Raw genomic sequence first — 144,179 nt, forward strand, 5'->3', positions numbered from 1 at the left:
TACGAAAAATATTTTGATATCACTCAGTGAAGCAGCAATGTAGACCCAACCAGTGTCAAATGAGCTCGCTAGATATGATTCAGTGTTGAGCACTGAGTTAGCGAATCACCCAGTAGATTGTAACGCAGTTTGTTAGGCACTTTGCGTATTGTAGGTACGAGTATGGACCTACTTACTAGTAAATTGGGTACCAAACTACTTACGTGTCCACTACCACTAAAATACAGAATAGGCTTGCTGATGTGCCATCTGCATGCCAGTAGCTAAGTGTATGCCGAGTCAGCTCCTTTTAGGATTGTTGCAGGATTGTGACATTCTCGCTGTTTCCTTGTGATCCTACCCACTAATAGGATCACGAGAGGGCCCAGCAACTGGGCAATTCGCTAACTCAGTGATCACCGAGGTTAATTTTTCATCCATTTAAGGTTGTCTACGAGAAATTATTTTAATATCACTCAATGAAGCATCAATGTAGAACCAACCAATGCCAAATGAGTTTGATGGCTATCAATTAGTATTTATTAACCCCCGACCCAAAAAGAGGGGTGTTATAAGTTTGACGTGTGTATCTGTGTATCTATCTGTGGCATCGTAGCTCCTAAACGAATGAATCGATTTTAATTTAGTTTTTTTGTTTTTAAGATAGCTTGATCGAGAGTATTCTTAGCTATAATCGAAGATAATCGGTTCAGCCGTTTGAAAGTTATCAGCTCTTTTCTTTCTTTCTCTTATAACACCCCTCTTTTTGGTTCGGGGGTAAAAACAAATTATGCAAGCAACAAAAGAGGGTCAGGATGCACGACCTCTTTTCAAAACTAAAGCTCTAACGTTTTTGCCTTTCTTGCACTGCAGTAGATTTGGTCAAACTTATATTATAATCTCTTGGTTCTTTATAAAATTCTAATTTGTTTTTCGGATCGGTTTATAAAAAATCTGTGACTACATTGTGGTTAATTCTGTTGTACACGATCTCTAAACTAAAATATAGTGCATACATTTTGAGAACTCATTCGCCACTTTTGCTCTATGTGTCAACAGCTGTCATGTCAATAGAACGATTTTAGTCTTAGTTAGTTAGATCTAAGGGTAAAATGGGAGCGATCACAATAGATCGGCAACAATCAACGTGATACAGGGTCTGGAAGAGCCCCTGCACAGCCGCCAATCACCAAAAAGAAGGGTAAACAATACTTTTAACATGATAGTTGATGACACATAGAGCAAATATGGTAAGCGAGTTCTCAAAATTTATGCATTATAAATGACAAGTCTAAATATATTGCTATCCCTTTTATAATGCCCCTTGCGGAAAAGGATTGCACTAGATTTAGACTTGTCAATTTAGTTTAGTATAGAGAATTGTGTACAACAGAATTAGCCACATTGGTCTATTAATCAGCTGCAGCTGTTTCAAATATTTGATTCCAATTTAATTAAAAAGTAGGCTGATCTAAATCAACTTAAATGATAAAGGGTACAGGAAAGGTACGGGACAGGAGGGCAGAAAACAAAAATTAAAAGAAATATTTAACATATTTTGGGTATAATTCAATAAAAATGCAGATGGAAATAAGGAAAACTTACAAGAAAATGTCATAAACAAGCCTTAATTTTTTTGACCGTAAGTAAAAAAAAAGTGAAGTAAATTTTTTGGAAGATTAACTTACAAATGAAATTAAATAAAAAATTAAATACTTAATTACAACTGACATAGGTACTATAGTATTTAAACTAATGCTTGTTATATTAAATGACTCATGATAATATATTACTAACATTAAGTTACAAGTTATCGTTGTACTTGAAAACGAACATATCGATCGTTTTAAATACAAAAGAAATTAAATAAATCAGCTTTAATGGTTTATAATTCGTAATGAACTGATAATAAATAATATTCGCGAACTTTATGAAAAAAAAAACGCTTAAAACTAAACCTTAACATTAGGTACAAAATTATTATCATTCTGCTCTCAACCATGCAACTTTTTTTGAGATGGAGAAAAACTGAAACTAAATACAAAATACTTCAAGAAAACAAAATACATAATACCACCATCTCGGTTTGGTCTGCTTATAAGTTAAGAAAGAAAAACCACTATGGTTTCGAATGTTTTTATTAATTGTACAAAAGTCTTAGCTCTGACATGTAAAAAAATACTTTACTCGAGGTCAGGAGAATCACTTTCTGGTAAGTCTCAAAAAAGCGTATCTGGCTGGTTCTATCAGAATTTCTCCTAATCAAATATTGGTCCCTTAAAACATTAAACTTTGTTATATAAATATTACAAAATATCACACTTTAAATTCAAAACTATTCTACGTCGAAGCAAATCACTTAGCTCTGTCAAAGTACAAGAAGTAATTACTGCGACAATTTGAATATTATATTATTAAAGAGTCAATAAATAAAAATAATCAATATCTCGATTATTTGTCAAAGTACTAAAGTAATAACTGCGCCAATTTGAATATTATATTCAAAAGAAACAATAAATAAAAATCATTCTATCTCGATCAACTAAAAATTAAATATTATAATCGATTTATTTGTTAAAATGTAAAAGGCACTCATTCGGAGGGCCCGCGCGGACGCGGCGTGGAAGCGCGAGGGGGAGGGCCGGCCGCGAGGGCCACTGTCGATATGCTTCATATACTATTGTCGTCACTATATCTTTATACAATACAGGTATATCGGTGTACGGAGTGTCGGGAGGACGACGGGCTTATTCTCGGATACCTGTCATTTTTTGCGTTCGTTCGAGCGCGATCTCGTCAAGCGCTGGAGCGAGAGAGACCCGAGAGCGGGCGCGAGGACGAAAAAAACAATCACCAAAACTTCAAAACAGGTTTGAGAGCTCGCCGCGCTCGTCCGACGCAAAAAGGAAAAATCCTCGCAGACGTGCCGCTGGAGGCGGCGCGCCGCAGGATCTTTCCGATGCTTCTTAAATGAGCTTCGGATCGTTGATACGACTAGCGGCGATGTCGGCCTCGGATTGTCAGGCCGGCACTGACAGTAAGACTACGATGTTCGAGCTGATAGTTGATTAAAACGATGTAGTTCATAAGCCCGTCTGTCTCCTGAGCTCCATCGGCGTCGCTTCGGCTGATTCCGTCGGGTAGGCATTTGCTCAGATAAGGCACCGTCGAGAGGAATCAGTCGAGCTGAGGTCGAGTAACGAGCACCGTCCCGTCGACGCGTGCCTCGTCCGTGTGCGGTGTGGCATCGCAACTACAAAATAATATAATTAAAGTTAAAGAGACTCGAAATAAATAATAAATTATTATCTTATATCCTTAAAAATAGATCACGAGCGCCTTCTCGCGGTACGGTACCGAGCGCGGACAGGCAGTATGAAATAAATAAAACGTTACTATAAGCTAACTTTACAGAGACCACCGCTCGGCGGAGGATCGCATCGGGAAGACTTCCGCGAGCTACATAATAAATATCTAATAATATAAGGTGTCATTTACAAGTGCGTGCCGATAACTAAAAAGATGTAAAACTACTATATATTCACACCGCAAACTTTCGAGACGCCAGTGTACACTTGTTTAACTTTACAATATTACAGGAGCATCGGTAAACTGGAGATCATTCGTTGAGCGGGTGAGGGCGCGAGGCGCGTCGAGCGGGACGTCGCTCGGGCGCGGCTGGAAGACGTCGAAGAGGCACGAAGGTGACGGACGATCCTTATACGCTACGCTGACTTAGGACTAGGCGATCACTCGCGCTTCTAGGCGATCACGAGATCGCCGAACGCAGAAGAGAGGCGATTGAAGACGGGCAGCCGCTCCTCCTCTAGCTCGGGCGACTGCGTACGGCGAAACGCGAAGGACGTGGCGTGTGCGGGCGGCGACATCGCTGGCGGAGAGTGCGGCGCTAGAGGGGACTGCGGAGTCAGCGGCGAATGCGGCGACCTGGGCGAGCGCGACCCGTCGCTCATGTAGGACGCGAGAGAGCCACCCGACGATAGAGACGCCAGAGATCCGCCCGGCGAAGATGGCTCGCGACGTCTCGCTTCTTCGGCGTTGTGAACGAAGTGGCAGCGTGGGCCGTACGGGCAGAACCCCACGGAGTGGAAAGTGCGGCAGAGCTCTGTCTTGTATTTTGGGTGACGCTGAAGGTTTCGGAGCTCGCGCACGCCGTGAGCGAACTGACATTTGTCGCCGTATTTGCAAACACCGGCTTCTTCGAACGGTCGACAGAGTTCGGTCTTGTACCGGCTGGTGGCGGGCGGTGGAGGCGCGGGATCACTGGTGGTGCGTTCGAGGCGCCGATGGCCAAGGCTCGATAGTAGACCGGCGAGGGCTCGCTGTGCTGGCACGGACGCCGCTCGCGCGAGGACGGGATGCTGATCCCAACCGACGCTGGCAGAAACGTTGGTGGCGCCGACTGGACCGAGCGCGCTACTCAGTGTACCATTCATCGTCTGCACTGGGCGAGTTTGGTTCTGAAATAGAAAGAAAAGAAAATTAAATTTGGTGTTAATAAACAATTTTATACTTATTCGATAATTTTGGACATTAGGTTTCCTTTTATTTCAAAATATGAAAGTTTAACTTTTATTTCAACCTTTTTTTTTCAAATATTACCCACATATTACCCCACCGTTGTAAAAAAAGAAAGCAATCCCCTGGAACGGTCGGATACCTGCTCTAGCAACAAAAAAAGGTTCCTATACATTGATTTGGTTTCTCGTCTACCTGCTTGGGCAGCTCTGGGTAATAAATAATAATGGGTTCAACGTTAAATGGTTAATATTTCCAATTAACTGAACCTAAACTGGCACTGTTAGAGCCCCAGGGTGGATCGAATTTTAATGGCTCTAACCAGATAGCGAGGTCGTCTATCGTGAATTATTTATTTCTAGTCCGTCGTCCGTATGCGTATGAGGTTTCCCAATTCTTGTGTCGTTTAAAAATGCTAATGCTTTGGGGATCTTTTGTTTCTTGACGCGTCCGAGTCGAGTGCAAGACATCATCACCATAACAATAGTGGTGTTCACGCAAGAGGTAGTTGACACGAGCGCTCGGCCTGCACAATCGCAGTGATTGTACAGTATTGTTCACCAGGCTTCGCGCGTCGCGGCAACGCGGCGCAATGAACAATAATTGTCGCCGAGCCAGCTTTGCGGCCGAGGGGCAACGGTCGACCTGTCGTGTTAAGTAACAGTACTCCCGCAGTGATCGATTCATGATCTATTAGTTACTTGACAACTTATTGAACGTCCTGTATTGTTATACAAATACATACTGGAAGATAGATAACGTTAAGGGCATCCCAAATTTTGACAAAATCCCTGTCATTTTAAAAAAATGAAATGGCGCGACGACGACGGTGATAGTTTATGATAAATGTATTATTGCTGACTAAAGCGTAGATCGGTGAAGACATTTGAAAGGATTACACGATTTATCAGTTAACATTAATAACTTGATGAACGATTGTCTTTCGAGGTTTGTATAAGAAAGATTTCTCCGATTGATAAAGTCAAGTCAGGTTGGATCTGAATCAGTGCAAAATATGTTTTGTTTCAAAACATGTAGAAGATAGTCGATGAGTGCAGAACAACACGAAGGTCGGCGTAGAACGCGACGCGGAACATGGTCACTATACATTATGTATGATAGATCACATCTCGTATGCGGCGGCCTCAATCGATGTGAATGACATATCATTGTATATTCTATGCGCCTATGGCTTGTGTTTTAGATTTAGATACGAGTACCACAAGTCAAAACAAATTACTATACCTCAATATTTGTTAGGCTAATGCCGCTCATGTAATTTTCGGCGTTGTTTTTTTAAAAATCGTTTGCAATTCTATTAAATCCATTATAAAAACTTCTTTTAGTAGAAAAAATCGACGTACCTACTTACGCAAATGGTTCGTGGATCTTCATAAGGTTCAATATGGAACACAGAGAACTTTAAAGCAGAAGTATCGTGTACGAAATATCATGAGCTATAAATACATGGCGACTTGTAAGGTAAACATAACCTAAAACAGCGTTTGTTGAACGTGAATTAAAACACGTGAAAATTATTGTATTTATGTAAAGACAGGACTATGAGTTCTAATTATACTGATATTATGTAGATAGAATTATTCCTCTTAATCGTTGCTTTCAGTGTTTTTTTCTAGGGACTAAAATATACATCTGCAGGTAGCCACAAGTAAATAGAAGTTTTATCCTTCTGCTACCCATAAGTTACTATAATATACTAGCAAGAGTAAAGTTTTGCGGTTAGAAGCCAAGCAACGGTAGGCAAACAATTACGCACAAATGCTTTTAGCTGAGTATAAATGGCTATTGTTCTGCTGGCAAGAAACGAGAGACTTGGTTTGTTTTTTTTTCCAGTTTTCTGCAATATAAAAAGGGCGCTAGAATATTGTTTTAAGGTGCAATCTTTGGATTTACGTACCAGTTTTTTTTAATTTGTTTAGTTTAGTAAGTGTTAAAAAGTATTCAGGAACAGAGTTCAGGTCATTTTTATACATATTATGTAAAAAGTAGAAAATTAATTACAGGAAACTAATTACACGTAGAAATTGCAGGAGCGAGATGGCAATTTTTGTACAGTTTATAAATATTTATAAGCATGCGCTCCACTGCTATTTACAAGTTAGGTGAAAACGCACTTAGATTGAGATCCATAACTTATTAGAATAAGTAGCTTAAATGTTGCAGTATCACATTACAACTGGGTGAAATCAAGGCGAAAGTGTAGCAAAACTATGAGAGTTTAACCTACCTAAGCGGTTTGGTCGCGGATTAAAATTGAAATACATCAGTGGAAAGAGCAGGGGTTAAATCTGCGGCTACCAAGTGACGATGGAAAATGGCCACTACGTTGTAATTAGAGTTATTAGAGCGGAACATTGGTTAAGCGCTTTCCATCGGACATTGCGCCGCAACCGAACTCCAGGGAAATTTGTAATCACTGTCGATTTCGAGCGGCCGCGGTCATTGCGTTCGAAACTAAGGGCAATCAGACTTGCACGGCCACATTACACTGCACTTTGTTATAATAACATGCACCCATTAACTGGAACGTCGGCTTACACCAGTTGTCACGAACCTATGGCACTCCATACGCATGCAACACTACAAAGCGACATAAAACGACCACCGGCATGAGAACAAATCTATCATCACAGAGAGACAGCTAGCTCGTGCCAGACCTTGGTTATTTTATAAAAACTTCCGTGCGTATTGTCCCCAATACAGGGCGGAACGATCAGCGACTATCCAGTTTGGATCATAGTGGTTTTGGGAGATAACATGTAATATTTATGCTTATGAATTCGGCTTTAAAAGTTTAGTGTTTAACAACCTTAAGAAAAATCTGTTTGTTACTTAACGATTTTAGTATCGGCAGAATTCTTCCAAGTTCCAATGCTCATAAAGTTTGTAGTTTTTTCGGTAGGCAGAACCTAACCTTGGATAGCAGAGTTAATTATAAAAAAACAAGGTGCTGTAGCTATGAAAAAAAGATTCACATGTGTCGCGTAGACTGTAGAACGTCACAATATGCGCGTATGGGTAAATATTTCGACAGCTTCTCTTGCACATGCTGTATGGTGTTTTCGAAGAACCGTCCAACAGATCTGGCCTGTTTGTGTGTGTACTCAGTTTATTAGCGCTCGATTGTGACAACGCAGTGAACTCGCGGCTACGGGGCAGCAACTTGTTTGTTTAGTTCGTTAAGTTTTAACGGAAGGTTGAAACAAACAATGCGCGACGTCTGCACAACTGTATGACGATTTGTCGATCTTAATTCGTACTTCCTAAGTTAATAAGTTCCTAATTAGTACCTTCGATTTGTAGTACAAGAAATAATTAGTATGTAGTGAATTTGCAATTTACTTAAATATATGGCAGATTTGCAATTATATCGTGTGTGATGCAGTGTAAACTGAAAGATGCGATACCATCGCTCGCGCCGCTTGCGCTCCGGCGCGGATGTTTGCTAATAAAAATTAATGCACGCTCGCGCGTCATGTTTGTTTCTGGCTTTACTTTCAACGAAAAGTTGCACAAAGCCCAAATGCCAAGTTTTCATCACACATTGCATGCGTTTTTACATCAAATTACAGCTATTGATTACCTAATACTATCAATTGCATGATTGTATTTCTTGCATTAGACGTATGCCTATTATGACTACTAGCTTATGCCTGCGACTTTGTTCCGCGTTGATTTAGTTTTTAACCCCCGACCCAAAAAGAGGGGTGTTATAAGTTTGACGTGTGTATCTGTGTATCTGTGTGTCTGTGTATCTGTGTATCTGTGTATCTGTCTGTGGCATCGTAGCGCCTAAACGAATGAACCGATTTTAATTTAGTTTTTTTTGTTTGAAAGGTGGCTTGATCGAGAGTGTTCTTAGCTATAATCCAAAAAAATTGGTTCAGCCGTCTAAAAGTTATCAGCTATTTTCTAGTTTTCTTGTAGAAAAGAAGGTTAGATAACCCTTAGGTTCATAATATTCAAGTGTCAATTGACAAATGTCAAGCTGTCAAGATGGACGTTGCCTAGATATACATAATTATTTATTTGAAAATGATTTGTCGGGGGTGTTGAAAATTTTTAATTTACACTTGTTTATAATACCCATTATCATCATCCTCAACCTATCGCCGGCTCACTACTGAGTACGGGTTTCCTCTCAGAATGCGTTTCCTCTCATAATACCCATATTCGCTTTTATTTTTCGGAACAAAGTTTCATAATAATAAAATTATGTTCTTCTCCAGGCCGAAGATAGGGGTTTAGCAAGCAGTCGAGAACACGCTTGCATTTATGATATAAGTACGAATAGAAGGAAAGCATTTAAGAAGAAAATAATATAATGGCTCAATCAGAGATTTGTATGAACGAGCGGAGCAGAGGCCAACGACTCAAGCTGTGGCCGGATATTTACTAAGAGCTGGTTTTCGTTACTGGTTTTAAAGTATTCTTTTTAGCGCCTGAATTATGTAAGCTTTTGTACTGGACTGGAGATTAGATCGCTATGTTGAAACAGCCCGGCAGCTTGGTGCAATCGAATCTTGCATAAAGATGGTTTATATTGTTAATATGCGTCAAGCGACTCCGCTAAGCACGACGTAATCTCACATGCAAACTTATTTGGTTCTGTCTTGTTTACAAGCATAATGTGTAATGCATGTTTTAAGCATAATGTGTATTTTTCATCACCATCACCATGATCATCAGCCGATAGATGTCCACAGGTGGGCATAGGTCTCTTGGGACTTTCACACGCCACGGTATTGTGCCGCTTGAATCTCTGCGACTCGTTTTATGTCGTCTTGCCGCCTAGTGGGGGGTCTTCCTTTTCCAACGCTGCGCTTCCCGTGCGAGGTCGCAATTCTAGTACCTTGGGACCTCAACATCTATCGATTTTTTTCGAACTATGTGGCCTGCTCATTACCACTTCAGCTTCGCAACCCGTTAAGTTAAAGTGAACAATATTTACGCAGAAATTACGAAAAAGGGCATGCTGTGATAAAGGAAAGAGCGGATGGTTTTTCTTTACACAGATAATTGGCGTCGAACTACGAAGATGACGAAGATGATGCTATTGTTTCCAAGGTTAGGAAAATCAAAACTATTTTCGATAGGTTATCGAACTCTGAAAACACTCTCATGACAGCAAGTGTATTTACGCTCGCAATCACTAAAATTTACACCTCCGCGATGTAGTCAGATGGAATACATACGAGGTTCTGCTAAATATATTTCCTTCAGATAACCTATGGGGGCAACGCCTCCGCCAAACAAAGAATGCAAAATGAGGTCTCTGGTTTTCAGTTTTCAAACGGTAAAGATCGATTTTAATAATTCAAATAAGGAAGCATTAACAAAGACATTTGAATGGACTAAAATATTTTAACCTCAATTGCACGATATTTCAATATTTAAACCTATTATATCACTCGAGAGTAACAAAATGAGAGAATTTAGAATTCTTTTTCAGGTAGATAAATAAGTAAGTATTTGTAGACGTTCCCGGAAGAAGATCATCTGGAAGGAAGTAGATGGTAGAAATAAAGGACCTGGGGTTCGATCCCGGGCACGCACAGATCTACGTCATGTACGTTTTAAGCAATTAAGAAACCTGCATGCCTGAGAGTTCTCCAAAATGTACTAAAAGTATGTTAAGTCCAACCCCTTCTCATTCTGAGAGGAAATGTGTTCAGTAGTGAGCCAGCCATGGCTTGATGATGATGATGATAATGACTTAAAAGCTTTGTCGGACAATTTCTCCTAAGTCGAGTTTAATGTGTTTCATTATGTCTAACGTCTTTTATTCATTATTTCCTGTAACACAATACGGGGAGCATGGACCGGGCATTACGAAGACTCTCGCGACAATTGATCCTGCGCCAGAGTCAAACAAGAGAGTCGTAGCTTAATTGAAAGTTAATTGGGTCTAATCAAATGCGTTCTATATTTAAATGAACTTTTAACGACTTAAAACACTTGGTCATCGTGTCTGTATCAAATGGAGATATTTTCATTAAGATACACAAGATAATATTTAGATTAACGGTCAAATTGATTTGTGGTTTGGCGATTACATACTCGTATATCGTTATCTTCTTTTGATGATGTAACTATGTACATATTTTAAAATAAGTAAGTAGGTAGTACAAAACCTGTTTGATTTTGTACGTGCGGCGCCAATAAGTAAATGTCAGATATATAAATAACTATTCATTTTAAAGTTGGCTAACTACCTATGAAAATTAAACTTATCTTTTTTCTAAGTACATATTGTTAAATTTCATCATCATCATCATCAGCCTGTGGATGTCCACTGTTGGACATAGGCCTTCCCTATAGAGCGCCACCACACCCGGTCCTCAGCCTTCCTCATCCAGCCACTTCCCGCCAGCCGCTTTATATCGTCGGTCCATCGTGCTGGAGGGCGTCCCACACTACGTTTGCTTAAACGCGGTCTCCACTCAAGGACTTTCCGGCTCCAACGGCCATCGCCTCTACGACAGGCATGGCCTGCCCACTGCCACTTCAGCTTGCTAATAGTTTGGGCTATGTCAGTGACCTTGGTTCTCCTACGGATCTCCTCATTTCGGATCTTATCCCTCAGTGAAACTCCTAACATAGCCCTTTCCATAGCTCGCTGAGCAACTTTGAATTTGTGAACAAGGCCATTTGTCAGTGTCCACGTTTCAGCACCATAGGTGAGGACGATTGTTAAATTTATATCTACGTATATGTATCCATAATAAATATATCATTGTCTAAAAAAAAATCTCAAGCCTCAAAAGCTCTGTGTCCAAAATGTTTTTGCCAGGATAACCGATTTGCACAGTTTGACTACATTAAATAATCTTTTTACATACGATACCGAAATATCTCGAATAATAAATTAATGAATAGATGTACAATACATTCTGTGCCCTGTCCATTGCTAGTTCAACTTCGCAATTCGACGAGAGCTAGGGTAGTTATTCTTATTAGTGATTCTTCTACGGATTCCTGATTGGATCATGTTGAGATCCTCTTGGCTATTTCCTCATTCGATGAGTGACTCTGAACGTTTTTATAAAACCATAGTTTAGTGAGCATATTTATACCTAAGCTTTGTATGCTAGGATACTAGGATATGTTCGAAGCTTTTTTCAGCCAACGCAAAAAATGTAGGAAATTAATTATCATGCTATATAGTTCTCGAATCCGGTAGGCACTGGCCACCGAAATTGGTCCATTTCTCTAAGGACCCGAAGGAGAGGGTCTTGTCGATTGCTTCCATCAGGTTTATTGGATGATTGCGCGAATGTAACCAACTGAGATGCAGCGGCCCCCTCGCGACGTCTCCGACTCACCAATATTAGTAAGGGAGCTGGGGGACAGTTACTTGGCAACTGATTGTCATGTACATCGTCAAGCTGTGCCTTATTTAGGCAATGAATCATTGCTACTGATTCTGTTGGCAACTAAATTTTTGAGTATTCGTATCCTCTTCTTACTAATGGAATATGAAAAGGACAGACACAGTTTGACGGTTTTAAATTTAATTTAGAGCTGTCAAACCTCGTGACTTTAGCTACCGAGAGCCTGTTGTTTAAATTCGTAGCGTGCGCTAAAATGTAGAGTCTCTAAATGTAAAATTCGTGCTCCGTCCGTGTTTAGCAATATTAAAAAGAGGAGGATGCAGATACTCTAAATTTAGTTTATAGAAAGACAACAGAATCGGCGCTATTATCTACCTCAAAACGATTAATGCCGAGTTTAGCGATTTTTTTTTAAATAATTGCTTATATTTTAAGGTAATGTCCCGAAGAAACTTTGAAACTATCCCACGAAGTTTTTAACTACTAAATTGGTAAGCAATTTTAAAGGTTTTAAATTCTTCATGGAATATTTTTCATCTTTTCTTTCTTTACTTCAAACAACTGTCTTAACTCAAATGTAATTTGTTGTTATGCGTGCGGATGAAAAGATAATAAGTATATGCATGTTATAAACACGGTGGAGTTATTCAGGACTTATATAGCCACCATCTCCCTGCCTATAGTGACAATATCATCATTAACCTTTCAAACTGTCGCCCCTTTGTCTCAGACAATGTTTATTTTGATTAGCATAAAAGGGAGGTTGTCGCGAGCTACGATTGACACGGCCAACTCATGCATTGTTTTCCCATTGTAACCTTACTAGTTACGAAGCTATTACACTACCATTATGTATCTATACTATACTAATAAATAAAATTGGAGTGTCTGTCTGTAATTTCGAAATAACTACCTCATATTAAGCTCATGTAGTTATTTGAACGATACCAACACTGAATCACAGGTTTTTAAAATTTTTGTCTGTCTGTGTGTCTGTCTGTCTGTCTGTCTGTCTGTTTGAAAAGGCTAATCTTTGGAACGGCTGAACCGATTTTGACGGGATTTTCACAGACAAGTAGAGGATTGACCAGGGTGTAACATACGCTACTTTTTTAACCGACTTTCAAAAAGGGAGTTGTGGTTTTCTACCTATGTACGCCGATATCTCCGAGATTTCTGAACCGATTTGCGTCATTTCTTTTTTAATCGATAGAGGAACTTTGCGACATTGTTTCATAAAAAATTTGGATTCCAACTCCTCAATCCTGATGCTGCAGGGGATCTGACCAATCCACGCGGGCGAAGCTGCGGGCATCAGCTAGTATTTAAATAATAGTTTAGTCTACTTGCAGCCGAATTATAAGAAATTTGGATGCATGGGGTATCCTTAAATTTCTTACATCATCCCGAATGAGACTGGCTAGTTAAAAATTACTTATTTGAAAAAAAAAAATTACGGCAACCCAGCCATAATTTTTTTTTTGTGGGGTTTAAAAACAAAAATAGTTTAACTACAGAACAGATAGTGAAAAAGTCTTCATCATCCGACGAGCCTTTTTGTTATTTAACGTACTCACATCTCTTTGCTGTGAGATTTGCAATTCATTTTATAATGTGTAAACTGTAATCCTGTGAATAAAAAGTCGCACTCGGAACTAATCTGGTGTGAATCCGGTATATAAAAATAGTACGTTCTCGTCTTTACTTTAAATTCTTCGAATCAGATGTGGGTGTTCTAACCGCGAAGAAGAAAATTATAAGAAGTTTTAGGCATTTTTAAGTCTACTAGATATGCCTGCAACTTAGTCCGCGTGGATTTAGCCTTTTTTTTAAATAACGTGGGAACTCTGACTTTCTGGAATCAAAAGTAGTCTATGTTTTATATTAAACCACGAAATAAGCTTAAAATCATAAGACGCCTTTATGCCCATATTGCCCATTTTCGTACATAAATCTCTGTAGTCTGTACCAAACGTCAAAATCTGTTGAACTGATGGACCGTGAAAAGGTAACAAACAAACAGATAGACGCTTTAGCATTTATAATATTAGTTAGGATAACACAATCGGAAATTACTTATTTATTTTATTATATTTTTATATTTACTAAACTTATACAAATATATTATTGGCATTTATTATTTCTATTTTGACATAGTAAATAGGTATAGTAGGTATTTCAATTGAGAAATAACTACTAAGGACTAAGGATCAAAATGAAGATTTTGTTTTTAATTCGTCTGACTTGTGGGATTCAGCATAGTTTATCTTGTTAGTTGTTAGTTATTATAAAGCCTACAATTGACTGTTTAAAAACATTGGTCATTTCATTATCTATACATGTGCGTGAATTAATGAAAACTTATATATAACCTTAAGCATTTGTAGTTTCTGGGCCTCAAACTTTATGTTCCTACGCGGATAGAATCAGCATGACAATAATAAGTACTGTATGACAGTAATTATTATACAATTGTATGGAACATTACTCCCGCAGAGACTAGAAATCCGATAGACGCATAATTGGAACGAACATTTGTTAATTGCGTCGACTGGGGAGTCACTAAATTAGAATGAACGTTAATATGACCGAAAGTGGAACATCGCCGGTTGTAATATTTTTACACGCTATTATTTAACTCAACTGATTGTTTTAATTATGCGTAATAAGATGGCTTTAAGTTTTGTGTTTTGGTAACTAACATTTGAATTGTAAATCACATTTCAGGAATAAACCTATTTTATTATGCAAAAGGAGAGACATAATTAATATATATATAATATATTAATAACATAATTAATGCAGGTACCTAAAGTTCAAAATGCTGTTGGGTCTAAAAAGACAGATATTGCACTCGTTCTCACATAGCGTAGAAAGGGTTTAAAGAAATTCCAAAACGATTTTTAGAAAAACCCTTACAAAACGCAGACGAAGTTGCGGGTATCATGGAATTATTCTATAATTACTATAATGCGAATAGGTTTTGAGTAAAATAAACGATAACAAACAACAGTAAGTATGAATAAGTTGTATGATTTATCACATGCCACAAATCGAACGCTAGGGTTCCCACTCTATTCACTTTAAAAAAGGGCGGACTAAATGTAACTCAATTTTGCAGATGATAAATAAAATCCACTTAAACATACACCGTTAAGCTAGCACAAGATTTTAAAATGCTCTAAAAGCTCTTGATAGCTCAGATATGTACCAGTTTTCATAAAGCAAACATAATGTCAAAGGAAGCTCACTTAAAAAAAATATATAATAATAATTAGTAATAACCATATAATATATTACGGGATAAAAATTAGATTATGTCCGGTCGGCCCCTGGGATGCAAGCTATCTCCGTACCAAATTACATCAAAATCAGTTAAATTGATGGGCCATGAAAAGCTAGCAGACAGACACATTCGCTAACATTATATTATTATGTAGTAATGGATTTGGATGATTTAATAAATACGTATAAAAGTTATTGTAGGTTAATAGAAAACTATGAAGTTATTAGAGCTTCGTAAATTTAGAAAGGCTTGCAACCCTATTGACAACGCAACGCTGTCCGCAGGCATTATGCACAAAGGAATCATACAGCGAGCACTGGGCGTCTGTTAGATGAGTAAGACCGGACGCGCGACAGGCGAGGCGCATGCAGATGGGCCTACTCCACGATTGCCATGCGAGACCCACCGCCTATGGTAAAAATTCCATCGCTCACCTCTATTTGAATATCTATCAACCGATTGTTTCTCGTTATTATACGAAACAATGGAAACATATTGTATTTAAGAGTCCCAGGCAAAACGCTGAGCAAACAGGAAATCACGTAGAACGATGTTTCGAGAATTGTTAAACGGTTGTCATTTAACGACTTCATGTATTATTGCATTAATGACGACCCCCGCCTAATGCACATATTAGGTTCGTTGACATTACACTGATAGCAGCATGCATGTTTTATGATGTATGTACAGTCTCTCTGACTCTCATGTATGTACAGTGGGTTTATTCATAGTTCTTCTTCTTCAGTTACTTAGCGTCATCTTAGTATTTGGAGCATTGGAGGGTTGTTACTTGTTACACTATCAATAACGTATCACAATTTCGTGGGATTTGAAGAACATCTGGAGCAATGTCAATATAGTTGTGATACTGTCAAACTCGCACCGTTGGAAGAGCTGCCACTAGGTGGACAATGGACAGACGTCATCAAACAAGTTGCTGGGAGCCGCTGGATCCAAGCGGCGCAAGACCGTGGCGTTTGGAAGTCTTTACAAGAGACCTATGCCCAGCCAGTGGACGTCTAACGATTAACGATGATGATGGATGGACGATAAGGACTGTCAATATCATCAATATTGCCTGGATATCAATCGCGGTACGCGTGGATCGCGTTATGAAAGGTTTAGACACTAGAAAGTAACATAAGCTTTGCAGCATTTTCATGAAATTGTTTACTTCAACTTTCAAATTCAAAATATTTTTATTCAATTAGACTTATACAAGTTCTTTTGAATCGTCAAAAGCATCTACCACTGGTTCGGAATGCCTTTCCTACCGAGAAGAACCAGCAAGAACAACCTTCAAGAACAGTAGGTAAGTAAGTAACGTTCATTCGACAGAATACAAGCGGATAGTCGCAGACGCAGAGGCAGGCGTCAGGCAGTTTATTGCGCATGCCATAAAGCCCGCGACGAGGTAGAGCGGCCGTAAACCGAGTGTCAACAAAAGGCCACGTACAAGTCGAGCGTGTTTACCCCTCGGCCGCTCAAAGCAGAGGAAGCACGTCCCCCGGCCGGGCCGCTTTTAGCACCTCCTTATTTATAGATGCAACAACACCACGCCGTCCGATGTTGATTTGCAGAACAAAACAAGTAAACAATGTTACTCACGATCCCTGTAACGGTCGGTAGACGTAAGTTAAGAATAAGTTCGACCAATAATCCAGCTACATTCACAAAATTGAATTTGTAGCTTTACATCTGGACGACAAATTAAAAAAAATGCTAGTTAAATATAGATTTCCCAACGCCGCAAGTTCTTTACTCGACTCATGATTGTACGTCATTACGGACGCTCATTAGTGACCTAAACTAGACCCTCACGTCAGTCAAGTAATCTAGTTGCAGCAATTCCTTTGTCCATACAATTTTTATTGTTGCGTCACTACTGGGCTACGCTTTCCCCGCAAATTGTGCGATGTGACTCACACAGAGATATAATATACAAAGAAAACCGTCCTATGACTAATACACATTTAGCTTTATTGTGTTCTCGGTCAGTAAGTGAGATATCGTTATCGTAAGTTAGAAAGTTGTCAGAAGTTTTAAAATAATTACTAACATTGCTACGAAGTACTGAACAAGAAACTGCCTACTAATATTTACATTGTATATCAGACATACTAATAGTCTGATAATAATAATGACTTTTGAAATAGGTTCATTTCGTTTTTGTACCTACGCGTGGTATACCCGATTGTTTAGTTTTGGACTTATTATAATTGTACATATAATGGGTTAATGTTTCATTGGAGACAGTTATGGTTTGAGTGTTTCATTTATGTATTGCCTATCATTTAATTATTGTACTGTTTATTTCCGTAAAATAAATAAATTAATTCATTAAAATTACTTGTTTGATTGCAGGTACCTACTGCCTAAGAATCAAGTGGTGTTCAATTTCAAAAGCTGAAGTAACTCTTCAAACGGTTTGTCGCGATGATTAGATTATAAAAGCACTTGCTAAATTCCTACAATCTAATTACTTATATTATGTATATTGTATATATCAAATTCTTACGCTTGTTGCTATATTACATAATTATGTACATATAATATATTATTATTTTAATCTTTGTTTTTACATATAGTGCAATGACTCTCAAATGTATGTTGTGCTATAATAATTAAAATTATTACGTATACTTAATTTTAATATTTTATGTTCATTGTGCGTTTTTTTATTACAGATAACTACATTAAACTTCTTGTGCTCACATTATATTTTATATTACATACATTATCTCTTATGTTTCCTACATACGTAGCAAAAACCAATAATATTTGAATAAGCTGAATTGAAAATTCTTCTGTGGCCTTGTAAATTAAATATTTTGCACCTGTTGATATTATTGCTATTTACTATTCCTTTATAAATTAAACAAAATGTTTAAATATTTCTACATTTAACCTTGCATGTCTATGGCGTCAAACACATTATTCTACTAATTAAAATTTTATTAATGCCTAAGTATTCAGTTTTTTATCTATTATTTGTATTATGGTTGTGTATTATTCCGGTAACATTTTACATTAGCTTCCACAACTGTATAACTGACGCATGCGTACTGAAATAGTTCACTTCTCTTTCTTTGTTTTGTTTTATTTATGCAAGTAAGTAACTGTATGTCGCACTTCCCTAAATGTGTTTAACTGCAATTTTTTTTTCGTTTGATTTGGATTTGACCTTTGCTGCTGATTATTTATTATAATTTGAAGTGGATTTATGTCATGAATCATTTTTATGAAATTACTAGCTGATGGTAATTTCATAAAAATTATTATTTGACAATGATGATTAATGATGATGATACTGATGCCTTACTAAGTGCTAGGTGGTAGGAGTTCATTTCTCTTGTTTTAACCAGATTCGAGGCTTACCTGAAACAAAAAATATTAAAATCAGTACAAATAAAGTAAAAGTAGTATTTATTAGGTGCATCTAATCTATGAGGACGGTTAAATTACAATATCAAGTTCAACTAATACTTATATTCCTGCAATAGATTTAAGAAACAAGGCATACAGTGTTATAATGTGATAGGTAAATACTTCAAGTAACCATGAGTTTACACTGACGAAAATTTACATAGTAAAAACATATTGAAAACTCTATTTTCTGTGAACGTACTGCATTTGCATTGTCATATAATTCGTTGAAGAGGAACTTGTCTGACATTTCACAGCCTTTGACATACACATCTTAAAAACTGTCAAAGAGTTTACACGGTTTTCTGCAGTGCGTGCGAATGGAAATACACCAAAACAAGTTATGAGATTCTTTAAATTCGATGACCTGATTCACACGTTAAATGTTTCTTGATACAAACTCGAAGTAAAGAAATGTTGAACTTGAAAACCACGTTTTGTTTAACGATTACAAGGTAGCCCTTGACTGCGATTTTACCTGGTGGTAAGTGGTGATGCAGTATATATAATGCAGTAACTTGGAAGCGGGCTTACTTGGCAGGGGCATGGAAGTTCATTAAGCCCATACCTTATTTCTACACAGTTACGTATCGGAACGCTAAATCGCTTGCCGATGGGATGGTAACTAGCCACGGCCGTAGCCTCCCACCAGACCAGAAAATAGACAATTTAGAAATTATAAAATCCCAAGTTGTCACTGCCAGGAATCGAATCCGGGACCTTAGGACCAAAGGGCTCAGCATTGAGTCAAGGAGGTCGTCGGAATTATTATATTCAAACATAACAAATATTTATAAAGATAAATTTCTTGTTTAACAAGCGAACAATCCGATGCCAGTAACTGATACGAGTATCTACGGCAGAGCGGCGTACACGTAACTATTTGTTCCTAGCTGCCGCAATAAAATTAATAACCGGCATAGCGTAGGCTCCCGATGGTCGGTCGACCGGTCTCCGTCGAAAGCGACAGCACTTCCTACAAGAAAGTAAAACCGTACTCAGCTAGCTGGAAAACTCCGAGACGACGACCATAATTACTTTGCCTCCACTAAATCCAGGGGTACCAACTAATGAATTGAAATACTACCAATAGTTATGTCACTATTGGGTACATAACAATAGTAATGTTTAATTATTTATTGGTTATTATTATTAATCGCTGTTTAAACCTGATCTAAATCAAAACTTCTTGAAGTTCGAATATTTTGCTTGATGCGGGGAACATCTTTGATTTGATATCCCAGGCCCCTTATAGCGCGCGAGAACTTTATTATAGCAGGTTCCGTTGGTTGCACACTACATTCAATTGCACAATTCTAATTTAAGTAGGTTCTATGAAAATTAATTTAAAGATTTAATATAGTAAATAAATAATATTAAAGTATATACTTATTATATATTATTTATATATAATTCATAAATATACCAGCGAAGTATTTGTATTGATGCGCTCATTTCTAAATATAAATGTGTGTAACATAATATAAAAAATATGCATATTATCATATAAAACTACTAACCTCTATGAAATCTGCAGCTAATCTTAGAAATTATATATCTAGAATCTAGATATTACTTATTAGGTATTTATACGGAGATAAAAGTGTTTTATAATTCACTACTTAATACTTAAATTTTGTTTTTGTGGTAAATAAAGAGGCGTTTTTGTGGCAAAGTTAATTTGTTTTTCTACAAAAAACATTATATTAAGTATTATTTTGCTATTTCATTATTTTCTAGGATTTTAAATATAAAATTATAAGAGCAATTAAGTACCTGCTTATTTATTTTTTCAATTTCAGAACTATATAAATCACTAAGTACTTAATTATTAATTTATACTAAGTATTAATTATGTAAGTGCAGTTGAGGACCTTATTTAACTTGAAATCATAATAGTTTATTAAATAAAGAGTTCTAGACTCTTTGGATATAATAGAAAGCAAATAAATGATACAAGCAACTGCAGCTCTTCTTAGAAACAAAACAAACGAGAACCCTCAAATTGTGATTCATTGTGACATAATTCGGTTGATAACATCGTATAACTAGCAATTTGCGACATTTCGATTGGAAACGACTACCGTAGGTATACCTAGTTAGTGGCCATTTATCAACCAGTGCACGTTGAGCAATACTCCGGTTATGTAATCTGTGTAATTCGATCGCTACCGGTTACCGAGTTGCTTAGAACTTGACGTCATACAGAAATGATATGGATATTAACGTGTTAAATAATTATTACTTACTTGTATTTATTTACTTTTAACGCTTTTTGCTATTTATCCACCATAATATTAAGTTTTTAAGAATTATATGTAATATAGTAATAGTAACTTATAATTCATATTGTCACTTATGCTCAGGATAATATTTTAAATTAAATTAGGTTTAAGTAAAACCTAGATATGATTTGCCTTTGCATACTATTGCTTTTAGTTATTTTCTGTTTCTTCCTTTTGTGCTGATTATTTCATGTTTTGTGTGCAATAAAGTTTTTATCTATGATCTATCTAGCTATGATTATATTATTTCATGTTACTTAATAACTAGATACGTATATTTTGAATCTATAACGTATTATTATTATTAATGTATTTGACATTCAAATCGCTAATAATAATATTTAACTCATATTATTTTAAAATCAAGTCAATTCCATTCACTTCAATAAGGAATTTATTTCCTGTTCCAAATCATTAAACCGACTGACTATAATATTGAAAAACTTTGTATAGATAGGTATCGTACCTACCTACTGAATAAATTCTTCATATTATCACAATAACAAATAAGAGTAAGAAAACAGCTAGCAATTAAAGGCATTGCATGATCGAGATAAACACAAAGCACAACGCCATTAAAAACTGGTTTCATATAAATAATTTATAAGCATTTGTTCCATGTATAGCACGGGCAAAATAAGGTTTTTTCCTTGCTTTCCTTCCTACAACATAGTATCAAGTACTCGTACGCTTTAAAAAAATCTTGATACTAAGTAATAAACGGATATCTACTTAATAGCAAAATGAAATGGCTGAGCTAAACTTCGAGTATGATTTGTGTCCGCAGTGTCCATGCTAGTTGTAATTCAAAGGTATAGTGGAAGATCCGGCATTTGGATTAAAACTATGGATCTATAAGTGATTGTAAGATGTACTACGCGCGACATTTGAAAAAGCATAACATTCGGTAGATAAGTGCGGACGAAGGACAATAATATTATAAATAAAAGTGGAATATGAGATCCTCGTTTTTGATACCATATTTTGTATTAGTAGTAGTTTTGGTAACATAAGTGTGTAATTCCGTAGGCAGTTTGTTAGCAAATAAAATAAAAATAAATAAAATTAGTATGGCAACCCAAAACTGAGGTAAGTTATTTGTATTTACTTCTTCCAATTTACATAAGGGACTTTCTAAGGGAGGGATATTGTGTTTTGACAACAATCTTGTAAACAATAACACAATCTAACTCTAAAATTCTTAGTTGCAATGCGTCAGACACGTTAAAATTCCTTTGCGTCTTTAACTGTCCATAGTTATGCTATAAGTTGACATATAAAATTAGCCTTTATTCAGTAGGTATCTATGCTGTGAGAGAGTCATTTACCACATATATTGCGCCATACAGCACTCGCAGTATATTAGTGATTGTCAGCCGAGTTTCGCGATTGTCGTGAACGATCAACGAAGCAATCGGGGCCACTTGTGCTAATGAAACACTTCAATTGAATTGGGAACGTTAATTCAGCCATATCGCCTCTCGCCACTGTTTACATTGTCACCATATACGCTAACAAACTTTTTAAATACCTACTTTTTAAATAACTAACTAGGTGCTTAGTGAAAAGAGAGCGCAAAGGAAAAATATCCTCAGATTACTAATAACTGAAAGCATTAATTATAGATTTATTTAGGTAAAATCCAACACTATTAATGTCAAATCTCCTAATCAATACCCATATTTTAAATGCGAGTGTGTTTATTGGTTGCCGGAACAAAGCAACCGATCGACCGATAATACCGATAATATTTTGCATGGATATCGTTAAATACGAGAATGATATAGACTACGTTTATCAAAAAAAAAATCAAACATTTCTGGTAAAGTATATGGGATTTTTAAAAACCTAAATTTTTAATCTAACGGAAATAACGGGCATCAGGTACTACATAATAAATTGAATTTCTCAATCATGTAGCAAGCGAAGAGAGGGATTAATGTAAATTGGGACTCAGAACATTTGATACATGAACGTAACACAAAAGACGTAGGTATGATCTTAAAGTTAAAAATATAAGTTATCAAAGATAATATTCTGGCTTTACACAATGAAAAACTCTAAACGCAAATTAAAGTGAAATCGTAATAAGTCACGTATGGAAATTTACTTTAAACTACAGCAAACTGGTATCGATTCGCAACGTACCTATTGCGTTTTGAATTTTTAAACGCAGTCTTCCGCTGCGATCGATTGATTTTCATAGCATAGCTTAGCTTTGATAGCTTTTGATTGATTTAGCAACGAAGCTAAGTTTTACTGCTACTAGTTGAAACGAGGGATGCGAGCTAGGCTAACATAGCTATAGCTATGGGAAGTATGGAGAAAAGCCAATGAAAATTAGCTCGTATCGTGCATGGTCCTCGCAAAGCTACCTCGCGCAAAGCACATCTTCATAGCAAGCACAGTTTAGTGATACCGACTCTGCTATATGTGGCTATATTTAGCTTTGGTAGAGATAGTTTCGTAACTTAGCTATAATCACGCTGACCGCTTGGCTACATCGCACATCTCTGGTGGAAAGGCAGGCTTAGATTTTGCAATTTGGTCACTCTATTTATATTCATAAATCATGCATCATTCATAAACTATAATATTTACTGTGGATAATTATAAATAACTACTTGGCTGGTTTATTTTCATTTTGCGTCAAAAGAAACTTGATTAACTCGGCGCAGCAAAAAGTTATTTTCTCAAATCTATTTAAATATTAAATTGTTTCCTATATAAAAACATTATGTGGTGTATTTTCAGAATACTTGCAAACCTTTATCAGAAATAACACCAAGTAAAGGGGCATTTTTTTCTTACTTAATTCTTTATTAACCTAACCGGTCATCAAACCCGAGGTGTTTTACCGAAGGAGTAGCTGCGCCTGAGGTCATCGGTGTGTAATTCATTAACCATTTCGACCATGTCGACATATTAATAACAACACTAGTGAAACATCAGTAAACAGTAATCAATATGACATTGTAAATTGAAAATAATGGGGCAACTCAATGAAGTTATTCCAGCGGCCATTATTACTTGAATGCTCTAACAGTAACGCTATCTGTTATCCTCAACCATCATAAATATCTATTCAAACAAGTCTCAATAAGATTAACTTTATAGTTTAACACGGTTTGCACGGAATACAAAGACTGTTTTGTGCTTAAAATATAACACGTTAGGGTTTCCAATCCTATGCCTAAAAAATTTAAGTATTTACCTAAACCGGTCTGAAACGGTACTTCAGTCTAAAATATTATATAAGCTAATTTGGCATAATTGTTGAATTAACTATGTACCTATTTACTAGACCGTAAAAATATTATGACAAATTGGCTATGTGTAACCAAATTTACCAAATCCTAGAAAAAAAATTAACTAACATGAACTTATGCTTAGCGATGATGGACTATTTTATATTTGAAGAATCGTGTAAACTCATTCTGAATAATCGCGGAATTACGGCTCGGTTGGCAGCCCTACCTAATCGAAATGTCTACGTAATTTAAATATGAATCTAATTAACTAACAAGTTTGCCCCGTAAACTGAAGTGGTTTATTAAAATGACGTCTTACTATTAAAACATAAGCAAGATTAATAATAGATTTGCTAACACTCTTGATTATTCATTAATTAATATTAATTAGGGATTCTTGTCCGACTTCAAATAAAAACTTAAGATTATTTACCTATCTACCTAATTAAAAAATTATGCAAAGTTAATACCAAGTGGCATGTAGGAAAACTTCCAAACTAACATTTCAAACAGATCTGTATTATGGCCTTGACGTTATATTATTATGTAGAGAGGGTCATTCAAATACTAATCGTTTTTATAAATAACCGGTTTGGTGGCTTTGCCTTCTGTTTCTTTACATAGCATAGTTATCATATAATCATAATAATACCTCATATATTATTATATTATGATTACATGACGTCGATCGGATTGTACCTACCTAATAAAGAGAACCAGCGCGTGCCAGACAAAGTTTGAGGGTATCCTGACAGGGGGTTGCCACGATGTGTCTGACAATGCATGACGTGATTTGTAATACTATTCCAAAGAAAATATTTAAAAAAAATTATACTTTAACGTAAGATTTTTTACACCTTTATCACCTGTTATCTCCCAAAGCCACCACGATCCAAACTTCATAGTCACTGATCATTCCTCCATGTATTAGGGACAATACGCAAAGAAAATTTCAGCTTTTTATAAAATAAAAAAGATGGTCTGGCATGCGCTGGCACTTCATTAGTCCATAAAGTAATTAATAACCAATATTATGCCATTTGCCTAAAATTCGTTTGATATTTAAATGCTAGAAAGATAATATGACGTTTAAAAGATATAATATAAACATGATAAAGAGATTAAAACAACGAACACTGTTACTGCCTATTTACATTTTTTGATAATATACTCGTAATACACGAAACTAAACTTAAGTACTTTATATGCTATTTATACTACTTACCTGCTTAAGTATTTGTTAAAACATACAGACTGATGTTGATGCAATCAAGGATCTCTAAATGCTTCGGAAGAGATATGTTTAATATATGCGAAAATACTTAGATTTTATTTGGCTAAAGTGAAAATGGATTAAAATGGTATTAATACATAAGCGTCAATAGATAGTATTTATTGTAATTTATCTACGCTATCAGCCAAGATCGACGATTTCTTGAATATCATTATCAGGTCATCGGGTAGTGTAAAGACTGTTTCGTAAGTAAGTATTTATCTTCTGAAAACTTTTTCGGTTCGCAGTTAAATCTTTTATAATATTAATAAAAGAGCTGCATTTCTAATAATACATGTAGATTGGATGATTGCTCCCTTGCTCGCTTAAACTACTAGAAAATCATTTTTGTACATGAAAGAAAATTCAAAAATTATCCGCCTTACATATTAACCGTGTCTACAGTTGTAGCGATGGTTTAGCAACATGGAAACGAGGTCGGATAGGCAAAGTAGTACATAATTGGTATGTTATAGAGACATTAGGTACTGCGGATCTGCGGTACGATTGTCGCAGCGTGACACACGCGACGACTCCTGCGCACGATGGCGCAATATCACATGTATATTTATTTATATACAACTCTACAACTACTACTATGTAACGCAACCGCGCTGATCATAATTTTGAAATCCTAAAACTCAAGATTTTGAAATTCAAAATGTAAAAAAACTATGAAATCTTACAAAAATGTCTCAACAATTATTCAATTACCCGCTTGAAAAGTAGCATTAAATTCATCAGTGTGAAATAATACCTACTATTTGTGGCACATACTTAAAATCATTTTTTGCAAAATCACTTACATGAATAATGAACCACATTGTAGACACGTATTTTGAAAACTCTAAAAGAAGCCTAAAAGAACTAGGTAAGTGTATCAAGCTCTTTAATTAGAATTTCCTCATCAGTTTTGAAGGTAAAAATAATATTAGGATTTATTCAAATAGACATTTAGAATTGTTAAGAAAAAAATACTTTCTTGGTTTCAAATTTAAAATATTTTTATTCAATTAGACTTTTACAAGTTCTTTTGAATCGTCAAAAGCATCTACCACTGGTTCGGAATGCCTTTTTAGAAGCAGCATAGAAGCATCAAAGCAGAGACCTTAAATAAGTACTTATGTAAATAAATAACTAATCAAAATACCTATAAAAGAAATCAATTAGAATTTGGCAAAAGATGTACAAAGAAGTCGACAAAACTAACACAGCTGATAGTAATTGAGTACTGATACTGAAACAATTTACGCAACTCGATTAAGAGGAGTTTGCTCTCATTTGAATATTTTTTATTTTATTTAGGGCAGATTTTTCATTCGGTAAATAATATCTGAGGAATAAATTTGAGATTAGACAGCTTTTGTAAAGAAAATCTGTCAAAACGTAAAATTTCTTGAGATTCAAACACATTTAAATTAGAATCAAACGTATGGAGCGCACTACGGATAAGCTCATCTTAATAAAAGAATGAGGCAAGGGCTTGTCGATCGCCGACGACGACCTACTTAGGAGGCTCGGCCGAACCGAACTCACCTTAATTGCAGAGAGATTTATTTATAATCGCGGTTATTTTAAGATGTTTGAGAGTAAATGGATCCCGGAAATGGACGGCGAAGGTCGAAGAGCGACAAGACGGCCTTGCCAGCGGCTGTGCCACTTTCTTCGCTGCAGATCGAGCCCACGTTACGTAGTAGGTAGTGACTCCTCGAAACAATGCTCGCTTCCACAAGTCATTATACGTCGACGCACTCTATGGAACAGTTCACATAATCACCGAAATGAAGGCGTTTCTACTCACGAGCGAGGGTAATTTACATTCGCTACAACAGGACCGTCCAGTGTCCCCGCTCTGGCGCATTGTTTACATAAGAGCCTTGGTTGCGGACTATGATCACGGAACATTCATACTCTTTGTAACTGCTCATTGTTATATCGTTTCGTAAAGTGATTTCAAAATCCGTCTGTCTGCCCCTGTACGTTGCCCTTATGCGGCTTAATCGCTGAATTTAAAGGCACAATTTATATCCTGAAGACTGCCATAGGCTGGCTTTATCCCGGGAAAACACAGGATTCTTACGGGATTTTCAAAAACCTAAATCTAAGTTAAAACATAACAGGAGAATAATTTTGAGTTATCTCGTTGCTTACGAACGCAATAAGAAAAAATAAAAATAAGAAAACGATTGAGACGAAACATACGAGTAGATAAATTTCGTTACATCACTTATTAACTAATTCTGATGTTATGCAGATGTCTTGGCCTTCGCTGTACATTCATATTTAGGCAGTTATTATGATAAATTCTGCATTACGACAAATTGCCACTCGTTTAGATCGACGTTGATTCAAATGCAATTAAAACCCGTGATCCGGCTTTTTATCGACGAATTACTTATACAGTTGTATAATATTAAAGTTTGTTGTAGAGCATGTATAACGCAACATTTAATTCTGTCCGTAAAAGTCCGCAATACAGAAGGTGCCACGAGTTTTGTGCGAATCCTGAAACCGCGCATAAAGAGCGTCAACTTTATCTGTTTAACTTAAGGCATAGATGAGCATAAACGCGTGCCTTGACTTATGAACTGAATAAATTATAGTGTTTACTTGATTGCTTTCAAAGTAATCCTTGCACCGAGCGGCAATGCGATATTCTAAACGCGGCCACGTAGACTGTTCCTTGCGTAACTGAATGGTAGTTTATCTGAGCTTAACACATCCATGGCAACTTAACTTCGAAGTGTTAGACGCAAGTAAAATGCGTATTTAAATATTGGTTTGAAACTGATTTTGACGAGTAAATGCTAGAATGTCATAACGAGGGAAATCGAAGGTTGTCTCGTAGCGGGGAGTGAGTTGCAGCTCAGTTGCATCAAGCAACACGCGGAGTTGGTTGTGCAACTGTTTCGCAACTGCTGAAATACTGGATTAGCAACATTGACCACGCAGCTGACACGCCCACACGTTTGTGGATTACATTAACAGGAAAATATTGTATAAGCAAAACCTAAATACTTGTTATGCATAAATATCAAATACTGTGCATTGAGTACAAATTACACATTTATTATTAATAGAAACTACCATAATGAAGAATACTAGAACAGCCAGTTAATTTACACAAAGCAATGTGTAAAACAACACATGAAAAATAAAAACACCGTTCTGTAAAATATAAGAACCTTATACTATCGTTTTTTTTGCTGTATATCTCGTGACATTACAATGTCCCTAAATCCAGACTGTTTAGTCATAATATCACTAGTGAGATTGTAATATCACGGCTTTGACAATATTATACCTGCGACATATCCGCTATTTGACAAGCAGTTCCCGGGATGTCGTTATAACAGATTTTGAATGTATTTTGTAAAACGTAACGTAATAAATATAATATTTTGACAGAATACGGCCAATACAAGTCGTAATAAGATATCGATAACATTTATGACGTTATATTTTGATCATAAAACGTGTTACTTTCAGCTATCGTTGGAGCATCTGAGTTCTGACCCCTAACAAAAGTAAAAGTCATAGTTATCTCAACGACCAAGAAAGTGGTATAAATCTTGATACAAGAGCCGAAGGAAACACATCAAATAAAACTGTCAGTGGTAATAAGCACCAGGATGTGTTATATACAGAATACATTATTTAAGTCACATAACAAGGAAGCCCAGACTTCGTGAGCAGATAAAGGCAGTTAATGAGCGAGTAAAAACATACGGGGTATTAAATTGCTGATTGTTTGTACCTACCTGATAATAGTCGTGAATTTAAATGCTGTGTAGGTAACTACGCACTTGTTTATTGATTTATAATTAGTCTATCTTTATCCAATATACATATATACAGATTAGAAACAAAAGAAAAAAGCGACCAGACAGCTAAAAAGGTAAACAACCAGAAAATTGTACTCTAATTAATAAAATTGCTGAACTATTTCAAACCAAAAGTCCACCAGAAATCCATGTTCGTGGACATGAAACATGGTTTAACAGTTTAAATAGAGTAAGTAGATCAACTAAGAAATGAGAGGACTTTAGGTTTTAATCAGAGATTACTGCCAGAGACTACTCCTCCCAATGATTATTTTATCCTCTCTCAAAATAAATCACCAACTCTTTGCTGACTCTGATACCTTACATGGCTTCTGATGTCCCTGATTATAATGATGTGAGATCAGGAGATCTTATTCGATATATCTATCATATATCATCATTTCGAAACAAGATTTATTAACCAGATTAAGGATACATGAATAACGAATGAAGCCTGTCTTAATTCACTTGAATTCAATATCGTTAACAGGGTCAAGTGTCAAGACGAATGACTTTTGGACATTATCAGGTAATGCTTTGCAAAGCTTGACCTATTCGTGAAGTTATGTAAATCAAATAGCTTGAGTTCCTATTTCAATGTGACCATAAATAAATACATGTTTTACAGTTTTACAATACTAGACAGGCAAGGTAAGGCCACCTTTTATGGTTGACGGGTTATTTATATAAATGTTTTTTTTGTGCGTTAAGTTGAAGAATCCGCGATGGAAAATGTTAATGGTGACGTAGATGTCTTTGTGCGGTCGTCAAGCGAGTCGCGTAGGTGAGCGAGCGAGCGGGTGACCTTCAAGAGGCGAATGGGCTCATCAGCAAATACTCCACGCATTTTATGAAAGCTTTAATTATCATTATTTTTGTCATAACTCCACGCCTAACAGCTCTATTACAAATAATCAAAGTAATAAGTCTGTTTTCTTGCAATAGCTTCATTAGGATTGTGTGCAATACTATAAAAGGAGTTCACTAAATTTTCTGTGAGAAGAAGAGAATATGTTAGTATTATTTTCCAAAGATAGTCATTGTTATCGGAACTTTAAACCGCGTATACGTTTTTAATGATCTTTTCCTTAATCATATCACTCACAAAAACAGATAGATATAAGACGCGTTCGTCATTGATAAGTGTTTTTTTTATACATTAAAATATGAATCGATTCAATGAACACCTTAGAATAGATTATAATCAGCATTTTATTGTTTTCATATTTCATTCACCTTGACATTAACATTTTTAATTAAAATGCTAACGAACCATACTACCATAGAGATTGAAGTTGTTTTTTTTCAATTAAGTAACCGATTCGATATTTCAATTATTAAATAGTTGACAAACAAGCAAGCCTTACTTTGCGCATGTACAAGATACATATGGAAACTTTTCTGCATAAGTATATTTATGCTAAAAAAATCTTTTCTTTCAGACAGCTGCACCATATTCCTACCAAGTTTGTTATTTATTGGGAATAGAAAGAACATTAGAATCTTAGCTTGTAGTTCCTTTTGTGTCTTGAAATTAAGGTCCACAGAGACTGGCTCAAAAATGTAAAATATCTGCGGAAGTGACCATATAGACTGAGCCGATGCACAAGTGAAGAACACATTGTGCGAACCCGCCTTTCCGCTGGTATACACCCCGCCATCTTCCTTTGCTAATTGCTCGTTATTATGTCTCCAAAGCAACAGATGTGCAACATCCGTTCCTTCATCTTGTTTTTTTTTCCATCGCAAATTGAAATGCTTCGTATTGGCGCTGACTGGTCTCTCTGAATACGCTGTAAATATTCATGTCACAATTGAGGAGAAAGAAATTGCTTGTGATATTCTCTCTAAGTTGTGGGTGTTTAATCATAATCGTGAGTTTGTTAACAGACTCGTCGGCGTCGCTTGGAGTTTAAGAGGGCTCCCTCCGTCACTCGTTTCATACAATCGTAGTTCCAATTTCATTTGAATATTAAGCAACCAAAGTCCATGGAATTTTGCAGACATATTCTAGAAACTAATATCTATGTCTGTGGTTTTCCAGATTTCTGTTAAAATATTCGGTTTCAAAGTTACGCGGTCTTAAAAATTTTCATACAAATCTTTGAGCCCCTGTAATTTTAAAACTATATATTTTTAGAAAAATCTAAAACACCACAGACACAGATATTAGTTTCTAGAATATGTCTGCAAAATTTCTGGACTTTGGTTGCTTAATATTCAAATGAAATTGGAACTACGATTGTATGAAACGAGTGGAAACGAGTGACGGAGAGAGTCCTGTTAAATCAAATTATTTTAGGGACGGTTTCGTCAAAGCAGAGCCATCGTCGTTACAAATTACAAAATATGCACATAATGTTTTATTCCGTTTCAAAACACTCGGTATTTGAATACAGACATTAGTTCTAGTCATTGCTGATTTAAATTATTATTCTTGTTTTAACGAATTAACTACTTGGGTTAATCAAAACGATAACGATTAAATCCGTCTACGATAGCCAGCTAATTTCAGCACATAACTGTGGCTAACATATTATTTGGTAGAGTCATAGGAGTAAGGTACTATGATCAATTTATTTACTTACGTAATGATACATTTATGTATTTCTATTTACAATAACTATTTAAATAACTAAGTATAGAATTTTGTTATCCTAAAGACAAATAACAATGGAACAAAACATGCGTAATACACGAAAATAGAGATAAAACGAGCATTGAAATGTAAGATTACGACCAGTTTCACTTTCGTTGGGTGAACTGAGTAACTATGCCATACGGGTCAAACGGGTACAACTGCAGTGGTAGATCACTGATGCATCACTATTGCAATGTCCACTATTATTCTACACAAACAATCGTTACATAAACTACTCAAAACAAAATAGGGCCCACCACGAGTTAATCTCGAATTTTGTTTATAAATATGCGGTATGTCAATCATAAGCAAAGTTATGCATTCTAACATCAAGTAGGCTTGTTTATGAATCCTTAACGATGTTTTAAGCAATAACTTACACGTTATCGTTAAGTGGACAGCCAAAAAAATGCAAGTGCTTGAAATTTACCCCTATGCATAGATTCAGTCGCTTGTGTTCCTAGTGTCATTCACAAGTTTGCTGTTGAATATCACTGTGTTTATTTGATTTCGTACTAGTCCCGATTACAATGCCTGGTTCTCGTCGTCATATGGATATGGAAACCGCAACCAGAGCGGTAGTTTTGCTTCAGGAGGGAATGTCTCAGAGGTCTGTAGCAATACGACTCGGTGTGTCACGACGCGCTATCAGAAATGTATGGGAACGTTTTCAAGAGACAGGCAGTGTATCAAGAAGACGTGGATCAGGAAGAGTTCGAGCCACAACTGCCCAGGAAGACCGTTATATCCGTCTAACTGCACGTCGGGATCGCACGGTAACTGCCCGGACGTTACAAAATCGGTTACTGACGTCAACTGGAACCCGAGTTAGTGACCAAACTATCCGGAATCGACTCCACGAAGACGGACAATTTTCCAGAATGCGTTTGGTCCGCCTTAAACTAACAAGGGCTCATCGTGCAGCACGGTTAAGATTTGCTCGTGAGTATGCGGCCTGGACCATGACTAACTGGAGGTCTGTACTCTTTACTGACGAGAGTAAAGTTAAATTTCACAGCGATGATAGACGTGTACGCGTGTGGAGAAGAGAAGGCGAACGATTTTCCGATCCTTGCATCCACGCAACAGATCGTTGGGGGGGTCCAAGTGTGATGGTATGGGGCGGCATATGCTTGACAGGCAAAACAGAGCTGGTAATTTTGAATGAGGATACAGTAACCGCTGCCAGTTATGTCGAACGTGTGATCCGACCCCACGTCATCCCCTTTTCACAAAGAGTGGGTGAAAGTTTTGTTTTAATGCAAGACAACGCACGCGCACATACGGCTCGTATCACACAAAGAGCTCTCTCGGACGCCAATGTTACGGTTTTGCCCTGGCCTGCGATGAGTCCCGACCTCAATCCAATTGAACATTTATGGGATCAATTGAAGAGAAGCCTCAAAGAGAGATTTAGTGATATCAACAGCCAAGAAGAGCTCATAAGAGCTTTAAAAGTCTGTTGGGAGCAGATACCCCAGCAAAATGTGGTTCACTTGATTGAAAGTGTGCCAAACAGGCTCCAAGAGTGTATACGGAGTAGAGGAGGCCCTACTCGCTATTAAACTTACAGCAGTTTTAGCAGTTAGTGGAAAACGTGACAAAAACCAGAACTAAGTTAAACTTTTACATTTCTTGTTTATGTGTTATTTTTGTTTGTGTGTTATTTAAGTAAACAAAATAAACTGTTTTTGCAATTAATTATGTTTACACAATTTAAGAATCTCTACGTCAACATACCTTATTAAAAAAAAAGATCATAATTTTATGCATTTACAAGTTAAGTAAGTAATTTACATTACACGCACCCAAAGTAAGTAATACCTACTTTGGGTGCGTGTAATGAATTCGTTGCTAACCGACTTCAAAAAAAGGAGGAGGTTCTCAATTCGTCGGAATCTTTTTTATTTTATTTTTATTTTTTGTTTACTACATACATCACGGACACATCTAGATTATACCTACTGAAGTATTTATAAAATAATTCAGTATAATCTAATCAAGTAAGAGCGGTGATAGCCTAGTGATAAAAGTGTCTATTTCCTATTCCGAAGGTCAAGGGGTTCGATCCCGGGCACGCACCTCTAACTTTTCGAAGTTTACTATGTGGTTTTAAGCAATTAAATATCATTTCTTTTAATAGTAAAGAAAAACATGGTAAAGGAAACCGGCATATGCCTCAGAGTTCTCCGTAACGTTCTTGGCGTGGGTGTGTGAAGTCTGTCAATCTGCAGCATGGCAATTTATGGCCTAAGAAGTAAAAACCCTTCTCATTCTGAAAACAGACTCGTGCTCAGCGATGGGTTGATCATGATGATGATGATTTATAAAATAAGCAATTCAGAAATATTACACTATTAATATTAAGTAACTACTTTAATCCTTGGTGTCCTGTTTAAATGATCGACCGAGTTCACAGAAAAATGGGAGCGGATGTGAGTTTTAAGCGACTATATTTTTAGCATACGAGTAGGTACGTCGCGTTAATGAAATGACTTAAATATTTAGTCAGTCACAAAGATAAACTAATGACTGAACCGATTTAGTTGTAGAAAGATACTACGTAAGAAAGTCCAAGAAATAACAAATCAATAAATATAAACTACCATTGTTTCCTTAATTCTCTATTGAAATATTAATATCTTCAATACAAGTAGATGGATGACTTTACCATCAAGCATTACTTCTTTTAAGAACGCCGCTGAGCGTTATCAATATTTAACTTAATAGATCACTTAAATGTCGCAATTTTATCAGAGTAACTAGGTACTTAGATGATTATTATGAACTTATTAGTTTTAAAGCAAGAGTGACATTTATCCATTGAGCCGCGAAGCGTTAGGAGTGTTTTACAATCTCCTATTACATCAATGAAGTCGAGGGCATCTGCTAGACTCAATATATAAAAGGAAAAGGTGACTGACTGACTGACTGATCTATCAAAGCACAGCTCAAACTACTGGTCGGATCGGGCTGTTTGGCATGCAAATAGTTATTATAACGTAGACCATACGCTTAGTAAGGATTTTTGAAAATTCAACCTCTAAAATGCCTCCACGGGCGAGAGTATCGCGGCAATAGTCTCGCCGTGCCACCAAATCCGATACAAACTCTATGGGCCTGACTCTGGACGAGTATTTTAGCGTCGCGTAGGTACTCGTCACGTCTCACGACGATATCGTCGAGTCTCGTTGCGTTACCGCCACGTTACGCCACAGTTGAGAGACCCAACGAGGCGTTGCAATATCACGTCACGCTGCGATCCGTTGCAGTCTCGTGGGGTGTTGCTGCGAGTCGCGACAACATGCTGGCGGAATTATCGTTGTACCGTGGAGATTATCCGACGATAGTAACTGTGCGTCCTCCACACACTGCTCTACTCGCGCAAGGTCGCTTGCCTTTGCAACACGATAGACGTCGAAACTGTGGCAGCGTGCGCGTTATTGCATACTTATCGACGAAATAGGGAGCAATGGGCATAAACGAGGAACATGCGAGTAACGCGGCCACACTACGTCTCTGCCTCCGTTCCTCGCTTCTTCCCATGCCACACGGGCAGTGTGTGGACGGGGGGTTAGACAGACTCGTTGCGATACTCTCGCCCGTGGAGATGGCGTGGAGAAGTCGGTAAAATAGGGGTTTGGTGTAGTCCGCGCGGACGAAGTCGCGGTTATAATCTAGTAGTGAATAAGGCCATGACGAAACATAGGTTGAACAAACTGCTACATAACGTGCGCTCGAGGAAACTATCAACTAGGGGTCGGCGGGGTCGCGCGATAACTTCTGAACTGCTGTACTAGTTTTGGATAAGTTATCAATTTGCGTCACGGAGCAATTATTTTTCATATATATATTTATGAACAACATGGCCTTCATTTTAGCCAAAATATTATTTTAGGCAAGCAATTATAATTAAGTGGTGTCTGATAAAGTATTTTTTATAACCCGGATTATTTACTTTTCTAGTGCAATTTATCAGAAGCACTTACCTACTTATTCATAAATTCCAAACTGCGATCATACTTTCAATAAGCATGGACCTTGATCTATACTAATAAATAAAATTGGAGTGTCTGTCTGTAATTTCGAAATAACTACCGCATATTAAGGTCATATGGTTATTTGAACGATACTGTAACTGAATCACACGTTTTTAAAATTTTTGTCTGTCTGTCTATCTGTCTGTCTGTCTGTCTGTCTGTCTGTCTGTTTGAAAAGGCTAATCTTGGGAACGGCTGAACCGATTTTGAAGGGATTTTCACAGACAAGTAGAGAATTGACCAGGGAGTAACATAGGCTACTTTTTTAACCGACTTTCAAAAAGGGAGTTGTGTTTTTCTACCTATGTATACCGAAATCTCCGAGATTTCTGAACCGATTTGCGTCATTTCTTTTTAATCGATAGAGGAACTTTGCGACATTGTTTCATAAAAAATTTGGAGTCCAACTCCTCAATCCTGATGCTGCAGGGGATCTGACCAATCCACGCGAGTGAAGCTGCGGGCATCAGCTAGTATAATAATAAAAATTAAACGTCCTTAAATAAAAATGAATAATAAACCAGAATAAAATTCATAGTGTCGTTTGCTCCTAGCAAAGTGATAAGTATTCAGCACCTACGAGTATGTTATTGTTAAAAATAATATTCTACAAGAGTACCTACTTTAACTACTTTATTATTTTATGTACTCAGCCGCTTATCTATTTATCCAATTTAACACTAATTGTCTTGATATCTTTATATTATCTTGACTTTTCCCTTTCTTCAACAAGAAATATCATTAAGGCCGTTAAATTTTTCCACGGCCACCGTGGTTAGGCAACCAAGCATAGCTTTTCACAAGCCATAGACCACCCCACTTGTCACGGTGATGACTCCTCACCTTACCGCGAAGGGTACACATAACCTACTCGTATAACATTACGAAATGCCAAGATTGCCTTAGCGTTTACTTACAATCTATAAACTGCCTCGTCATGACACTTGTGTTCGCTTCGACCGTTTGAACGCAGATTAAAAAAATATATACAGAAAAAAAAAGCGTAGATACCTTTTCAGAGTTTATAATAATATCACACTAACAAGAAAAGAGCTCCAAATATCTATTTATTTTTTAAAACAAACTTTATGTACAAAGATCGCTAAAAACGCGTCGAATTGAGAACCTCTTTTAAGTTGTTTCTCCTTTAGTAAGATGTTTGAATAAAATTAATTACTTCAATGTGCCTACTGCAATCGAAGATTCTAAAGTACCATCGACGTTTTTTTTTTGTAAAATTAATCAAATACACTCAAGCAAAAACCTCAAATTGCGCAGCTCTCCAAGATTAGCAAGATGGCTATCCTATTTCTAACTTAATAGTTACAGAGACTCAAGATCACAAAAATGGTTTTGTCTTTTATTTTACTTATTGGAGAAAGGTTTTCAATTACATTCAATAAAGGGATTGCGAAGTAATAATTCACGCATGTTCCATGCATTTCACGGGTCCTTGAATGCGTAGGTCGGGTCCACTCGTGCGCATCGATGCACGATGTGCTTGGACCGCGATTTCAGAATGAATTTATTACATTTTTAGGGTTCCGTACCTCAAAAGGGGAAAAGAACCCTTATAGGATCATTTCGTTGGCTGTCCGTCTGTTGTGTCTGTCAAGAAAACCTATGGGGTACCTACTTCCCGTTGACCTAGAATTCTGAAATTTGGGAGGTAGGTGCGTAGGTAGGTCTTATAGCACAAGTGAAGGATGAAATCCGAAAACCGCTTTGTGGTTACAACACAAAAAAATTAAAATGAGTTCACCAAAACTTTATTTACTAAATAGCAAATTATGTATAGAAGGCGCAGTCCGTCATTAAATTACAGTGTTCTACATAAAAGTGTTAGGTAAATATATTGTACGATGGTACGGAACCCTTCGTGTGCGAGTCCGACTCGCACTTGACCAGCTTTTTATGTGAGCTCGCTTGTTTTGTGGAAATTAAATGTAAAACAGTCGTTAAAATTTCATAACTGCGTGTATTCCTTTTACCTAAAAGAATTATTTTAAAAATGAAGGTAAAATTAAATTTTATTCTACCCTCAAGTACCTAGTTAGCTCCTGGGTTTATCAATTATTAAGATTTTTAACACTGATACTCTTATGTATACATATGTGTAGGATATTTAGTTTTCGTGGGAATTTTAATATACCTAACTGACATTTTACCTATGTACCTAAAACCTACCTACTTCTTGTAAAGTAAGATCATCATCATCATAATCAACCAATTGCATGCTTTCCTTGCAATGTTTTCCTTCACCGTTAAAACAAGTGATATTTGATTACTTGAAACGCACATAAGTTAGAGGTGCGTGCCCAGGACTGAACCCCGATCCGATTAGGAGGCGGACGTCCTAACCACTAGGCTACTACAGCTTCTAAAGTAAGGACAATTTTAGTTAAACCGTTTCGGTTTAATAAAGTGTTGTATCAAGTAGGTAACGATTCGAACTAGTAACAAGGTAACCAGCCTAAACTATTTCAAATTAAGTAAGTACGACTAGCAATAGCCAATTAAAAACTTAACAGATACAACGCCCAAAGTCATTAAGATAAAAAACTTCTTAGTTATTACCACGTACCAACGTAACAAAGCATAGGGAAGCGATACCGCGGTTTTGCGGAGAAGGAAGTGCGCGTAAGACCTTGCTAAGTTCAACGCCACTGATGACAGAGAGAATCCGTGTTTGGTAAGGAATCATATTATTGCGAATAATAAAACACTTAAGTAACATAGGAAGCAGTGTGCAAACTACAATATTTTAATTGAGTGTCTAGGAAGACACGTCTTTACTCTACGTATCAGGAAGTGTGCCGAGACTAGCCTTGCTTAGTTCAACGGCTTTGACGACAGACCCACGCCGCGTACCGTCTTCCTACACGACTTCTCTTTACACTCCTATTGTTGGGAGAAAACTGACCTCCGAGTCTGAGCAATAACCATGACGTAACTACAACAATCTTAGATCGTAGACCTAGACAATTAAATACAAGAACTTACATTAACTAATCTTTAAGATAAGTTAACACGCGTCGTACGCAAACCACAATAATATAAATAGTGGATATTTCCAAAAGCACTTGTAATTGCAACTACTTCATATTATTATGCAATGGCTGAAGTAACGTTTACCATAGGTATCTATTTCACTGGACATGTACTGGTTCGTTCCATACGTCAGTGATCTACTGAATCTGAGTGTGCTGAATGAGCCTTTGCAGTTTAAAATTAAATTTTCAGTTAATATCTAATTATAGTGATATTAAGTATGAGAATCACCTTTAAGGGATTACTTTGTGAAAGCGAAAATTTGTCCCGATTAAGTATAAATCTAGCGTTGTGGATGGCCTAAACCTTCTCATTCTGAGAGCAGTCCCGTGCTCAGTAGTGGACCGGCGATGGGTCAAGATGATGATGATGATTATCAAAAGAATGGCAAATTGCAACCCAACATAATTTGTAATTACATAGGCATGTATGTTTTAACAAGGTGTTGATAAAATCAAACGTGTATTAGGAAGTGAACGTGCAGATAAAGCATGTGCCGAAATTGGCACGTGTGGTGTGTTGTGTGACAGTGGTTATGTAACTCGACACTGACCTACCAGCCGGCGCGGCGCGGCGTGCCACTTTTCTTTCATTATTGATCCTATCCAGTTCGAAACAGAGGCACCTATAGTAAAAGCGTGTTTATCCCAAAATTGTTTACAAAAATATAGCAATACTAGCACAGATAGTACGAAGTTGTTGTTTATGATAAATGATAATCAAGTGCGGACTAAATAGGAAGTGCAGATAAAGCGAGTGCCGAAATTGGCACATTCGTCGTGTTGTTGTGTGACGGCGGTTATGCAACTCGACACTGACCTACCGGCCGGCGGCGTGCCACTTTCTTTTCATTATTGACATACTATCTAGTCCTAAACGTACTCATGTAAAGTAAAAATGAAGTTTATCCAAAAATTGTTCGCAAAAGTGTAGCGACACTAGCATTAAGTACATAGTAAGTACGAAGGTGTTGTTGATAATAAATGATAATATGTAATTAATAATCAAGTGCGGAGTACTGAATAGGAAGTGCAGATAAAGCGAGTGCCGAAATTGGCACATTCGTCGTGTTGTTGTGTGACGGCGGTTATGCAACTCGACACTGACCTACCGGCCGGCGGCGTGCCACTTTCTTTTCATTATTGACATACTATCTAGTCCTAAACGTACTCATGTAAAGTAAAAATGAAGTTTATCCAAAAATTGTTCGCAAAAGTGTAGCGACACTAGCATTAAGTACATAGTAAGTACGAAGGTGTTGTTGATGATAAATGATAATATGTAATTAATAATCAAGTGCGGAGTACTGAATAGGAAGTGCAGATAAAGCGAGTGCCGAAATTGGCACGTTCGTTGTGTTGTTGTGTGACGGCGGTTATGCAACTCGACACTGACCTACCGGCGGGCGTGCCACTTTCCTTTGACACACTATCTATAAACGGAGAGACTATCACTCGGCTAAGCTACGTGATCGCAGACAAAACATCTGATAGAAATAATAAAAGCAATCTGTCTTGCAACTTGATATAATATTAACTATGATCTTCCTGTACTAAAAAGGTAAAACGGGATAACTAGTAAGATGATAGATTCATCGTTAATATTAATTCTTATATTTTTTTATGTAAGAACTAAGTAACTATGTACTGACTTGTTGATCTTCAGGATATCTGTAGTGTAGATAGAATAAAAAGAAAAACCAGTTGAGAAAAACCATAGTTATGTTAACTTTAAACCTATGAATCACGAAACAAAATAAAACTCAACGATAATACTAACTTATCTGATTTTATAACTTTGACACTTATAATCCTCATAAAGATTTGTTGTTTGTGCGTCTTGAAATGTAGAACTTGCACGTAGTGACGCCGCATCTGGCTTGATAGTCAGTCAGTTGCAAAATATTACATGGCAATTAATTTATAGGACGTGACGTAGATTGACAATGAGGATTGTTGCGACCGATAAGTGTCGTGTACTGTTAAGTGGCCATTGTAATAAACAACGTGATACACTTAAATGCAACTGCGCCTAATTAATCCTTAGTTATTTAAACAAAGAGGGACGTTCAACCATCCATCCTTGCAAATCACAACCATTTTAAAAGCCTAATATAATTTGATCCTCTAAAATAACAACTGGTCCATAAATGAGCACTTTTTACCCGACTTTGGTTTATTTATGAGCACTTTTTTATCCGACTACGGCTCTGTCCAAAGTACACCAATAGACACTTTTTACAGCTTATTGGTGACAAGCAGCGAAGAAATGAAAAAGCGAATGATGACGAGATTAATTTACCAAAACTACATAATTACGTTAAGTGATATCACTTAAGAGCATTTGTACTTATGTAGGTAGATGAATACATCTAAATTTTATAAGTGAAAGATTTCACTAGTTACTCCAGCACACGTGTCTTGAAAAACGGTTACACATTAACTATCTCATAAAAATAGCATAACGTATGCCTTACTTATCGGATTATATAATATTTTAATTAATTTAATTAATTTAATTTAAATAATTTAATTAATATTTTAATTATTAAAAAAGGTCCACCACAATCAATTTCAAGGTTTGTTGGTACTAAACTTAATTCTCTTCCTCCACTTTCCGAAAGTTTTCTAATTTTTGATATCAGTCATAACTCATAATTAGTCTCGTCTGTCAATGTACGAGTGGCCTTCACAAAAAGAACGTTGCAACAACAATCTGTTGTTTAAACTTTTAATCGCTTCAAAGTAAATAAAATTTATAATTACAACGACATTAAGATAAATAGACATTAAACAATAAACAAGGCGGGCTGATAACTGGCGAGAGCGACTCAACCAGAATGAACTAGAGTGAGGGAACTAACTTTCGGGTTGATCCTGAATCGACGATAAGTCAAATTAGCTATGGGTGACGTGAAATCAAAGAAAAATAGGCGATTCATAGGCTATCTAGCGTTAAATGGAGCAACATTTGACGCCTGCCAGCGACGTCGAAAACGACGTTTAGACAGTTCATTATAGTTCATCATGAACTGTGACTCTACTTAATCCTTTTTTGAGTTGACTTGGGGAAACTTGACAATATCATAGTCTTTTGACATATAAATAACAGCCGTCGTAATGAATAAGGCCACTGGAACCCGGATCCATAAATAAATAATAATTATACGTTAGTTATAATACAATGTGCCGGGTCGCATGACACATCCGACGATCGCGAGGTCGTTCTTACAAGTTACAGGTGCCCAATTGCGCAGTGTGCCTCGAAATTGGGGTAACTCCCCATTTACATAAACACACATTATACAAGGGGGTACCTTAATGAGTAACCTGTTCGAATTAATTATTCATTATTCACATAAATACCTAGACACATGTAGAACGTGTCGCAGTAGGCAACGCAAGTGTTCGGATTATTATTATTCGAGCTCAGTTCGCCTATTGAGAGAGGCAGGTAGTTGAATTTGTCCTAACAATGGAATTGCAGCTAAGCACACAATAGTTTTTTTCCTGCTCGAAGCAGGTAGAGATAGTAAACTAACTAGATAAAATATAAATTGCTGATACTATAATGAAAAGCGCAACAACCTTTTTTTGGTTACGTGAGAAAACAACTGACTGTAATACCTAAAGGGGAAATCAAACACACACAACTAAAAATACATAATACAATTTATAGGGGTTTGACCCTTGACGTAGGATAGTAGGTAGACGGCAGTTCGCGAACAATATGACATAGCCCGAGTGGCCAGGTTTGCAAACATATACCAAGTTCAGTTAAACCTTAACACTTGAACATAAAGTTTAATAACGATTGCAAAATATTTGTATTTAAGACCTCTTGTTATCGACAATAATTTTAAATAAAAAGATTGAAACTTAACACCTAAGCAATAAGTCTAAAAATTTGACTACTTTAAAATAAGGACTATGTCTCAATTTTTCGAGCCGCAGCATTTGAAGGACTTATTACCCGACTGCAGTGGCAAAGCCAAAAGGAAGGGTTATTATATATGTTGTATAGATACTCATATCGCTGGATTTGACCATAATAACGTCGCGAGTCATTATCAATGTCCTGTCTTACCAACAGCTTATTTCGAACCTACAGTAGTTATACGGAGGAGTTCCTCGCATTTTCGCGACTAGAAACTGACCAGAACATAGCCAAAGCTTGTTGCACAAGTAACTTGTTATAGCAATAAACTCTCTTGCAAACTCTCCCGGCGTGGCTGAACTAGCGAATGATCTGGGTTGTAGCCTTTACCAGGCGGCTCCTAGACATTCGCTGGTTCGGCTATACGAGGCACCCTTCATGCAACCGGGCGGGTCGGCGGGGTTGCGGATCGCCGGCGTCCCCAGGACCCTGGACAAGAAGGACTGCTACGGTACCACTCCCAACACCGAGCAGTGTCCAAGAAACCCTTCCCGTGTTCCCCCATCCTACTCCTAAACCAAATGTCCTATCATAAAAGGTCCCTCAATTAATCCTAAACTCCCGCACACTCCACACTCACTTACACACAGAGACACACACAAACACTACTCAGATAACACACAAATATTAGGAAACAAATGGCGGATCTTAAAACTAATTTCGGTCTCCTGGTGGGTAGCGGCTCAGTGCCCAAATCCCACCCTGGCACCCAGGCGACGTCTACCGACGGCGCCCAGGGCCCAGGCTGCCCCACCGTATCAGGAGGGGGCAAAGACCCGCAAACCATCGGTTCGACAATGATGGAAACAACGACCTCGGCTAGTAACATGGACATGTCCTCCCTAGCCGCAGCGATCCCTGTGCCTGCCAGCGCAAGCACATGGACGCTTGTGGCCCCCAAGCAAAAACGGAAAAACAAGGGGAACAGGACAGACAGACGGACACGGAAACAAACGGACACACAGGCAGACGAACAGACGGACAAATTGAAAACCCGACCGACGGACGGTAGGGAAAACGGAGGCGGGAAGCGAAAGGAACCCGACTGCCCAAGCGCGGACGCCAGCAACTTGGCCGGAGGAAGCAAAAGTGGAAGCGAGGGACGACCCCCACTAAGTGGCGGCCGGCCTTTTGCGGACACTGGCGCAACCCCTGGCTGTTCCGCAGGCGAACAGGCGAGCGGGCAGGTATCGGCCCCCGATCGCAACCCTAATGCCTCGGGGAAGTCGAGCACCACCACTGTCGGGGCTGGGCAAACCGCAGTCGAGGACAGGGGGAACGATGGTGGTCACACTGACCCCGACGGGAACCCAATCCAGGCGCGGGGCGCAACGGGCCCTGGCGGTTCCAACACCGCTCGACCCCCAACTACAACAACAACAAAAACAACATCCAACAAACCAACAGATAAAACAGACGCATCAAAGACCTTGAACCCACCTAAAGCGAGGGCACGCCCGCGCTTTAGGAAGCGGAACAGGGGACAGACAAAAGACAGACAGGACCCCGGGACGTCATCGAGTCAGACGAACAAGAAAAGAGACAGACTTGACGACACGATCTCACCCAGGGGGGAACACAAACGCGCACGGACTGACGACAGACACACCCGAGATGCGAAGGGCTCCTATGCCACAGCAGCCCAATCGCATCTGAGCGTCGCTGTAACCACCACTCCCAGAGTCGACCTTACCCAAGATGAGGCGAATGCCATCCAGGCCCAGATACAGAAGGCGATTTTCGCGGCCTGTATCGAGCCTCTGGCACCAGGCCAAACCCGATACGCCCCGGCGTTTGAGGGTAAGGCCTTCCTCAGCGAGGGTGTATTAAAAATGTGGTGCCACGATGACCAAGCCTGCAACTGGCTCATAAACGTGGTGCCAAAACTAACATCACCCAGGAGCGGAACGGGGCTCACTGTGATAAAACAGACCGAGATCCCAGTCAGGGTTAGGTCGGGACTTTATGTCCCTGACTACGACGGGGAGATAGGCCAGCTACACCAGGTCCTATCTCACCAAAATCCTTGGTATGGAGTGTCACGGTGGACCCTGTTCAGCTACCGAAAAACAACTAGCAGCCCTCCTGGTGTGTTCCTAATATTAGGAATCCCCAATGAGGAGCTGCCAACGATTCTGGCGCGCGGCAGGAAGGTCGCCTATTCCACGGGCTCCATCTACATCAAGTTCTTCACGAGTGAAGGACTAAGTGATGTACCACCCGGGCATGACTCAGCGCCTGAAACTCGAGAGGAGCCTGATGCGGATCGGGCCATGGATGTGGATGGACCAACCGGCCAGCTCCCAGTGACACCTGAGCCTTCCGTGAGCGCTGTCCTCGACAATATCGAGGAAGTGCTGGCGGACTCCCGGACCAACACCAAACCACGGGAGAAAAAGGTGACACACAACGCTCCAGACGCAACAGCCCCCGCCGAAAAATCACCGGCGCAGAGGGCGACAAAATAAAGATAATCCAGACCAACCTCCAGCACAAACATCTCGCCACGGCTACGCTACGAAGGCAGCTGGAGGTTGAACCCGAGACCATCGCACTGATCCAGGAGCCGTGGGTCAGGGGTAAAACCATATGCGGTTTCGGAAGCTGCAATGGTAAGATTTTTTCACATTGCAATGACGAAGCACCAAGAACATGCATTTACATTCCGCGCTGCATTACAGCGTCACTACTAACACAACACTGTTCCAGAGATCTGACAGCAGTCATAATAAAAAATGGAATACAACAGGGCGTGGGACTACCACCAAGACCAGTGGTCCTAGTCTCACTCTACATGCCCATAGAAGACCGAATACCAACAAAAGAACTGGTGGACCTCACAACACATTGTGAGGACAACGACATAGATTTAATTATCTCTGTCGATAGCAACGCACATCACATCCTGTGGGGATGCACAGCCAACAACAAAAGAGGTGAGAATCTCATGGACTTTCTACTAACAACCAACCTAACAATTACTAACAAGGGCACTGAACCGACTTTCGTGTCGAGTAGGTACCAAACCATAATCGATCTAACCTTAGCGTCAACCAGAGCTGCAGACCAAGTAAAGAACTGGCATGTCAGCGACGAGCCCTCGCTCTCCGACCACAGGCGGATATGCTATGAGCTAGATCTGATGATAACCCAACACGCACCAAGGAGAAATCCAAGGAAAACCAACAGACTAAAATACAAAACCTTGCTAACGCATCAGATAGGTACAAACAAACCTAACGACATCGATGATATCGGCAACATCGAACAAAACGTAAACAAACTAACGGAGTGCATCAAGACAAGTTATGAACAAGCTTGTCCTCTGAAGAAAATCAACACAAATCGACAGTCAAAAAACAGCTGGTGGGGCCCAGATCTGGAAAGAATGAGGAAAAACCTCAGACAACTTTTCAACAGAGCAAAAAACACCAGACAAGAACAAGATTGGGACAACTACAAGGAAGCCCAATACAAATACAACAAACGCGTCAGAGAAAAAGACAAAACCTCGTGGCAAAAGTTTTGTACAAGCATAGAGTCGAACGATACCGCAGCCCGTATACGTAAGATTCTCGCAGACGACAACACCCGCACACTCGGCTCGCTGAGGAAAGCTGACGGAACGTACACTAAGGATGACAAAGAAATAAGCGAAACGCTCATTGAAACGCACTTCCCTGGCTGTAGAATAGTAGACTCAGCAGACTGGGAACACAACCTAGGAAACCATCCCACAGATGAGGATTGGGATCTTGCTAACAACACAGTCACACGAGATAGAATCAGCTGGGCTATCGACACCTTTCACCCTTTTAAATCAGGGGGGACCGACAACATTTTCCCTGCACTTTTACAATGGGGAAAACTTCAACTGACACCATGGCTGGAAATAATATATAAGGCCTGTATAGCATATAAATATATCCCAACAGCCTGGAGAGAAGTAAAGGTGGTCTTTCTACCAAAACCTGGAAAGAGTGACTACACTCTACCAAAGTCCTTCAGGCCTATCAGCCTTACATCATTTTTACTGAAAACACTCGAGAGACTAGTTGATCGGTATCTCAGGGATGGAACCTTAAGACATGTACCCCTACACTCACACCAACATGCTTACAGCACTGGCAAATCAACGGAAACCGCTTTGCATTCTGTTGTTGGCAAAATTGAACATGACCTAGAAAACAAACTATCAACACTGGGTGTCTTCATCGATATCGAAGGAGCTTTCGACAAGACAACCTTTGATAGCATAGACAGGGCCTTGGGACGATACGGGGCGCCAAGAACTATACGCAGCTGGATAAGAGCTTTATTAGAACTAAGAATCATACAACTAGATATCAACGGAGTCACAAAAGGCATAGTAGCGAGAGGCTGCCCTCAAGGAGGTGTTCTATCACCAATCTTGTGGAACCTTGTAGTTGACGACTTGATAAACAAACTAAACACAAGCGGATTTTACACCATTGGTTATGCTGATGATCTCACCATCTTAATCAGTGGCAAACTAGAGAACACACTATATGAAGTCATGCAACGAGCATTGCGCTTAATCGAAAGATGGTGCAATGAAAATGAACTTACCGTAAATCCAAAGAAAACAGAGATGATTCTGTTTACTAACAAAAGGAAAATAGAGCTAAACAAACCACCAACTCTGTTCAACACAAGCCTCAAACTGTCCACTGAGGTCAAGTACCTTGGTGTGACTCTGGACAGCAAGCTCAGCTGGAAAAGGCATACAGAAGATAAAATTAATAAATCGCTTACGATACTAAACCAATGTAAACGCATGCTGGGGAAAAAATGGGGGCTTAAACCAAAGATAATAAAGTGGTTATACCTAGCGGTAGTAAGAAGCTCATTAACATACGCCGCTTTGATATGGTGGCCGAGAACTCTTCTTACGACCGCCCAGCAAGAACTACAGAAATTTCAACGACAAGCATGCCTCGCCATTACAGGCTGCATGAGTACCACACCAACAACAGCACTTGAAATCATACTGGGGATCCCGCCCCTACACTTACAAATCAAAGAAGAAGCAACGCTCGCAGCCTTGAGACTGAAAACCTCAGGTCTATGGAAAGAACAGAACACAAGGCACACTAAAATTCTAGTGCAAAGCATAACCAAAGAACCACGCCTGGAGTGGAAATGCGACAGAACCAGGAAACAACACATACTGGACAAACAATACAAAATATATCCAGAGATAAACATAGATCCGAAGGCAACACGAGATGCAATAGAAGTGTACACCGATGGATCCAAAACAAAAACCGGCACAGGAGCAGGAGCCTACTGCCAAGAACTAAACATGAAAATAAGTCACGCACTCGGTAAGGACAACTCTGTCTTCCAAGCAGAGTGTGTAGGCATTACAACCGCAGCCATAGCAATGGCAAATCGACAGGTAAAAAACTTTAAGATTAACATTAACTCAGATAGCCAAGCTGTTCTCAAAGCTTTGGCTAAATTCTCGACAACCTCCGAACTCATACAAGACTGCCATAAGGCTCTGGAAACACTCGCCATGTCGAATGACATCACCCTACGGTGGGTCAAAGGACATGATGGGGACCAGGGAAACGAGGCAGCGGACGCATTAGCACGCAAGGCTACGACGCTGAAGGTGACAGGGCCACAGCCCATTGTACCCATACCCTTCAGTGAGTATAAAACTTGGTTGCATGAACTAACACTTAAAGAGCATTCCCGATTATGGGCAAGCGCAACTGACTGCAGGCAAGCCAAAGAGGCTTTCCCTAATATAGATCAACGACAAACTAACAAACTACTCCGCCTGGACAAAGGTAAACTTAGGAAGGTGGTGGGACTCATAACAGGGCACAGCCCACTAAACAAACACCTTTTCGTTATAGGTGTTACCGACAGTCCTCTGTGCAGGGCCTGCATGGAGGTCGATGAAACGCCGACGCACGTGCTCCTGGAGTGCATGGTCGTGGCAGAACAACGAGAACGCCATTTGGGTTCCCCAACCTCACTCCATGAAGTCCTCGGCAACCTGGGCGGTCTACTTGGCTTCTGGAGCGAGCTTGGATGGCTGGAGTGAAGACTTCGGCGGGGAGGGGCAACACACGCACAACAGACGGAAACGTTTAAGTGCGGAAACCAGCCCAGAGAGAAGAAGAAGAAGAAACTCTCTTGCAAGATTAACGGAACTATGAGGTAACAGGGCAAGCAGTTCGCTCCGGAAGGCGAGATCGTATGGTAACACAGTACGAGGTAACAAGCGAAGGAGTTCGAAAGTTCGCTTCCTGCAGCACGAGCGCATAAGATATCAAAGCACGCGCGGATATAATCGATGTAATGGCTTCACGTTGCAACACCACACCACTCATGTTGACTGCAATCGTGCGGATCGCGCAATGTGTGACGTTGCACGCGCCTTGCGACAACGGATAACTAACTCAATCTAAACACAGTTAGTAACTAAACAGCCTTATTAATCTTTGTTCTAGTAACTAGGACTTTGAATCTCTCTCATAGGCGCTCTCTCGCATAGGCGTAAATAATTCGATGTCTCATTTCCACTCGTTTCTTAAAAGAACTCTAAATTCAATATTTAATCTTTGCGACCGTGAAATGAGAAAAATTGTTTACTACTGCTTATTTTAGATACAATGCAGATAGGGCAGATTTTTAATAATAATTGAATAAAATTAATAAGTGCGAGTGGTACTCGCTCCGTAAGGGTCCTGCCACAACAATTTTACATGTCAGTAATTACTTATGAACTTTATGATAACTACTTATTTCGCTTTTGCTAAGTGGTTAGTTTTAGGACCTGTTAAAACTTACAAAGTAACTAACTGCTCGTACAACTAACTAGCAAATAGGTAAGTAGATAGTTTATCAGTCTAAATTATTATCACTAAATTTAAATTAACTTCTGTCTGTTAGATATAATCTTAGCTGTTCCTAAGAAGAGGGCCACATAAATCAGATCATTTAATGGAGACACACGAAACACTGATTATATACTTAATTTGTAGATAATTATATGGATTTCTGCGCATTGTGGGACGACCTCCGACCCGCTGGATTGACGACATTAAGAGGATAGCGGGAAGCGGGTGGATGAGGAAGGCGGAGGATCGTGTGTGGTGGCGCGCTCTTGGGAAGGCCTATGTCCAGCAGTGGACGCAAACAGGCTGATTGATTCATCAATCTCGGGCACAGAACCCTATAAAAATCAATAAACGATTATGAAACGGCGCCGGCGCTGAATCTGACGCTCCTCTCCGCTCGGCCGTGTCGTTACGAAACAAGAAAAGAAAGTTAAGACTGTTTCAGCTGAGAGAATGTCGCTCTAGTCGACAGCTTGCGACCGCATTGCCGTGCAGCCTGCTGCAATTGTAATACATCCCGCCCCCGTCCTACTAACCAACCGCTTGGCATGTGATGTAACCGCTTTAATTTACTTGCACTTTTGCATGCTCCACTAACGCTAGCTCCACATTAGATTATTTAGGCGATCGCAGATAGGACCACAGATATACAAAACCTTTCCTCTTACATCAATAGTGATATTATAACGGTGCTGGCACCCAAGAATATCTGGATATTTCGTGTCATAAATTATGTATCTAGTAAAACCTGCCAACTAATCGGCTGCCTACACTCTGCACGGTCTAGCAACTTACAGCTTCCAGATTGTATAAGTACCAACATGATAGGTTTGACCTAGATCACAAAAGTGGTCGTGGTTTAGCGCACACTTTTGACACCATTTAAAAACAATTAACTTTCAAATTACTAGTTTCAATTCCATCGTTAAAATAAAAGTCTTCAAGGAATTACAAGTGCGGTCGGTATGTAATAGATAAATGGCTAAATTTTATTGTTACTACACAATATCCATTTAATAAACATATTAACTAGACCAGTCACGAAATAGTGACCCTCTTTGGCAGCCAACTTGAATATCAAATGATGTTTTGGTATTGCATAAGAACTGTGGGCCGAAATGTTCTTTACGAACAACTTCGAGCAATTATGTAAAGCCAAAGCTTCGTACACACCTGCGCTGTCTGTTGCGTTAACTATTTAAATAGCTCGCGGAAAAACTGGTATTTCCTAACGCGTAGTTTAGTAATTGACCGACTAATAAAATTTGTAAAAGTTTGATTTAACTAAGTAACTATTTTGACCATATTTTATTTTAATAAAATGAGTCACGTATTGTCAAATGCAAAAAAACTATTACTGGTTAAACGCGAAAGATGGACCAATTAAATATCAAGTTTCTTGTGGTTATTTCAGAACCGGAGATAACCTCAATAGTTTCGTTTGTTTCCGTAATTTAAATAATAATTTAAGTACTTACTTGTACCTAAGTTAGTGAATCAAGACAGCGAAAACCTAAAAATCTAAATTTAAAAAAAAGAAGAAAAGCTGGAGTAAGGTATCAATTATTGTAATACATGCGTTTGGATGAAGTGACTACTGTAACTATCTCCTAATTATTGTAACTAGTTCTGTTGTAGGACTTGTACAAAATCTATAAACTAACAAGTGTAAATTAAAAATTTATAACACCCCCGACGATCCAAAGTATCTGAGTTTTCCAAAACATCATTTTCAAATAAATAATTATGTATTTAGGCAACGTCCATCTTGACAGCTTGACATTTCTCAATTGACATAATATTATGAACCTAACGGTTATCTAACCTTCTTTTCTACAAGAAAACTAGAAAAGTGCTGATAACTCTTTAACGGCTAAACCAATTTTTTTGGATTATAGCTAAGAACACTCTCGATCAAGCCACCTTTCAAACAAAAAAACTAAATTAAAATCGGTTCATTCGTTTAGGCGCTACGATGCCACAGACAGATACACAGACACACAGATACACAGATACACACGTCAAACTTATAACACCCCTCTTTTTGGGTCGGGGTTAAAAAGTGGATAGGTCTAAATCTAGTGCTATCCATTTTCGCAATACATTTAGATCTGCCATTTTAATTTAGTTTAGAGATTGTGTAAATCATTCACTAACGACATTATTTCAGTAAATAAAAGATTTTGAAATTATAAAACAAAATTGTTATATCTCTATAATTGTTACTTATAGAGATATAACAATTTTGTTATATCTCTATGTTTTGTTTGTAGAGATTATATAAAAATGATTAGATATAACTTGTTAGAAAGATTAGATTAGGTATTAGAAAAATGTAACTCGACTGTGTTCTTGCTACGGTAGGTGTGTCCACAGCTTAGTGGCAACAGGTAGAGAGGCGGCCCCGGCGCTCGCGGTTATGGTAAAAGTGTTACACGACTCGGTCTCCAGTCTCGGCCTGCGCTCAATTCTCCATGACGCAACAGCTGAGCGAATGTGTGCCAAAACTGCAGTCAGAACCTCCGACATCGATGCTGTGCAGGTTAACGTCCGAGTTTACCCACTGTTTATGTAATACTAATGCCCACAGCCCGGTGGCTTGCACAGTTTGGGCACAGGGTAATGCATTATCGGTGCCAACGATGGTTATACACTATGTGATTCAAATAAGAAGACCCTCGTCCATTGGCAATATCTGGGGTCAATATTGGGGTATTTGTTTGTTGGTTTTTCCTTCAATCACACCGCAACAGAGCAACGGATCGACGTGACTTTTTGCATGTGAGAGTGACATAATTAAGCTACTTTTTATCCCGGAAAATCAAAGAGTTCCCATGGAATTTTTAAAAACCTAAATCCACGCGAATGAAGTCGCGGGCATCAGCTAGTCGCTAATGAAATGTTACCTGATATATCAGAACTTCAGAAGCCGATAAGATACAATAGTGAACACTTTGTTTAAATGCACTACACTCCATATAGGAACTCCTTCCATGTTTGCATTATCTGTAGGCACAGACTTTGTTTGATTACTCAGACACAAATAAATAAACGGCACATCCATTACTATTTGGTAGGTAAAATTAAAATGAACAAATAAAATGATAAGTCATATTATAAGCCCTCTCAACTAAGTCATTTGCTTAACAAGCAAATGACTTAGTTGAGAGGAAAGAATGTATATTTTATAGTACTACTATTATTTTATAATACTAAGTAAGTTTTATACTACTATTATTTTATAATACTAAGTAAGTTCTAATTATTTTCCTAGAACTAACTAGACCGTTCCTATAATAAAGGAAAAACTAATACATACATACTAAATGCAGCCAGTTTTCTTGGCACCATTCTACGCGGGCATGCTTTATACAGTAATTAGATTAGCCTACAGGACATAAGTTTTATTATAAAATTTAAGTATATGGCATATACATTCATAAATAAGGCATTAAAATATAAGTAAGTAGTTTACTTAAATATTTAAAACTAAGTATAAAATGTACTGTAAGTGTGACTATGCAAGAATGGTGATGTTACTCGTATGAAGTTTGATTCAAGCAATTTTGATATTTAGAAATAAAGAAATAGGTTTCGAGTTGCATTGGCTTCGGAAGCTCTAAGAAGTGTCGATGTGAGTGATTGTACGTCGGACGACCGTCTACTCGGCAATGAACCCTAGCATTTGTTCTGTTGAAACAATTAGCGACGCGTCGCGAAACAACAAGCCTTAATAATACCGAACATCTAATGAATTATGCAGATAGTCGCTTTGATTAATAAAAAATTGCAATGCCAACAACCTAATGCTACCTACTCAATCGTTGGGAAATCAATAAAATCAATTATTAAATTCAAAGTCGATATAGGTAGATAGGAGATATTGAGTTTATTAATCTAAATATTCAAAGTATAGGTCGCCAACTAATTAAACTATTGAATAAAATTTCTCAACTAAGGTTTGTTATGTAAATTATACTAAGTGGTAGGCCATTTCTATTATATATTCTGCTTTGTTAACTACTAAGTTAATAATTGCATAACTATTGGACATTGTTAATTGCACACCTTTTGTGAGAATTGGCGCTATTATGAAAGAGCAATGTTTTGTTTAATGAAACTGATAAGATTTGTTCTATTAGAAGGTTAAATAAAAAGGTAAACAAAAAACAACTGCCAATTACTTTGATTTATCAAGATTACTACGAGCACAAGTATAAGTTTTTTAATACTTACTTAATACTGACATAATAACTATATTATTGTGATTTGTGAGAGATACCTACTTAAAAGCAATATTTTGATTAAGTACCTAGTTACGTAATATACTAGTTAATAACTAGGTAAGTACCTACATACACGTAAAAATTAGAGAGAATAACATGGATTTCAATATTAAGCAAGTATGTACCTACCTATAGTTATAGGCTAACTATAGTTTTTTTTTAAATATAGTAGGTAAACACTACATGTAACTATTGATCTACTAAAGTAAATATACCTAATTGAATACGATTTCAAATAACGCAAATATGCGTGCCTAAAGCGAATGAGTTCAAGCTAAGAATCAAGGCCTATAACCTGCAGAAACAATTTAAGGTCAGCTGTATTTACGTATAAATTACTCACATTGAATTCAGCAAGAGTTCAAAATGTTAATTGAAGGATGTTGATATTGAGAACTGTATGCCGGAAAAGCATTGTTCACTGTCCTTAGGTAATTCTCGTTGCCGAAAAGGGGATATAACCTGACTAAACTCACCTAAACCTCACATATACCTAAACGTCAACCAGGCGTGGTCTCACACCATGATCTCGGGGGCCGGACTGATCAAGTTCAACCAACCCATTCGTCCCAACTCCCAACGTCATCCTAAGATGTAGTCCGAGCCTCATAGGAGGCGCCCTTTGGGAAGACGTTGCCCCCGATCTCTCCAAGTTTATTTTTTTGAGTCCACTCACCACCAGACGGAACTTTGCGCTCACCAAAATCAAAATATTTTTAATTCAGTTAAACTTTTACTTTTAAACTACCGTGAGAGATTTCCATTATAAATATAGAAGAATCCGCATACTCATTCTTCCACATTTTTACAAATATGTACCTACTTTTGAATCGTCAAATGGTCCACTGGTTCCGAATGCCTTTCCTACAGAGAAAAACCACCCTGTCATTGCAGCGGCCAGTAAGTTCTACGCAGCATACTCAATCCGAAAAAAAAATACCTAAGCTTAGACTTACACTGGCATAACTAAATACAGGACAGGACTGTGAGCTTTTTGTTTGGCTTGTATTGTCTGCCGTGGGCCTGTGGACTACCCACGCACTCATTTCTCATGTTAAAAGGCTGGAAGTAGGCACAGAGCATTTCAAACGTTCAAGACCATAAGACCGATGATTTATTTTCAATAATTATGGCTAAAAATTCACAGGCCGAGATCCACTGTGTTTCGCAGTACCCTAAAGGATCCTTTTATAAGACACAGACTATGTCGCTGGTTTGTAGAACGGAGAGGCGAAAGTTTGTGTGATGTTTGTTAGTCTTTCACCCAAAAACTACAGGACGGATTTGACTGTTTGGAATAGAGATAGATTATAAGACATAGGCTACTTTTTATCCCGTAAATCTATGCGCCACGTGTTATATCCACGCGAAAGAAGTCGCGGGCCTGATGCCTAGTTCCATATATAGAAAAATGGTTCATATTCGCTTTTTCTACAAACCAGCGATGTTGTTTTCTTTGGAAACGAACTAATTAAGACCACCATGTTGCACAAATGCGGGTAAAGGAAGAGCCATAATAAATTATCATGACGTCACCGTATAACACTATGAACGCGAGTCGTCAAGTAGTTTGCCGCCTACTTTGTAATGTAAGAATCAACAGAGCCTATATTATATTATTTGGAACTATAGTAGTCACTAATTAAATGTTCAGTGTCTCTAAAATCAGTGTCGAATAATAATGACATCTTCACATTGGGCAACGCAGTCAAGGCAAGCCAGATATTATTAAAAACTAAACAATATTCAAAGCATTAGGAAAGCGCAACGCCTTGAGTCGTGTTGACCACACAGTAGGTATAGCTTGGATCGTGTCCTCACATCACAGGCGAGGCCATTAGGTTTGGAGGGAATAAAGGGTTGACTCACATCCGCGCTCGGTCGTTGGAGAAAGGGACTGCACTTAAAAATAGAATATTGCCGTTGTAAGTTCTTGGTCGCTGTGGCCGGTGACTCAGCCAGTGTACCTAGTTAGGATTGACATCTTCAAGTGTTCCAAACCAGGACACGAATCGCAAAATGCATTCTAAAACTTATCAAGGACCCCCATGTTATAAGCTCCGTTATTCCTTGGTTGTTATAGCTTGGTCGATCCATGCCAAACTGGTGAACAATGAACAAATTGTGGTGGAAAAGTGTGGAGGTGTACAATAAACAAATCCGTTTATTAGGTAGGCACTGAATTATAGTAGGTAGGTACAGTGCGTGTCGAAGATATACTACCTTCATAATAAAAAGGCATAAGACACATCAACTATGTCTTTGAATAGTTCATTGTCATTATCGGTGCTACAAGCCGGACCTATTCCAGAAAATTCAACTTTTTATGCAGTCATATTCCACATAATATGCTTGATCTAACTAGTCTAGTCCGTTTCGTTTGCTTCCGGATATCTTTTTGCTGCTTGCTTTGAGGTACTGTCTTGTTTAAGTAGTTTACTCAAATAGATGTATTTCAATTTTCTACGCACGCCTTCTAAAATACTGAATAACGTCAGGTCTTCAGCTGAGCTGCTCTACAGAATACACGAATACAATCGTGGCCTGCTTAGCAGATCAATAATGATGTAAAACACGCCGCGTGTATATAGGCGTTGATCAAGTAATCAAGCAACGTCGGCCGCTCGTAATCAGCCAACGTATTTCCACTACAGTGGCTTCATTTCGTAACATGAAAGAGGTTAACGCAATGCTGTATGTGATAACCTAAGTAACTTACGATATAGTTATATGGTTGGAAACCTTCAACTAAGATTAGTTAGTTATGTGTTTTACAAGGCTTTATGCTTCCTGTTACTTAACTCAAATATTACGAAATAGTTTACTTAAATCTAGGGCATTTCTTGTGGTTAGATAAGTCAATAATTACGGATTTAAGTAAAAGATCTGAATCTTTAATTTTAAAACGAAACATGAGATCCCACTAATCACAATAATATTATAAAGGCGAATGTTTGTGTGTGTATGTTTGTTACTCTTTCACGCAAAAACTACTGGACAGATTTGGCTGGGAATGGAGATAGACTATACTTTGGATTAACACAAAGGCTACTTTTTATCCCGGAAAATCAAAGAGTGCCCACGGGATTTTGAAAAACCTAAATACACGCGTACGAAGTCGCGGGCATCATCTAGTTATTTAATTAGATTTCGATCGAATAACCGTAACTTTGCAACGGATAGAAATACAAAGGCTCTTCATAAAAAACAAAAGTTCTGCTGACTGCTGTAACTAGAGGAACGAAACGCTTGGCAAAATGGCGCCTCAGTCCCACGCGGAATCTCATTTCACTAACACAGCATACGAGGAAATAATCCGAGTAGTTATTGTAATATATAAGCAACGCTAGCTGCCACCTCAGCTCCCACGATCGGCACATTGTTTGCGCTGCACTCGAAGGTTTCTGCAACGCCTAGATGTTGGGAAACGTAGGCAACTGACGCCAGAACCGGCTATTTGAGAAACCTTTCAAGATACGATTGCGAAAAGTATGGAAAGCTCGTGTTTGCCTGCACGCAGATTTTGTCGACTAACGCATATAATGTAAACACTCGAATGCGTACGTTAAATGAACTACTCTCACAATATCCAGAAGTCAAGAATAACAAACTGAATGAAAACTCGTCATCTGCAATCAAAGTTAAATAGATAGGTACCAGGTACCCACTTTTGTGTTTATTCAATAAGGCTTTACTTGCTCTTAACCTTAGTCTATTCGTAAAGAATATTCGACGGATTTAAAACAAGTTAATTCTATCTACACATCGGTAAAAAACTTGGCAGGTAATTATTTAACTAGAAAAAGACGAAAACAAATATTAATAAAGTTAGACCCAAATTTCCTCTCATCGGGGAACGTAGATATGGAAAACTATAATATGGTACATTTCATTCTCTTACGTTCTTATCAAAGACTCTTCACTCTTGCCTTCATCTTTGCCGTGGAAAAGGGCATGTACGGTGTTTGTGGCAAATTTTTCGCAACACGCCACAGCGATTACAATTCAAAGCCTTATCTGGACACGTGGAGAGCTAATCGCATCGCGTGACCACCACAGTCCACAACCAACACCGCCTATGCAATTAACTTGCGGATAAAATTGTAAAATTGTAGCTATTTTTATTATTTACTCATCATGATCAGCCCATCGCGCGCCGGTTTCCTACTGAAAATGATTTTCCTCTCAGAATGAGAAGGAGTTGGCCGTATGTGCCAAGTGCGGATTGGACTGGACAGACTTCACGCACCTTTGAGAACATTATGGAGAACTCTCGGACATGCAGATTTCCTCGTTTTTTCTTTTATGGTTAAAGCAAGTTATATTTGATTGCTTAAAACACACAACTCCGAAAAGTTATAGGCGCGTGTCCGGAATTGAACCACCGACCTTGGTTATCACGTTGGCTATTTACTCACAACCGGAGGTACCTAGTACCTTCCTTTTCCTCATTATTTTATAAGAATAACATTATTAAATAATAGCTCGGAACGCAGCTTTGTAAATAACTCGAGTGCAATAAAATCCTTATCTACAGTAAACAGTACAAAAATATGAAATTATCTCAGCGAAAATGATAAGCGTCAGACTTCCTCTAATTGCTTACATGATGATAGGTTTGTTTTATAGTAGGTATAGTGTTAATTTTAATGTATAAAGCGAAGGACATAATAAATAATAATTATGGGCACAGACTTGGCCTACACCTGCTCCATTAAGCTACATGTCCAAGTAATAACAGTTTAAAAATATAAAGTTATCACAGCGAATACCTATGTGTTGGTGAGGTCCGACTTCCCTTCATATTGCTTGTGGTGTTACTTAATTAGAGGCAAAATATATTAAATTGAAATTTGAATTCTGCTCCACATCTACATCTGCTCAGTTCAAAAAACATGGTCAAATTCAAACTATAAATGCGAAAGTATTATCTGTTTGTTTGTTACCTTTTCATGTTTCACCCACAGAAACGATCTGAAAGGCACCGAGTTTACTTGCATCCTGCTGACGAAAATGACACTTTCAACCTGTACCATAATTACCAAAATAAGTAAGTATTGTAACTGTTTAATTTACTTTAATCCTGGAAAATAAAAGTTCCCGTGGGGTTCGAATATCCAATGTCCGTCTTCAGGATGTAAGGCTATGTGGTTTTTGTCAAGATCGATTCCAGCGGTTGAACCGTGAAAAGGAAACAGACAGAAGTTAGCAGACAGACTCGATACACCTTTATCAGTTATAATCTTAGTTTGGAAATCTGAATACATAAAAGTCTTGACTGTTTCATCAACGCCCAGCTCAAACTCCTAAATCTAAAAAGTTAAAAATTTTGCACAGATTTCCTTTTCGAAATTCCCACGGTATAGGGAATAAAGAGGATTTGTATTTTCGCGGAGCAGTCGCCAATGGACATTCGTATAGCAGTCTACAGAGTAGACTGTATAGGAACGGTTTTCTTATTTATTCAGATAGGTACAAGTTAGCCCTTGACTGCAATCTCACTTGGTGGTAAATAACGATGCAGTCTAAGATGGAAGCGGGCTAACCTGGAAGGGGCTTGGCAGTTTTATTAAACCCATATCCCTTTGGTTTCTACACGGCATCGTACTGGAACGCTAACTTGCTTGGCGGCACGGCTTTGCCGGTAGGGTGATAACTAGCCACGGCCGAAGCCTGCCACCAGACCAGACCTTTAGAAATTATAAAATTATTATTTCCACAAACGCGTTTCGCGTGCTACCATCGCGCAATCGCACGCTCCGACGCGCCGTATGATTACATGCCTTACTGACCAAGTAACAACAAAAGAAATAAGACTAATTCTATTATACGAAACTGACATTGTTTTTCGACGCGTTGATACCTAAATAGCTTTTAATTTTAACCAATTGAATTTAATAACGCGATAGTATCATTATTTACTGACAGTTTAACTTATAAGTTTAAAACAAAGGTGAGTGTATTATTGAAGAAAATATTTTGAGAAAGAATAATAACAGAGTCAGGACTTTTTCAAAGAGCAAACGTTAGGGCACCTTATCTTTCAAATGCCGTACTTGGTCGATTTGGAACATTTCCCAAAATTGGCACTAACAAGATATTATTAGGTTACACCATAAAAAAAAAATTGTGTTTTCTAGTACGATGGTATCGGAACCATTCGTGTGCGAGTTCGACTCGCACTTGGCCGGTTTTATTACTTTTATCTGATGAATAAATTAAAGGTTTCGAATTTTTTTGTATATGAAATCTGTCAAAACGTCAAAATTATTCCTCAGATAAAAGTTATTTGACGACTGAAAAATCGGCCCTGACGACAATTTATTGTTGTAAATTGTAATATCTAAAGGTCTCCAGTCTCCACCTACATAATATGATTGGCTGTATGTCCTTAGTCTTTACCTTACTTTAATGGCTACCTAATTCGAAACTATAATAACTATTAGAACGTAAACAATTTATTATAATTTCCTGTCATAGCTAATTACATATTCTATTTACTTACATGCCAGATTTAACCTTATCTTATGAGGGGCACTTTTTGTTCGACTACAGAAAGTAAACAAAGAGGAAATCTCCATAAAAACTTGAAAACATCCCACTTGCCAACGACTTTCCAGTCGTTCCCCTTAAATTTTGGAAGTTGCCAACAATGGTTGAACGAACAAAGGGGAATTGTAGGACAAAAGCCTTTTTATCTTGTGCCAAAACGTAAAAAAATGGTTATAGTGAGCGGTTATATTTGTAAATAGGCAGCAGGTAGAAGGTTGTAGGTGTATTATGAAGCCCAACGGTTTAAAAGATCTTTTTTGTGCTGTTCAAGATAAAAATAAAAGAAATACGATGCACCTTTCAAAATTCCCACTGAGTTTTGAAGGCCATCAAACTTAACTCGTAACTGTATAGTCATGAAAACGCAGCAAATTACTGCGAAAATTAAACACGTGAAAAGTACATTATTTAGTAAGTGAAAAATTATATTAGGAAAATTTAGTTCCAATATGAGAAAGGTGTATGCACTAATGGCTGACACATTGGAATAGGTATTTTCTCCTGTAAGTTCCCTATCGGTCATTTATTGATTTTGCTTTATTTTAACAAGTTAGCTAGGTATATTAACTAACTAAGCAGTGCACACATATTGTAAGTAAATGTATTGTTCCAAAAAAATAATTGAAGAGTTACAAGTTAAAGAATCTCAATTTTAAAAACTTGTTTATGAATATTCAAAACACGCGCTTATATTTTATACATAAGCCGCGCCGCATCTCTACCCCTTGCGTTATGTTCTCCACGGAATACAAAACAGGGCAGCCCTAAGCAACAAGTGGCTTATATGCAATATAAAGAAACCACAAAAACCGTGAGCAGGTAGCGTATAAAAGAGCAAACGATTTATAACCATGTGAATTAGCTAATAGAACCGGTTTTACTTCGCCATTACAAATGGGGTCTAAAACGTGCTTGTCAAGCGATAGTCATCTTAATTACAAAGGCTGAGGAGTCATTTCTAGGTATAACGTGAATATTATAATGGGAGCCACACCAGTCACACCACTTAACCGCGTCTGCTCTTACCCCTGCTGAGATTTGAAAAGGATTTGTCAAGCAATAACAACGTGAGTGAGATAGGTTAAAACAAAAATAGGAAGATTAATACATGCTAAGCATAAAAATGACATTTCCAAACTATTACCTTACCTGGGGTAGAAATTAATAATACGGGCTATCTAAGTATCTCTGGATCTTTCGAAGAAAAAATAGAAGTGACGGGTAGGTAGGGTAGGAGATAATGTGTTCGACCCTATTAGCCTAATCTCAAAATTTGAAACGATTTTCTGAGTGTTACCGGTTTAGTTCTAAGCATTGAATATTTAGGTAGCAGTGTACTTTATATCGAACTGGGTGCCGAACCGAATTGGTAAATTGAAATAAGTAAGGCGTAATCTATTTAAGTAATTATTATAGGATTTTTCTTAAACCTAAAATGTAATTACTTATCGCAAAATGAGCTTAAACAAACTCCTAACTATAATTTTTTTCTTATATATAGTACTTATTTAAGTAAATCTCGAACAGACTTATTTAATTTCTGATTGTAGATAAGGTAGAAAATTAATTCATATTATTAACTAAGGAAGTAGATAAGTAAGTATGTACTTATATCTCAAGTATGCAGTAGTTAAATAAAAATGATAAATATTAATTAGATTTTTGAAGATTCGTGATGTTTCATTACAATTTAACTAGTTAGGCAATCGTTACGCTGTTTCATCAACAAATTAGGCAAGTTCAAACATCTTGGCCAATAGTTACGTCGAAGGCTCTAGTTAAAAAAGTTTATAACCAAATTAAAACGAGACGTGCTAATCTCCTATTTCTTAAATGTGTCGGCGTTCGACTTTTACTTTTTAGAGGAAATTGACTCACAAGTCAAATCAGATTCTTAATCTAACTACCGTGCGTTTAAAGTTTAGACCAGTCATGCCTAAGTAGCAACGGCCTACTGCAAAAGGTAACTAACTGCGACAAATTAATGCACTCAATGCAGACTTCTACAGATTTTCCACGTCCTACAATTAAGGAGTCTACTTAGTAACTATGTATTTAGTTAGGTATCATAAAAAGTTAATAGATAGAACAAGGAAATAGCGGATATAGTTAGGTAACTAATACCCAAGTAGGTTATACGCTTTAAAAACATTTTTCTATACCTAATGTTATTCTATATTCTATTGTATTATACCTACATGTTACAGACTCGATCTTCAGTCATGATCATGGAATGGTAGGATATAGGATATGCTCTGTAAACATAATCTATGTACAGTCCGTACCTAGTTACCAAAGCTGAACTGTCTTTATTTTAAGCAGAACAAAATGTTACCTACGTAAGCTAAGGTATGATAAGAACAAAACGTGAACGACACGCGGTGTTACTTTTTAGGTTATGTTATATTATTAGATAACAATGTTGTTGTTTAATGCTTGCCTGGAAAGTGAAATCGGGTAGGTATTTTATAGGCTTCAAAGTTATTGAATTGATAAATACCTATCTACGTAAATTGGTATATAATATTATGTAGGAAATGTTTTAAAAAGCGCAATGTCCAGGAACTTTACCTATTTCGGTTTATTATTGCATTTTTAAATGACAAGGCGGACGTCAGTAACTAGGGAGACACCTAACTAGTCTATGTAGGTATCTAACACACTGTGCTGTATTCGTTTAGATCCACTGTCCAAAATCCTATGTAAAACAACGCAGTTGATGGTTAAGGAAGGGTAATGTAAGGACTAAACTAGGTATAGAGATACAATACAGATTTCAAAGTCTTCTCAGACTGCACCTTCACTTACTATTTATTTTGGTGTGATTGCAGTCAAGCGCAAGACTACGTTAAGTAGGTATAATAGTTTTTAAAAACCTCATTTTCAATAGTGATAGTGGCACCACTATAAAAATAATTCGTAATTGAATTATTTCGTATTTGTATTTTTAAGACCGGTTAAATTGGCATTTGGTATACATCGATGTTTGGATCTTCCTCAAATACCTACCTACTTATTCGAATAATCGGTGAAGGAAAATAATCGGTGGTAATAATAATAATTTATGTACCTACTTAATTAATAATTCAGTTGTGATTCCTTAAGTTTTCTTACTAAATTTTGTTTGAAATTAAGTGTCCTAGGGATCTTTATGTACAGAACAAATAAATAATTAATTAATCGACTTCCATCCTGAGTCCTGACACTTCTTACGTGGTCGTTAATTGGTAGACATACCCTTTCAAATTTGTTTTTACAAGAACATTCAGTACTTTTTACCGTAGATACTCAATTTGCGTAGTTATTTTACTACTTATTAATACGTTTTTATAAAAGTACATAATATAATTCATGCCTGATTCAAAAAATTGACGCAGCGTTTGCTTATCTGTTATGTACACATCATACATAATAGAATTTACACACATCCCACGCTACTTTAAAACGTTGGAATAGATAAAAATGTAATGCTCGAAGTACATGAAAATAGATAACAAATTTATTTATTACTTGCAGTAATCATAGCAAATTTCGCAAGTGTTTAGTTAGCTTCAGTTTACTAATAGAAATCAAAAATTCAAGACACTGTATGAAACATGTAAGTTATGTAGGTAGGCAGAGGTAGGTAGATACCTATCTACCAACATATTTTGCAGATTTATGTAGATAGGTATAATTAATTACTTATTATTATTTGATTCGAAACTTTTTTTTTGAATTTTTTTTCTCTTGTTCCGACAAGAGAAAAATATTTTGATTTCGTAGGTAGGCAGGTTGTGAGTACCTACTAATATTTGGACCGTTTATTTTATTAAAATATTTACTGGCAACAGTAGACGAGTGTGCTGCGTATGTAAGTACAGCTAAGTAGGTATTCCACGCATTTTATGAAGAATTATTTTGAAATCATAGGTCTGAAACTTGGAAAAAATAAACTTTGCTTACCTTCAAGAACAGATCACCAAAATCATACAGCGCAGACTGATGCATTATAGCAGTAGACATTATGTAAACCAACTCGACACTAATTACGATCCAGGTTTTCAGTGCTTTTTACAATTTAAAAAGTGCAACTTGACAGATTCACTAAGGCACGAATTTTGAGGTTAAACTCACTGTAATTTAGCAAGTTGAGAAAAGTTCACGATAATTTTAACGAGAATTTTTAGAAAACCTAATGTGAACAGGTCCAAGTTTGTGAAATATTTAGTGAAATGATGCGTTTTTGTTTTTACGGTCGGTGACCACAGATTGAGTCCGAACTAGTTGGCTGAGGGCAATGTTTTTTTGCTATGCCCTCCACGATTGAGCCAGTTTTATATTTTTTGAACACAATTTCGCAAGCGTTGCGAAAATGTACAAAACAGTCCTTTGTTTCGAAATGTCACTTTTTACGCGTCTATACGGAAATTCACAAATACTGGTCAAAACTCTGCGCGAACTGCATCGAAGTAAACTTTAGACAATAAAAACTTTTTTATTTGTCCAACTTTATACTCCAAAACGTTTACAATTCTGGCTGCTAAGTCGCAAGTTAAAAAAAATAATCGCAGTGTCAACGTCCGCGCAAAACGCACCACACGTTCATTCCGTATCACGCTTGCTCGCGCACTGAGCCCGCAATTCGGTTCGCCCGTGACTTGTGAGCCGGCAGCGGGCGGGTGGATTTTTGTTTTCAAATCAAACAGCACGATCACGTTTTGAAACGAGATTCGTTTTCCGATCGGGTGCGCTCGGGGATATTCGGCGGTTTGTTTTGTTGTTGATTGCCCGCCACAATAAGAATGATAAAACCTCTGCATCATGGTCCTCCCTTGACTGTTACTTTTTCTTATTTAAAAAGGTAGGTAGGTAATCACAATATAGCAAAAGGAATACCTACCTATTAAAAACTAGTTCACTCGTACCTTATTGATTACTGAGCCCTTTCATTAGAAGAATGCTTTTCTTGACCGCTTGAAATATTTGTTAAGAATAAACGTTAATTAAACTTTAATAACAAAACAGTAGAAGTTATTATTAAAGCCATTTTCTTCATATACTTAGAAGTATTTTATACATTTTGGTGAGGAAGTGCTAAAAAATAAACTGCCAGAACGGTGAAGAAACGCAAAAACTTGTAATTTTAGAGCTGGTTCGACCAATCGAGGTATCCACCGCCCGCGCTTGTTCTAAAGCTACGGTTTTATTCATAAACTCAGCGATTCCGAGTATCTACCTACCTACTTGAAGCCTGTAGGTAGTATTTGATAAGCTACTTCATCCTATTTATTCTTCATTTCCTCTTTTAAAATGACCCTATTTACTATCGATCCAGCCAAACTCACTAAACTACAAATTAGGCGGTAAACTTGATCGTGTGGTACATGAAACGTATAACGTGATACCTAACAGTAAAACTTTACTATGATACAATGTACTTCTTATAGAACAAAATATCGCGTTATCATTAATCGCTACACACTCCGTCTATCACAGTGACCACAAAGAGTGCCCGCTGCGTCCCTCGAGCAACTTTTTATTATGGCATTCGTTGGTTGCAAACCCGTTTGACGGTTTTAGTGTTATGCGCTATGTTGCACCCAGCTTACGGGAACTGGAGTCTTGAGTCTTGGCTCAAGTTCACTATTCAACTGAACGCAAAAGTTCTTAATCATAAGTTATTGCAGGATTAAGAATAGGAGAATACTTCATAGTTCATGCTGAGTCAAGTTGTACAAGGAACCAAAAGCTTAATTTGCTATAATCCGCCAAACCAACGAAATCTGTATGGTACGCAGCACCACACAATCAATCTAATTGCAAAGTCTTTGCAAGGACTTTGCAATTAGACATTGTAAGATCTACATCTCCTGAGGATGCTCCGGTGTCAGAGCGAAACGCGCGTCGAGTGGTGTTGGAATTTGTGTAGTGCTGCGTACCATACCTACAGATTTCGTTGGTTTGGCGGATTATAGCAAATTAAGCTTTTGGTTCCTTGTATATCATGGACTTCCGCAAAATAACGCCTGCTTCTATAATAGAGTCAAGTTGTCTCAGGTTGCGATCCACACATTGTTTATTTGAATAATTTATTTAAATAAAAATATATTCTATTAAGATTCTATTCTATTCCATTGCTCAAGACCGATCTATGTGAAACCATGTTGTAATTAGGAAGAAGTGCAATCGGAATTATCAGGAATACATATTGTATTCTAGTTGAAACTGGAGTTGCAACTTGTAAAGGAGCCCTTGCCCATGCGTGAAGCTTGTAGGAGAGGCTTCGATAACTGTAGTTCACCGACATGTATTGTACTGTAGTTCAACGATTTCCAAACTTCAGATTTTATTCAAGATTTAAGATTCTTTACGCACCATACTTATTACATTGTTGAGCTATTGAGGCTATAACCATTCGTTTCTTTCATTTCAATTTCAATATTTCGACTTCGACTGTCAAGAAACTTCCCTTCCTCTTTTTATTTTTTTAATCTAGGAAGACCACGGTTCATATGCCTACCATGTTAATTCCAGCGAATCTGGTTTTCCTTAAAATGCTGTAGAATCACGACAACGAAATATGAATGCACCGTGTATGAGCTCATTCCTTGATTTTGTCTTTCTTAGTAAGTAAAGCTACCTACATGCCTACCTGAGTGTCTCAAACTCTGAACTGTGTAATATTAATGGTAAATATGAATTATTTAATATTAGTGTTTTGCTAGTTTTTTTTAATTAATTACATATTGTTAATTTCTAAAAGTAGCTAAATACATTTATGAAGTATGAAATATGGATAGGTACAGTTTTTATTAAGTAACACATTATTTTACAATTTTACATTTTAACGTATCAGATAGGCACTTATTATGGATGACTTCAGAAGAAAATTAAAATTCATGTTATCAGTCACGTAGATACTTACCTATTTAATTATTAATTTGCGTCATATAACAATTAACATAATAAATAAATGCTTCACACATGTAGCGTGTAGTAAAGTAGAACAACTTGACAAAGTTACAAACATTTAACGTAAGTACTTCATCTAAATAAATGGAAATAAGTAATACTTATCTACGTGACGTTACTCAGGACCGAGCAACGACGGATTACGTAAAGAGTCTGCAGTTCTAAGTTCTAGATTACGTTACAAGCTAATGGTACTTAATAATATATTATTCGTTTTTTAATTACCTGCGATTTGCGATGACCATCCGCCATACGCGATTTTTTTAACACGCGTTATAAAAGCGCACGTGCGAACTAGGGCTAGAACTGTGAGCCCTTTCAAGTTTCAAGCAACTTTGAAGTAGGTACGAGGTGTGCAAAAATAGCTGTTATTATTATCATTAGAACAACGTTCACTATAATGACGAAGGTGAATGACGTGAGAAGTGAGATCCTACTTTTAACCCCCGACCCAAAAAGAGGGGTGTTATAAGTTTGACGTGTGTATCTGTGTATCTGTCTGTGACCTCGTAGCGCCTAAACGAATGAACCGATTTTAATTCAGTTTTTTTTTTTGTTTGAAAGGTGGCTCGATCGAGAGTGTTCTTAGCTATAATCCAAGAAAATCGGTTCAGCCGTTCGAAAGTTATCAGTTCTTTTCTAGTTACTGTAACCTTCACTTGTCGGGGGTGTTATAAATTTTTAATTTAAACTTGTACATACAGATCTACTAATAATTGAATATTCTTGGAATATCAATTTTCTAATTTTGTGCGATTAGATTCATTAATTTTCATTCATAGTTTAGTAGGTACCTACTTCGTTAATCTTTTTACTCATAGGTATTATGTATTTTTGTTGTGTCTACTACCTACATATTATTTATACGCATGAACTACGGCAGTAAAATAGGTTTGTGATACTATGAACACTTTAGGTATTTGATGCACATGCTTTAACAGCCCTGGTGAAAAGTAGGAGAAAAATACCTATAGACCTAACAATAAAAAATTTCAAAAATTAACCAAATTTCGTTGTCAAAGTAGATTTACCTACGTAGGTAGCCTACATAATAATTCAATGGTAGGTAACTAATAAAAAACATAGGTAGTATTTCTCATATGAGCTAATTTTGTGGCGTCTCCAATATCCTCTCACGGGAAATATTTCGAAATGTGACTCGAAATATACACTGCGGCACGTTTAGAGATCCCCAGTTAGAAAGAAAAGCACGAATAGGTGTTTTTTTATTCGATGACAACTTAGTCTTTGACCATACGATTTCACCTGGTGGTAAGTGATGTTACAGTCTAGATGGAGGAGGGCTAGTTAGGAAGATTAACTTGGAAGGGCAGTCTTCTAGTTGGTTTCAACTTTCAACGTGGTATGTACCGGAACGCTACATCTCTTCTTCTCCGGTGGGTTAGTAAGTTGGTAACGGGCCATGGTCGAAGTTCATGGCTAGATCAGAGTTCATATACAATTGAGAAATTATATAAGTTCCAAAATTGCTTCTGCCTGGAATCGGTCTGGACCTCTCACTTGAGATCAGAGCGCCCAACACTGCGTCAGAGGAAGGTCGACATAATATCACATCATCATCAACATCGGTGATCGCCGCCTCACTACTGAGCACGAGCTCAGAATGAGAAGGCTTTCGCCATAGTATGGCCAAGCTGCCTGGCTAACTGCGGAATGGCAGACTTCACACACCTTCACTATGGAGATCTCTCAGGCATGGAGATTTCCTCGCGTTATTTTGGTGCGTGCCCGGGATCGAATCCCGGACCCCAACTGGGAGACCGACGTACCTATAAGTTATAACCGTTAACGCAGTTCATATTATCTCACATTACACACAGTTGGTATCAATTTAACTGCGCTTAGTAGAGCGGTCGTTTACGTACTCTGGTTCCTTTACGGATCTGCTCACTTTTGATTTGGTCACGTAGAGTTTATTTGTACTTTTAACAACAGATAGGAAATGTATTTATTTTTTATAAAAAATATTGGGATAGTCGGATATATTGATAACATTAGCCCGATGATATGAAAGTTTGCTCGCCAAATAATATTTTTCCTGTCCTTGAGATACCTATTTATCCAAATATTAGCTTAGATACTAAAAGCAAATGTACATTTTTGACCCTGTAAGAAAAACTGTTTGTTATCTATCGTATTATTGTATTTAAAATGAGCGTACCAAGTTTGAATTAATAAAATTATATTTTTTAGGCTTTGGCTTCATATTTTTTGATATTTTCTCATTTACTCAGCGGTGCTAACTGCTGTTTATCTTTGAAGGAAGATTCCGTGAATTCGATTCGATGTTATCTCGACTGATTGACATCAACTGCTGGTCTTAGATAGGCTAGCTGGATTTCTTGTAGCCACTCCTCTCCAGATATGTGTCGCTTGTTCCCAGCGGATTGCTGCAAGTCGTTTGGCGTTGTCAGTATGCCTGGTAGGTGTTTATCAGCACTACGGATCCCGGTACTCGTCAAGCTCTGGAAATATTATGTTTATTTAATGTAAGGAACCATTTGTACAATAACAAGTTTGCGCATTGTCTCGGCTGTATGTACTTAGTGTCAAATGTCAGTCACGTAGTGCTTACTCCTAAACTTATGGCGCTTGGTAATATAGTACTACGCATTGTATGCGAAATACTGATATAAATGAAACCTATAACCGATTCCTTGTAATTAGGTCATAATAATATTATGTACTTTGCTATTCTTACATTGCAGTTATATCTAATATCTACCTACTTGCAAGTAGCCGTATACTTTCAGCAACCTACAAATCCAAATTTTCTTCAACTGGTGCGAGCTTCGCTCTATTGCATTGTCGGTGTCATAGGTCTATAAGAAAATTAGGAAATCGCAAATATGTACTTAGATAGTCAGTTCAGCCTTAGCATATCCTAAATACTTATCATTATAATCTGTCTGTATTATATATAAGAAAAACCTGACTGATTTACTGACTGAAATATCAACGCACAGTTCAAACTATTGGACTGATCGGGCTGTTTGGCATGCAGATAGCTATTATGGCGTAGACATACGATTTTTAAAAATTCAATCCCTAAAGGGGTAAACCAGGGGTTTGAAATTTGTGTCACATAGCGGACATAGTCACGGGTATAAGCTAGTATTTATTATAATATAAAACCAACTACCTACATATAACGTACTGAGACACATTGTGATTTCTAGAGTACAGTCTGGAAACCATATAGCAGGAGTAAGCCTGGCGGGTCTAAACTCTAAGCAAAACTCATCGGTGTACTTACTCCCTTTTTTTCTGAAATTCCTGAAAATTGTTTCACTGGTAGATAGCTAAATTATACCCGAGAGCTAATAGGGTATAAATTAAATCACTTTCAATCAATTGAAAGAGTCAAAAGTCATTTTACATACCTACCTAACATTACCAATAGCTGAGAGATCGTCGAGACAAAATAGAACTGTTGATTAATTCGCCTACGCTAAGCTAACTCTACATCCAATACCAATATAGGAACTCTATCTATTGTAATTTGAATAACTCTAGCCTTAATTTAGGTCTTGTCTACATTCTGATAAGTAACTGTGTACAAGACAGTAGGTACAAGACCTTGAATAATTCAAGCTATTTGAGTCGAAAGCCAAAACATTGACTTCGGTTACTGCGAGTCAATTAATATGCCTTTCAATTGGTGTACTGACATTTAAATACCTATTCCTACGAGAGTAGACCGTACTTTTATTATTATTACACTAACTTCCGAATCAAATCAGGAAATTATACAATTAATTCTAAAAATGCCTTGGTTTCACGGCTGAACATTGACTTACTAAGTGGTATCTATTTAATTTAATGTGGCTGCCGCTGAAACCTTCTTTAGATAGAAAGGAACAAGTCCAAGTTCAATTAAAAAAAATTTAGCATATATATTTATTATTTAGTTACTAAATAGTAAATACCAACCCTACTAATATTATCTTTGTCCTTTAATCACGCTCAGCTACGTTTTATCCTGAAAAATCAGTCTCTTATGGATAATATACTATTCATCCATATCCTACTCTATGGTAGATACCTAGTTATCTAGTTATACCTAGGGTACCTAGGCCCCACGTCGTTGCGATGCGATGAGACGGTCGTTGGAAAAGTAGCCTCTAACTTTTAATTTGTAGGCCTCAGGCTTATTATAACTAATATTTTATAATAAGTAGGTGTACCTATACTTCCTACACAAGCACTAAAATAACACATTAAATAATAACAAAAGCGTTTAACAATAGGTAGGTACCTACTTATTTAGCTATACATATAACAAAAGTTTTAAAACTGGTCAGGTAAAAGCAAGCCTGACCCATTCTCTATTTTATTATAGGGTACTTAGGGTACACGTGCAAAAAGCAAAAACTTTCAACAATACTCTTTCCAAAAAGATTCTTTGTTTTAATAGTAATACCTACCTACCAAACAATAATGGGCTAATAATAACCTAGTAAAGATTATGTTCACTTTTTGAAAAATAATAATAAAATATTATGGTTTTAAAAACTTCGCCAATAAAATTTAATGTTCCAAGAAAGCGAAATTTTGGAATATTTTACCTACTTCGGTTCTCAATTTCTTGTAGGACTTCACGTGAAAGGTTTATACCTACCTACTTTAAGATCACAGATTTACCATGTAGATGTACCCTTCCGTATTACGTGAATAGGCAACCCTATCCGTGTGAAGCCGGAGTGAATAAGCTAGTTATACTCACACTCACTTTAATATTGAGGCGAAAGTTTGTGTGCATGTATGTCTGTATGTTTGTTAATCTTTCACGCAAAAATTACTAGATGGATTTGGCTGAGAAAGGAGGTAGATTATACCATGGATTAACACTTAGGCTACTTTTTATCCCGTAAATCAAAGAGTTACCAATCTATATCCACGCGAACAAAGTCGCGGGCATCAGCTAGTATATTGTAAAAAAGTAGTAGAGAGTTAGGTAGGAATTTACGTATTTGGTTCGATTAAAAGATCATGAGTAAGAATTCAATTTCGCTAAAATTACCTAACTCTAAAAAATGTAGTACTCACCAATGAACTTTATATACTGTATACTGACAGAAATACACCTGTGATAATAGACTTACGACTTTTTCGCTACGTACATTCGTAAGTCTATGCCTATGATCTTAGACTATGATGTATCGGTCTAGTAATTTTACGATCCTGCGTCTTACGGTCCTACCACAATCTTGACTGCTTTAAGTATCAACAATATGAAGTTCCGCATAAAAGCACGTTCATATGTATATAGCTAATGTATTTATGAATATAGTACAGTAAAAAATTACTGCGCCTGTCTGTTTGAAAATGAGGAGTGAGACTAATTAAAAGTGTTCAACATTTTTTTAGCCCTCAAAATACAATAGTTACCAGATAGATTTTTTTCGAAAACCAATCGATGATAGTCCTTGTAACTAAGTATTTTATTATTAACTAAGTATTAACTAGGCAACCTGTGCAAAGCTGTAATTAATATAAAAAAATTAGAGCTAACACTATTGTTAGATACTTAAGTATTCTGTAATTTGTGAAGTTTTTTAACCAGTTACCTCGACAAACTTTTCACGACATGATATAAAAATTACTACAGTTTTATATGCTTTCTTTGCACGTTTAATTTGATAACTTTTTTAAGAAATTATGTTTCCATCAGGAGTGATTTTCAATAAGCGCAAGATACAAGGCTAATATAATGCAATAGGTAGTTAGTTGTTACCTAGGCATACTCGTACCTACCGATCGTTCCTGCACCTGGTGAGATCCAATTTTTGAACGAATTAGTAGTTCTATCGCTTTGGTGGCCATTTTCACGTGTTTGACTGCCTTAGGTGGTCCGACCACCTACTTAGTTGGTGAGTCGCTATCGATCTTTTCCCTCAGTGTTGCCCGTGTCAGAAGCTTCTAGACTCCCACGCCGCATGATATGGACGAAATAGGAGAGCAGCTGTTGATAACGTACTACGGAGTAAAATCAAGTAACCATAATAATTCCGAGCTGCGAAAGCATAGATGTGTTTGTGCGCCTTTCGGACTTTTCGATTCCAGCGCCAAATTTTGAACGCGTCTATTCTTTAGGTAGCTACTAAGAATATGCTAGATTTATTTTATATTTAAAGTAACCATGTATATCATGTTATGGTCAGGGATTGTGATGTCACACAGACATAAAATGTACAGAAGGACAACAAAGGTGACATTGCAATTCACGTTTGAGCATGTATACGACCTACGTTAATGTGCAGTAAAATTTTATATCCAATTTTAGAGATAACATTTTGTTACGCAGCTCGGGACTTTGTACGTGCATCTAATTTTATACGTCTGTACTTGTGTTACATTGAAACGATGCAATATTTTTATAACTACTATTAGACCCTGGGGTCATGGAGCCTTAAACTTCATTAACACCAGAGCAACATAGTGCGACATTGTGGTATGCCTTAGGGCCGCATTGTGCCATAATACTTACTTATTAAGAATCGTCCATACGGTCCATACCAATTGTATAAATACGAAAGTTTGTCTGTCTGTCTGCTGGCTTTTCACAGCCCATAAACTGATTTTGACGAAAGGTACAGAAATACATAGCTCGCATCGCAGGCATGGTTCTGTTCGTAAGAGATCTCGGAGCCTCCCAAGTCCCAATATGCTCTGAGGGTAACAAGAGTGTATAACTAAATGGAAGAATGATTTTATTTACTTTTGTACCTACTACACCTTAAACTTAGTAACATTTTCTTAAAAGACAGTTAGGCGAGGTTAATGTCCTGAATATAAAGTGTCATTCTTTCAGACCGTTAAATCTTTCAGTTCATTTTAAGGATGCGTAAAAATTTCATCGGGACGTTAACTTACTTATTAAACTCGTTTATTAGCTGATTTAACAGTGTAATTCATCTTTTTAAACTACGGTTATTCTTTGAAAAAACTTAAATATTTTTTGCTTTAAAAGTATTTAAATTAACTTTTATACTTAGTTTAAATTTAACTCTAAAAGCCTGAATTTTGATTGTATTCTGCGCTAAAACGCTTATTAATTGATTTGCATTATAAATTAGCTTGCCTTCGTGTCACTGATACCTACTCGTATAGGTACATAGTTAGACCGAAATTATTATATCACGGTTATTTGGTTTAGATTCGTATGATTTTAGGTTTTTGGTTTAGTTTTGACACAGAGAGCGCGCGCCAAACCTTCGTTATTTTATAAAAGCTGAAAGTTACATCTTGTTTCATAATAAAGAAATATACTTATGTCATTCTTAGAAGATACTCGTACGTTCGCTTCATAGTAGCTTAAAATTAGTACGAATTAAGTAATAAGAATTCCATTTTGTACTAGCATATTCCTAGACAATGGTATTTTTACAGAAGCTCCTATTGTGTGCAGTAAAGCAGTAAAGGAGGCCTACTAACTGCTAATCAATCATTTAATCATTATTTATTTTTAAATTCTGAATATTGAATAGGTGTATAGTAGGTATGTATCAAGTTTGCAACCGGTTCGGCTCCTTATAAATTTCAGTACATTTCAAACATAAGAAAGCCAGTAAGCCGGACCGCATTCACATCTACATTCCGAATAAACAAAACAGCTATGCTCAGCATATTTGGCAACATATCTACAGCTATTAAAATTATTAGCCAGCCATGTTCGGCGTAATGCGGGCGCGGACGTTTCTTATCGCACGCTTTGTAGGTAGCACACTCATGTGATAATGTTGCCACATGTAGTGTAAGGTTATTTTTAAAAAGTTGATTTGAGTTGTCAAAAATAATATAAAATTATTAATTTACCTAATGCAGGTAGTTTGATAAAATCGATATTTGGCTCATTCGATGTCATACAATCTGTTGCTAGGTGGCCAACAAGATTGAACTTGCATAAATACGGGTGTTTTGAAGGTTTTAGTTCAGTCTCCTTCTGAGATTCGGAGCGATATCGCATATTTTCGGTATTTGGATTGTGAACTGAATAATTAGATGTTGTGATAGCAATCACGCTCTAGTTAAATTATTTATTTTGGCATTAGTTTGTTTAGATTAAAACTCTCGGATAACCTTACACATTAAACTTGTGTTTTTTTGTGTTGGTTTTGGAGAGGACATTCCAATAATTCGATAAAAATATTTAAATAATACCTGCTTTTCTGAGTGACGCCAATAATTCAGAAGCGGGACGTGTCTCACGTTGCCTTCATTTCGCTTTGGTATCTTTTTCAAAACAACCCACATTTGATAAATTTTTTTTAATGAGTTCGGTGGTTTTGTAAAATTTCAAGTTTTTTTTAAAATAATTTAGTCTTTTGTGAAGTGGAAAGTAATTTGCAATAAGTGGTTCAGATTTTGTATACATCGAATGAGAAATTAGTCGTTTGGATTTATTGTTGACTGAATATTAAAACTGAGAGTTCGGCAGTTCAAGGGTAGGTTTTAATGATTTGACGGAGGGCAGGATAGCCCATGATTTGGATTTGACTTAGGGCAAGGAAGCCCGCGACTGACATGACAAGATTAATTAGAAACACGAGGACGTGTTAAATTCAGGACGGCCGAACTGTAAGGTTATTTTTAAAAAGTTGATTTGAGTTGTCAAAAATAATATAAAATTATTAATTTACCTAATGCAGGTAGTTTGATAAAATCGATATTTGGCTCATTCGATGTCATACAATCTGTTGCTAGGTGGCCAACAAGATTGAACTTGCATAAATACGGGTGTTTTGAAGGTTTTAGTTCAGTCTCCTTCTGAGATTCGGAGCGATATCGCATATTTTCGGTATTTGGATTGTGAACTGAATAATTAGATGTTGTGATAGCAATCACGCTCTAGTTAAATTATTTATTTTGGCATTAGTTTGTTTAGATTAAAACTCTCGGATAACCTTACACATTAAACTTGTGTTTTTTTGTGTTGGTTTTGGAGAGGACATTCCAATAATTCGATAAAAATATTTAAATAATACCTGCTTTTCTGAGTGACGCCAATAATAGCATGTTTCTGCATCATATTTTAAATATGATGGTACCCAGCAAATATAGACCGTACTCCTACTTTTAACTTATATTCAAACTAGAGGATGCCCGCGGCTTCGCCCGCGTGGATTTCGGTTTTTTTTAAATCCTTTAGGAACTCTTCGATTTTCCGTGATAAAAAGTAGCCTATGTCCTTCCCCGGGATGTACCCCATGTTTGTACCAAATTTCATTGAAATTGGTTCAGCGGTTGGGCCGTGAAAACGTAGCAGACAGACAGACAGAGAGAAAGACAGACAGACACACTTTCGCATTTATAATATTACCGTCGTGTCCCGTTACTTCGCCTGGTTTTTGACAGTTTTTGTCTTCCCGCCTAGAGAGTGCTTTTTATTTCAAGTCCTGCTTTTAATATATGGTGGCCTTTAGACATGACTATAAATTAAGACTGTTACGAAAAGTAATGCAGTTTTTAGAATGCCTCAAAAACTGTTTTGACTGAGCTAGGCGAAGTAAGGGCACAATTCCTAACTTCGCCTAGCAGCGTTTCTATGTTTATTGTCTATAATAACTGTCTCTGAAAAAGCGAAAGACCTATAGATTATGCCGCAAAATCATTTTGAAACGTATATGGCAGAAAACAAAGTTCATTTTAGAAAAAAATTATCGGTAGGCGAAGTTAGGAACCCAACTGCCGTTGTTTCCATACATTTGTTCTTTTTTGCTAAGGGTTGTCAAAAGAAAGGAATCATAAAAAATACATATTAATACTGAACATGGTTTTCATTAAAAAAAAATACAAATCCTTAAAAGTTTTTATGAAATTTTTAATGAGAAAACTAAAACCAAAATCAAATCTAAAAACTAAATCAGTAGAAGTACCATAAAAAATCAGGCTTTTTTAGAAGGTAGGAAAGCGCACAAAACAAAAAATGTTGCAATAACAAATAGAAACAATAATTTTTGAACAAATTAATTGTATATAACACAATAAAAGTAAGTAGTAAAAATTTTGATTGTCTATATTTTATATACAAACGAAAATAAATCAATATTTTTTCTTCTTGAACAGTACAAAGTACGAACCCACGAGACAGTTTTTTTACAGATTTTTTAAAAATTAAGATTTGTTTGTTCACTTGTGTTGTTGTATTCAGTTGGATAGGTGCCTATTATTATCTATACTAATCTATCTATTACTAATAAATATCATTGAAGTGTCTGTCTGTAATTTCGAAATAACTACCTCATATTAAGCTCATATGGTTATTTGAACGATACCATAACTGAATTACATTTTTTGAATTGTCTGTCTGTCGGTTTGAATGGGCTGATCTTCGGAACGGCTGAACCGATTTTGACGGGATTTTCATAGACAAGTAGAGGGTTGACTAGGAAATAACATAGGGAACTTTTTAACAGACTTTCAAAAAGATAGTTTTGTTTTTCTACCTATGTACACTGAAATCTTCAAGATTTCTGAACCGATTTGTGTATTTTTTTTTAATCAATAGAGGAACTTTGCGACAATGTTTCTAAAAAATTTGCATTCCAACTCCTCAATCCTGATGCTGCAGGGGACCTGACCACCAAAACTGATAGGTACAAATGAATTTATCAAAGATTAAGTGACAACCCTAGGGTTAGGCGAAGTACGGTACCATCATGGTGGCCGCAGTTACCTTGTTGATAAATCTTGATGTAACTCATTATCTACATAAGATATATTGAAAACAATTGTACAACATAAAAGACGATGAAGTAGTGATTTTATTTTACAATAAAATTTAGCCATACTTGTCGTAGATTCTTGGCGGCACGTAAAGTTTTTGGCCGGTAGAAAAAAACATCTCACTTCCCGCAGCAGATAAATGGCTCGGGTCGCTATTGTTGTAAAGTTAGTTACAAATGGTCAGGAATAGTATTGCCGTAGATAACACTAGTATTGTATTTAGTAGGTTTTGAGCTGTTCGGTTCCCAACTTTAGCAGATTTTTCGATGTTTTTAAAATTAGGCGAAGTATGGTTTAGCAGGCGAAGTCAAGGGACACGACGGTAGTATAGATTTCAAGTTTCTATTTAGGACATTATTTTTACGACAGACCGCAAGTTTTCTGCTAGGTAGTGTATGCGGTTAGGTATTCAATCAGAATCAAAGAGTTAAAAATAAAATAAAATAAATTATTCAGTAGTGTTTATAGTTTTATCAAAAAGACTGAAAATACAAAACTGAATTAATACGATAGGTAGAGGACCTAAGTGCTCCTCTTATCAAATACTTACTCCACGTATCGAATTATATCATAGGCAGAGGTACCTAGCTAGTAGCTACTTAGAATAACCACCCGGTAGCTATAATAAATAAAATTAACCACTGCATACGGGTGTGCATACGTATACGTATACAAAAACGGAGTGTGTACAACTTTAGTCGTTTTTATTCTCTCATTTAAAGAGTTGGGTCACTACTCACTAGTGTGACCATGTGACTCTGGTTGGTCTACGCTCTCTTATTCTAATACTTAAAACTATATCTACATACTAAAGCTGTGATAGCCTAGTGGTTAGAACGTCCGCCTCCTAATCGGAGGTCGGGGGTTCGATCCTGGGCACGCACCACAACTTTTCAGTTAAGTGCGTTTTAAGCAATTAAATATCACTTGCTTTAACGGTGAAGGAAAACATCGTGAGGAAACCTGCATGCCTGAGAGTTCTCCATGTTCTCAAAGGTGTGTGAAGTCTGCCAATCCGCATTGGGCCAGCCAGCGTGGCAGACTATGGCCTAAACCCTTCTCATTCTGAGAGGAGACCCGTACTCAGTAGTGGGGCGGAAATGGGTTGATCATGATATCTACATACTATTAACAATTACCTCTAAGACGTGCTACGCGATAAACGATTTTTACTTATGCAATGAAGCTTACAGTTAAGTGTCGTGAAGCCATAATATACCGTAGTGAAAACATGGCCGTAGTTAGTAGGTATGTAGGTAATAGGTATTAAACTTCCTCTACCATTCATAAAGTCTACAATTTGCACCATTGAGTTTACAATTTAGTGAAATAAGTAGCTTTATATTTGACTCTTAAGAGGGGTCCCTCCGTCACTCGCTCCATACAAACGTAGTTCCCATTTCATTTGAATATTAAGCAACCAAAGTCCATCTAAAATTGCAGACATATTCTTGAAACTAATATCTATGCCTGTGGTTTTCCAGATTTCTGTTAAAATATTCGGTTTCAAAGTTACGCGTTCATAAAAATTTACATACAAATCTTTGAGCCCTTGTAATTTTAAACCTACATATTTTAGAAAAAATGTAAAACACCACAGGCACAGATATAGTTTCTAGAATATGTCTGCATTTCATGGACTTTGGTTGCTTAATATTCAAATGAAATTGGAACTACGATTGTATGGAGTGAGTGACGGAGAGAACCCTGTTAACTTTTCGGAGTTTTGTGCGTTTTAAGCAATATAATTTTTTTAACGGTGAAGGAAAACATGGTGAAAAAACTTCCACACCTGAGTTCTCCATAATGTTCCCAAAGCCGTGTGGAGTCTGCTCGCATTTTGCATTCGTTGCGGACTATGGTCTAACTAACTGACTAAACTCTTAAACCTTTCTTTCTCATTCTGAGACACCTAAGTGTACCTACCCTACTCAGTAGTGGGCCAGCGATGAATTGATTGTATTTAAAGGCTCTGCCTTAAGTTATGTCTGCCTTTTGATGGAATTCAATGTTGTATCTCGAATTAACCTCAAAAGGTAGCTACATAGTAAATTACCTAGTAGGTACATGTCGATGAAATAATTATGGATATTATTGATGTTATGATGTAGTTTAATACGAAATACTAAGGGCAGAATATTAGCACTCTTCTGACGAAAACCAGGTCTGGTATCGTACCGGAAATCTAAATAGCTTGATTAGATTTAGATATGTTTTATAAGTTATAACTCACCATATCACAGATAAATAGTTATTGCGTAGACAAATAACTATTTTCCGCTGTACGGTACTTAAATCATACGATGGAAAATAAAAATACCTTGCTTGTTTATTGAACGTTTAATACGTCTCGGAAAAGTAAGTAATTTTAAAATTCTATTCATATCTCACCATACCTGTCCATTTTCCTTATAGCCCGGATACAGACCTAACGTGTGCAACAACCGCCTGGACTGGCTTGTTTCGACAAAACTAGTATCTATGTACCTACTTAGATTCAACCAAGATGTCGTGGAAAAACCAATTATACCTACCTGCTAGGAATAGAAACGAACTCTGCAGGACGAGGGAAGATAATTAAATGTAAAGCATACTGAAGTGATAGCCTAGCGATTAAGACATCCGCTTCCTATTCGGGAGGTTAGTGGTTCGATCCCGGGCACGCACCTCTAACTATTCGAAGTAACCTTTACTCAATTAAATATCACTTGCTTTATCCATGAAGGAAAATATCGTGAAGAAATCATGCCATAATCAATATCGTGTCTGCATGCCTGAAAGATCTCCAAAAATCTTCTAAATTCGCTCTTGGATAGGGCGGTGGACTATTACCAAACCCGTGTTCAGTAGTGAGCCGGCGATGAATTGATCACGATGATGATGGCACTGAAGCCTTCAGTCCAGACCATGCTAGTCCTCGTTTCAACCGATAAACGTCCACTGCTAGGTCTGCGCTTGACCCATGTCCATCAAAAAAGCTAGTTTATAAATTATAATAAGTACAATTAAGTTGATCAATAATCGTTTTGTTAATGAATACCTTACCAGTTTCGCTACACGCACCACTGGTTTCAAGTGCCCAGGAAAATTGTACAAGTACCATAAATAACTTGCTAAAGGGCAGACGTTCAGAAGCACTTTTAATTCCGCATCGGTCCTTCCCTTTATGGTGTATTCACATTTTAAAAGGGCAGACCTCGAATTGACTGCCGGGTTCTAGCGAGGCACGTTAATGTATCGTAGTAACACGAGAGAACGAAAGGCCAGTACGATACAAAACAACTTTTAACAAATATGAGGAACTAGCATATTCCCACGGCTTTGCATGGTACTCATATTAATCAAACACTACTTAACTTTATTGTGACAACTCTATAGCATGCTATGTACATACAAATAATAAAAACCAGTCAAGTGCGAATCGGATTTGCATACGAAGGGTTCCTTCAGCAAGGACGGACAGCAGAGGCTTAGTAATAGGGTCCCTCTGGCACCTTTCGGGTACGGAAAGAGTTCCGTACCCGAATTTTTCCGTTCCGTAGAGACGGAACGGAAAAATTCACTTCTTTCTTTCTAGAGTCACGAATTTTTTGAATCTAGTTTTCTTTTTTTACCAAAGCCTATCCATTCGATTTTACCCTTTAACATTTGACTTTTTGAAATACCGGCTACTAATATTTTTCCAAGGATTTGTAAGGGAAGCAAATAAGGAAATAAAGAAACTACATAATAATAATTTTGCCGTAAAATGACTTTCAAATTACTTATGCACCAGTATACCTACACAAGTACCTATAAGTACATTATCATCTTCGTCAACCAATAGACGTCGGCTGGACATTATACCTATAGATCTTTTATAGGGTCTACGTCTCTCTGATTACAGTGGTTCCCTGCGAATCGTTTGATGTCGTCTATCCACCTAGTAGGGGTCTTCTTAATGTCACTGATATTAAAAACTATAATAATCCAACAATCTGATTTAAATGTGATCCAAAAGTGTGATTTGAATCTACGAACTTTTTGACTTAGCGTCATAGATGTTTGAAGCATTTTGTACGTGAATGACGATCCTACTTCACCTCACCTTGGATTACAAATAATGAACCAAAAGCGTGAGTTGGAGTAAAGCAAAAACCACACAAGCTTACGTGTCGGATCACAATTAACCAACACGCATAGACACAGTTGTAATCGTTTCGTCATAGTTTAACTAAATCAACAGTCGTAATGTATTATTGAATTGCGTCTTAAAAAAGTTAAAACAGTGAGTGTTTGTATACGCCGATAGCTAGGTTTCTTTCGTTTTTTTTTCGCCAGCTGGGTGGTCGTACCTACGTTATCTTTATCTTTAAAATGACCTCCTGTCCTTTAAGAAATATTGCACAAAGTCGTTATTGATTGTAAGAATACTTTATTTATTTGTTAGGATCTCCAATCTACACAGCAGTAATATTAATAACTAAAATAAAACACTTGCTAAATGTACCAGTATATAACACTTCAGCTTTTCAATTCGGATCTGTAGCTAGTAGCTAGCTATTAGTGGACATTTTTCTTCCGTGAATCCATGATGTTTCTCTTCATCTAGAATTATTCTTGATTTTATGTCGATCATTTCTGTAAATTGAACTACTTCCGACACTATATTCTGAAAAAATTATAAAGTAGAGATGGCTATTCGCACTCTTAGTAATAAAGTGACCTACTAAATTTAAAAAGCGCAAGCTCAAAATATCTGTTTTATACAAAATGCAGTCGAACGCCTCGTGTTCTGGTTGGCCTACTTGTTTTGCGCACTAACAACATCAATGTACTAACAAGGACGTCATCCTGTAACATACATGTCCAGCACATGAAGTCAGTAATATTATAATTGCAAAACGTATTTTGCGATTCGTCAAAAAACAATTTTTTTGAATTTGGTTTATTAAGCATTCGTTATGTAAGGGTTACTTAACTAGGTAGGCATTATCGTAAGTTAACGCATTGCATCCTCATTTCACCGATTACCTATACGAATTTCAATAATACTTAGCCTGCCTAAATTTCAACACAACACTTACCAACTAACCGCATGTGTAACCATTTAAATACATAATGTTTGATAGTGCCTAAAAATCAAATAACCATTCATCAATGTCAGAGTTATCAAAGACCTCAAGGAAGTGACTGTTGTACAAATACCTATTTTACGGTTTACTTCCGTTTTAGAAGCTTGTGATTAATGAACATTTATTTTAGTACATAGATAATATTTATACCTATTTATGCCTTATACTAAATACTAAGTAATACTCTGGTATTAATTCCTTTACTGTATTAGTGATCAAGAAGCTTTTAAAATTATTGTATTCCATATTTTTTTGCGATTTTGGAAGTTTTCAAGTCGTGTGATGTCATGGGTTTATGTTATAGTTTGTTACACAAGGTTTTTATTGGGTACTATAGCCCCAATTGGTCTTTGGATTTGCTCTACAACGCATTGAATCCTACTTCATAACTAAAAAAACTTGTAGCTTAAAATACGGCTTGCATTAAGGAAAATTAGCGGTTACAATGGCATTTTTCGCGGTTTTCCTTTGTAAACAACTGATTAGAGTTCAACTTATAATTAGGATTGCCAATATTTTTCATCAGAACGAAATATGTATGCCCAAGGATATTCATAGTTTATTTCATAGTTTATTTATAAAGAACATTAGGTAAAAGATACATTTTTAAATCTTCTTTATGTAAGTAAGTATTTTCCAACGGTTATATTTTCTCTTAGCCTCAGAATACGTAGATAAAATAGGAAGTATCCTATCAAATGGATCTATTTTCTAACATATACCATATAACACATAACATATAACATGTATAATTTACATCATTTCGCGAGTGATAACCCTATCCAAGTGCTGAGTGCCTACTCATTAACCTATTTGTATAATCGGCAGTATTCAATAATGAATACTTATTTCTGGAATATTATCCTGCAGCGGAAATATTAGTATATTTCCGCTAATAATTGTAATTTGTAACACCGATAAAGCCCTTTTATCAATCAACATCCGTTCAGGAACTGCGTCTAATAAACTTAGCAGTTTTTACAATTTTTTTGTGATATCAAGTTTATATAACTTTAACTAATTAAAAATGAGCCGTCAGGTGGTTTGGGGTTCGATTCCGGGCATGCTGCTCTAAATTTTCAGAGTTATGTACGTTTTAAGTTTTTAAATTTATCGCTGAGAAAATCTGCATGCCTGAGAGTTCTTCATAATGTAAAAAGGTGTGTCAAGTCTGCGAAGCCGCACTTTGACAGCAGCGTGGTGGATTCTGGTCAAACCTTTTTCATCCTTAGAGGAGATCCGTGCTTAGTAGTTAGCCGGCGCTGGGTTGATGATGATTGATGATGATGAAGTAAAAATGAGTATCAGTCTCTATGATAATGCTCTACTCTCCAAGGTAGGATTAATGAAGCAGACTGTATAATATGGTAGAGGTTTACAAGAATCGCTGGCTTACCTACTGCTCACAAGACGTTTCCGACTATTTTCGCTCTTACTTTTAGTTCTAGCACAAACTTAGTTAAAGAGAAAAGATAATATTAAGCTGTATTTCCACCAAGGATGTGTAGCGATGTGAAGCGAGGGATCATGTACCTAGTTTTTCCACTAGAGCTAAGATGAATGTGCTTTGAAAATGTGAAACATGGGCAATACATACCTCACCTGAACTGAAAAGTTTCCTCGCCAAATACGTTATAATAGTATGTATATTATTATAGTTCCTAGCGCATCGCGCCGTGAATGAAAAGGCAGCTTTAGGAATTAAAATTCAATATAAGAAGATACATATTTAAATAATTTGCAAAGCTTTCCTGCCCCTACAAATAATAAGATTAAAACTAAATTATATCCAACAAATCGAAAGATCGCTCTTTTAAGATCTTTTATTATTACCTTATTCAGGTTTTGGCAAGAATGAAATCAGTCTGATAAAGCCTCGAACTCTCATAATAAATTCTAAGAATAGTATTTTCCACGGCTAATAATTCAGGTTACATGCAGTACACAAGTGTACAATATCATTAATTCAATATCACCAATATAAAGGTAATTGGGTCTCCGAAATGGTTGATTTTTTCATGGGTCACGTGCTGGACTTGGGTCCTATCGAAAAAACCTGCTCACAAATATATCAAGAAGCAAAAACATGTACCTAACCCGTTAAGGCTTAATTACTCGTTCTATAAAAAGATATACCTACCTACCTTTTAGAATAAAAATCTTGTTACCGGAGATAAACTGCTGTACGTTTTACTGCACAGAGTACTTACTAATTATACAGAATTTTCCACTTGAAGGCAGCTGTCCATACTCATAATATGCATATCCCACGTCTATTAGTTCGTAGAGACGGTGAGGCGAGAGACGGTCGATCGGCTAATAGTTCCAATAACGTTGATTATTATCATCTATACACATGCCAACTTCGAACTTGGTCGGTAGGAGACTTTTAGTTCAACCATAGGCTGGGTATTCATCAACTGGACCATTAGGGAAGTGGCAAGCGACGAAATGCTTTGTGTTTATCTTCTTTGGGCCAGGAAACTAAAGACACATTGAAAACAAAAATGGCACAATCCAAAAATTAACAGTTCTGGGTTACATTAGCTGAAATTCTGCGAGAAAAAGCAAGTCCTTTGTAAAGATCCTTGTCTAGATAACTTTCATACTTTTCGCTGGAATTAAGTAGTGTCACTTCATACTGTTCGTTTTGAGCTCGATTGCTAAGCGCAATCTTGTAAAATCGAGATTTTGGATAGGGTCAGTTTTATTTTCAATGTTCTACATATTATATGTGTGAATAAAGGATTAAGGATTAAAGGATTTTTTATAAAATGTACCAAAAGACATTTTTGATGGAAAATTGTACAGTTTTGCTTCTGGCATTGCATTATTTAGTTTTAATTTTATTATTAACCAAGTAGAACGTAATATGAGCGGACTTGTTGGCAGATCTGTAGAGTGTAGATGCTTGATCATATGAGGAAACCAGGGACCGGTTTCCTCATAAACGACGTCTTGTCGCCAAACGAACGTACTCATGCCATTTATTATAATACCACCTTCTACGGCCTACAATGTGGTTGTGACGTAAGTTTGCTACAACTAATCGATCGGGAAGTTGACTTTTGTGGGCGCCATTCGAGTTGTAGTCATTAATTATTTAGAGTTTGAATATTGAATATAATGTGCGTGAAAGGTGACATCACTCTGCGTCATTGTACCTTCTACGCAGTACGCAGTAGACAGATCATTAAGAATTTCGAATATTTTTGCGTTATCCCCAAATAAGAGGAAAGATACATATAAATTTTTTTTATAATTTTTTATACGGAATAGTAGTTTTATACACAGAAAAAATAACGTTGCGTTCTATACATATCAGGTCGGAAGACAACCATCCCCTCGCGTCGGTCGGTCGCGTTGGTCCGCCAACATCATCAAGCTAGCGGGATAAACTTAGAAAAAAAACCGGCCAAGTGCGATTCAGATTCGCGCACTGAGGGTTCCGTACTCGGGTATTTTTTCCAACATTTTACACGATAAATCAAAAACTATTATGCATAAAAATAAATAAAAATCTGTTTTAGAAAGTACAGGTAAAGCCCTTTCATAATATGATACCCCATTTGGTACAGTTATCTTACTTTGAAAATTGAAACACACTTTAATTTTTTTTTTTAATGATGTAACCACAAACAGGTAGGTGTACAGGTAAAGTCCTTTCATATGATAACCCACTTGGTATAGTTACCTTAGTTTGAAAATTGAAACATTTTTTTTTAATTCGCAGTTTTCAGATTTATTCCTTTATTTGTGCTATAAGACCTACCTACCTGCCAAATTTCATGATTCTAGGTCAACGGGAAGTACCCTATAGGTATTCTTGACAGACACGACGGACGGACGGACAGACAGACAGACAGACAACAAAGTGATCCTATAAGGGTTCCGTTTTTCCTTTTGAGGTACGGAATCCTAAAAACTACATTTTAATCAATGTTCTACATTCAATTTTTGGGGATCTTTCTGACGTATTGGCACTTAGTAGCTACGCCACGATCATACCACAGATCATACTACTAACAAGTTCCGGGTTCAGTGGTTCAACTAAGCAAATAACCCGCAGTAGATAAAATCGGCTGAGTCTTGTCAAGCAAATGATAAAAGTTTCGGCAGTTATTTTCGCTGTACCTATTTAGAAGGACCGTTTCGATATGATGCTTTTTAGAAAAAGCGATTTTATTTAAGACTACAATCTTGATTATATATTATGTGTGCTCTCTATAGGGACACAATAAATGCGTGCCAACTTCGGTACACATCTCTCTCGCCCATTTTGCTACGCCTTTTCGCTAAAAACCTGCGAGAAAGCGTTGTCGCTGTGACTATGCTAAGCCCTATTGCCCAAGTCGGCGGTCCCGGGTTCTATAATTTGGCACGGGATTTTTTTTTTTTTTATTTAGCGTTTAGCGTAGCGCTAAGCGATTTAGCGTTCCGGTATCATGCCATGTAGAAACGGATAAAAGCTTAGTTTAATAAAGACTTCTGTACCCCTTCCAAGTTAGTATGCTTCCATCTTAAAGTTCAAGATGGATGGAAGGATGCAGTCGCATCATCGCTTAGCACCAGGTGAGATCGCAGTCAAGGGCTAACTTGTAATGAAATAAAAAATAAAATAAAATTAGGAAAGAACCAGTCGAGAATGCAAATATGTCATACTTTTTACTACATGAATTTAAATATTTTACCTTAAAGTTAAGTAATCAAACATCAGTAGTTAATAAATCTACTACTCGCAATCAATTTGTTTGCCTACCATAAAGTCAAGTTTATACGCCTACGCTTGGACACCTTGTATTACTATGCAATTCTTATGAACCTCAAAGTAATGTAATTGGGAATGCAATTACTTGGCCACAATAATGCCCAGCGCACACTTCTAAGCACCCCAGCCTACCTCACTCAACGACTAACATGCCACAATATTACCTACGAGTTGAGTCGAATCAAATCATACTAGGTACATCACCGGCGCACAATCACCCGCCCTAGGCTGATTGATATCTCTAGATAGAGCGTAAGGTTTGATTTTGGCCAGTTTTTTTAAGTTTCAGTTAAAACGAGACTGATTTCTGCCAGAAATATGACGGTTTTAAGTCTGACCAAAGTCGAAGTATATCTTAGGCACTACCAATAACTTGTAATTACTTATGTATCTGCCGAACAATGTTTTCGTTTACATGCTTATACAACAAATTTTTTTGGAAACTCACGATTACAGCACTATAATAATCGAATGTAGGTCTGTATATGGAAGTAAAATTAGTACTTATCCCAAACGAATATTATACAATAATACATACCTAGGCCTACATTGTTCCGCTTCGCCCGCATAGTGGGTAGTTTCCACCACCACCACCTAAAGTCACCAGTCAGTCAGTGGTGTTGGTAGTCACCAGGTGAGATTGCAGTCAAGGGCTACCTTGTATCTGAATAAAAAATTAAAAAATATAAAATTGTTTAACCCAACAAGTCAACACACTTGGGATAGAGTGAGTTGGGAGTTGCAAATGTGCTTCTACCATTTTACAATCAACCTACAGCCTGACCCGACTACAGTATCTATACAATATCGAAGGTACGCCGAAGGTCTAATAGCGGGGCAAGGCACAAGGCATCGAATTATAACAGCACGCACTAATTTGAATAATGAACAAAGTGCCAGTGCCTTCACAGGCTCAACCGGTTGAGATATGCACAATTCAGGCAACCAATACGAAACTGGCATAACCTGTAGACATTGCTAATTTCATAAGGACTTGTATTTTTAATATACCTATTAAAACATCTTCTCTATAATTATTATGTTATGATGTTAGAAAAAATGAAAATTTGACTACAACTATAAAAATAGTAGCCCACGATTTTGGCCCGTGGAAATTCCGAGGAATTTCCTAGAATAAAACACCCTATGTCCGTCTCCGGAAAGCAGGCCATCTCTGTACCTTTGTCAAAATCAATTAAATGGATGGACCATAAAAACTAACAGACAGATCAGTAATACACACTTTCCAACGGATTATTATTATTAAAAATATCAAATAAATTATCATTTTATTTAATTTTTGCAGTTATGCCAGTTTTGCGCTGATTTATCGACGATATAAAATTCAACGTAGGATTTTATAGATTGCGCTTACAATATGTGCGTCAAAGCCTTGTAGGCGATGTTCAAAATAACGCTTATGAACCGGTATGTACGTATATCATACGCAAGTCTTTATACTGTACAGGGAAGTGAACGGAGCACGGACACTAAAAAAATAAATAACTATTAAAAATAAGTCCCAATACATCCGAATAATTTAAAATATCGTGTAGAATATATTTGGAGGTACACTAGCCACTAGGCTAGTTTACCTCCAATCTATTAACTATAATAGAATACTAAATAATAGCCTACTAAATAGAAGACACACTAGGCCGCCTAGTGTGTCTTCGATTTATTTTGAATTATCCATACTAATATTTGTAAATGCGAAAGTGTGTCTGCCTGTCTGTCTGTCGGTCTGTCTGTCTGCTACGGTTTCAAGGCCCAACCGCTGAACCAATTTTAATGAAATTTGGTACAGACTTGGGATGCTTCCCGGGGTAGGACATAGGCTAAAATAACGATGATGGTACCTATATAAATAATTTAAAATCGAGGACTAATACTTTAATTAGGTACACAAAGGTAAAGGGAAGGCCTGGTCAGACAAAAAGCGCGACAATAGCAACAAGGCTGAACTACAATATAGATCTATTAGATGATGTCCACGACTTCCTTCGCATGGATTTAGGTCGTATGGACAAAAATCCTCTGATAACTCTTTGATTTTCCGGGCTCAAAAACAGCCTATGCCCTTCCCTGGGATGCAAGGGATAGTCCTTGAAAATCTAGCAGCCACGCAGACATACTCGTACTTTCTCGTTTATAATTTTAATTAACTATGATTTATGTGGCTGAATGTCACTGAGTACATATGTACGATTTGTAATAGATACATACCTACTCCTTGTATGTATGAATCACATATTGTAAGACTCATTGTGGTGTGGTGCATTTAGGAGCCGCTAAGCGCCTTCAAATAGCTCTTAACTTACCTATTCACAACTTAAGTAGCGTGAACATTAATTCTACACAAGTACAGTTTAAATTTAAAAAATTTATAACACCTCCGACAAGTGAAGGTTGCAGTAACTAGAAAAGAGCTGATAACTTTCAAATGGCTGAACCGATTTTCTTGGATTATAGCTAAGAACACTCTCGATCAAGCCACCTTTCAAACAAAAAAAACTAAATTAAAATCGGTTCACTCGTTTAGGCGCTACGATACCACAGACAGATACACAGATACACAAATACACACATACACACGTCAAACTTATAACACCCCTCTTTTTGGGTCGGGGGTTAATAAGGAGCTGAATATTCCAGACAGTGTCAAGACTCAGTGGAGTGCATTTAGGAACCACGTAGTACCTGCTACTTAGTGCGTATATAGGCATTCACAACTTTTAAAAGTAGCGTTGAACTCGTTTTAGTGTCGCTGTTGAGTGCCGACTGCCGTCACGCTCCTTGTTTGTCCAAGGCTTAACAATATGAGTCTTATAGATACTAGTATCCATACCACTGAGTGCATGGTGCAGGTCACGAACTGTTTACTACCAGTTCGGGATGTTGGCTCGTAAACTTGCCGTAAAACATTAAGCAGATTAATGTACATGCGAGTTGAACATTCCGCCGCCAGGGGAAAACGAAACTCTTTATTTCAAACTCAATAAAATATTTGAATAGCTGGGTGGGGTGTAATATCATACAAATTAATATTTCAAACAAATGATAATGATATTTAATGTAAACTATCTCGCTAATGACTAGTCACTAGTGTAACATAAATTAGAGTAAGGCTGGTAGAGCATAATATTATGTAACTACTTATTATTACTAATTATTATAAGACAGTCAAATCCTCCCTAAAGTAGCAATTCATAAGTTTTTTTTACAAGTTTTATTTAAGTATAACAATAAAACATTCACTATTTGGATTAAGTAATTCCTTGCACGCTCCTTTAAAACAAAACCAAACAGATACGAGTAGGTATATAAGCAGAAGACGTTGCAACATTGTAGCCATAAGTTAGTTCTAACTTGCAGCCCCCAACAGAAATTTAACTTTAAACAAACAAAACAAACTATCAATCATCACCGAAATTTATTTTTTGTCAACTCGCACGAAATTCGAAGTTACATAATTTAGAAACAAAAGGGTCCCTCAAAAAAGTGTGCCCGCAGAATGGGTCTAAAATAAAACGTCTGCCAAGTTATGTTCGTAGACTTACTTTATAAACCAAGAGCTGGCGGCAGACTAATATTTTGACCCTTGCTAATACATATTAAAAATAATACGAAAGTGTGTCTGCATGACTGCTAGCTTTTGAGTGTTCATCCGTTTAACCAATTTTGACGAAATTTAGTTGCTTGCATCTCGGAGACGGACGTAGGCTATTGTTGCTCCGGAAAATCAAAGAGTTTGTAAGGAATTCCAAAAAAACAACAATTACCTACTCTGTCATAAAATTAAAAAATAAATCAAAATATTTTTCCTCAATTAAACTTTTACAAGTACTTTTGAATCGTTAGATGCATCAACCACTGTTTTGGAATGCTTTTGAGAAGAACTATCAAGAAACTCGGCGGTTGCTCTTTTCAAAGATTTGATATAAAATATTATGCCATGAACTTAGTAATTGAAGTTCCGCGCATTACTCGAGCGAGCTGGTAGGTCTCTCTCTCAGCCTCTTTCTTCATTTACATTTTACATAATCTTCGATTGTAATGTTTTTCTCAGGAGCATAGATTTTATTAGGAGCATATTGAATTTTTTTCAAAAAATTATGGTGAGTGTCACAAGGGATGATGTAAAGATCCTCACGGAATCTGCCAGGTATTAGTTATGGCGCACGGAGTAAAGAAGCTCACAGAGTACTTAAGTACATAAACTCTAAAAACATTAGGTACATTCCTTTTTTTTCCCCCCCTTTCCTCTCCAACTAAGCGTCAGGCTTGAGTAGGTACGACAATATAGTGCAACGGACGGGGTTTGAACCGTCGACCTTTCGGTTTTCAGTCCACTCCTTTACCGGTTGAGCTATTGAGGCTCTCTTTTTGGCAGTCGTGTAAATATTGCTTGCTTGTTTCTGTGCTGGCTGGTGCAATTTCTGTCTACATAGTACATACACACCGAAAAAAGTACCTATGTCATTAATATTCACCAGCTCTTGCTACATGAGGCTATTCAGCCCGTCACATAAATCGCACGCGGGAAACAATAAGCTCGGCCAAATGTGTTTTTCATTTTTTTTTCGGCGAAATAGTCGGCGAGTGGGCTATTGCATAATCAGTAGGAGGCCCGAACATTCTATTCAATCTTTGGATCGTGGATGGAACTTTAGCAATGAGAAATGTTTTTCCAAGCTGTATTAAGGCTGACATGCATAAATGTAAAAGCCTATAAATAAAGAATTAGAAAAAATAGCTGTATTAAAATATCTTTCACGTTAAGATATAAATGTGCAACTAGGTATGTGTAGGTTGCATGTACAGACTTAACTTTCATGAACGAATTGAAATGAATGAAATACACCAAAAGAGAAATAAAGAAAAAAAACAATCAAATAAAAAGAAATAAAAAGTAGGTACAATGGCGGCCTTATAGCTTTGAAGCGACCTCTACCAGGCACCCACTTTGCAGAAGATTTAATAACTACCTAGTTAGGAAGGGTTTATTTAGGCATGCAATATGTTTATGGAATTTCTTTTCAGATTTTCATGATCACATATCGTTTCATTTTCGTGATTCGATTTCTTGAATTTAATTTTAATTTTAGTTATAGGTATGCCAGAAATCACTAGGTCATTAGTTACTACCTAGGTACATATTCTAGAACGTCTTCCAAAAAAGGAAAAGGTTCTCAATTCGGTTCAAATTATTATTGAAAAGGTTAACTTTAATCTCTTGTAGATAGGTACTCATATTATTAGGTAGGTACTATACACAGAATTAGAAATACGCCTAGTACTATAATAGGTAGTAGGTATCAATTTGTTACACTAAACTTAGTTTTCTGTTGTACTATTTTACGAGTAACTTACCCCTAGGCTAATATATAAATTATAAAGCTTTTTTGTTCCAGTAGAGCTTAAAATTTAATAAAAGAGCTGCGCGCGGAGCATTCCTTTGTTTATTTTACAAGCCGAACAGCTGATAATAAGTAAACGGTATTTTTATATTTCTAAGAAAATATATTATTGACTCTTCTAGTTATCTCTGTTTTTACTTTCGTACAGATAAAGAGTATTATGAGGGATAAATAGAGAGCTTATCAGCGACACCATTCATTAATTACGCTTATCACCAAAAAGTAGGTTGGTTGCTCTGATAGCGTTTTCATTACTTATTATAATATCCGACAGCTTACCACAGATGTATATTGATTGATATATAAAAAAAAATTGACAATACTACATTGAATTTGGAATTAGGTACTTAAATTATATTAGGGGGAAAAATCGTGCAGCCAAATTTCGCAGTACGGGTTCCTTAGATTCTATGGGTTTAATTAACTCCATGCCTCTTCCAAGTCAGCCCACTTCCATGTTAGACTGCATCATCAATTATTTCACAGTCCAAGTCAAAGGCATTTCAACAAGGTATAACGAAAGACCGTGAACGGTTTCCAAAGACTGATGTTACGAAACGGTGGGCTAAAATTATCTATTTGAAAGTGAGAGTGAAATGCAATGTAATAGCACTAAAGGTAGGCGCACATTAAACCACTGTACGTATCACTGCAACATAAATATTGAACAGCGATTTATTTCATACCTTCCATCCTTTCGGAAAACAGCTCATAAAGCAACCAAGCTAAAATAAAACCAGTTCCGTTTAGTTAGTTAGTTAATAGTTTTTGATTTATCGTGCAAAATGTTGGAAAAAATACCCGAGTACGGAACCCTCAGTGCGCGAGTCTGACTCGCACTTGGCCGGCTTTTGTTTTTTTATTATTTATGGTTATGACGGCAATAGAAATACACACTCTGTGAAAATTTCAACTCTGTACCTATTACGGTTTACGAGATACAGTTCGCTGACAAACGGATGGATGGACAGGGCGGAGGCTTAGTAATAGGGTTCCGTTGGCACCCCTTGGGAACGGAAACCTGGTTAAAGATAGACAGAATTTGATAGTTCTCACTAACAAGAGTGACGTGGTACCTACCCAGTCGATAGAAACTAGAAGAAGTTCATACACACTTGAGAAGCATGAATTGGAGTCGTCGTAATCAGTAACAATGTGTCGAGCTGTGGTCAGGCTTCATACAGTTCCTTGAACTCAATCGCACTACAGTGTTGTCACTTGTCGTCGCGGGTGCTGTTTGTTTCAACCTTTATATTATTGCGAACTAAAACGAAGCGAGGTCTCGTCGATAGTGTCTTATCACTTGACCCCACTGTGTCCAGCGATAACGCGGCCTCATGGGCTTAAATAACTGCCAGCCGGACCGATTAGATTTTTTTATTATATAGCTTTTATACATTTGTTTTGCAAACAAATATTTGGGTTGAAAGATAATGCCAATACATCTATCTACGAGGATGTTTTGTGGTGGACTTTGTATTTGAAGGTGCAAAATAGAGGCACATTTCTTGAGGCCTAGGCACTACAGCCAGAGTGAGCTGGAAGGGAACTCGTGATTTGATTCTGAATCGATGATATATCAAATATATGGCTATGGTGACGTAACATCAAAGAAAAATAGGGCTACCTGCGTCAAATGTCAACTAACATTTGACGCCTGCCAGTGACATCGATGCCTTGACGTTTTGTTACAAGTTCCCTAACTGTCGCGAACAGCTGTTCTTCAGGGCGCACTTTTTAAAAAATTGACTTTTTTGCAAAATGGGCAAAACCTAACTCTACGCCAACGCGTTTTGCTTAGAAATGAGTTAAGATTTGTATTCAATGGGTCAAAAACGTCCGCATTAAAGAACAAAGCATTTTGAGAAAAAGTTTAATTACACCGTTTTATGTTTTCCAGCTCCTCAAGTTCAACTTGCATCAAAAAATTCTTATTCGGAATGGTCACTCTAGTGCGTAATAGATAGCTTAGGTAATAATAGGTACATAGAGTGGTAGAGTAGAGATCGTTGTCTCAAATCTTATTTTTGGGTGGCGTAGTTAATTAATTCCTAATGTAAACAAGTTAATGTTTTCTTATCTACTAAAATTCTATCTTGTTTTTCTTAGGACAAATCAACATTCCGATCCGACAGTGATTCGATAGTTTTTGATTAATTTACTTACGTACTACTATTACTTAGCTACTTACCAATAGCTATAGGTGGCTATAGACAGGTAGGTAATTAAAGAGTAGGTAGGTATTTTTTCACCGCATTTTTTGGTACTTGCATAAGTGCCTTGACCTGTTATTGTCAATCTAACTTGTCCAATTAAACTATTCTAAGTATATAAATAGTTACAATGTTTCCTTTCAACACACTTTCTTAATTATATACTTACATTAATAATATTATGATAAAAAGAAAATAAACTAGGTAATTTGTTCGCTTTAAGAAATTGTAATTTTAATTGGTAGGTAACTATGTAAGTTTTCAAAATCTATTTAAATAAATTCGTAGTAGGTAGATACTTTAGGACCAGAAAGGTACAAGAAACACTAATGTGATCATAGTACGTTCAAAAGTACAGTAGTACTATGCTCAAAATAAAAATAAAATAATAATTGTATTGCACGTCAGAGATCCATAATAATTAATGTAGGTAGGTACAATGGTTAGGTCACGGGATCTTTACACATGTGGTTAGGTACAGTCAAACATAAAATAAAATTATTAAAAATGAATAAATATATGGATGAATAGGTAGATTAACAATTAAAATTAAATAAAAAATTATGTGATCCTTAATTAAACGAACTAACTTCATTAGAATCTTTGCAATACTAAAACACTGCCTGTTAAATGTGTGAATGAATAAGTAAGTAGGTATTACAAGTTATAAGCCATGCACCGATAAGCAGTGTGCAAATTTTTATTTGTAAGAACCTTAATATTTAACTTATATAACTTTTTATATTCACTAAACTTATTTAATTCAGTTTACAATGAGTTCACGAGATATTTCCTATGTTAATTTTGAACTAGGCAAAGCAGTGGTCGGGCGTTAGTCTTAATTAATTATAGCATTAACGCAATCGCGCTTATAAGATCACGATTAGGGTTAAAAGTTAATTAAAACGTTAAGCACGTGCGCAAATAACCAGCACCTAACCAGTAATATTAGATTGGTAATACGTGTAGCGAGAGATTTCTAAATGCGTAATAAAGTTGCTTAATATTATAATAAACATTAATTAATAATAATAATTAAAAAGCGGTGATAGCCGGATGGTCAAGACGTTGGCTTCCTAGTAGGGAGGCCCCGGGTTCGATCCCGGGCATGCATCTCTAACTTTTCGGAGTTATGTGCGTTTTAAGCAAGGAAAACATCGTTAGGAAACTTGCATATACCTTCGAGTTCTCTTTAAGGTACAACCTACTCAGAGGTGTGTGAAGATTTCACGAGTATTTCGGTAAAACTTATATCATGAAATTTTGAAAACGAAAGTAAAAATGAGACTGTTTGTGAAATATCATAGCTCAAAATTCGCTATTGTACAACGGTCGTTTAGTGGTTGCTGACCTGTGCTAATTAGCGGCCGTATTGAGAGAAGTAGAAGATCAAACATAACGCCTGTAGTAACAATTTAGATAAATTAAGGACGCCCCATATCATAGGATAAACTGACTTACTAGCAGATTGACTACATACATCAGAAACAATTTAAAAACTGTATGAAATGTTAATCGCCTAAATGACGATTGAGGGCATATTTTCGTACTGCTCTTTCTATAAACTTTAAACTTTGCTTAAATGGAGGTCTTCGTTATAAGGAGGCACTAGACCTCCTTATAATGAAGATCTCAATTGAGTAAAAATCTTTAGAAATTCTACCTAAGCGAAGCCGGAGTTTGTCAGCTAGTGCTACTTAACCGTATTGTTGATACTTTATTCATGCGTTAGGTTCGTGGCACTAAAGATGTAATGAGAGCACACAACGTTGGAGGGACGGCAATCGACATATCTACAGCGTGTTGTTCCCGAAATAAAGGATCAATCATTCTCAATTGCCATTTGTTAAAATAGGCTATTCATAATATTGATTGAACGCAAGAGAAGACAGCTCGGGACATTGTTCCCAAATTGGTTCAGTAGCTAGGTACTTGTAGGTCAATTATTATTTTAAAATATGGGAATGCAAAATGCACCGATTTATTTATTTCAGTTACTAATGTCCATGACTTTGTACGCGTAAATTTTTTGTCTTCAAACTCTTGTAAGAATTTTTGAAAAAATCTTCTGAGATGACCCAACGAATAATCAAAGTTCAAAACCGGGTCCTTTTGGAATCCATCTATCTCGTCACTTATTTCTAAATCACTTATTTGTACAAGGCAGAAATCCTGAAGAGACTTACTATGAAATGGGAGATGGCTCGTTTGGTCACTCATTGTTAAAGATCTAGATTCTAGGCTATCAATCCAATTTGTTCTATTCTAACGCTTGTTCACTGTCAAGACTAATGGAAATTAGAAAGTGACGATGTAGATTCAATCCTCCCGATTGTAGTCGCGTCTAAAACCTGCCTCATTCAGCATTCATGAACACAAACAGCTATAATTGCAATCAGATGATGAGCAGCTGCATCCTCCCAATCACGATTCATAGTAGTGACCAGTGAACAGAGTCTCAAGGTCGCGACTATGGTACTACGAACACGTGACGTTGCATGGCGCCAAGCTGGGCCAGGGGTCAATTGACGGCTAATTGTGAACTCTCGTTGTTAACAGTACAGCGTACTGTGTCAGTGGCCTAACATATTTTTAGTTGCCTATTTATAACTGCATTGTGCTTAATTGAGGAGTAATTATGTAGCTAGTACAAACCGCATAAGTACCGTTTATCTCTCCAATCTAAATACAACGTCTTTACAGATTTGCAAAAAGGCCGCCTTTGCATACTAAGTATATTTCTTTTATTCCCTGTTTTGTGTGAAATAAAGTATCTATCTATCTATCTAATATAAAGAAATCTTATTCTACAGATTGTTAAAACATAACTGAGATATAATATGCTACGTTTTTGATAAGATAGGCATCTGTTTAAATCCAAAGTATTTTTTTTTAGAAAAAGCTAATTATAATGACAAGGATTTAGTTATTAAAAAATGTTAGTGCCAAACAAATCTGGCAGCTAGCAAACTATTTAACCCCCGACCCAAAAAGAGGGGTGTTATAAGTTTGACGTGTGTGTCTGTGTCTCTGTGTATCTGTGTATCTGTCTGTGGCATCGTAGCGCCTAAACGAATGAACCGATTTTAATTTAGTTTTTTTTGTTTGAAAGGTGGCTTGATCGAGAGTGTTCTTAGCTATAATCCAAGAAAATCGGTTCAGCCGTCTGAAAGTTATCAGCTCTTTTCTAGTTACTGTAACCTTCACTTGTCGGGGGTGTTATAAATTTTTAATTTACACTTGTTTATAATTGGTAAACGTGCAGAAATAGCCGTGGTATACTGGATCTTAAATACGCCAAAAGAGGCAAAGGAAAAAACAATGACCGCATTACGTTCCAAAATGTTGAGTAACGATGCTATTGAGTTCATTGTGAAAAAAAATAACGAGGCGAATTACAACGTGCTTTTTGTTACGAGTACGGAAGTGCAAAATTGCTCTGACCAGCGGCACGGCGTATAATATAACTCGTTAGGTTGTTAGTTGTTACTGCCTACTAAGCAAATGGACGCTAGAATAAGAATAATGTACCCACAACAGAATTAAATAAGGTAATAGAGACAGTATCTGCTGTTTTTGATTGGAAAAGCGTCTCGTGAAATTTTTAAGATTAGAAAAATTTCTACTCTAGCATCGTATCCAAAGCAATGTAAATACGTCTGTTTTAGAATAACGCGTATTGATGTGCTTACTTACTCTATCTACTGCCCATGCGCAACGACAACCTTACTCTCCTTTAACACTTCTATACCGATTTTAAATTCTGTGGTACCCACTTATTAACCGCGATGCCTGCGGCTAAAACGCAAGTGCTTTTCTTGTTTTAAAATAAGGGAAAACTCATTTATATCTACCTATTTACGTTACTCAGAGATCCTAGTCACCCGACATGCGATGGGGACGGCCTTCAAGTGGGATTTCGCCCGTAAATCCTATATAAATCGGTCCCCGAGGTAATTTTGGTATTGGCAACTTTCCTGACGTAGTGCCGTGAAGAAAGGCAAAAATGTGCCGCCAAATGATTTAGCGTTCTGCTCCGATGCCGTGTAGGAACTGATACGGGGCATGAGTGTAATAAAACTGGCATATCCCTTGCAGGTTCCAAATTAGCACCAGTGATAAAGAGCACAAAATGGTAGCTAGGTAGGTTCAAAATGCGTTTTTGGTGAATAGGGGATCAAACATAAGCGCATACTACATTTTTATACTAGGTTGCAACTTGCAATCATAGTGAAGCGACCCTTCATCGATATAAATTCTTTTATTACAACATATTTCTCTAATACCCGTAATTTTAATAAACGGAATCTTATTTGTAGGATTATAATTTTATTAGCGAATATTTTTTTGCTATAACCGCAAATAAGAACCTTAATAATTATTATGTTATAAATTATAATAAAAAACTGTCTTTAGCTCGTGTATTAAAGTAATAATAAATGATATACTATCTATAATCTGTAACTTTCATAGTTCCACAACTGTCCTTAAATTAAACGCAACGCACCATTTCAAAACTATTGAAATAAATTGATACTAATATTTGGACTAAGGTTGAAAACGTACAGATTAAATCACGCGATATAGCACTGTCAAATTGTTTTGTTACTTGTCGATATATTGATTTACTTTATCTAATTCACATCTCTATCTCTCAACTTCATATTCTAGTCTTGTGCAAACGATATTGTATAAAAGCCACAATAACTTATCGCTAAAGGCTAGGTAACGGCTTGAATTGACAATGATCCTTTAAAACCTTATCCTGTGGGCTATGTCAGGTCTAAATCAAGATTTGGAGGATTAGGGGTAGGAAAAGGTTACAAAGATAACCTAAATTTTTATAGCGAAAATAATGTTATACCAGTATTTGTAATTGCTAAGTGATATGCTTATGGACGATCTATTATGAGCAACACTTAAATGCAAGAGGTGCGAGACCTGAAAGAGCCGTAGAGTATTAGGAGTGCATATAACCCATTTTTCGATTCTGATGATAACGCAAGGAACGTCCACAACAGTCAGTCGCATCGGACGCCTCGAGGAATTTCTGATGACGATGAGCAGAGGTCGGCGGTACCTTTGCATAGGCGCCATCTCCACGGGCGTGGAAGTTGACCTATCATCGGCGATAGTATCGTCCTGTGGATCAATATCCACATGGCCCACTCTTCATGGCAACTCTTATAGGCCAATACCTATAAGAGTTGTTTCGAATTTGATGGCACGGCAAGACTATCCCTGTTCCCCTTCTATCCGACACGGTATATCACAGGGTGTGACTGTCTCTTGTTGTGATTTTGGTCTCCTGCGTAGTTTGTGGGGTTGGCAGCCATGGGCTGGCCACCAGCCTATGTCCTTTTATTCCGTAATAAGCTAGAAATCTTCTGAGAGACAAAGACCACGCTCTTGCAACTAGCAATGTGATATGTTGATCAGGATGATAGTTGTTGGTTACAAAGCAGGCCTAGGTAGTATTTGTACCTATACGTAATTCATCGTAACAAGCGAGCCCTGCCCTATTCTACAGGTAGGTAGGTAGGTACTAGTTATAGTAAAAGTGGTCGCGAAACTAGTTGTAGCAACTCCAACAATACCCTGAGTGACATTAATTCATTTTCAGTATTTCCAACCTATAGACCTATAGACTGGTTTGGTGTTACGCGGTTGTTCAACAGAGCATTTTACCTCGATTAAAAAAAAGAACGGAACTGCTAACCTGATTTTTTAGGAAAAAAAATCCGCCCAATTGCATAAGGGACGATTATGACAGCTCCTGTAGTTCACTCTGGCTCCTGCGAGCTTTACTAGCAACGACATTTACTAACAATTATAATTATTATTATATTCAAAAGTACAGAATATAGCCTTACATCACGGGAAATGATATTGGCCCAAAAATCGAAGAGATCCCACAGGTTTTAAAAAACCCATGCGTTTAATAGATTTTGGCGAAAGGTACAGACATAAGTAGTTTGCATCCCGGAGATGAACATAGGATTCAGGACATTAGCTTTTTATCTCGTAAATTCGAAAGTTTCCACGGGATTTATGACCTAAATCCACGCAAACGAAGTCGCGGGCACCATCTAGTAGAAAATAATTTAATGTGTTATTTTATCTATCTACAAAATTTTGTCACAATTTTATGTATGGTTCATACCTGCATTTTATGATATCGGTAACTTTAGGTAATGCCGTAAAATTATGGTTACGCGATTTATTTTGCAACAATCCTAGCTAGTAGATAGCCAGATAGTTAGTCTAGTTTATTTTAATAATTTGCTTCGGTACTCAATAAATTTAGTAACAGACTAATAGATATCATTAATTTATGGTAATAAATAAAGCTTATCATTATATTATTATTCTGTATAAATGTTACCAACACCGATAACAATGACGTACCTACCTATAAGATTGATTTTGCTTTTAGTGACACTATAAGTAGGTACTTTGTCTACAATCTACATCATGACCAACCCTTCACCGGATAACTTCTGGGCACGGGTTTTTCTCAGAGTAAAGGGTTTGGTCATAGTCTACCACGCTGGCCAAGTATGGATTGGTAGACTTGGTACACCGCCGGGGACTCTCAGACTATGGAGAACTCTCAGACATGCACCTTCCTCACGTTGACCTTTAAAGCAAATGATACATAATGACTCAAAACAGTAAGTTGCAGAGTAACTCCGAAAAATTAGAGATGCTTGGGATTGAACCCTGGACACCCAGATTATGAGGCTGACATCTTATCCACTAGGCTATCACCGCTTTTATACTATACAATATACCACGCATGTACGCACAGTATGACGTCCGGCCATGTTTCTGTCGCCGCCGCGCTGACGCCTTACAGAGTAAAAATGCATTTCCATTGTGATTGTGTCACTTTCCGTAAAACCTGTAACAGTTAACCTAATTCCGCGTTACGTGATATATTTGCCGAAATTCAACATAATACGACATTGATATTGACATTTCTTGCTATAGGTAATATGAGTATGCAAAACTCCCCGAGTAAAGCTGATCGCATACCACCGCAACAGTCGTGAGAGCCACAGTAGATGCAACTAAACATGCGAAATGCGCTATCTTAATTCCCATCAGACGTACCGTACCGGCCTTTGCTTCATCATCATCATCATCATCACTCGATAGACGTCCATTGCTGCTTATAGATATCTTGGTAAGGCCTCGTCACAGCTTTGCGTCGCCTAGCATGAATCCAGCAGCTACCTGCGACTTGTTTGATCTCGTCGGTCCACCTAGTGGTGGATCTTCCAATGCTGCGTTTTCCGGTGCGAAATCTCCACTCTAGAACCTCGGGACGCCATCGTCTATCGGTTTTTCGAACTATGTATCTACAGCCACTTCAGCTTTGCAACCCACTGAGCTTTATCTCAAAATCTCTCAGAATCCCCTCATTTCTGATTTGATTACCGAGAAAAAGTGCAAACATAACTTTCTCTATTCTGAGCTTCATCAGCTCATCTGAGCTTTCTTATGAAACCTTTAGATAGCGATTGACTAAATCGATCTCTGCTTACTTTATACATGTCTGTACGACGCGTCCGATGTGACCGACTTTTTCTGCTGTCGTCAGTTTTGTATTTCAGGTTATATCAGTAGATACTTTTTGTGGCTAGTCTCGTAGTATACCTGTGCGAACACCTTAAGTCTGGTGGAAATGTCCGCGTTCTGCCTTTAGCGCCTTTCACTAAGCGAACGGCGGAAGAGAAGTTATGTCACCGCCAGTGGGCCATCGGCTGACCGTAATGGCCGACATACTTACCACGACCCACCAAAACAAGAATTACGTCAACGACAATATGACATGTTGCATAACTTTAATTTGGACATATCCATGGCGCTATAGTGGCGCTTTGCGACACGATATTGGGGCACGGTAAATTGTTTAAGCACAAGTGTAAATTAAAAATTTATAACACCCCCGATAAGTGAAGGTTACAGTAACTAGAAAAGAGCTGATAACTTTCAAACGGCTGAACCGATTTTCTTGGATTATAGCTAAGAACATTCTTGATCAAGCCACCTTTCAAACAAAAAAAACGGTTCATTAGTTTAGGAGCTACAATGCCACAGGCAGATACACAGATACACACGTCAAACTTATAACACCCCTCTATTTGGGTCGGGGGTTAAAAATTATATGTATCTGATTTTCATATCTTTGTCTCTTTACCGACGGTCTGCTCGTATTACTACTCTTTGCTGAGTTGTGATTCTTAAACTCAAGATAACCCTTCCCTTGAGTTTAAGAATCTCTAATGAATTCCTATGAATAATACTGTCAGTACTTCATTTTTCGAAATTGATGAATTATAATATTATTATTATGTTGAACGTAAATTGATTTTTTTTTCATCCTAGAGATAATGTAACCTAGTTATCGGATGACCCCTAACTTTGAGAACGATGTTACTGCCAGTGTGATAAACTCGGTTATCGGTAGCAAAAAAATGTATCAGAATTCTGAATATAAAAAATATGTGCCCCTAATATATTATGGGCCTCAATACTCAATAGATGTAGGACAAACTCCATTTTATAAATACTATATAGGCATACATCATACAAATACTTAGTTAAGGATAATAATAATTTTATAACGAACCGTTAAATATTCATTAAAATAAATGAAATTAATTTATTTTATACAGGACATCATGTCCTATATGAAATAAATTTATTTCACTTGTGCCACTTATGATAAGTCAAGACTCTACCACCAGGTCGGAATGCAGATTCTACTGTGAAGAGCTGGCAAGAAACTCAGTAGTTGCTATTACAATATGTAAGTAAATACACAGGCAAACGCAGATTATACCTGTGTTTTATACTCTATCCGAACATAAAATAACAGTACCTTAATACGAAATATCCAACATGCATAATTTTAATAATTATTATCAGGCCATATTGGTTTCAAAGTGTAGTGAATGGTCGGTTATGCTCGAGAAACATATAACAATGGTTTTATGTTGTACGCAGTTGCAGATTTTTTGTTATAACTAAATAAGACTTTTGTTTACTTCCTGTAAATAAATATTGTGTAACTTATTACGAGGTGAAAAATTAGGTGCGACTCGCTACCAAGATACGCAATTTGATAAAGATGGATTTCCTGCTTCCTCTTTTATTGATTTATTCACTGACGCGCTTCAATTATTGCTTAAAGATATTCAGAAGTGTAATTGAAAACAACATTATTGGTATTCTTACAGATCAGGGAACTTATCTGTGGGTACAAGGAACTAAATGCTTCATTTGATATAATCCGTCAAACCAAAGAAATCTGTATGGTGCAACATGCAGCATGCGACATGCACCGCCCGCCCTCCCACTGGTAAACATACAGGAAAAGTCAGCCACCAAGCAAGCCACACGCACCAACACACAAATCCCAACACCACTCGACGCACGTTTCGCCCCGACACCGGAGCATCCTCAGGAAATCCTCTTAAAACCTAAAATAAGAGCTTTTTCATTAATGTTCATTTCATTTATATTATCGACGTGGAACATGTCTTCTTTCTGGGTCATTCTTGTAGAGACATGGATGTACAATCGGGCATATACACAATATATTATTATGAACAATGACTTTTTATTAAGCATGGACACATCACGGCATACAACACAAGAGCCCAAACATGGCACACGTTTCTAAATTCACCTTATGTAGCTTCAACTGCTCCATTTATACATTCCCGCTAACATTCAAGTCCTGTAAACTAACCTCAGTGATTAAGCCGCAATGTAAATCGATTATTGCACTCGAAGCTGAATAAGGTGATTTTAGAAGCAAACTTGAACAAAAAATGGAATGGAGTAGTGTAGCACTATTAATTTTTGTTATTTCTTTGAGAGATTTTTCGTTTTTGTAAATATGAAACTATTATACTATATCTATACTATATAACTATTATACTATATCTGCTCGTGCTGATTCACTGACTGACTGACTGACTGACTGACTGACTGACTGACTGACTGACTGACTCATTTGATCACCTCTTTGTATGTTTTTTTTTTTACCGATAGTTTCGTATAGAGGACAAAAAATGATTCGGAGAAAAAATATGGATAGAGCTGATGATTGAGGATTTCGGTGAGGAGCACAGTCAGGGTATTGAAGATAGGTGGGGGGTGCTCGAACACATTTGTTCGAGCACCCCCCACCTATCTTCAATAACTCAGAACTTCATCCAATAGACAGGGAGCTGAAAAATAAAATCAAAATGGCGGATTCAATATGGCGGCCATACAAATTTCGCCAGTGTCTATCTCGAAGATTATAAAAGATGGAAGAGTGGTTTCTTGGCAAAAAATGATCAGGACCCTAAATTCAACTTGATGAGCAGAAAAATTGCGGTCCGCTTGCGGGCCGCGAACTCACGCGCCCTACTAGTTATATGTATATGGTTTTACGTGGGATGATTTATATTAAAAAAAATAAATTAAAAGCCCTAGATTGCAATCACACCTGGTGGAAAGTGATGATACAGTCTACGGTAGTAGCGGGCTAACTTGTAGGGGTGGGGTAAAATCCATACCCGTTATAGATGTTTCTATATGGCATCGTACCGGAATGTTAAATCGCTTGGCGGTAGAGTGGTAAGTAGCCACGGCCAAAGGCCTCTCACCAGCCGACCTAAACCAATTAAGCAAATCTCAATCGGCCCAGCCGGGAATCGAACCCGGGACCCTCGTCATACAAATCCACCGCGCTACCACTGCGCACCGGAGGTCGTCAAAAGATAATAAAATAAATGTGATCCAATAATGGCCAATAGATTTTACATTGAACAAAAAAAAGCTACTCCACAGTTTTGTTTTTCCGACATTCGTGACGCGCCCTTCCATCTGTCTCTTTCCGATGTGCGTGAGAGAAAGGAATGGGAACATTGTAAATAATTTTAGATATTTCTAGTGTTTTCAATGGTTTTACTAAGTATTTTACACTTTTTCACATGTTATCTTACGTAAATAAAATTAACTTACCGGTGGTAAGTCACACCATCTCTTTTCTGCGTCGTTAACGTATTATTTCGGCACTTTTTGATCGCGCATTTAGGCATCTTGACAGCTTAGCAGTCAACATGCGACTAATGAAGAAAGTGTGCTTACACCGAGTATAAGCACACTTACTTGGTCCCTTGTTTTGCGCGCCAGTGCGATGTCCTTGCTTAATAAAAAGTCATTGATTATGAAGCGAAAGTTTGTCGAAATTGAACAATGCTTTGAAAGGTTGGATCGGATGAGTGTGCTAAAATTAATAACCGGTCCCGGGGTTACCTATTGTGATGTAATATAACATCAATCTTGCCATAAAAATAGATTAGCTAATGCGTGTAAACGTTTATCAAATAATTAAACCATTGCCGTAAAATAAGAAACATAATCTATAACTGTAGGTACTTTACACGTACGCTCTTGAAATGTAATGCTGGAGAAGAATTTTGGGACATGTTTCTTAACAAACAAGTCTATAGGTACCTATTATAAAAGCACTCGGCATCAAGCAGCGTATCCTCTTCGGTCAAACTAGTATCCTTACTTCCTTCCTTCACATGGCTTAAAGATATGCCCAAAAACGGGGACTGGTTCGAGTGCAGTCGATGGTACCAGAGAAGGTACATTAAAATATCTTTACAAAAGCGTACAAGAAAGGAAACCGTCAAAGCTTTTCAACCGAGCCATAACAAAGATGACAACCAGTAACCACTACAAGTTGCCAAGCTAAAACTGGAGAGCCTAAGAAGTTACAAATAGGCGAATGAGCCTATCACATATCGATTACTATCATCTGTTAGTAAATTAAACGGGACCATCCAAGGCACGGAAGAAATGTAAGGCTTTTGGACCTCTAAAAGTTCAGTCAGCCACTTGTCGACTTAGGAAAAAGTTAGTACAGATACCCGAATGAAAATAAATTGCAGTTAAGTCTACTTATAGTAGGTATGCTCATAATGTTCAGTTTGCACATGTGGTTTATGTGTAGGTACTACTCTACTGTTCTGTATTCAATTTGGGACGAGTTTTTCAAAGGTAGAATACAAGCGTGGAAAATTATAGCCTAAATAACTTTGAGATGAGCAATATTACGTTCAATTCAATTTAAATAACGTTATTTACAAAACGGTGTTGTAATTGGCATTCGAAATGAAAAACAAAAGTAGGTACGCCTTTTATAAAATATGGTGTATTCCGTGGACATAGGTTTTTAAAAATCCCGTGGGAACTCATTGAATTTTCGGAATAAAAAGTAACCTATGTAATAAGTCCAGGGTATAAAGTCTCTCCATTCCCAGCCAAATCCGTCCAATAGGTAGTTTTTGCGTAAAAGAGTAACAAACATCCAAACTTTCGCGTTTATAATATTGGTAGGATATATAAAATGTAAAATTACAGATATATATGTATTTCAGTTCTCCTCGAAATTTTATTTTACCAACATTAAATTAATTACTTTCCAAAAAGTATGGATGCGAACTTTTATATTCTTCAATTCGTAAAGGTAACTGCAGATTAGGTTTATCAAGGGGTTTTTTATCAAGGCATTATTGCTTACATACTAATGTCTATTTTTCAATTTAAATGAAGTGTCCACTAGCAATAAAAATTAAAGAGATTGGCTCTGGTAAATTACTTGCACTCTTTAAACACTCGCAGTAAGTCAATTTCTGCAAGTTTATTTCCGAGATACGAGTAGGTACAGCTTGACCCTTAGGTATCTATGCGGACAAAAGCCTGTTGTGAAATTAAGTTGCAGTCTAGTAGGTATTGCTACATACAATGTGCATCAGGCCTTAGATCACTAAATTAATGGTCCTTTAAGCAAAAAGTCAAAATAGCTTTGCTCACTGAAGCGTAACGATTCGAATCGCTGCGCAGGAGTTCGCCGAGTCACTGCCACTCTCTGCATCCCTATCCCTCCATTGAATTAATAATACTAACGTTCCCATCTCAGATCAATCGAGATGTGATGTCACGGAGAAGATAAAATTTGGTATTGAATTAACCCAAAAGGGGCAAACTAAGTGCTGGATAACGTAAAAGGGTTAAATAAACAACAAACTTAAGTCCGCGTGAAAAAAATATTAGCCTTTTAAATATAATTTTTGAACGCTACACGCATTTTAAAAAAACCTATAAAAAATTTCATCCAATAAGTCTGTCTGTACTGATAACATTCATCACTACAGACAGACTTATTGGATTATGTAGCGTTATATCGTAAGTTTGAAATCTTGTACTATGGGTAGGTACGTGAGTTCTAAAAGTTTTGAAGGCATTAATTTAACATCATGAAGAAATTCGTTCGATGTAGACTTAAACCAAAGATTATTTAGTGTTTTTCTTTTAATTTTATAGACGCAATTATACTGATCTGAATACCAGCTTAGGTCAATCAAAATGAAGTCATTTTAGACATAAAAATAAATATTTACAAATATTTCGACAATATAATCCATACTGGTAAATTCCTTTCATGTCTTTATTAAAATTGCACAAATATTTGCGAATATTTTATTTAAATTACGAACAATTACTCTCAGTAATTACGCCGGTAATACATTAATGTAAACTAGAACGATTACAGCGGCGTTCGTTAGCGCCGACAACTTCTTACGAAACGAGAAATAGGTAGGAATTATTCAATAATACTGTGATTTTATTGTTGTAAATACAATACACATAGATGCTGCGCTTAGTTATTGAATTGCATCAAACTAGTTTTTATTACTTCATACGGAAAAGGGAATAGTACTCGTACTTTGTTAGGTATTCAAGGGACAAAGAATTAACTTAAAGAATGATGTGGAACGTGTTTACCGACTTGACACGTAGAAAATTTACTTACCTACCAATTTTTACTAGTAACTAGTGAATACCCACGACTTCTTCTGTCTGAGTTATGGTTTTCAAAAATACGGGAAAATCAAAGAGTTCCCCTTTGGTTTTTCGCAATAAAATGCATCCTATGCCCGTCTTCAAGATGCAAGCTATCTCTTTAACAAACGAAGATGCCTGCGAATTTGTCCACATTGATTTCGGTTTATCGAATCCCGTGGCAACTCTTTGATTTTCCGGGACAAAAATTGCCTGTGTCTTTTCCTGGATTGCAAACTTTCTCTGAATTTTTGTCAAAATCGATCTTTTTGTCGATTAAATAGGTGGGCCGTGTAAGGCTAGAAGACAGATAAGAGATACAATTTCTGATATTAGTAATGTAATAGGAAACTTTTTGATAGCCGGTGCATAAACATTCAACAAACTAATCAAGGGCTCCTCATATACATACTTACTGTGCCTACTTTATAACCATTTTAAACCACTCATAACCTTGTATTTAAAATAATATAGTTACAACTGAACCGAAACTTCGTGTATAAAAAGGCTACTAAGAAAAACGAAAATTGGGTAGAGCCCAGAGAGTTCAACGCGCTTGAGGTAAGCTCACAATAAAGACGCAAACGGAAAACAGTCCGCATTTTTTAAAAACCCGTTCTTGGTGCTTATTTTCGATTCTACACTCTACCTTTCATTACGACTGCGAATATTAATTTTTAAATTATACTTAAATTTTTTAATTAACTAAGTAAAGTTAGTTACCCAAAATACTAAACAGGGTCTCTTGCTCTCTTGACATTTTTAAACGTAAACCCAAAACCAAATTGAGATAATCTCGGAGGTTCCGGGTTTAGTTTCCGGCAGATCAATTTGGTAATTTAAATTTTAAATGGTCTCTGATCTTGCCTGGGGGGAGGCTGTGGTCGTGGCTTGTTACCTCTCTAACGGCAAATACAGAGGTAATATTACTAGAGCACGATTTCTACTCTTGGTATAAACTATTAGAATACAGGCTACGTCAGTGATAGTAGCTGGGACCGACATACCCTAAATTCTTCTCCAAAGTTGGTCACCCATCCATTTACTGACTTGGACCAACGTTACTATCACAGTTTTACGATGTACGTTACTGTAACAACCCCCACAGAAAGCATTTTCAGAAAATTCATTCGAAAACCGAAAGAAACATAATTTTGTCACTTCTAAGTCAAATCAAACATTAGATAAAGCAATTTCAGTGAGGACTGTGTACATACAATATCTAGTTTGTCTTATACCTGGAACTTCCTAGTTCGCTTGAAGATCAGCATCAGTGAGTGAGAGTGGTAAGCGCTCGCGCGCGCGCCGGTCCGCCATTACATCACCCGCACACACACACATATACACTTTCACTGTTAGATAATGGTACTCGTACAACGCCATTGCCTTACTTACACACTTACACACAATAGGAAGTCGTAATGATATATGCCGACTTTAGGCTTCTTATTGTAAAATATAAGACTCAAATCCTTGTGGGTTAGGTTTATGAATATATGTTATTTAATACTTAATATTATGTAAGTATAAATATTACGTAATAATTTGAATTGTGGGAATTCCCATACATAAAAATTCAACATCACATTTTAACAGTTTTATTGTGTTATCCGATTTGTTTTGATGGGAGTAATAAATGACTTATAGTAATAAATGACTTATGCTCAAGATAACCTGGAACAGTTTTACACCGAACACTAAGGTACTGGAATTGGTCCACAAAGAGAGAGAACTCATGTCCACCATCATGCGAAGGAAGCTCGCTTTCTTTGGGCATTTACAGAGAGGAGGACAATTCTCGTTCCCAAGATTAGTTTTGGAAGGGAGAATTGTAGGCAAAAGAGCTCAAGGTCGCCAAAGACGTAAATGGTTGGACGATATAAGGGGGTGGACAGGGCTTAGTTACCCGAAGTTGAAAGAGGCGGCTTTTAATAGAGAAGCTTTTCGGATGATGATCGCCAAACTTCGTTTCGAAGAAGGCACGCGATGATGATGAATAAATGACTTATTGTTAAAAATAATAATATAAGTAAATACTAAATAATTTATTTAAGCGATAAATTCTTAACAATAGGCGAATGTTCATTTTCAAAGTGAATTCGAGTAGAATGGCTATGGAATTAAATACATACATATTTTTAAAGTATATGAAATCGTGAAATGTGCTATCAGTTGTGACGTATATTCGTAAATAGAGTAATCTAGAGAAACAACACATAAGAAATAAAGAGACTCGAGAAGTGTGCAAAGGCGGTCTTATTGCTAAAGCAATCTCTTACAGACAATCTTTAATTAAATTAAGACAACTAATATCTTAGATGGCTATTTAAAATTATATTTTTTAAATGATTTAAGTTTCCAACAAAGCAGTGTCTTCTATGGAAATGGTATTAAATTACAATTTTAATCAAAAGTTTTTGTTTAAGACGTGCTTACATTTGAGTGACCACAGAAAAGATAGTCATCTCCCTGTCGACTTGATTTAAAAAACGCTACCATGTGCTCGGCGATGCGTTACGAGTTTATGTAGATTTAGTTAGTTAGGTACTTACTTATAAAAGTTACTCGAATTCTCCACCCAGAAATAATTTAACGAACTTACAAAAAATGCTTCGCGTGCGGTCATTCTTATAAAATTTTAAACTATGTCTAAATCCTAATACTAATATTATAAACGCGAGAGTACGTATGTTTGTCTGTCTGCTAGCTTTTCTCAACCCATTCGTTCAACCGATTTTGATGAAATGTGGTGGAGTTAGCTTACGTTCCAGGGACGCTAACGGCTAGGTAGGTATTTTTATCTCGAAAAATCAAAAAGTTCCCACGGGATTTAAAGCAAACCTAATTTCACGTGGGTGAAGTCGTGAGCATCAACTAAGTTTAGGCATAGAAGTCATCCTGGATATCAATATAGAATTCCTATTCTGTAAAATCAAAGAATTTCCGCGGGATTTTTGGAAAACCTAAAACCTAAAAACCAATTGACTTCCGAAAAGGAGGCGACTCAATCCAATGGATGCATGTTTTTAAAATTACAACTTTACAATAAACAAATCACTTAACAAAACTGGAATGTATCGAGATGCCAGTAATACTAGCAGCATTTCCTCGCTAAACAACCTGCGCATTTCTACGACCACCCCGATAATATACCTATCAAAATCAGACTTGCAATATTTTCAGTAATCACGAGTAGATATTATACTCTCTATAACATCACCTATCTAAAACAGTAATGTTATACACAAACTACTTTTTTCGAAAATACGAACTGGCGTACCCGCATCACTAACGCAATAGTTATTTATTACTCGAGAGTGGCAACAGAACTTGCATTATTCAATAGGCTAAAAATATTTTACGTATGCTTTTTAATTATGTAACGCTTGGTTTAATAGGTATAGTATCATAATAATGATACGAACCCATGAGACGTGGGTGGGCATAACTCTACACCCAACTTTATAAAACGTACTTACAATGCCACAACTAGAATAATATTTTGTACACAAAATAAGGAAGTAAGCTAAATTGTTCCATTTCCTCCGAGAATATTATGAAAAAGCGTCAGTTTTATGCATAACAAATAAAACGTAAGGTCCAATTTATCAATATAATATCAGGAAATATGTATTATCCGCAATGGCACAACGTTGTGTTAACATTAGTTTTACACAAACCCGCTGTCAAGTTTTTTTGCACGATGCGCAATAACTAATAAATCGTTCAACTACATTGCAAAAGAACTATAGACAGACAACATACGATAGATTAGACGAACTATGTTAGCTTTATTCATGCGTTGGCAACAAATGAATATTAAGTTCGGCATATCCGCCTGTAGCGACCTTGGCTTTGTATGTATGTTGTATACATAGGTACTAAGTTAATTCTTTTCTTATCCTAAGCATCGGATCTGAATATATTTATGCTTCAGTAACTATGGGCTTATTTGTGTACTTTGAAGGGACGGTAGGGACGGTAGAAAATCCATAAAAAAGAGATGAAAAGCTAGACAGAATAGAACTGAAAGGACCTCTTCCAAGTTAGCACGCTACTATTTTATATTGCATCGTCACATCACTTACCACCCGGTAGATCGCATCCAAGGTCTAACTTGTACCTAGTCATAGTGGAATAAAAATAAAATCACTCTTGGCAAACTGTGAAATCGTTGATAGGAGACAAAATTACATAAAATAAACAGCTGACAATTATTATTTAATGGAAAAGAAAAAAAAATTGCAAGTGGTGTATTAAATGTAGATGATTATAAATTATAAATTATATTACAGTATCTGCTATGGACAAGAATTTTATTGAAAAGTTCAAACAGGTTCTACGTATGTGATTTTGTTGGCCGATTTTATTCTCTGAAGCTTAATTAATATTACTGCATTTAGGATATTAAGAATTATTTCCGGTGGTCGATTCCGATATACATATTGGGTGTTCTGTGGCAGTATCGTTTTGGTGCCCATTTAAAATTTAGCACGCACTTTTTTTTGCGATCCCAAAGACTGGTCACGATCAGCGGCAAAAACTTATCTGCAACCTTGATCTTTCCTGGCGAAAAAATTACGTCTGTATTGTGAACAATTCGTAACATTACTATAGCAAGACTAAAGCTATGGAAAAAATGTGTAATTATAGGTGTCGATAATTATGATTTAGATGTGGTTGGTTTTTGTTTGTAAACAATAAATCATGACGGTGACTAGACTCACAATTTGAGATTTTTGTCTAATGTGAATGTTTAAAAATAAAATGCAACGAATAAATAATGGATGTTTAAAATGGTAACTGGTTGCTAGTAATACTCATTTTTAGTGCAAAGTAATCATAAATTAGTAAGTGTTAAAAGATAAATGTGATGTATGGGACCTGCATTAAGAAAGTACTTTTAAAACTATAGCTGATCTTCTTAGTAGATGCATCTAGAATATAATGAAGAGCCTGGAATATGCATTGTGGTTTTATTTAAAGAGTTAACTTTGAAGGCATAATTTCGTTAGGTCAAATCGATAAAATGGCTTCTGGTGAAAAGATCACAGTAACTTTATCACCCAATTAATATAGCTCCAAATGTAAAAAAAACTTTCAACAAAATTAATTGCTTCTGCCTAGATTGGACACCGATATCGAGGTTTCGAATACAAAAAATGTAGCCACAAATGGACAAATTTTGTTACGTTCATTCCGACACCTACACCAAAGGAAGTAATTGGCAGCGAATGTAAATTTTGCAAATTGGTAGGTGAGAGAAAGTAAACTGATATATTTAGCACGTTCCCATTCTGTATTGGAAACTGCGAAATTTTGAATCGGGATGCGATTTCACTTATGCACTCGTACAGTTATGTGAATACGTAAACATTCACTGATTTGGTGAATTTTGCGACACCCTACTTGAAAATTTTAAAGGTTTGCGCAGAACCTACCTTAAGTTTTCAGTTTGGCAAAATCCATTCTTCCTTACCGTTTTTATTTGTTTTTAGTTTTAATTTAGATGTAAGTTTATTTTTTTTAAAAAGAAAACTTTTATGTTGAACTCTTATGTCAATTTAAAAGAAATAAAAACTTCTTCCATGCTATCCTAATATGTATAATTACAAATGCGAAACTATGTCCCTTTCTGTTAACTTTGCACGGCCCATCCGTTTACCTGATTTTGACGAAAAGTATTAATATAGAGATAGCTTGCATCCCAGGGATGGACATAAAATTAAAGAGTTTTCACGGGATTTATAAAGAAACCCAATTCCACGTGTACAAAGTCGCGGACATTGTCTATATTATAGCCTCGATAGCTCAACGGTTTAGGAGCGGACTGCATTCCGAAAGGTTGGCGGTTCAATCCCCACCCGTTGCACTATTGTCGTACCCACTTCTGGCACAAGCTGTATTAGTCATGATTAGCATGGCTAATATTCTTTAAAAAAAATTGTATATATTGTACACAGGTGGCTTGCATCACATATACTGATATAGGCTACTTCTTATTCTACTACTTACTCATATACTTCTCATCTTACGGGCATCAGCTAGTCAGTTAGTAGAGTAGCGCATACCTACTTTCGTTTCTTGCAGAAAAATATTGAACTGTACCATTGAATTGTGAGTTGTGATGAAACTAAACGACACAACACCATGATCTGAAAATACCCTTATGAACTTTTCCATTCCCCCGTTGAAAAAACGTCTCTCCCTCTGTATGTGTAAAGGACGGCGTGTTTATGAGGCGGATTAATATTTATCAGTTCTCCGATACAACAATAACAGCGAATCAAGGTATCGGTGTGTTAAAGAGCTTATGAATATAAAGCAAAATTTACATACCTACCCACTTCATCTCATACATACATGTATCTACGACTAAAGTCTCCATGTTTTGTTAGGGTTGTACCTAACTCTTGTATGGTGACATAACTTGTCTATCTACATAATAATTTAAGCTTAACTAGACTAGTTTTGAATTACTAGTAATTCAAATATTATAATACTATTATAAGGATACCTGTATTTAAAAGATCATTGATTTATTTTTATATTATGTTACACTCAAACAAAAGTCACATAGCGAAATTCTTGAAGTGGCTACCGGCTATCATCCTATTCGACCACAACGCGTTGTGGCAATGAAAAATAACCATGACGCGTTCTGAGCACTAAACCAGAACGAAATCTTAGCACCCCGACTTCACGCAGTCTTGCCTGTCCTACTAGTAGAGTGTGTTTGTAAAGCGCGAAGCCAGAAGCTCGCGAAGAAGATGCTGATTGAAGCGAATCTACGAGACCCAGTGGAGCAAAGCGGGAATGAAAGGGCGACGGAGCAAGTTTTCTGGCGTAGCTCATTTAAAAACTTGATTTTTATTCATCATCGTCATCATCACCCTTCCCCTCCCCTTCCCCCCTGGTCTATGTGGACTATTGTAATGCACTAATCAGATTTTGAAGATCCTTCAGTAGCTAGTAGACAGTGAAACTTCTACTAGCTCCTAATAAAGTCATAAAAATGTCAAAGTAGACATAACCTTTGCCTAAATAAAGCTTCCGATGCATACCGAAATTCTTGTACCTAACAAAAGTGCTCCAATATAGGAGGTATTCGATTCGATCCACCAGTAGGTGGACAGAGGAGAGCCGCTGGGAGGCGGCTCAAGACCGTCGCGTGTAGAAGTCCCTACAAGAGTCCTATTTTCAGCAGTGAACGTCTATCAGTTGACGAGTGGTTGACGACCATGATGATGAAACTTTTATTAGGTGTTTTAACATTACAGATAATAATATGATGTGTAAGAATATAGTCACAACCCTAGTTTTTACATGCTTTACGAAATCGATCGTCAGTTTAATAGTCGGCCTCGACTGCAGGGTCGACGAACGATAAAACACATATAGACATTTATCATGTTCGTGTTATACGGTCATATTTGTGTATAGACTAAGACAATATGTCTAATGACAAACTATTATATTTACTCGTCGAGGTTTTATCTCGAAACCAACTTACAACTTGGTGACTCAGTGCGGAGCACAAAACAAAAGGTAGTTTACGCACCTCACTGCACATTAAACACGTAAGTTATTCATAAAGCTTGTCACACATGAGACCGATATGTTATAAGATATTTGCATCAGTCCATTTATCTTACGATAGGTAGGTATAGATCTTCATTTATAAATCAATGGACGTACAAAAAACCTTCCCACTATGCACAAACGAGTCGCAGTAAGCCGCTGGATTCAGGCGTCTGCGTCGCAACACCGTAGCGAGTGGAAGTCCCTACAATTCAATTCAATTCAATTCAGTCATATTTATTGCGAATTTACAAGAAACCTATGCCCCAGTAGGATGATGATGACGAAAAAGCCTATTGTTTCTTGTAGAGACGTAATACATAACATTATAGCCATAACATTAAGGAAAATCTGATTAAATTAATTCTAGTAATGGCAGCTAGTTAGTTACAGATGTTAATTCCAAATTCTTCGCTTTTAAGTAGGTACCTATATGATATAAGATGTGCCATATCAAATTTGAAATCAGCATTTTCTGAGTAAATCCAATATCATACGCTATCTCATTCTCTGTACGAAAAATTTATAAAGAACGCTCTGTATAAAATATTTTAGGTGCAGATCGTCCAAACCTTACCTTAATTATTATTAAGTTAAGTATTAAGTACCTACTACTTTGGTGTATAATACAGCAAAGTAGTACTTAACCGTTGCTATACGCATGGGGTTTCTTGGTTGAAATACTTAGGCCATTGATCTATATGACCTAGGTACAAAAAGTAATCCATTGAAAGAACAAAGCATTTTTAAAATTATGAGAGAACTTCCGAGTCCCATACATTTTGTTAGAAAAAGTACGCCTTGAAAAACCTGTTGGTAGGTATTCCTGCTGGTGAGAAAAGTGTTATTCGCTGCAGTTTTATGAAGTTTAACCGCGTTCTTCAAGTTCAAAACCACAGCCATATAAAGCTTTATAGCCGTTGTCCCTTTTATGGTACGACTCCACTATTGGAATTCGGCAAATGATTTGAATTCGGGCTACGATAGTTCGGCATTTGGCAAATCAATGTATGTATATTGTATATACGATAGGTACCCACGATACGGCAACTGTTTTTTGTTTGGAGAATTTTAATTAAATTTGGCAGATCAGCCAGCTTGCAGACGCAACATTCTGTGACAGCAAATAGTTGGTTGGTGTATTCGATTTCGGAAAATAAACAGTTCCGCGGGATTTTCAAAAAACAATGGCACATTCGCGACAACTATTTGGGTTAGCGCGAATGTGCGGACTGCGGAACGGTACGATTGCCGCCGCGCCGGTCACACAATTCGCGATACCACGAATCATTTCCCGAACCCCGATTGTGGAGTCAAACCATTAACACAATAAGTGTATCCAATACCCGTCGTTCGCCAATTATTGTTCTGTGAAAAAACCAACCCTAGCTACGATCATGCGGGTCGCGTGCATCGCGCGTGTCCCCTATGCTACGCAAATTTAAATAAAGAAGTTTCAACAGCACTCAAAACACGAACGCACTACGCGATAGCTATTTAACACGAATAGCAATATGCTTTATTATAATATCGTGTAGAAGGGATTCGATCATTAAAGTACAAGATATACAGTCACAGAAAATGTCATCTGAAAGCGAAAAAAAAAAAATTCCTCGGTGGAAAGTACATGGTGGAGACAGAGGCTTAAATACTGTGGTTTGAACCTAACAGGGTTGAATAAAGGGAGGATGGGAAATCCCATCGGGCACACGGTTAATCCTATTATAGAAACACAAAAAAAGGTTTCCATGTCCTTTATAGACTGAAACCATCCAACCGATGTTCCCAAATTGGTTTCATTAGAAAGGCAATAATGCGAAGATGGTTTTAGACCACTAAAACAATACTTCGGTACATGTTTGTTAGCGTTGTAGCACACACCGGGTATCCGCTACAGCTATCTAATGGAAATAGTTTGCGCTTGTTTACTATAGTAATCATATTTTGTTTATAGCAGAACCAAAAAATAAGCAAAAGTTCATTTTTTAAACTACTTTAAACCTTATCTTGTGTTTGCACAGTTGATGCCCGCGACTTTGGTCTGGATTTAGGTTTTAATAATCTCGTAGGAACTCCGACTTCCGGGATAAAAATTAGCTTATGCTACTCTTTAAGTCTTTATTAATTACCTACAGTTCCCATGTAAAAAATTACGTCGATCCGTAGCTCTGTTGTGGCGTCATTGAAAGACAAAATAGCCAAACACTCTAGTATTTATAATATGTACTAGCTGATGCCCGCAGCTTCGCCTGCGTGGATTGGTCAGATCCCCTGCAGCATCAGGATTGAGGAGTTGGACTCCAAATTTTTTATGAAACAATGTCGCAAAGTTCCTCGGTCCAAATCGGTTCAGAAATCTCGGAGATTTCGGTGTACATAGGTAGAAAAACACAACTCCCTTTTTAAAAGTCGGTTAAAAAAGTAGCCTATTTTACGCCCTGGTCAATCCTCTACTTGCCTGTGAAAGTCCCGTCAAAATCGGTTCAGCCGTTCCAAAGATTAGCCTTTTCAAACAGACAGACAGACAGACAGACAGACAGACAGACAGACAGACAAAAATTTTAAAAACGTGTGATTCAGTTATGGTATCGTTCAAATAACCATATGAGCTTAATATGAGGTAGTTATTTCGAAATTACAGACAGACACTCCAATTTTATTTATTAGTATAGATTAGTAGCATAAGCGCACAGTGTGAGTGTGTATTTACTTAATACTCTCGGACACTTTTTGACGAACAGAAGAATATCTAGCACATTAATGATCAAAGCTATAATATTATTTAGAAGGGGTGAACAGCGAGCACCGAGGGAAGGTGTGAAAGATCAAGGCTCCGGCAGTATAAACAGATTTACATACAGAGAGGTTTTACGAAGAGTACACACCGGTTGATATTTCAAACCGGATCCTATTAGTAACATCATCTGTCACTATGAATTCACGACTGTTTGTAAAAAATTGAAGTGGGACAGAGTGGGACTTAATGTAGAATATTATACACTTAAGTTAATATTCGCGACATAGCTTATTGAGTTCAAGACTGCGATATGAGTAACAAAGTGCTTCAATAGCGGCCCGGAAAATAAAAGTAAAAATAATAGTTGACCTTAATTCAAATTAATCTTTAGACTTAGAATAAATATTTTCGGGTTAGTTAAAAAAAACCTGGCTACTTGAGTGATGTCCTTTGGTTCGATATCTGTCATCTATACCTATTATTCTATATCAATGGTTCAAGAGTTTAGATTACTCTCAGAAAGTTATAATAATTATCACGTTATTTCATCAATCAACTATCCCTCAGTAGGGGCTCTTACCATAAAACCAAAGCTGATTGACCTCATGATTATAGACCATAGTTACATTCATGACTAAGTCAGTCAACTATTATGACGCCTAGGTAGTAGGTACGTACCTACGTACTCGTACATATTCAAGTAAAGTGTTATTAGAGGCAAATATCAAACAATTTTTATTAAACAAAGATAATAAGGATAATGTAAAAAATTCTTTTATTTATTAAGTACCTGTTTACAAGATTAGCGGTCATTTGGAGTTATTTGGTAGGTAATTAATTTTATCACTGTATTAAAACAAAATCAAGCTTTATAGTAAGTAGTATAGATATAATACAATACAGAGATGATAATATTCGGGTGCATTTCAAACCTAAAATAAAATAAAGAATCCCAATAAAACCCATTTAAGAATTAAAGTGCTAATGGTGTTAATTGCATTTTCAACGATCAAAGGACCTGTCTTGTGAAGGAGACTGAAGTCTTGTTTTGTTTTTACTATCCATACTGTCCATACTAATATTATAAATGGGAAAGTGAAGTGTGTCTGCATATCTATCCGTTACTTTTTATGGTCCCTCCGTTTAACTGAATAAACCTTGGGTAAGAGATAGCTTGCATCCCTGACGGGCATAGACTACGTCTTTTTATCCCGGAAAATCAAACAGTTCATACGAGATTTTTAAAAACCTAAGTAATGCCATGCCCTTCACCAGGTTGCAAACTCTGTACTAAATAGATGATGCCTGCAACTTTATCTACGGGGATTTTTTTTAGAGTGGGAATTCCTTGATTTTCCGGGATAAAAAAGAGCCTATGTCCATCCCTAGGATACAAGCTACCCCCGTACCATCCAAGTTTCGTCAAAATTAATTTAACGCATGAGCCATTGACCTTGATAAGCTAGCAGACAGACAACGCGCTTTCTTTGATTATAATATTTTTAGTTATAACAGCCATAACAATTATTGCCAAAGGTACGTACTTTTAATATTGACCGGTAACCGTTTTGTGTAATCAACCCTATGTTAACAGTTGATAAGTGAATACGTTAACCTTTACCCCGACAAGGGTGAGAGCTCGTCCGTTAGTGACTGTAATGAATCTCACCCCTCAGCAATACACGACTAATTGAGTTACGTGTCTATGTAATACTAGCTGATACCTGCGACTTTGTCCGTGTGGATTTAGGTTTTTAAATATCCCGTGGGAATTTTTTGATTATTGGGATAAAAAGTAGCCTATGTCTCTCAAATAGATGATACAAGCGGCTTCGTCCACGTGGGATTAGATTTCTAAAATATCTCGAAGGAACTCTTTGATTTTCTGGGATAAAAGGTGAGAGGTTTATAAAATATATCTACATATAAAGGCTCGTTTATTTATGTTATCTTAGTTAACAATATTAGGAAATCTTCCAATGTTTAAACACATAGGATAGTCAAGCGTATACGGAAGGGTTAACCGCTTAACGTTAATACATTTATGTCACACTGCAATGGTTTCTTGATTCTTCCGCCATACCTACCTAAGTGATTTATTGTGTTGAGCTAAGCTCAAGCGTGGTTTCTGTTTAAATCTACCGAGACCCTCAAAGGAGAATTGCATACGCCGCCGTCTGTCTTTTAAAAGTTAAAATTATACCAATTTTTTCAACATCTCTTTTATTTCTCTACGAGTTGGTGCCCGCAACTTCATCTGCGTGGATTTATGTTTTTAAAGATCTTGTGAGAACTCTTTGATTATCCGGGATAAAAGTTACTTATGTCAATTTCCGGCACACAAGCTACCTTTGTAATAAATCTCATCAAAATCAATGTGAAAAGGTAGGAGACAGACAGACAGACACACTTTCGCTATTTATAGTTATGTCTATAGTATGGATTTTTTCATAAAGACAACAAAAGGTTTTTCTGTTTCGTAGAATCTAACTAGATAGTTTCAAATTCAAAGTCTTAGGTACTTATTTAGCAAAAAAAAAATTTGGCATGGTCGTTAACTGTATGAGAAATGGGAATCTCAGATAGGATCAGGTACCTTATTTACACAGACAGGCAGCTTTAAATTCGGATGTCTAAGATATCTAAGAACGCTGAAAGCACGACTGACTCAGTCGAAGATGCATATACTACATCGCTTATTTACCACTTGTCATCATGATCATCATCATCAATCCTCTACCGAGTACGGGTCTCCTCCCAGAATGCGAAGTGCCATAGTTTGCCACGTTGGGCCCAGTGTGTATTGGCAGACTTCACAAGGTACAACCCCTTGAGAATATTATGAAGAACTCTCACGCATGCAGGTTTCCTCACGATGTTTTCCTTTACCGGCAACTGATATTTAATTACTTAAAACGATCATACAAGTAATTCCGAAATGTAAGAGATGCGTGCCCGGGATGGAATATCCGATCCTCGAATAGAGGTCGAAGAGAGATCGACTATCAGCGCGTTTCGCTTGCCCGTGGTGGATTAGTTTCATATGATGTAGCTTGTTTGTACGCAATTTTATAAAAGAAAGAACTCTACCTCAATCAAGCCGTCCCCGTGATTGTAAGTTTTTCTGATAGCGATAATAAATAACTAATAATAATTATAAAGCTATCAGGATCCCACGTCAAGTTCCCATGGCATCAATCTTCCCTGTTTTGATTTCCACGTTAATAGCAGATTGCAAAAATTTTCGGCTGCCCAAAAATATTTAATTTGAACCATGTTCCTATAGCACTAGGATTTATAATGCGTTACATTGTTTAAATATAGATAAAATATGATATAGCTCCTGAGGACCCGCATACTTTGCCCTTCACACAAATTGCGTTATTTTGGGGTGACCAGCCCCTACAATATATTAAGTTCAAGAGCACTAAGCATATGATAAATTCGGTTAACGATCCTTTAATGCTTTTCGCGCCCTCTACACGTCATTTCTCCTAATTAATGTTCTCACACCGACCTTAAATTTTCCGTTCTTGGTACCTCGTAGGTATGGGCGTTGTTATTAATTATAAGTGGGCATTATTCAGAAAAACAATAAGCACAAGATTTTATCGTAAAATTTAAATCCTTCTTTAAAATAAAATTAGATGAGAATATACATTTTAATTTTATTTAAAAACTAGACGGTGCCCGCGACTTTGTCAGCGTAAATTTTGGTTAGTTGTAAATCCCAAGGGAACTCTTCGATTTTCCAAGATAAAAAGTAACCTATCTACTTATGTATATCCGTATACGGGATGCAAGCTCTCTCTGCATCAAATAGATGATGCCCTGACTTCGTCCAAGTGAATTAGGTTTTTAAACAATCCTGTGGGGATTCAACAATTGGAAAACTTATACTTTTTGTCACGGAAAATCAACATTTGCCGGGATAAAAGTAGCCTATTTATGTACATCCCCGGGATGCTAGCTATTTCTAAACCTACCGAATTTCCTCAGGGACTGACAGACACATACTTTTCGCTTGTAAAATATTACTATGGATTTAAATGTAAAGTAAGATACATATTTTTAATTAATTAGGTACCTACCTACGCTTAATTCATTTAAATTACTTAAAACTTAAAATACATAATACAAGGCGAGTGCATTATGATATCTCGAAAGGGTACTTTTGTTTCCATTTTAATTGTAAAAAGTCATTGCTTATCAGAGTAAAATCGATATGTTAATCAAGACCGCCAACCGCCGCTTGAGAAAAACGATCAGTGGGGAAGCGCGGGCGATGTGAACTACCCGCATGAGAGATATAATAGCAGTGCGCCAATCAAGTTTTTCCCCTCATCGCCTTATTTAACACGAAAGGGGCTTTTAAAATGGATCAACAGGGCAACAATGTGATTATTATACGATCATTATAACGGTTTATGAAGCGTGCATAGAGTGGAAATAGCACTTCGGTGATCGGTCCCTCAGAGTTCAAATCGCGAATAGCATTATCAAATATGAATATTTTATGCAAAGCTAAAGATTTTTAAAATTTAAATACACTATCAAGAACTTTTGAATAATCCTTCGGCCGGTGCACTAATGAGCACGGGTCAGAATGAGAAGGCTATAGGTTACTACATCGGTTTCTCCCTATTCGGCTCTAACTTATTAACTTTACAGCATGTTTAACGATAAAGGAAAATACCTTAAGGAAACCACCGATAATTTTTTCAAAGGTGTTTGTCTGTTAATCCGCTCTTGGCCAGCCACGTCCTTCTCATTCTGAGAGAAAACCAGTGCTCAGTAGTGAGGTGGCGATGGGTTGATGATGATGAGTGTAAATTCGATCCATGCAGTCGGCTCACTGTGTCTTACCTACGAGTATAATTTACGAGTTGATGTTTTATGTTACCTATCAGATAAAATGAATGGCCAAAAGTTTCAAACTACGTTAAACTGGAAACATTACGAGGATCTAAAGCTAATGCGTACAGAAACCGCACCTCGCCAGAGCTGTCCAAATTAACTTAATTTGCGTGCATCTACGACGCCAGTCACGTTCAAAACCGAAGGCCTGCGGCCACCGACAGCTTTCCGAGAACATTCAAGAACTACATTTAGCTCGTCCCTCTGAGCGAAATAATTCAGCCCCATAACATCCAAGCGCTGATTTTCTAGCGTAAGCTGTAATTTTTAGGGTCCCGTAGAGCAAGGAACCCTTATAGTTTTCTGTCTGTCTGTGTGTCTGTGTATCACAGCCATTTTTGAAATAAACTGTAACAGCTGCAAGGTTGAAACTTAGTTAGTACAATTATAGAAACACATTACCACAACATAGAGGCAAGTTGAAATTTTGAATCAAGAAACTTTAAGCGAGCATGAAAAGCGAGAGCAAAAACAATTTTTGGAAAAGAACTGACCGTCAAAGTTTTTAGCAACTGGCATGGCTACGGAACCCTGCATACGTATCTCTAACACGCACTCGACCAGTTTTTTACATCCACTCGAATACCCTGTAATTTGCTTGTTAGAGATTATATTTTCTTGAAATGTAAAATAGAGTTCTTGTCTAGGCTTTGCTTAATATTGTTGCCGCTGATCGTCAGTGCTAAAAGCATCGTATCTGCTTTGGCCCATATATGCCCCAAGCAAATGTCAACACAGCAAAGTCAAAGTAAACTTTGCTCGAGCTGTGCCAAACTTAGTTAATTTGGGTGCATCTAAGTCGCGAGTCACGTTCAAAAACAAAAGCCCTCCGGCCACCGACAGCTTTCCGAGAACACTTGAACTACATTTAGCTCGTCCCCCTGAGCGAAAATAATCCCGCTCTGCAGCATTCGCGAGCTGATTTTCTAGCGTAAACAGTTTACTTTTTTGTCCAGTTTACGAATACTCTGTAATTTACTTGTTGGTAATTATTTGTAGGGCTGTTTATTTCAAAGAGGTTATATAGAAGACTAGCTTATGCGCTAGACTTGCTTCGTCCGCGTGGACTACACAAATTTAAATCAGAAAGGGAAACACTGTGAGGAAACCTGCGAGTTCTCTATAAAGTTCTCAAAGATGTGTGAACTGTGAAGTCTGCCAATCCGCAATTGGCCAGCATGGTCAACTTGGTCTATGGCTTAAACTTTCAGAGACTAATCTGAGACTAAGCTCTTTTCATTCTCAGAGAAGGGTCCAGTTGTGGGCCGGCGATTGGTGCAGAAGATGATGATGAACAGTTAGTAAAGCTAACTGTAACCATCTACCTATACCTGTTTCTGTTAGCCATTTACAAGTTCCTATTTACCACGACCCGTCTAAAACTACTTTATATAATATAACATAATATACTTTGTTAGTAGATTTCCTGATCGAAAATGTAAATAAACCAGTATTGGGGTTGTACACGAGGCATTATAAGATATGAAGGCGCAATGAGACGGTTGTCGCTATAAATTGCCACTTCTGGTTGCCACACCCACTGAATGCCTAAGCACCATTTACAATACGCAATCAAGGATAAATGGCTAGATTTTGATAAGATTTCCATACTTAAATTCATAATGAATTGCGCAATTACATTAAATAATTTAATTATTGGTACGTGCCCACGTAGCGTTAAGATTTACCTAAAGATCATTTATGAGTTCTTAAGATGGAATAAGATAAGGGGTTTATTAAGCAATAAAAACTACGAACTAATTCACTAAAGCATATTTTATTACGCCGATCATAATATATTTACGACGAATTTTACAGTAGGTAGTAGGTACCTATATCTACTGTTCCAGCGAGTTGGAAATTGGTAGAAACTGTGTCTCAAACATTATAAATTCTTAGACTTTTTTTTATCGTCAGGAAAATCCGTCATGGATACCACTGGCCACGGGAGAGCGCAGTGGTTATGTCGGACTCCTACCGACAAAAAATTCACGAAGTTCCATACCACCGCTGAGGACGGAGCACAGGGGACCGACAACGCCTCGTTACTCTGCCAGCGGTTGTCCGCCGCAGCAGACCCACCACTGGGACACTACGCGCCCCTAAACACCGTTAGAGGCATGCTGGAACTACAGCACGTCAACCAACCCGAGGACCCGAAGACCACACTGTGAACGACGTACCGCCCCGTCTCCATCATCCACAGGTCCTCACTACTAGGGCTAGGGTTTATTCCGTCTCCACGTTCCTCTAACTAGTGCAGCTAGTTTAGCCATACTTTGTACACATCGATGCCTTTAATATGTACCCTGCCTACCTACCTACCTATTTTGCCAGTATTTTTCTCCACATTATCATAACCACGTTATAACTTATATATAACTTATAAGCTTCCTTGTTAGCGTATCATTGACATCGTAATATATTGCAGAACGGTATATTGGCGTAATACAGCTTGCGCAGTCCTTATTTCCTTTTGATAAGGTTCACAATGTTATTTAAGGCGATATCGAGGGGAAGAGGTCGAGGATATCTAGAGATAAGGAGTCAACCCGCGCCTCGAGTTGTAAGCCCAAATGACAAACTCACGCTTGTTGATATGAACGTTGTTTGCTTCGGCACACCCGGGTGCTTCTTAGAACCTTGAAAATAGCTCTTGTACAAAAAACATGACCCTTTTTATCTCCGTCTTAATCTGTAGATGGTATCAAAATAAATATTATAAGTAAACTATTATTTTTAATATACTTAACCATTTATTTGTTGGTAAGTAATTCATTTATGTACTTTGAAAGCTTAGTACCTAACTGGATATAAATGCGTCACAGACAAATACATAATAGGTACTTATCCCTAAAAATTCTTATGAACCTTCCTTCGGAAATGTTTTACCTATAATATTATGCCTATATTATAATGGCAAAACAGCATTGAAATATATCATGTGGTCTAGTAATATTTAATGTGGTATTTAGGTCCATATAAGATAAACAAACAATTAGGGAGGTAAAGATATTATTAAAAACACATAGTTACGTTTTATTAATAGTAGGTAGGTATCTACTACTACTCGATAATTCGATAATTATCTAAATCGTTTAAGTATTATTATTAGACACCGTTATCTTAACTCTACCTATTAATAAATAGTTTATTGACATATTACTTGTAGAGCTATACCTTATATGCATTTGTTTACTGTGTAGGTAAATAAATAATTATAATTGATTTAACTAGTTAGTTATTTATATTTATGAGTCTTAGGTTAGTGTGTCAAAATTCTGCCAAGCGTAGGTAAAAATGATGAACTATTTCAGAAATTCATAAGATGAATAATATACTTAATTAACTACCAAAATAGTGGACCTAATAGGTGATTTGCGACGTATCTATAGCCTAAACCAGGTACAGATATAAACTCCAAGTATTAAATAACTCACATAAATTATTATCTAACAAAATACATATTTCAAATCGAGAATCCGGTTTCCATAAATTATTACGACAATATTCTCTAATCCGATTAAGGAAATCAAGGTCTGTAGGGTACAAAATAACGTCTAACGATCTTACAACACAGAAAGCGTTCACTTTTACTTTCAACACGATCGCTCTGCCCTCACTTCCCACTTAAAAAAGGAGGGATGTGCTGCACTGCAGACTGTCTCTTTTACTCCCATTTCGTCATATATTTCATCGTCTTTCTCTTGCTTTAGTAGGTATCAAGATTTAAACGAGTTTTCTTATAAGCGCTTAGTCATCTTGGGTCAGCGATAGGAGGCCGAAATGTCATTGCAATCGACTTGAATAGCAATTTAAATTTGATTCACAAGTAACGAAAATACATAATATTCGTCGTTTTTGTTAGATCGCCCAAGAGTTCACCTTGGCTGGAAGTGAAGGTACCCATTAAAGCTCGCACCTTCGACTGGAAATATTGTTGTTCTTATGACTGTTAAAAGCTCGTTAAAAGATATTCTGGATATCTACTTTGAACCAATGAGACTTGCTACTTTCTGTATTTAGGTACTATCAGAATCAAAAGTTTCACATTAGGTATATTCTTAAGTTCCCAATTAATCCTAGAGTACTTAACTAATACTACTAATGAAGTCGTTTTTGTAGAGTTGAATTTTACATGTTTATTTTTCATTACCAATCCAATTTCAGTTATCAAGGGTCTTGATTTGATTGACTATCTATCTATGATTTGTTACACTATTTTTTGACAATGAACTTAAATTATTGAGTATGGATGAACATGTTTTAAATAAAATTGACATCATAATACCTAATATAATAAAAGTTTCTACTTTCTAGTTAATTAAATTCGGTGTTTATCATATTTTTAGTTTTTTATCGTTACCTACTTTATTTTTCTGTTGTTTCTGTTATTATTTTATTGTTTGATACTTCTATTGTTTTATTTTTGTTATTTATTAAAATATTAAAATTATTTTACCAGTTATTATTAAAGCCATACACGGATATAGTTTTTACGCGGCATCGTAATGTAACGCTAAATCGCTGGCGGCAGGTCTTTGCCGGTAGGATGGTAACTAGCAACAGCCGAAGTCTCCCTCCCACTGGAGCATACCAGAAAATATAAATATTCAAATTGCCGCTACCAGAAGTCGATGCCAGAGTTTAAAAAAAAAAAAAATTAGCCAAGTTTATTATGCTGACTAATATTCCCATTTCCCCCTCCAATTAAGCGTATAACTTGTGCTAGGAGTATATGTACGACAATAATGCAACGGGTAGTACTAGACAATTGTCTAAAACTAAACACATGGGAGCACATGGCGCAGTGATAATGAGAACACACATTACCACTGCTCTAGGGAAGTCTTTCGCGATTCACTTCAAGTAGTGTGTCGCTAAATACTTACGGGTGTGATATTCAGTTTTAGACAATTTTATGTGGGCTCTTGGTTTAAGTGCAATATCGATTACGGACCCGCATGCTTATCAATTCACAAGGCAAATAGTGCTTAATGTGACGACTTCACAGCGATAATTTGATAAGGCTCGCTTTGAAATTTATTTAAGGAATCAACTCAGATAGGAAATGCAAATATAAGTCGGAAATGATTTGTGATATTTATAAAGAGTAAAATATTTTCTGAAGAGAAGGGAAATATCATCATCGTCATCATCAAAACCCATCGCCGGCCCACTACTGAGCATCGGTCTCCTCACAGAATGAGAAGGGGTTTGGCCACAGTCTACCACGCTGGCAAAGTGCAGATTGATAGATTTCACACACCTTTGAAAACTTTAGGACCTTTGAGAGCGAAAAATCTCTCAAAAGCTCTGAACGCAGGTTTCCTCAAAATGCTGTTTTTACCGTTAAAGCAAGTGATAGCTTAAAACGCAAATAACTCCGAAAAGTAAGAAATGCAGGGCCGGTCTCGAACCCCCAACACCCTGACCGATGTCGACGTCTTAACCACTAAGCTATCACGGCTTGGGAAATATGTGATTATATACTATCACAATAAAACGCATCAAGTATTCATATCGTAGCCGGAATATAGCATAATAATCCTAACATATATTTTTTATCCGATTTCATTAAATAAACTAGATGAAGTCCATTGATACGCATTCCTTACAAGTACACAAGACGAGCTCTGATCTCTTCAGGCATTATGGAGATAGCCTAAACCAGCAGCCTCCAATGTACTCTACAACGAATGCCCGCATATTCTGTCTCGAAAGCAAGATCGCTGCAGATTCGATTCCCGTTTTATCGGTTGGGTTGTAGAAGATAATCTTGTCCAAACTGACTTCTTTTTTCTCTTCTTACCCCAAAAACACCTTATCTACCGTCGTCCGTCGTATATAGGTACAGCCAAGTGATTAAATTACTACATGATACTGTGAAGAAGGTAATAAGTGAAGCTAAGTGCCTCTTCTGGGATCTGGGTCTGGAAGCTGCGGTCTTTACTCATTTTTGATCTCTACTATTATCAATTTTTATACTTGTGTACAACACTTTAAAACCACTTCAATACTTATGTAATTATTTTTACCGTAATATTTTCAATGGATTTTGTACGGCTAGATACAATATTTAAAATAGGTTAGTACAAATAAGTACCTATATTTCGTGCAAACTGTAATTTCAGTAATTTTAAAGTGACCTTTGATAGAGAGAGGACAATAATATGGCTTTCCCATTTTCAGTTCGGACGCATTATATCTACAAACATACCTACTGTTTTTAATTAAAGTAGAGGAGTTACATCGATACGCGTACATGCAGCAGAGCTGTGATCATTTCAGGTATTACAAAGATAGCCTAAAGCAACACTCTCCACTATTGTGCCTCGTTTAGACTAAATTGTATGCAATTTTCAAATCAGGGGAATCGTGTTTTTCTTCACATGGACCACGGATTTAAATGGCTATCTACGCATCGGACTTATCAGCTTGTATTCATTTTCTTGCTGTAGTTTAGCTTTAAATATTGTTAAACAAAAACAAGTTAGATAAGTACGCCGCACGAATTTAAGTTTTAAAAGAATTCTATTATTCTGTTCACTGATGTCTTCAAAATATAAACTGTAAAAATATTAAATGTAGATTATTAATAGCATACAGAATAGGTGCTTCCTAATTTATATTCAGAAGAACTAAAGGAAGTAGCAACTTCATCATCCATCTTCACCTCACTAACTGCGAGCAATAGTGAGGTTACAGTTCAAATTATTGGATCTAAAAACGTGAGATTTTACATAAGTAAATACCTAGGTATAAGGTTTGTAAAATCGATCTCCATTATGAAAGGATTTTCAGTTTCGTCCGAACAAAGCCCGGCGGATCACCTAGTATAGGTCGCGTCACGTAAAAAGAACGCTAGCGGTCAAGCTGCGCATAGGCGATTTATCGGTCTATTTGGAGGTATGAGGCGGGGCGGGAGGCGCGGGAGCCACGCGCTGCATGTTTGCCGGTAAGCTATTGGTTCATCAGTTGAGCTTTGCTTCCCGCGCAGTATCCACGTTACGTTCCTTTTAAAATACCATCGCGCACAAAAGTTTTAAATTACGAAATGGTTTTACATAGAGAAGTGAGAAAAATGATTTATGACGTATATTGTTTTATGAAGAGGGAAGCAGATAATAATGCAGTTAATAATTTAAAACAATGTATGAAACGGACCGCAGAGGCAACAAAATGTTCCGAGTCGACAGTGAGACGAATAGTAAAGGGTTCAAAAGATTCGGAATTGCTTACTGTTTTCCGAACTCCCGGCAAAAATAAAAGAAAAAAAACAAAACCAATAACAGATATTGATAGCTTTGACCAGGGTATTGTAAAAAGAATCATCCATAATTTTCACGTTACTGAAAAAGAATTGCCTACCATAGGCAAGTTGCAAAGGAAGTTACAGGATGACATACATTTCCAAGGATCGGCAGCAAGTCTAAGGCGAGTATTGAAAAACTTGGGTTTTAAATGGAAAAAAACGGAAACCAATAGAAAAATTTTAATTGAGCAGTCACAAATTCGATTTCAAAGAATTGAATATCTGAGAAAGATTAAAAAATATAGAGAGGAAGGAAGACCTATCATTTACACTGACGAATCATATGTCGATAGTTCCCATGCGTCTCACCATGCTTGGACAGACGGTTCCACCAAGGGCATTAAAAAACCTGTATCTAAAGGTAGCCGCTTAGTCATAGTGCATGCGGGTGGCGATGCAGGTTTTGTGCCGAATGCTTTACTGACGTTTAAAGCCGGTACAAAAAGCGGCGACTACCACGACAACATGAATTCTGAGAATTATGAGCGATGGCTCCGTACTCAACTGATACCAAATTTACCGCCTAATTCAGTTGTGGTAGTCGATAATGCATCGTACCACAACAAACAACTTGATGCAGCACCAACTTCCAATTCAAAGAAAGCAGACATGCAAACCTGGCTTCGTCAAAAAGGTATTGAATTTGAAGAGACCATGCTAAAGCCAGAGTTGTACAACTTGATAAAAAAATACAAAGATAGATTTAAGAAGTTCAATATCGATGCTATTTTGAACGAAGCAGGACATTCTGTACTACGTTTGCCCCCATATCACCCGGACCTGAATCCTATTGAAATGGCCTGGTCCCAAATAAAAGGTTATGTTGCCTGCAAAAATGTAACTTGGAACCTGACACATATAACTGAGTTGGTTCATGAAAAAGTAAATTTAATGGGAGCAGCAGAATGGGGGAAGCTATGCACGAAGGTAAAAGAAATAGAGGCTGATTATTGTAAAAGCGATCATGTGGTGGACATGATGACAGAAACATTTGTTATCCACATAGGGGATCATGATTCTGACTCAGATGAGGATGGAAGCTCGAGTGACGATAGCGATGACGATGAAATGGCCAGTTCTAGCACCAACACCACGTCCTCATCTGGTTTTCACGTTACGCATGATGACTTAATGGAAGGAGTTTCAACATTACTTTAATTTTATTTCGATTAAACATTCTATAATATATAATTTAAACATGTTTTTAATTCATTTTATTGATATTTTTCGAATATATTTTTCAATGTTATTACATTGAAAAATATATTGAAAGATATATTCATTTATAAGAATAACAAATATGTAGGTACGAAGCCACGATTTGCGAGCGAAAGCCTAGTTCAAAAAGAAAATAAAAGGCATATGACTTTCGTACGAGACTGTACCCATGCGCAAACACACCCCCGCCACTTTTTTCCAGCGTTCTTTTTACGTGACGCGTACTATACACGCGAAAAGCATTTTTATGGTAATAAGGAATTGAATACGAAATTCGACATTTATAAATGACAGTTGAAATTCAGAGGCAACGCAACCGCGTGTTCTAAATTTCAAATGTGTAATGGCCGTATTACATTAATTTTGTAGTACGAGCAAGCAAAACGCAACACATGCCTACCACTGACCTCTATTTATACAAGTAAGTACACTGGACTTGCTATTGCCAACCTGTTTTTAAAGCAACTTGATTATCGCCTTTAATTTGGCGCTGATAACAGCAGTAAGCGTCATGTAAGCGTTATCAGGTTTTAAAAAAACTTATTCGTCCGCGTGAATTCCTGAAAATCTTAGTGGGATTCAAGAGATTCATAATCCACAACCCATCAGGCCGTATTTGACCACTGTTATACATAGACCTTTTCAAGAGTTTGCCATCAAACAAAGTCTTTCTGTATTCTTCATTCACCTGTTTCTCGCCATCTTCTTCAGGCCGTCGTGCGACGTCCCAGCGGACTAGTCCGCTGGACTCTAGACCTCTAGAGGTCGTTCTACGTTTACCGGTGCACGTGGTCTCCAGAACTTGTCTGTTCCATCGCCTTTCTCCTGCCACATACATAACAGATATGATTATTTTATTATGTATTCTGTTATCTATAGTTATAGGTATACATGCAAGTTTCTAGACCCAGGAATTTAAGCTATAAATGTTGATATGTTAGTCAGCCAGTTTCTCCTTTTATACACATAGAAAATTACGGTATGTTACTAAGCATGCCAGATGAGCAAGCAACTATTCGGATCGTCACCAAGTAAGTGAGCAAGCAGTACGCAAGCGGCATACCAAGGTCACTCGCAGTCGCTGCTTGCCTCATACCATCACTTCCTTGTTGGCTTGCGACTTGTGCAAGCGCCTCTCACCTGAATTAGGTTTGCGACATAACATACATACATCACTCAGATGTAAATCTTTTGAAACCTAAACAAACTAGCTTAAAGGCGTATTTCAATATATAAAAAGACTTTTCCTGAGTGACAGACTGATCTATCAACAAACAGCCTAAACGGCTGGGGCTAGAAACATGTTCCTTTTTTACATACTAAGTAAGGATTTTTGGAAGTTAAATCCCTAAGAGGCTTAAATAGGCAATGGAAGTCTGTATAAAAGTCCGGTATTTTTATAGTTACATCGATGATAACTGGAATTTAGGCTTTCGGTTCAAAATAGGTATATTCTTTTTTCAAAACTATATTCCCAAGCGGGTTAAATAGGGGATGGAAGTTTGTATGAAGGTCCATCATTTTTCAAGTGATTTCCAAGAAAATTGGTGATTAGATTGTCGATAACCATTTTGGGGGTGTACTCGGAACGTGATCATTTGAATTGCGGCATGCTCAGTGGGGCGCGGCGCTTCGAAAAAATAGCTATCATTTTGTATGCCACACCTTTTCCAGCGTACTTGTATTTATTTATTTATTTATTTATTTATTCAAAGGTACACACAACAGGTTGTAACTAAAAATGGTCCAAACATAAAAACAAAAGATCCTAATCTAAGTGACAACCCCTAATAGGTGTACACAGCAATACTATACCTAAATAAAATATACATTACACAAGATATACACAGAATTTTTAACATGAAGGCTTAATAAAAATTTACAATATAAAGTGGTTACTACATGAGATTAAGTATTTAAATGACAAATTTGCATAGAAATTAAATCTTATATATATACGAACAGTATTTAAAAAATAAAGATGAAAGAAGAATGTTACGAAAAAAGTTGATGAATTTCTTTTTTAAATTTATTAAAATTATTGTTAAAAATGTCAATATTATGATTTGATGTGAAAAGATCATTATACAGGCGACACATACGAACAACTGGATTATAGAAGGAAGTATTATTCTTGTAAACATTAAGGACAAAAGGTCTAGGGTTTCTTAATCGGACATTAAAATTAATATTAATCAAAGATAGTAATACGGGAGAATCTATTTTGGAGTGAATAATCCTATGTATAAGACCATAGCTGCTTAACACTGATAATATGATATGTTAATATGTATTTCAGTGATTTAAGTAGTAGTTGAAATAATTCTGAAAACAACATAGGGAGGAGACTCAAATGAAGTGCCTTTATATAGATGTCTATGATGTGCGAGTGGCTATCAAGAAAAACACCGCGCCTTGGATCCATTCTACTCTGCTGGTGTGCTTTGAGCTTAACAAATTCTACCTCTGCGTTTTTTATGCTCCCAATTTTCTTTATTTTAAAATTCTTAACATTTGTCGTAAATTAATATGTAAGTGTTATTTTAATATAAGTGATAAAGTATTATCTGTACTAAAAGTTTTGAAACGGAAAACACTACGTTATTTACTTAAAGTTCAACTGTAAAACAGCTCGACATAATGCCATGTATATTAAAAAAAATATAACAGTTTCCTTATTGCAAAAGAAATAAATATGTATAGCAAGTCCTCTATAAATATTACCTATCGCACGATAACACATTCTCCATATTGTAATGTCTAAGAAAAATACTTCCTTCAACATAAATAAGTACCAACCTGTCTACATAATTATATCTACTGTAATATATTTTAATGCTATCACTATGTACCTACCTACCTGTAACACAATACCATCAAGCACAAAGATATAAACAAGCGTAAATTAAAAATTTATAACACCCCCGACAAGTGAAGGTTACAGTAACTAGAAAAGAGCTGATAACTTTCAAACGGCTGAACCGATTTTCTTGGATTATAGCTAAGAACACTCTCGATCAAGCCACCTTTCAAACAAAAAAATAAAATAAAATCGGTTCATTAGTTTAGGAGCTACGATGCCACAGACAGATACACAGATACACACGTCAAACTTATAACACCCCTCTTTTTGGGTCGGGGATTAATAAAAGATATTATCTATAATCCTTGGCTATTTTACCAAATTAAATATGGATCTTACGTTGTACATTATCAAAGAGGAAAAGGGGGTTTCTTTTAATTTTCTTCTTTACTTGAGTCTTCAATCCTGGTTAATCTATTTTTATCCATTCACTCAATAGGTATGCTGAATTATCTAAAATTCGGCTTTACTAATCTGCATCACATCGTTCGTGGCATCGAGGCATTGTTTCTTTTTTATCAACTTAAACTTACTTTTCATGGCATATGTTTGAAGTAGTATCCTCCGTTGGATTCGACTTCAGCTTGGCCACCTTCAGCCTATTATGTATTATACCAGTAACTCTGCACCAGCCGCCAATCGTCGCGCCACCGCACATCTAATCGCCGCTACTGGCCGCGCTGAGACTAATTGTCGCCAATTGCCGCGTCTCGGCGCGCACTGTCTTCGCAGCGCAGAGCAAGCCCGCGAAGTTTTCTAATCGCGTGACACATTACGCGAATTTCTACTAGAGAATACGCGAGCAAGCGCACGACTGCGCGCGGATACGCCAGTATCCGCACGGATGCACAATTGATTTTAGATATTATTTCAATGAGACGATGTCAATAATATTTTGAATGTTAAAAATACTCTGCGTTGCACTCCGCCATATGTGCGCCGGCCCCAATCTTTATCATTAGGATCGCTTGGCCAACCCAAAGTCGAACTTGCTGCGTTACAAATAATAATATAACCGAAATAAGCTTTCAGTTGTTTTGTTTTGCCGTAGATAAAGGCGGCTCTTTTCTTTTAATTAAAGGCTACCTACAAACTATCAGATTGTTTCACTAATGCTGACCGCAAATTCGACTGAGCCGCACGAGTAGCTCGCTGCAATATCCGCACAAGTTTTTTTCGAACTTAAAAAAGAAATGTCGTCCGCATATTCCATCAACCATCCAGCCTGCATATTCCTTAAGGAATTAAGGTAATTTCTTATTAAGTATATTATATTATATTATCTTTGTTGACTGTACTTTACACAGTGCTTATAAAGCATAGTAGGTATCTACTTTTTATGTTGAATGAAATGATGCTAGATGTTATACAGTGAATGGGATTATTAGCCCAAGTATACAATATGTAGACAGAAGACGGAAAATGTGGTTGTTTGCGTTTTACCTGCATGCGTCCAATGCTGAAGGAAAGAAGGGACAGGACATTTCGGTCACTGCACTCGGTCGGCCGCCTTTCTTGTCCACCAGATCCCTGTTCTTCTTGTTATCATTAGTCAATCCTCGCATCTATCTGCTTGGTATGGCCTGCGACTTAGACTGGAATTCAAAGTCAAGATAGGGGCTTCTTTAAAATCTTTAGGGTACAGACGATATACCTACGTGTCAATATTCAATCTTCATTCAATGCATTTATGACATATGACATCTGAATGGTCTCCTAAAGAAACCCCTATCTCTACTATGAATAATTCCAGTGTTATACCGCTGAGTGCTGAAACTCCGTGCGGAAAAAATCATTAAGTACGTACATACGTCACGGGTGCGGTGGCTCTGGGATGTACCTGATGTGTGACCAACATAAATCAATATAATATGTACTAAGTAATATTGCTGTGTGGCGGTTGTATAGTATGAAATAAGTATTGGTTCCTACAATTGCCAATTAGTTCTTTACCATAGATATGTTAATCGTATAATGAAATAAATTAACATAAACACAACACTGGAACTCGAACCGGCCCGTTTATCGGCAACTTGCAATTTAACTTTCAAGGTTGGGACTGAGGCCTGCCGTGTAATCTGTAGTCGACAACTACGAACAGGTCCTTGTACAGACTACCGCGCACTGTAGACAAAACAAACCAAGATAAATCAATACTCCTATACTAATCGAATACATAATAGGTATGTCTGTTAATTTGTATAAGATCGGCTCAACTGCTGAAACTGAACCGCCACAGAGATAGCTTGATGTTGAAAAAAGGCATAGAATTCTTAGCATCCCGAAAACAAAAATGCACAATATGAAGCTCCCATCGAGGTTTTCATAATTGCATTTCTTGGCCCACCATAGAGGAGGCCGCCTGAATGTGGGATGCAGCTAAAGTGTCTGCACCATCGATGGTCTGCACACGTTGCCATCCCAAACAAGTAACCCGTTCATCCACCAAGGAACAAGCTTTATACCATCAGATCTCTTGCCTTCGCTACGCATCAAACCAATGTATTATGGTACGTGAGCGATGGCAAGGGATCTCGCGATGATGTCATTAAGGGTAGTTAACTATGTCGACAGAAGCGACCTGTTTTCTGTTTATACTTTTAGTATATACTCGTAGGTCTATTCTTTGTCTCGGGTGTCCGCCTGGTCCTACAAAGTTCAAGTTTATCATAATGAGTAAGCATGTCACTTCTTGGTATATCGAACTGTAACAAAGAAAGGTTGGATTATAAAAGCTAAATTAACTTTCAAATGTCGTTTGAACAAAGGATGCAACATATTCACTACATTGTATTTCGTAAAACAAGGTGTAGGGTGTCGGATGTTATGCTTTAACAAGCCCGAAATAAAGTAGCTTTGGTTTTTGTGAATTCTGTTTTTGGATTCTCAAAATATTTTGCTAATGAAACTTCACCTTTGCTCGAACCATTTTCCTGTAGTTTATCCTGAGTTTGCATTTTTCATGATCAGATTCAATTCATACACAAAATATCTAGTTCGAACTCGGCTCAGAATTTTTCACTAGGTGATGTAGAGGCATACAGCCTCTTTTAAGACCGGCAGCTGCGAAGAAAGCAACACACTTTGCAGCTGTCAGTTAGAGAACACAATTTGAATTCGGAGCGATTCAAATATCTTGCTGGCCTGGACGAACCCCGGGCAGCGAATTCAAGGAATTCACTTCTGATTATCAAGACCGAAACACCTCGTTTTTCTACCACAGTTTTAATTGTAACCCAAGCACATATTGTAAATACAGCCCAAGTAATACAAGTTAATATGTAGCGGTATTTTTATTTATCAAGTTATCTATCATACGCTGCATGGCTGCTACATATTCTGGTGACCCCGACGTGAAACCGAGGTACTAGGTACCTTTATAAATTTTTGTCATTGTTATATATTTATCCTAGTAATATTTAGACGAAAGTTTGTATGTATGTATGGACGTTTCTCTTTCACGCAAAAACTACTGGACGGTTTTGGCTGAAATTTGGAATGGAGATAGATTATATCCTGGATTGACACAAAGGCTAAGTTTTATCCTGGAAAATCAATCAGTTCCCACGGGATTTTTAAAAACCCAATATCCACAGGAACGAAGTCGCGGGCATCAGCTAGTGTGGGTATATTTTTTAACTCCCGACGCAAACAGAGGTGTACAGTGTAAAAAGTTTAATTATGTATGTCTGTGTATCTGTGCGTCTGTCTGTGGCATCGTAGCGCTCACGAATGGACCGATTTGGATGCGGTTTCTTTTATTCGAAAGCCTGTTTAATCGATATAATTCTTAGGTAGTTTGATGACAATCTGTCCAACCATTTGAGGATTATCAACTGTTTTCTCAGCCCGTGTAGAAATCTCAGTCATCCAGTTGATATTTCTACTCTTATAGACTCGATCCCGAGAATAAATTAAGGTTTTAGTGCCTGTATTAATTAAGCAAAAGGGAATCGAACCCAAATTAAGAACTAGGCGAGTAGGTAGGTACTAACTAGAGTTCCTGCTGTGTCACTACCCATTACTCATGTAATGTTCATAAAGTATCTACGGGACAGTAATTACGCTAAGTAATCATCTAATTCCATGATACCATCACAACGCTCGTATGTAACCGTCTTTATATTTAGTAGGTAAGATTGTGGGCAGTGACGTCACAAAGTAGTTCCTGATATTATGAAGCAGGAAGTAAAGTGGTTCGCGAATAATTATGTTATCAAACTACTGCTCTACTGATGACTTCAATAATATTTACGGACGATTAAGAACAAAAAAACAGGTTATACGTTCTGGTTGATCGGTTAGTGTTACGACTTGCGACTTCGTAACGTGATATTTACTTACATTAATTTATTTTAGTTAGTCACGTTGTTAAAATTCGGTTTTTTGGTGCCCTGTACCGAACAAACATTGTACGATTGTGAGACTTGTCACTTGTGAAACATTCAATGGTTTAACAGGGCTCTCTCCGTCACTTACTCCATACAATCGTAGTTCCCATTTCATTTGAATATTAAACAACCAAAGTCCATGAAATTTTGCAGACATAGTCTAGAAACTAATATCTGTGTCTGTGGTGTTTTAGATTTTTCTAAAAATATGTAGTTTTAAAATTACAGGGGCTCAAAGATTTGTATTTTTCGTTAAAAAAAGGCCCAACTTTGTGCTCGTTTTTCTAGACAACGAAGCAATTTAATGAAATTTGGAAAAACCACAGACCTAGAAAATTTAATGAATATTATGTAGTAAAAAAATTATCGTTATATATTTTATATTGTTATAATTATGTGGGAACTACGAAAACCAGAAATTACACCCAGAAATCTTGAAAATTTCGTGCTGTCTCGATTTGTGCAAGCGGGGTGGTGAAGTGCGGGGGACGACACGTGAAACTGACAGAAACTGACAGTCTTAACACACGGGCCACATTTAGACTGCACCCGACTCCAAACTTGTCGATAGGTCTAACTAAATACACTGGTACATTTCAACTTGCGTTAGACGTATGCGTTACCTACTCAGAAGTTGCCTGTAGATAAAAATATGTCTCATGTTTGCTGGCAATAGCGCATGCATCAAACCCTGCAAGTTGCAACTCTCTTGCAATCTATTCCTCACGCAATACGCACAGCTTTAATATTATAATTTTTGACAATGTATACTATATGTAATGCCATATCACAGGTCACTCTCTGATTTATTGCTAACAATTTACTTCCAAATCAATTCCAAATGCAAAGAAATCTAAGTGTGTTGAATTCACACTGCCCAATACCAGGACCTTAAATGACATAAATTCATTGATAAATAATCATATGTTGAAAATAAAGGAGAACCCCGTGTTTCTCGGTATAACGTTAGATGCAAAGCTTCTATGGAACGTTTACTTGGTATAGATACCTTCAATATCAATTAATAATCGACACTTTTTAAATCCCATTAGCTTTAGTAGTCAGGTCCCCTGCAACATCAGGATTGAGGAGTTGGAATCCAAATTTTTTATTGAACAATGTCGCAAACTTTCTTTATCGATTAAAAAACTACCTAAAATTACCTAAAAACCATGAAATTTGGCAGGTAACCTAACTAGGTTACCTGCCAAATTTCATGGTTTTGAGTCAACGGGAAGTACCCTAGAGGTTTTCTTGACACACACGACAGACAGACAGATAGACAACAAAGTGATCCTATAAGAGTTCCGTTTTTCATTTTGAGGTACGAAACCCTAGAAAACGTAGGAACGGCATTCCGAACCAGTGGTAAATTTTTCTGACCATCCAAAAACACTTTGAAGTTTATCTAAAAGTTTACAGGAATAAAAATTTATCATTGTATTCCATTCCATTTCATTCTATTCCATTCTGTTCAAAGATAAATAGATAATAAAAATATTTGTCACCGAAACAATAATTTACGATACATCAACCAATATCAATTTTACTGATGACAATCTGACTATTACCAAAGTGAACGACTACTATAATATCTATTATATACGACTAACATAATATGTATTATAAATTGTGTGCCGTTTGCATTCTCACTAGGTTCTCATTAAGTTTGTTTTATTTGGTTAAACTTTCTGGCATTTATATTGTTATGACGTTTAATTGGCAAACAGTCTGTTTATTGGCTGAAACTCAAAAATTCAGCCAATCACAACAAAGAAAATATTATAATAATGATTGATGCAGCTTTCTGTAATTGAAAACAAAATATTTGACATTAACTTGAATGTGACAGTGTTTTCCGAATAGGGTTGCCAGAGGCCCCGTATTTTACTGGTTACCCCGTATTTCAGGATACAGAAACCTGTAATTATGAAAATAAAATACGGGGCAAATAAAATTAAATATTTTTAGGGTTCCGTAACTCAAAAGCAAAAAAGAACTCTTATAGAATCACTTCGTTGTCTGTCAGTCTGTCAGTCTTTCCGTCTGTCCGTCTGTCCATCTGTCCTTCTATCCGTCTGTCATGTGTTCATGAACAAATATTAGTATTTTCAATTTTCAAAGTAAGATAACTACATATATCAAGTGGGTTATCATAAGAAAGGGCTTTACCTGTTCATTCTAAAACAGATTTTTATTTATTTTTATACATATTTTTTTAATGCATAACAGTTTTTGATTTCTTGAGTAAAATGTCGGAAAAAATACCCGAATACGGAACCCTCGGTGCGTGGGTCTGACTCGCACTTGGCCAGTTTTTTACAAATTCAGCAGGAGCTGGCTGTCGAAATCAAACACTGACGTTATTTCCAGTAGAAAGAATATTTTCCTTTTGCGGCAATGCGTAGCCGAAACCCACTCGATATTGATCATGGTCGTAGCCAAGGCGGCGGGACTTGGTTTGAGGATATAAGTCTTTTTTTATACAAGGTAAGTGATGATGCAGTCTAATTTCTTGCCCGTTAGGGCCATACTAACCATATAACTAGCCATGACCGAAGCCTCCCACCAGACCAGAAATTTAGAAATGGCGACTGCGCCTGGGAAGCCGTCAAAAACCTAAGCCTAAAATAATACTTACACTATATTTCTTGCATTTGCTTACCAATTTTTTTTTGGAAATATATCAAACATTTCGCGCTCACTTCACTCGCGCTTTGAATTTCTATTACTTGGTGTAAACCCCGCAATTTCGTTTGCATGAATTTAGATTTTTAAAAATTCCGTGGGGGATTTTCCGGGCTAAAAAGCCGCCAAAAAAAAAAATGTCTGGGATGCAAGTTACCTCTGATAAATGATAAGATGGGCCGTGAAAGGGTAACAAATAGATAGGCAAATAGATATACTGTCGTATTCGTAATATTAGTATGGATAGGAAGCTTTAAAAATAAAATCTTGCTATGGCTAAACTCGTTTCCCTTTCACTTTAATTTTTTCTGTATTGAACCAAAAACACTTACGCTCACTGCGCTCGCGCTTTTTTATTGTTGTATTTTATCTCACTGTCAAATTGAAAGGTGAAATTCCACTAACCAGGTAATTAGCCCATAAAGTTGAGCGAATGTTTTTTTCCTCATGACAGGATTCATTTCCGGCCCTGATAAAACCTCTCCCGCAATCGATTCCTGGCTACGGCCATAGTATTGATACTGTGAAGGTGGAATTACAAATTAAATGTAATTTTAAGTTAAATTGAAAAGATTGTATGCATGAAATGTATAACATTTTGCTTTACAGAACTAAGAATTTTTAACAGCTATTTAAATAAATAAATCTTTTATTTAAAACCACATTGCAAACACAGTTCACCAATCAAGACACGGCAACATACAGAGAAAAAATACAAAACAAACAAAT

At 37.0% G+C, this 144,179-nt stretch overlaps 2 protein-coding genes across 3 annotated transcripts; one reads left to right on the forward strand and one right to left on the reverse strand.

The window, feature by feature from the left end:
* Positions 1-1,522: 1,522 nt before the first annotated feature.
* Positions 1,523-65,254, reverse strand: LOC123873331 (protein TIS11). Of its 2 annotated transcripts, none has more exons than XM_045918141.1 (2): positions 64,548-65,254; positions 1,523-4,457 (listed from the first exon to the last, which is right to left on the reverse strand). In XM_045918141.1, exons 1-2 carry the CDS (start codon positions 64,605-64,607, stop codon positions 3,741-3,743), a joined length of 777 nt encoding a protein of 258 aa, XP_045774097.1. In that variant the 5' UTR covers positions 64,608-65,254; the 3' UTR covers positions 1,523-3,740. The 2 variants fall into 2 exon arrangements, with proteins under 2 accessions (XP_045774097.1, XP_045774098.1); XM_045918142.1 differs by lacking the exon at positions 64,548-65,254 and adding an exon at positions 16,454-16,459.
* A 66,561-nt stretch (positions 65,255-131,815) lies between these two features.
* Positions 131,816-133,732, forward strand: LOC123873329. The gene is made up of 2 exons (XM_045918137.1): positions 131,816-132,888; positions 132,958-133,732. Exons 1-2 carry the CDS (start codon positions 132,033-132,035, stop codon positions 133,446-133,448), a joined length of 1,347 nt encoding a protein of 448 aa, XP_045774093.1. The 5' UTR covers positions 131,816-132,032; the 3' UTR covers positions 133,449-133,732.
* The last annotated feature ends 10,447 nt before the right edge of the window (positions 133,733-144,179 follow it).

This window comes from Maniola jurtina, chromosome 16, assembly GCF_905333055.1.
Source record: "Maniola jurtina chromosome 16, ilManJurt1.1, whole genome shotgun sequence".
Classification (NCBI taxonomy): Eukaryota; Metazoa; Arthropoda; class Insecta; order Lepidoptera; family Nymphalidae; genus Maniola; species Maniola jurtina.

What these genes read in the sequence shown, in the direction of transcription:
- LOC123873331 (XM_045918141.1), bottom strand. Translation starts at nt 64,607, where the DNA reads ATGTCTACTGCTATAATGCATCAGTCTGCGCTGTATGATTTTGGTGAT. An exon ending in TTGGTGATCTGTTCTTGAAG is followed by an intron (nt 4,458 to 64,547) that starts GTAAGCAAAGTT and finishes TTTCTATTTCAG; the next exon opens with AACCAAACTCGCCCAGTGCA.
- LOC123873329 (XM_045918137.1), top strand. Translation starts at nt 132,033, where the DNA reads ATGGTTTTACATAGAGAAGTGAGAAAAATGATTTATGACGTATATTGT. An exon ending in AGCACCAACTTCCAATTCAA is followed by an intron (nt 132,889 to 132,957) that starts AGAAAGCAGACA and finishes TGCTAAAGCCAG; the next exon opens with AGTTGTACAACTTGATAAAA.